Genomic DNA, 144,179 nt, shown 5'->3' with positions numbered 1-144,179 from the left:
GCTGACCGGGGGTTCAAGAGCACAAGTGTGAGGTACAAGAGAGGGAAGACAGAAATGAGGTCAGATGATCTGAGTTTAGGACAGGCAGCAGTAAACATAGCTGAGGACTGGAGCGGAGACACCAGACAGGACGAGTATACAAGTTGGGTCTACAACAAGAGAAACAAACACATGAGCACAAACTTGGTACTAGCTGAACAAACAGGCTAGGAAACAACGTTAGGGCAGAGAGGGGTGGATAGAGCTGCATAATATAGGACCTGATGGCAAGTGATATACCAGGGAACCTAATCTCTGCAGAACACAGCAGTTTTAAATTCCTACAAAGACTGGCCCCACCTCCAAAGGCCAAATGGAAGCAACATGCTGAGAATCTTCATGTTTCCTTAGTTCTTAGGTCTTCCTGATGTCCTGTGGTCTTACTCTTGACACACAACACACTAACAGGAAGCCCTCTTCTGTCTTTCCACATAGCACCTCTTATTCTGGGATAGTCCCAACTATTAACGCTATCTATTCTCCAGCTAACTGCATGCAAATTACATTATATCACAAGACATATCCTCAAGGTGGGGTGTGGGCAGAAACCCCCACTTCCTTACATCGGAGAATTTGAATTTTCACATTTAGACGTTTAATGAGTAATAATGTCTATGGAAGTAATCCACATCAATTCTGAGAACTAGGGTGGTCGATTCCCATTTCCAGTACAGAAGTCGTCACACGTGATGATGACTACACAAGTATCCTCTTCACCAGAAACAGGGTCAAGACTCCAATGTTCAGATTAGTTGGGGTTCAAATGGTTGAATCATCAGAGCTTAAACACATACAGAATATTCAATCCTATACATTCATAATATAGACTCAATTTAGGGTCCTAAACATAAATGTAATTTTGACTCTGGTATTGTTAAGTGGAGTATTAGTAAAAGACTTCGGATCCTTATCCTTACGATAGGTAATCAATGTCTGATCGTGAAGGTGTAACACCGGGCAACCCCGCCGATCAGCTGTTTCTGGTGTTGGCAGTGGCCGAAACTGCTCAGCTGTGGAGCTGCACAGCACTGGTCCTACCCATTCAAATCAATAGAGGATGGGTGTACAGTACTTGGCCGCGGCCACTATTTTGTTGACAGAGCTGTGCAACTCCGTAACTGAGCAGTTCTGGCCGCCATCGACACCGGGAACAGCTGATCGATGGCACTTCACTAATCAGAGTCATGACCAATCCTAAGTCCTGGAAACAATCCCTTTAAATGAGTTGAAAATCCATCCTGCTTGTTCACCTTCTGCCATCAGGCTGGCTCAGTGATTGTCAGATGGTCATGCTGAAATGAACAGAGTTCAACAATTAAATCTAATATCTACAGTCAAATTTGCAACACTATTTTCAGCTCAGAAACATCTTAAATCTGCTGAAAATCATAGTGCATAAGGCCATCTTTACAGTTTTTTGAATAGTGCAAGAGACAGAGAGGCTCATAAACTCTAGCTTCTTCTCTAGTGCCCTCCAGGTACAGACAGGTGGTAGATAATGCAGATAGCGGAAATGTCATGTGTAACTGGCAATCTTTAGGGAGGTCTGAAGGGTTGCTGGTCAGGTTTCTTGTGTATGTAAAACAGAATTTTCCATGTAAAAATAGCAATAATTACATGTTATAGTAACTTTAAAAACTACACAGTATTTTCCATAATATAATATGTGCAAAGGAACAGAAAAGTGACAGGTTCTCTTTAAGAAATTCTTTAAAATGAGCTGAAATGTTGTCAGGCATGAGAGTCTGTGTGATAAACTGATTAGTACTGTGTGCTAACTGGATTGCCTTATATTTGTTTTATAAAATCCCAGACAGGTCAGGACTCTTTCTCTTTATGTTTTTGTTTCTTTTTGGTTTAGTATCTGTAAAAAATCAGTATGAGCGCTACTGTATAGCTTAAATAAACTGAAGATTTGTATGCAGTGAGTGCTTGACGCCTCCTTATTTTGTATCACCACCCATTGCTGCTGCTCACAATAGACATAACAAAACTAGGCTAAAGAAACACATGGACAGATTATGCTACAGAATGTAATCAGATTGTGGGGGGTCTACTGGAGCTATTACCAGCCTCCTCCAGTGCTCCCCTGCTGCTGTGCCATGATGTACACATCTTCTATCATCTTCAAACAAAGAGTTACATTTCAAACACAAATAAAACAAAATCAAATTTCTGTAAAGTGAGACATATATAACTATATATACACAGTATATATTGTGAGGCAGTGACTGGTGTCGCATGTAGGGGTCGCTGTGTGTTCCCCCCAGGATGCGCACGGAGGCGTATTGAGGCCATTAGAGTGCATTGCAATCACAGGTGTAGCTGTGATTGAAATGCAAAATAAGGCTGGGGTCAGACTTGCGAGAAACTCAGACGAGTCTCCATCGACAATACCCGGCACTACCACCGGCACTCGGATCGGAGCGTTCAGCTGCATAGAAATACATGCAGCTGAACGCTCCAATTCGAGTGCCAGCGGCAGTGCCATGTATTGACGTGCAAGACTCATCCGAGTTTGTCGCAAGTCTGACGCCGGCCTAAAAGTAAGTATATAGGTCTTAGACATGCTGGTTATCCAAGGAGGATTTAAGGAAAACCTGCTTTGGGCTTTTGTGTTTTGAAACAGACTGCAGATGGTAGTGCTGCAGTCTGTATCATTCCTGGACAGGGTTTTCCATGTGGCCTAACTAGATTCTAGTTAAAAGCCCTGCAGTAAAAGGTTTGGGAGTGTCCGGGTCAGTGTCAGATTGGTGTTTATAAGTGTGCAGAGCAGAAGGGACTGCAGACCTCCACCAGTGTGAGGCAACACAGGCAAGCGGAGCCAAACAGCCAAGGTAGCTGAAAGGCCAGGCACCCTCAGCGTACACAGCGGTGCAGTCACCCACGGCAAACGGTCTCAGAGGTGGACTGGCATGTTTATTGGCTGCAATCTGACTGACTGTCTTGTTTCCCGGCTGCGATCTGGAGGATATTATGTGCTGTGTTTTGTGAGTATTAAAGAGCCATTTTGTTTTGAACTTTGCTGGGTCCCTGCCTCATCACTGCACAGTGTGCTACCGCTGCACTACATATGGTTGGAGAATACGGACAGTGTGAACTGAGGCCTACCCCAATTGTGCTGCATGTCAGTGATTAAGCCTGCAACGCTACAGCTCAAGCCGGCTGACAAACTGGAGGAGCTTTTGAAGCAGTTGGTCCTCACTCAGCAACAGCAGCAGCGAGAGGCGCTGCTGTTGCAGTGGCAGCAGCAAGAGGCACTGCTGTTGCAGTGGCAGCAGCAAGAGGCGCTACAGTTACAGCGGCAGGAGCAGGAGCATCAGCAAGAGGCGCTGCAGTGGCAGTAGCAACTGCAGTTACAGTGGCAGCAGCTGGAGCAGCAGCAATGGCAGCAAGAGCAGTACAATCATCATCAGCAGCTGGTGTATCATCAGCAGCAAAAGACTAATGAGCTGATTCTGCAGCAGGTTGCGACTATGCAAGAGGCACCCTCCACAGTGACCCTGATCCGTTCTGAGGACCAGTACAAAGTCCGGACAGCCCTGTGAAAGATGAGTCCTGAGGACGACATGAAGGCCTTCCTCACCGTCTTTGAATGCACTGCAGAGCAGGAGAGCTTACCGATGTCACAGTGGGCTGAAGTGGTGGCCACCTTCTTGACGGGAGATGCCCTGGACCTCAGTCAAGAGGATGCCCTGGACTATGAGAATCTGAGAGGTGAGATCCTTGCCTGACTGGGGGTTAATACATATGTGTGGGCTTAGCGGGTGTACCAGTGGTCCTTTGTGGAGTCTCATCTCCCCAGGTCTCAGACATATGACTTGTTGCAGCTGGTAAAAAAAATGGCTCCAGCCTGAGCCCTTAACCCTGTTCCAGTTGGTAGATAGGGTGGTGGTGAACCGGCTGGTGAGGGCTCTGCCAGTGGCCATACAGCGTTCGGTGGGACAAGGTGGTTGGACTGGTAGAGCAGTATACAGCCGCTCAGGACATTATACAGGACACTACTCCACTTTGGCTGTCACATAAGGCCCTACCAGCCCATGAGACAGGGAAAAGTTCACAAACCTTTGTTGGGGCTAACCAGGACTGAGCCCGGGATGAGGGGGTAAACCCGAAGTCAAGGTGTCAGGACTCTGAATATTTTTGGTTACCTTTTGGGCATGCCTGCCCTTTTTCAAATTGGCGTCTTTTGTTTCATGTGCCCCTTGTCTTCCTGCCTTATAACTCCACCCCATACTCTAGTCTGTGCTAGAGTATTCTGCCTGTGTCCTGCTCCTGGTGGTTTCCTGGCTTTCTAGCTGCTCCTGCAAAACCTGTGTGAATATCGTGCTCCTCGCTCTCTGAGTTCTGCTCTATTCATCTGTGCCAGTGTTCCTCCTGCTCGTGACTACTCGTGCTGCTTTCTCGGTGCCGCTGACCTTCACCTGCAACACGTAAGCTGGCTGCTGCTCTGGTTCTGCCTTCGTTTAATTAGCTGCAAAGCTCAGGACTGCTCTGCTTAATCTGAGACTTCCTACCCAGGCCTTCCTGGATAATCTAACACCTTGATTGGACTTGCTTATCCGTGCATGGACTAGACACAGACATACTTGTTTCCAGCATTCTCAAGTGCAAACTGCGCTTCACAGACTGTTTTGCTGATTGCATTTCTCTCTGAGGTTTCCCACAGGCTTGTTAAGTTGTTATTCTAAGTGTTATAGACATGAGTTTTCTCTGCACTTGTTTGAAGCACCATGTGTTTATAATAACTTTTTCACCTAGAAACTGGGTTCTGTAGTGTCAAAAAGACTCCCGAGTCCTTCAGTATAATTATTACAGGATACTCTAGCCATAAAAGGAGTCTGCTGGAACAATAACTGCAGAAAACAAACTAGAGCAGGTGTTCCCCGTAATTAGATCTCTGCAGAAATATGTAAAAGGTCTGCAAAAGAAACTGAGAGGCATTGAACGCAATGAACAAGTGTTTGGACAGTCTTTACAGGACTTAAGTACCCGAATTGCGGCCCATGAAAACAAACATGCTGGCATGGAGTCCCAGTGCGCAGAGGCTTTCCAGGACATAAGTACGCAAATAGCGGCACAAGTTACTTTACCCTCTGGGCAACGCCACCAGCTAGCCCACCTAAGTTCCCTCCATTCAGATATAATGGTGATCACAATAAATTCCACGGATTTGTGAATCAGTGTATGCTATATTTTGATGTGCATGCTGACCGCTTCCTTACCGATAGATCTAAAGTATTGTGTGTAATTCTGCTGTTGACCTCACGAGCGCTCGCCTGGCGAATCCAATGATCGAGTCTCGTGACCCACGGTTAAATAATTTGGATGATTTCTTGGCCGCTATGGCAATAATGTTTGATGATCCTAATCGCTGCGCAACCACCAACTCTCCTTTCCTATCTTTACACCAGGGTAAATGTTCTGTTATTGAATATGCCACTGAATTCAGGAGATTAGCGGTAGATACTAACTGGGACAGTTATGCACAATTGCCTATTTTTAAGAGGGGTCTGTTTAGTTTTGTAAAGGATGAATTAGCCCGCTCTGAGTCACCACAAGAGCTAGAAACGTTTATACAGCATTGTGTGCGCATAGATATTTGCCTTACTGAGCGTAGGCAGGAGAAATTGGCTGTATTTAACCGTATGTCTAACTTTTCCCTTCCGCCCAAAGAGCCTGCAGGTAAAACATCTCGGGAGGTAGAGGAGGTGCCCATGCAGATTGATTCTGTGCAGAGGCGTGAGGGTAATGAACGCCGGGTACACCGCATTCGGGAAACTTTATGCTTCTACTGCGGCCAATCTGACCATTTCCTGATCAACTGTCCTCAGTGTCCAAGACGGCCTAACAAGGTGCTAGCAGTAGTAGGGAAGTACGACAACTGTGATGATGCATCTGACATCTCTGAATATAGCCTGCCACTAAATGCTGTATTCCATTCTCTATCTATGACAGCACCTCTTAGGGAGTTGAAGGAGAACTCTCACTGTTCACTTCCTATTAAGATCTTGTGTTCAGGATAGTGGATTACTAGTGCAGCTATGATTGACTCTGTTGCAGGGGGCTATTTTATGGACATTACCTTTGCTAAAGAACATGGTATTGAGATTCAGCGAAGAGCTTCTCCAATTACCATGGAAACAGTGAATGGGTCGCCTTTAGTCTCCTGCCCTGTGGATCAGGAGACTGTACTACCCCTTGAGATTTTGTTAGAGCCTAATCATCAGGAGCAAGTTTCTTTCTTTTTAATTTCTTCTCCTTTTCCTGTGATTCTAGGCATCCCTTGGTTGCGTTCTCAAAACCCGACTATCAACTGGGAGACCAAAGAGATTACCTTTCCAACAAGGAGCAACTCAGTGATACCTGAAGCTGTCCCTGAATCCACGGCTACAGAATCACCTGTACAGGCATTTACTTTACCTTCAGCGTGTAAAGAATTCTCTGATATCTGTGACAAGAAGAATGCAGATCAGCTTCCTCCACATAGGCATTATGACTGTCCCATTGAGCTGCTTCTTGAGGCAGCTATTCCATTCGGTACCGTATAGCCTTTGGCAGCGCCTGAGCTTCAAGCCTTAAAGGAGTACATTGATGAAAATCTGGCCAAAGGCTTCAGACGTCCTTCTTCTTCACCAGCAGGGGCATCTATATTTTTTGTAAAAAAGACGGATGGGACCCTGAGACCCTATGTTGACTATCGGAAACTCAATAAGGTAACCATACGGAATTGTTATCCTTTGCATTTGATTCCCAAATTATTAGAATGAGTCCGCCATGCTAAGGTTTTCTCTAAACTGGATCTTCTTGGGGCTTATAATTTGGTGCGCATTCGTTTTGGTGGTGAGTGGAAGACAGCATTCAGATGCCGGTATGGACACTTTGAATATCTCATGATGCCCTTCGGGCTTTGTAACGCCCCTGCGACTTTTCATCATCTTGTTAATGACATTTTCAGAGATTTGTTGGATCAGTTTTTGGTGATCTATCTGGACGATATTCTAATTTTCTCTGACTCTCTACCAGAACATGAAGAACAAATCTGTTTTAAAACATCTGAAAGAGAACCATCTGTATATCAAACTGGAGAAGTGCGAGGTCCATTGTTCTGAGATACAGTTCTTAGATTATGCCATCTCTCCCCAGGGGTTGAACATGGAATCTGGTAAGATTCAGGCTATCCTTCACTGGCTGGTATCCAAGAACGTTAAGGAGGTCCAGCGTTTTATCGGTTTTGAAAATTTCTACAGATGTTTTCATTAGAAATTTTTCTGATATTGTCTGTCCCATTACTTCTTTGGCAAAGAAGGAAAATCTCTTTAAGTGGTCATCACAGGCCCAGGAAGCTTTTGATCGGCTTAAAGCCCCCGTTACACACTGCGATATCGCTAGCAATATCTCTGTAAAGTCACCGATTTTGTGACGTTGCAGCAATATTGCTAGCGATATCGCTGCATGTGATACTTACCTCCGACCGGCTCCCCCGCTGGTTATCGCTGATCGCGCGAGAAGGTCCTGGATCATTCCTCGTCGGTCACTTCCTGCTGGGCTTCCTGTGGCGCCGACGAGCGAGGCGTGGAGCCGGACGGGAGGACGCAGAATCGCCGCGTCTGACAGGTAAGTAGCGATCCCCGTCCACAGCGATGTCGCTGGTGAGATCTGCCAGTGTGGCAGCTCACTAGCGACCACCTAGCGATGCACCAGCGATCCTGACCGCGTCATATCGCTGGTCGGGATCGCTGGTGCATCGCTAGGTGTAACGGTACCTTAAGACCTGTTTCAACTCAGCACTGCTGTTGATCCACCCAGACTCAGTACAGCCTTTCATTGTAGAGACCAGATAAGATAATCCTTTAATCGTCCCACCATGGAGAAATTCAGAGCATTAAAGGGCATGTCACACTAAGAGATATCGCTAGCAATATCGCTATAACTAGTGACGTTATAGCGATATTGCTAGTGATATCTCTGTGTCTGATACTTACCTACGACCGGCTCCCCCGCTGGTTATCGCTGATCGCGCGAGAACGTTCAGGACTGTTTCTCGTCGTCAGCTTCCTGTGGCGCTTCCTGCTGTGAGGACGAGCGACGCGTGGAGCCGGGCGGGAGGACGCAGGATCGCCTGGTGTGACAGGTAAGTAGCGATCCCCGTCCCCAGCGATGTCGCTAGTGAGATCTGCCTGTGTGGCAGCTCACTAGTGACCACTTAGCGATGTACCAGCGATCCTGACCGCGTCATATCGCTGGTCGGGATCACTGGTACATCGCTAAGTGTGACAGTACCTTAAGCCCCCATTACACACTGCGATATCGCTAACAATATCGCTGTAAAGTCACCGATTTTGTGACGTTGCAGCGATATTGCTAGCGATATCGCTGCATGTGATACTTACCTCCGACCGGCTCCCCCGCTGGTTATCGCTGATCGCGCGAGAATCTCCTGGACCATTCCTCGTCGTCCACTTCCTGCGGCGCTTCCTGCTGTGACGACGAGCGACGCGTGGAGCCGGGCGGGAGGACGCAGGATCGCCGCGTCTGACAGGTAAGTAGCGACCCCCGTCCCCAGCGATGTCGCTGGTGAGATCTGCCTGTGTGGCAGCTCACTAGCGACCACCTAGCGATGCACCAGCGATCCTGACCGCATCATATCGCTGATCGGGATTGCTGGTGAGTCGCTAGGTGTAACGGTACCCTTACAGTAGCAAGGCAGGAACAAGTACAGATACAGATGCATAAAGGCATTACATTGACAGTAGGTAGGTACATATACGAAAAAAAAAAAAAAAAAAAAAAGAGGTGGACACTTCTGATAATGCTTTAGGGGCTATTCTCTCCCAAAGAACTGGAGAGAAGATTCTGCTACATCCTTGTGCTTTCTTTTCCCGTAGACTAACTTCAGCAGAGAAGAACTACAACATGGGAGACAAGGAACTGCTGGCTATTATTGCGGCTTTCAAGGAATCGAGGCATCATCTGCAAGGAGCCGCACAACAGATCGTAGTGCTGACTGACCATCGCAATTTAGAGTTCCTTAGATTCGCTAGATGCCTTTCTCCTCGTCATGGTAGTTGGAATTTATTTTTAAATCAATTTAATTTTGTTATCTCGTACCATCCAGGTTCTCGTAATGGGAAGGCTGATGCTTTATCTCGAATCCATACTGTAGATTCCGTACCTGGAGCCCCATCCAAGACCATTCTATCTGATGCCAACTTCATCGGAGTTATCCACGATCAGGACTTGTGTAAGGAGTGCAGAGAGGCTTATGACGGTGATGTATTTCTGGCCAAATCACCTGTTGATATCAATCTTGTCTTTAAGGGTGTCATGTGGTTCAGAGATTGACGTATCTACGTCCCTTGGGCCGTCTGTCTGCAGATCCTTAAGTTGGTCCATGACTCCAAGTTGGCTAGTCACAGGGGTGTACAGAAGACTCAAGAGTTCCTAAGCCGATTTTTTCTGGTGGCCAACTTGCCTGAAGGATACTAAGGACTATGTTCTCTCTTGCGAGGTATGTGCTCATTACAAGACTCCTTGTGTGGCACCTGCGGGTCTTCTGCAACCATTGCCTGTTCCATCACGCCCATGGGGGTCTATCTCGATTGACTTCATTGTGGATCTGCCTACATCGGGTGGCATGAATACGATCCTGATGGTGGTTGATCGCCTGACTAAAGCCGCTCATTTTGCTCCCTGCATCGGCCTCCCAGCAGCTAAGGATACAGTTGGTTATACAGAATGTTTTTCGGTTGCATGGGGTACTGGATGAGATGATCTCTGACCGTGGGGTGCAGTTCATCTTAAGATTCTGGAAAGGGTTTTGCTCTGCACTCAATATTAATATCTGTCTCTCTTCCGCTTACCAACCCCAGACGAATGGTCAGACCGAGCATACCAACCAGACTTTGGAACAATATCTACGATGCTACGTCAGCCATCTCCAGGATGATTGGTTGGAGTTACTGCCATTAGCCGAATTCTCATATAACAATTCTCAGAGCTCCTCTACTAAGTTCACACCTTTCTTTGCCAATCTGGGTTATCATCCGTGTATCTTACCTAAGTCGCCAATTAATTCTCCGGTTCCAGCAGTTGAGGAAAGGCTGGCTGCGATAAGGCAAAATCTGGAGGTTCTGAAGGAATCTCTGATCACAGCTCAAGAACGTTACAAAAGATCGGCTGTAGTCGGCGCTCAAAGCAAGGGAGGTATTCTGCTACATACAGGTGATCTGATCAATCGCCTGTATATAGCAGAGCTGATCGGGTTATGGCAGCTTCTAGTCTCCCATGGAGACTATTGAAACATGCCAAAAGTTTTTAAAAATATAAAAAAGAATAAAAAAATATAAAAGTTCAATCACCCCCTTTCATCCCATTCCAAATAAAACAATAAAAAAAGTCAAACATGCACTTATTTGGTATCAGAAAATAGAAAATTAGCCAGCTCACCAGTATTAGCCACAGGTGCTCGGAACAGCCGTGTAGACACAACGTGGAAAATCAAATGCCTCAGCAAATGTCCATATGAGAGCATGCCATTTCACATGAATTTTATGAAGTAGGAATAAAGAAATTGTTTTTAAGGAGCTGGAACCATTTCGCTTTCTCCATACTTATTTGGTATCACCGCATTCAGAATCACCCGAACAAAAAAGATTAACCTGACCGCTAAACGGCGTAACGAGAAAAAAAGACAAAATGCCAGAATTACTTTTTTTGATTGCCGCGACATTGCATTAAAATGCAATAACGGTTGATCAAAAGATCGTATCTGCACGAAAATAGTATCATTAAAAATGTCAGCTCAGCACGCAAAAAATAAACCCTCACCCAACCCGAGATCACGAAAAATAGGGTCACTACTGGTATCTGAAAATGGCGCAATTTTTTTAAAAATAAAGTTTGGAATTTTTTTTCACCACTTAGATAAAAAAGGACTTAGACATGTTTGGTGTCTATGAACTCGTAATGACCTGGAGAATCAAAATGACAGGTCAGTTTTAGCATTTAGTGAATGTAGTAAAAAAAGCAAATCAAAAATCAAGTGTGCGATTGCACTTTTTTTTGCAATTTCAACGCACTTGGAAATTTTTTTCCCTTTTTCGAGCACACGACATGGTAAAACCAAAGGTGTAGTTCAAAGGTACAGCTCGTCCCACAAAAAGCAAGTCCTCACATAGCCATTTTGACAAAAAATAAAAAAGATATGGCTCTGGGAAGAAGGGGAGCAAAAAATGAAAATGCAAAACCAAAAATACATATAGTGGTTAAGGTGTTAAATTTCTGGGATCAATTAACTAAAAATTGGCATGTGCATATGTAGTCACCCTTTTTGCTATGAAGCCCCTAAAAATTTAAGGTGCAATCAATTACCTTCACATGCTTAGTGAAAGGAAGTCCACCTATGTGCCATCTAAGTGTCACATGTCTGTCAGTATATACACAGGGCGTGAGAGTGTTAGAGGGGAGGCCACAGAGCAGGAGGTTGCAGTAGTCAAGGCGGGAGATGATGAGGGCATCCACAAGAGTTTTTGCAGATTCTAGGTTGAGGAATGTACGGATCTGGGAAATATTTTTGAGTTGAAGTCTGCAGTTAGTGGAAAGGGCTTGGATATGTGGTTTGAAAGAGAGATCTGTGAAGAGACATATGTTTGAAGGAGACATATGTGATTTACTATATACAGTGGGGAAAAAAACTATTTAGTCAGCCACCAATTGTGCAAGTTCTCCCACTTAAAAAGATGAGAGAGACCTGTAATTGACATCATAGGTAGACCACAACTATGAGAGTCAACATGAGAAAACAAATCCAGAAAATCACCTTGTCTGATTTGGCAACATTTATTTTGCAAATTATGGTTGAAAATAAGTATTTGGTCACCTAAAAACATGCAAGATTTCTGGCTCTCAGAGACCTGTAACTTCTTCTTTAAGAAGCTCCTCTGTCCTCCATTCATTACTTGTAGTAATGGCACCTGTTTGAACTTGTTATCAGTATAAAAGACACCTGTCCACAACTTCAAACAGTAACACTCCAAACTCCACTATGGTGAACACGAAAGAGCTGTCGAAGGATACAGGAAACAAAATTGTAGCCCTGCACCAGGCTGGGAAGACTGAATCTGCAGTAGACAAGCAGCTTGATGTGATGAAATCAACTGTGGGAGCAATAATAAGAAAATGGAAGACATACAAGACTACTGATAATCTATATGTGTGTTTTTAAGAATATTTCCTGTGAAAACGATGTGTAAATGACTTAGAGAATTTCTCTATGCAAAAGCTCATGTTAAAATCACATTGCAATCAGATGTAAATCAGATGCTAGATGTGAAATATCGGATTGTGCTCGCATGAAATTTGCATGACTCGTCCTTTTTTGGTCCTGATATCGGAACGTTTTTGTGACACATACGGGTATGAGCCCTAACAGATACCTCCTATGTTTCTCCATCAATATCTTTTGCAATATCTTTTGTTCCTAATTATTTTCTTATCAGAGAAATGCCTCTCAGTTATTGGAGGAGGGGGCTTCTTTTTCAGAATGTTGAACCTCCAATTAAACAGTGTGTCACGTTCTTGTTACTTATGTGCTAAACAAGCTGTAAAAATCGTGTTTTATGTTGGGGAGGAGGGCTGGGAGAATACGTGACACACATCATTGTGCCTTGCACGTGCACAGCAGTGAGAGCTGTTCATACACATCAATAAGATCCTGACTCAGTGAAATGTCTGGGCAGTAAATAGAACTACTAAATTCCAGCCACCTCCCTTCTACTCTGTATACAAGCATTAATCTATAGCCATAGAAAGTAGGACAACGGTGACTTGTGGAAAGCACTTATCTTACTTAGTGCCTTCTAGTACTCTGTCTGTGGTGACATGCAGACAAAAATTATGTAGGATGACATACATGATTATTGAAGGAGAGCAAGGGTAACAGTCAGTGGAGTAACTTGAAGTTTGTGGTCCCCAATGCAAATTCAACAACAGGGATCCTAAATATCAAGGATCTGTACTAGAATTGGTGTTCTAAGATGGGCCAAAGGAACTGTTTTGACCCCTTAGACTCCAGGTCCCCGATGCAACTGCTACCTTTGCACCTACTGTAGTATCGTTATGCCTCTGATAACAGTACACCAGTATTTTGGACCTACAGAAAGGTCCCTCTAAAATAAAAATTACCAAGAATAATAGGGCCATATTCAAGAAGGTATTTTTGCCTGTTTTCTGATCTAAAATGCCTGTTGAAAAAATGTTGCAACTTTTGGAATTTTTTAAAACCAATCCCAACCAGCTAAAGGACATGGGTCGGGATTGAGTATGGTAAAGCATGCCCCTCTAATTCACCGATATTGACACCACAATTGTAGAAACACTATAGATTGAGGGGGCACAACAGAGCAATCTAAAGGGGATCCTGCCACAGCCTATAGTAACAATAGTATACAAACAACCAAAAGAGAACTATAGGCTATTGAAGGGGTCACCACAAGGCATGAAAGTCACATATAAATTTTATTAAACATATATGAACACACAAAAAACATTAAAAACATTAAAACGGTCACATATGTGACTCATCTAGACAATACATAGGCCCATAATAAAGCCTTTACCCATGAGACTCAAATGTGTATAATCTGTGTAGTACCCATATAAACAGCATACCATCAAAGAAATTTTGATTAAACCACTGCTATAAATCTGTCTGAGCAAACGCCACAAACCTATCCTTGCTGAATAAAGAAAAAATGCCTTATTGAAACTGAAAGCATACAGGTAACTTGCACACAGATCCAATTCATCTCAGTGTGAATGATGAAAACCTGTATAGGAGCTCAGCTTCCCCAAGTTGTGGATCACATGCTCAGTGTGAATGAACACTAATTACACAAAGAACAGAGAAGGTGCCATGCCCCCAGATTTACCCATTGCAATAAACAAAGGGTTAAGATGAAAAGTCAAGTATGAACGCAGCAGGTGTCACAGCAAATGCTGTGTAAATTACCCAAAAATGGAATCAAGGTGCCTCTATGATGGTAGCGGATAAAGCCCACATGGAGTCTGGTAGGGTAAAAAAAGAGAAGACCCGACGCGTGTCGCCACTCTAGGTGGCTTCGTCAGCTCCTATACAGGTTTTCATCATTCACACTGAGATGAATTGGATCTGTGTGCAAGTTACCTGAATGCTTTCAGTTTCAATACGGCATTTTTTCTTTATTCAGCAAGGATAGGTTTGTGGCGTTTGCTCAGACAGATTTATAACAGTGTTTTAATCAAAATTTCTTTGATGGTATGCTGTTTATATGGGTACTACACAGATTATACATATTTGAGTCTCATGGGTAAAGGCTTTATTATGGGCCTATGCATTGTCAAGATGAGTCACATGTGTGACCGTTTTAATGTTTTTAATGTTTTTGTGTGCTCATATATGTTTAATAAAATTTATATGTGACTTTCATGCCTTGTGGTTGGGTCGCCCTCCCAGGGCTGCGGGGTTACTCGGTACCGGGCCAGTGTCAGCGGGTGGTGTGTCACAGCAGCGGTGACCGGGTCCGTGGCCCTGGGCACCCAAGTAATAGCGGGCAATGCTTATTGTGGAATGTAGTTAATGGAATAGTTCGTGACGCCACCTGTGGTGTTCGGGAAGTGAGATGTTAGGCCGACGCTGCAGAGAGATTCTCTGGGACAGATGGTGTGGTGCAGCAGTGATGTTATAGCCCTCCACAGGCAGGGCTGTCGTTCCAGGGCAGAATAGGTGAAGTGACACTTAGATGGTGTAGTGTCCGGCGCAGGGGATGCAGCAGTGCCAAGCAGACGGACGCAGGAAGGAATGGAAGACACCAGGACATGTAGTTCCAAAGCTTTACTCACAGTCTGTAGTGCCCGCTTCCGTGCCATGTCCTCCGGGTCAGGGACTCAGTCAAACTCCAGGCAAGATGGAATGCTCCATTCCAACACTCCGCCAACTTATGTACCTTTTCTGAACGTCTCCTCTATAGCGCCTTTAAGTGTGAAGATCTCCTAGTAATGAGTTACACTAGAGTTACTCCTATTAGATGTTCCCAAGAACGCTACTTGTACGGCAGACAGCTGTAGCCTGCTTCGGGGACTCCTTACTCCTGAGTCCCGGCTCTCTATCCGTGTCGCTGTTGTGCCCCCAAGTCTTAGATGGGAGTAGTGCATTTACAGCCCACTACTCCACCAGTGTCTGCTGCAGAACCATTAGTGTCCATACAACCTCAGGGACCGGGCCCCGGCCTTGCGCTTAGAACTTCTAGGCAGGGTTCTTTCCTAACCCACGTCCTCTGTGTTCCCTTTACTCCTACGTTCCGTACTTGTCTTTCTTTCCTATGGAAGCTCAGGCTTCAGTTCAATGTCTTTCTCCTTCTTACCTTTCCCGTGCCAGCAGACCCGGGTCACTCAGGCCTGCTGCAGCACTCCTTCCTCCATCCCTCTTCCAGGGATCTCCTTCCCTCACTCCTCTCCGAGTGACTTCCTCTCACTGACTCTTCTTCAGACTGACCTCTAATCCTAAACCTTCCCACTCTTTTATGTATTCTTAACTCCACCCACCTCCCAGCACGTTTAGTGTTCCGAGCAGGGAACCACCAAAAGTGCTCTGCTTCTCTCTAAGCAAGGAGCTGCAATGTGGTTTTGCTGAACTACTCTATTGTGTGGGGTGCGAGTGTTGGAGTGTGGTTAGGAGTTCCCACCTTACCTGTATGGTGGGGCACCACACCTTAGGAGAAGGTGCAGTACCTCTGAGGCGACTGAGCCCCAGGGGCGCCATATACCGCCCCATTAAACACAGCACGTCCGCAGGCTGCAAGGCAAACAAAGTTGACAATACAGGAACATACAAAATTTTTGCAAAGCTGAATAAACATTTCTTATACTAAACTTCCCAATGTGAGAGGCACTCATTCTTGAACGTTGCAAACAATTCTTAATTAACTATCTAAAATTCTAAGTCAAAAGTGCAATTTTCCATACAATACTCAATTCAAAGTGCTATTGTCTGTTACTCACTATCACTTCAGTATTCTTCATCAACACATTTCTTTTCATCTTTAGTGCACATTTTCTACTCTCACTTAACTCTGAGTGACAACCGTAGTGCCATTTTCAATTCTTTATTAGTCTCTATCCAAATCTCTCATCTCTTTATTAAAACATTCTATATAAAAGCCATTTACTCTCATAAGACACATCATTGTCAAATACTTCACATTAAAATGTTCAATAATTCTTGTAAGTGTTGGACACTGCTCCCAGCCGGGATCTCTTGCAGTGTCCTTTGATGAGGTAGACCTTATCTTCGCAAAGTGTCCTTTGTAAAACCAAGAGAGGGCACCTAAAGAGGTGTAATGATTTACAATTACAGTTCTGGACCATTCAGCGTTCATGATCTCTGCAGTTCAATGGAAAGGCTGCCAACAAAACAGGGCAACACTGGAAAAACATGATGCATAAACAAAAATAACTTTAAAGCACAACTGTGCAAATACCCTCCTGGGTAACGAGATTAATGGTTGTTGTTCCCTCCTGGGGTTCTGGAAGCTGCTGATTGGGAACTGCTACCAGAAGAAATACTTTGGGTGTCTTCATCCTGTTGCTGGTTGCTTGACAGTTCTGGTGCTCTGGTGCGTGGCCTAGCACCGAGGGATGCCTCAGCTTGTTGGCGCTGATAGGCGACTACACGGGGACTCGGCAGCCAAGGGATCCCGAGGTCACTATCCCAAAGCGAACAGGATCCCTCCAATCCCCGAAGATGCCAAATCGTGCACGCCTGTTCCAGTCGTACCCTCCTCAGCAGGGACCTCCTCCACCTCCCCATCTCCGACAGGCCAGTGCCCCCAGCTGACTCTTCCAACTGCCCCATTTCGAGTTCCCGCAAGCCAGCCTCTGACAACGTGAATTTGGGGGGTAACCCAGTAGGATGTCCGGGGTATATACCTGGTGCCTCCTGGCGACATGGGTTCTGCTCCGGTGCAGGCATGGTGGCAGAGGGCGCCGCTCGGTGCATCACCGGGGACGGCGGTGGAGCTAATGGCGGTTCCGGATCTGCGGGGGTCTCTGTGGGGACCTGCGCAGCCGCGTCAGGTCCGGACGGGGGCTTCTCCTCCTCCGCTTCAGCTCCCTGTGCTGTGTATAACTCCTCCGGCGATAGCGGCAGCGAGGGAACAAGGTATGCTGCCGGTGGCATGGCAGCAGTTGCAGGATCCACAGGGTCCGCCTGGAAGAGGTTTGGTGCAGCAGCGGCGGTTACCGGTGTTGCGGGTACCGCAGGTGTAGGCCCCTCCTGGGCGCGCTGCCAGTTCAGCCTCCACAAGGCCTCCTGAATCAGTTGCAAACATTGGGTCAGCCGGGCAATTTCGTCCTCCAGCTGCTGACGGTTCATCTCTGATACGGGGTTGGAGCCTTCAGACATGGCGCCGGGGAGATCCGCTTTCCCCACGCTCCGCAGGCCTCCTCCCGTCTGTCTCCAAAATGGCGTTCTGGCGTTCTTCTTCCTGCCTCGGCCCCTTTCCCGCCACTGGCTTCTGCCCCTCCTTCTTGGGGTGGCGTCTTCTTCCAGCGCCTCCATACCAAGCCAGTATACGAACCCCTCGGGGGGTGGGCCATGTCGCTGTCACATAATAATTCAAGCAGGGGAGGCCCAAGACTGTTCGCGGTCTTTTCCTAGGACCTCCCATCTCGTCACGCCCTTCTTCTCCATTTTTAATGTTCATTTTACAGTCTATTAAATTGGGTCTTCTGCACATTCTCAAAAGTTTTAAGTCCAAGGCACACAGAACCCAATGGCATCGGGTCTCGTCATCCTGTTCGTGATGCCAAGTTTGGGTTGCCCTCCCAGGGCTGTGGGGTTACTCGGTACCGGGCCGGTATCAGCGGGTGGTGTGTCACAGCAGCGGTGACCGGGTCCGTGGCCCTGGGCGCCCAAGTAATGGCGGGCAATGCTTATGGTGGAATGTAGTTAATGGAATAGTTCGTGACGCCACCTGTGGTTGTTCGGCGAGATGTTAGGCCAACGCTGCAGACAGATTCTCTGGGACAGATGGTGTGGTGCAGCAGTGATGTTATAGCCCTCCACAGGCAGGGCTGTCGTCCCAGGGCACAATAGGTGAAGTGACACTTAGATGGTGTAGTGTCCGGCGCAGGGGATGCAGCAGTGCCAAGCAGACGGACGCAGGAAGGAATGGAGGACACCAGGACATATAGTTTCAAAGCTTTACTCACAGTCTGTAGTGCCCGCTTCCGTGCCGTGTCCTCCGGGTCAGGGACTCAGTCAACCTCCAGGCAAGATGGAATGCTCCCTTCCAACACTCCACCAACTTATGTACCTTTTCTGAACGTCTCCTCTATAGCGCCTTTAAGTGTGAAGATCTCCTAGTACTGAGTTACACTGGAGTTCCTCCTATCAGATGTTCCCAAGAACTCTACTTGTACGGCAGACAGCTGTAGCTGTTATGAGCTCATTTTCTGCTCCACCAGTTGAGAGTTCTTCTTCCGTTCTCCCTCTGGTGGTGACAGGAGGTAGTGAGGTTGGTTTAATTGGTAGTGATCTGCCACCTGGTGAGGAGGATAACGATTGGATCTCTGGAGTATCAGACTGGATATAAGACAGCCGACGCCCTATCCTGGTGCTGGTGATTCAGTCTCCTCAGGTCTTGGACTCAGCTCTGTTCCAGTCTTCTCAAGTTAAGTTTGTTTTTGCTAATGTTCACACTTGCTCTTGTTGGTCAATTCAGTTTTTTGTGTGGTCAGCCAGCCCGGCTGGGCTGTGCTGAATTTCCACTCTTATTTATCTGTATTTGCCAATTTGCTTTTTTTTGTCCCTTATTAGATTGGCCTCTTTTTGCTCTGTCTCAGAATATTTCAGAGTGCTGATATAGTGGGAGAAGTCTAGTGACTTCAGGGTTAATTTTGCTATCAGATGTGTTGGACATTATTTTTGGAAGGGTTTTTGGCAGATTGCAGACAGTGTCTTTCCTTTCCTGTCCTTTCTAGTTAGTTTGGCCCCATCGTTTGCTCAGCCTATTTTCCTGCCTTTGTATGTGTTTTCATCTTGTTACACCGTCAAAACATGTGGGGTGCTGTCTTTCCTTTGAGGTCTGATCTGGGGCAGTTAGTTTTCCTCTTTTCCTGCTTTAGGCTTATTTAGCTCTCCTGTTGTGATGAGTCGTCTAGGACCAACGTAGGAACGCTCCACGACTGCTGCTAGTTGCGTGGTTAGAATCAGGGATCTGCAGTCTGCATAGTCTCCAACCTCTCAGTTTTTCTGAGACTTAACTTGTGTTGTTTTTTTTTTCCTCGGCGACCCATTCGTAACATGTAGCCTGCTTCGGGGACTCCTTACTCCTGAGTCCCGGCTATCTATCCGTGTCGCTGTTGTGCCCCCAAGTCTTAGATGGGAGTAGTGCATTTACAGCCCAATACTCCACCGGTGTCTGCTGCAGAACCATTAGTGTCCATACAACCTCAGGGACCGGTGTTATGATTGAGTCACCGTAGGAGGCAAAAACAGAAATGCCAGCTAAGTCCAGAAAACCAGAGAAGTTGGCAGCTATCGGATTGCAGACCCCTGAACCTATCAACACAACTAGCAGTAGCCGTGGGGGGTTCCTACGATGCCCTAGACCCCTCGATCACAGCCGGAGAAATAGCTAGGCCTAAAGAAAGAAAGGGGAAAACTAAACTGCCCCAGAGCAGACCCCAAAGCAATAGGCAGCCCCCAACATATAATGACGGTGAAGCAAGATGAAAACACTAACACAGGCAGAAAGATAGACTGAGCAAAGACGGGGCCCAATCTAGCTAGATAGGAAAGGACAGGAAGGCTGCTGTCTGCAATCTGTGAAAAACCCTATGAAAATAAGAGCCAACAGACTGACAGTGAAAAAGGCCCTGAAGACGCTAGGCTTCAAAAAGCTATGTCAGTACTCAGGAATATTCTGAAGACAGAGCTACATGCAAAAGGAGATTCAGCTCACCCCAGCCGGAATGGCAGAATCCAGAAAAGCAGGGAAAACAAAAATAAAACACTAATGCAAACAGGCAAAGCAGAAAAACTTAGCTTAGAGGAGCAGGAATCAGACTGGTGTCCTAGAAGTCCACAGAGAAATCACCCGCAGGGCAGAAGGGCGTCGGCAGCCTTATATCCAGTCCGTGACTCCACTCAGCCAGTCATCCTCATCAGGTTCAGGTTCCTGATAATCAGGCTCATTACCTTCCTTCACCAGAATAGGGAGTTCACCAGACCTCAGTGACGAAGGGGAAAATGAACTCACAACAGTACCTCCCCCTTGAGGAGGGGTCACCGAACCCTCAACCACGCCACCAGGGCGATCAGGGTGAGCCCGATGAAAGGCACGCACCAATCTTTTGGCATGAATATCAGAGGCAGAGACCCAGGAATTATCCTCCTGACCATAACCCTTCCACTTAACCAAATACTGGAGTCTCCGTCTAGCCAGACAGGAATCCAGTATTTTCTCTACCTCATATTCCATGTTACCTTCAACCAATACAGGGTCCGGAGGTGCCACCCCAGGAACAACTGGTTCAACAAACCTCTTCAACAAGGACTTATGGAACACATTATGGATTTTAAATGTGACAGGAAGAGCCAAACGGAAAGAGACCGGATTAATAATCTCCAAAATCTTGTAAGGTCCAATAAATTAGGCTTAAACTTAGGAGAAGCCACCTTCATAGCAATATTTTTTGATGATAACCACACCATATCACCAATCTTAAACTGGAGACCAATGGTCCTATGTCGATTGGAAAACAGCTGGGCCTTTTCCTGGGAGAGAGATAACTTATCCACTACTTGGTCCCAGATCTGGTGCATTCTCTCCACCACAGTGTCAACACCTGGGCAGGCAGAAGGCTCCACCTGCCCTGAAGAAAATCGAGGATGAAACCCAAAGTTACAAAAAAATGGTGACATCAAAGTGGCAGAACTAGCTCTATTATTTAAAGCAAATTCGGCCAAGGGCAAAAATGAAACCCAATCATCCTGATCAGCGGAAATAAAACATATCAAATACGACTCCAAGGTCTGGTTTGTTCTCTCTGTCTGCCCATTGGTCTGAGGGTGAAAAACAGAAGAGAAGGACAACTGAATTCCCAGCTTGGAACAGAAAGTCCTCCAAAATCTAGACACAAACTGAACTCCTCTGTCAGATACAATGTTCTCGGGAATCCCGTGTAAGCGAACCACCTGTTGCAAAAACAGGGGCACCAACTCAGAGGAAGATGGCAACTTAGGGAGTGGTACAAGATGAACCATCTTAGAGAACCTATCACAAATCACCCAAATAAGGCCGGAGTCACACTGGCGAGGAATACGGGTGCGTGAGAGGCGCAAAAAGCACGCATTAGACACGGACCAATGATTCTCTATGGGGGCCCTCGCACCAGCCGTATATTTCTCATCCGTATTCTACGATCCGTGCCACTCGCAGCATGCTGCGATTGTCAGCGTACTACGGCCGTAATACGCCAATGCAAGTCTATGGGTGCGCAAAAAATACGGATTACACACGGACCACACGTGTGACCTGCGAGAAATACGCACCAGGTGTCTTTTAGCAAAGCCGGCAATTCAGTGCACGATACAGTAAACTCACACTGACAGGTTTAATAAAGAAATGAAAGAATAGATATAGACACATAGAATACATATATATATATATATATGCATTCTATGTGTCTATATCTATTCTTTCATTTCTTTATTAAAACTGTCATAGGGCTCCATTATATGTCCATTTTGCAAGCCTGCGAGAAAATCTCACCATAAGGATGCCATACGGATTACATACGGATGCTGACATGCGCAAAATACGCGACCACACCTTGATTACGGATGACATACGGAGCACTGTTTAGGGGTCTGTCATCCGTATTACGCATGTAAAATACTGACCGTATTTTACGCAGGTTAGTGTGACTCCAGCCTGACAGTCATTCTTTGAGAGACCGGCATATCAGAGATGAAATCCATTGAAATATGGGTCCATGGCCTCCTGGGGACAGGCAAAGGCATCAACAACCCACTAGAACGAGAACAAGATTTAGACCGGGAGCAAGTCCCACAGAACTGCACAAAATTCCTGACATCATGAGACAAGGTGGGCCACCAAAAAGAGCGACTCACCAGATCTCTAGTACCAAAAATACCTGGATGACCCGCCAATGCAGAGCAATGAACTTCAGACATCACTCTCTTCTTCCACTGGTCAGGAACATACAACTTTCCACTGGGACAACGCTCAGGTTTATCCTCCTGAAACTCTTGCAGAGCAAGTCTCAAATCGGGCGAGATGGCAGAAAGAACTACCCCTTCGCCTAAGATGGTAGTAGGCTTGGTCACTACAGGAGAATCAGCAAAGAAACTCCTAGAGAGGGCGTCTGCCTTGACATTCTTAGTTCCAGGAAGAAAAGAGACCACAAAATCAAAACGTGTAAAAAACAAGGCCCACCTAGCTTGTCTAGGGTTCAAGCGTTTAGCCGACTCTAGATAAATCAAATTCTTGTGGTCAGTGAGGACCACAACTTGATGTTTAGCTCCCTCCAACCAATGTCTCCACTCCTCAAATGCCCATTTCATGGCCAACAGTTCCCGATTCCCCACATCATAGTTACGTTCAGATGGAGAGAACTTTCGGGAAAAGAAAGCACAGGGATTCATTTTAGCTGTTACAGGATCCTTTTGGGACAAAACAGCTCCTGCACCAATCTCAGAAGCATCCACCTCTACCTGGAACGGAAGTGAGACATCAGGTTGCCGCAAAACCGGGGCGGAGGTAAATCTTCGCTTCAGCTCCTGAAAGGAAGCAACAGCCTCCGGAGACCAATTCAACACATCAGCACCCTTCTTAGTCAGATCAGTCAATGGCTTGGCAATACTAGAAAATTTTGCTATAAATTTCCGATAAAAATTAGCAAAACCCAAAAACTTCTGGAGGGCCTTCAAAGAAGTGGGCTGAACCCAATCATAAATGGCCTGTACCTTGGCCGGGTCCATTTCAATAGTTGACGGAGACAAAATAAATCCCAAAAATGAAATCCTCTGTACTCCAAAAAGGCATTTCGATCCTTTGACATACAGGGAATTCTCCCTCAAGATCCGGAACACAGTCCGAATATGTCCCACATGAGAATCCCAATCCTTGGAGAAGATCAAAATATCATCCAGATAGATAATCAAAAATTTATCGACAAAGTCTCGGAAAATATGGTTCATAAAGCACTTGAAGACATAAGGGGCATTAGTGAGCCCAAAAGGCATCACCAGGTACTCAAAATGTCCCTCCGGAGTATTAAACGCCGTCTTCCATTCATCCCCCTGCTTAATGCGGATAAGATTATACGCCCCCCTGAGGTCAAGCTTGGTAAACCAGCAAGCACCTCTCACTCTAGAGAATACATCCGAAATCAGGGGTAACGGATACTGATATTTAATAGTAATTTTATTGAGGGCACGATAATCAATACAAGGCCTTAAAGAACCATCCTTTTTGGCCACAAAAAAAAACCGGCACCTAAGGGTGAAGAGGATGGTCTAATATGACCTTTCTCCAACGCCTCCTTAATATAGGACCGCATAGCCTCGTGCTCGGGTACAGATAAATTGAAGAGCCGACCCTTGGGAAATTTACACCCCGGGCTTAGTTCAATTGCACAGTCATAACTCCTATGAGGAGGCAAGGACGCAGACTCATTCTCACTAAATACATCATAAAAGTCCGCCAAATAGTCAGGATAGTGTTGAGCTTTCCGATACCGCAAGTATCGGGTATCGGCCGATATTTGCCGTATTGGAATTCCGATACCGAGTACCGATACTTTTTTCGTATCGGATACCGGAATCGGAAGTCCAAAATGCAATGAGCCACTTTTGTGGCTCTGATTGGCTGCCGAAATGACGTCATCATGATGCGCTGTCTGTGCGCATCATGATGCGCCGTCAGTTCGGGCCTTCGGGGGGGCTGTGCCGACTGTCCGGGGGTCTGTGCCGGCCTGCCGGTGGTCTGTGCAGGCTCCGGGGGTCTGTGCCGGAATGCCGGGGGGGCTGTGCCGGCCTGCTGGTGGTCTGTGCAGGCTCCGGGGGGCTGTGCCGGCCTGCCGGTGGTCTGCGCCGGCCTGCCGGGGGGCTGTGCCGGCCTGCCGGAGGTCTGTGCAGGCTCTGGGGGGCTGTGCAGGCATCGTCCGATGGGACTACAAGTCCCATCGGGGGATGCCTGCTACCATGACAGTGATTGACACATTAGCCAATGATGGGACAGTATTATAACAGCAATGATACAGAGCTGCATCCTGAATGTATTATATATCTCTCCATATAGGTGTCGCTCTGAGTGGACAAACTAGGATCAATCGCTGGTATATACAACGAGGATGTGGAAACCACAAAGATGCGACCATAGATCCATATTGATAAGATTGCAAATTCTCTTTATTAAATCATGGACAAGATAAGACAAAAATGGGGAACATATGCGAAGAACAATCACAAAGTGCAATAGTGTAAATGCTGACACAGCAAGAACCTGCCCCAGTCAACCTGAGCTAACAAAAAAACGGGTTAATGTATATATTTGACTACTCCATACAAAGAGCAACATGTATTGGATCTAATTAGATCAAACACCAAATATGTCATATATAAAAAGGGGAAACAATGCCCATTATCTGTCGTAAATAATATATACATATATTGTCCCAAGGAGGTAGAAAAGAGGGTTAACAAAAAATTAATGCTGCTGCCCTCAGGCCATGTAAAACACAGCTTACATGTGTGAAAAAGAAAAGAGGGGGAAGATGGTACAGCAGATAATGTCTATACTGCACCAACGGGCAAGTAACCCGCCCTCAAGAGGTTAAAGAACCCCAGACACATTACCTCAAAGAAGCCTCAGGATGACCAGGCGGTACGCTCGTCTCCCCGACGCGCGTTTCGGAGCGATAAGCTCCTTCCTCAGGGGGCATGTAGTATATATAGTATATATGTAGTATGCATGTAGTATATATGTTGTATGTATGTTGCATGCATGTAGTATATATGTATTATGTATGTAGTATGTAGCATGTATGTAGTATGTAGCATGTATGTAGCATGTAGTATATATGTAGTATGTATGTTACATGTAGTATATATAGTATATATGTAGTATGCATGTTGCATGCATGTAGTATATATGTTGTATGTATGTTGCATGCATGTAGTATATATGTATTATGTATGTAGTATGTATGTAGCATGTATGTAGTATGTAGCATGTATGTAGTATGTAGCATGTATGTAGTATATATGTAGTATGCATGTTGTATGTATGTATGTAGCATGTATGTAGCATGTAAATTTTTTTTTTTTTTTTTTACATTCAACACATTAGTCGGATGATGGGACTACTACTGTCCCATCATTGGTTAATGTGTCAATCACTGTCATGGTAGCACAGACCACCGGCAGGCCGGCACAGCCCCCCCGGCAGGCCGGCACAGCCCCCCGGAGCCTGCACAGACCACCGGCAGGCCGGCACAGCCCCCCGGCAGGCCTGCACAGACCACCAGAGCCTGCACAGACCACCGGCAGGCCTGCACAGACCACCGGAGCCTGCACAGACCCCCCGGCAGGCCGGCACAGCCCCCCGAAAGGCCCGTACAGACCCCAGAGAGGCTGTACAAGGCAAAAGTAGGGTTTTTCTTATTCCGATACCGGAAGTCCCATTGACTTGAATGGGACTTCCGGTATCGGAATCGGCGATACCCGATATTTTTTTTAGATCGGCCGATACCATCCGATACGATACTTTTAAGTATCGGACGGTATCGCTCAACACTAAGTCAGGAACATCATGCGAATGAGGAGAGGTGGAAAAAACCGGAGCCTCACTAAAAGTACACCGACAACCCCAACTCACCACAGACACAGATTTCCAATCCAAAACTGGATTATGAATTTGCAACCAGGGAAACCCCAGAACAACGGCATCATGCAGACCATGCAACACCAAAAATCTGCAATTTTCTTGATGGTCTGGGGCGACCCGCATGACCACCTGGGTCCAAAACTGAGGTTTATTTTTAGCCAAAGGAGTAGCATCAATCCCCCTCAAAGGGATAGGCGTCTGCAGAGGTGTCATCGGAAATCCACAACGTTTAGCAAAATCCAAGTCCATTAAGTTTAGCGCTGCTCCCGAATCCACAAAAGCCTTGGCGGAAAATGTGGACAGGGAGCAGATCAGAGTAATTGCCAGAAGAAACTTAGGTTGAACACCACCAACAGAAAACGTGTGTGCAAAGCGTTTCTCTCGTTTAGGACAAACAGAAATAATATGCGAGGCATCTCCACAGAAAAAACACAGCTTATTACGCCTTCTGAACTCCTGACGTTGCGCCTTAGGCAAAACTCTATCACATTGCATAGGTTCAGACGTCTGTTCAACCGGTGGCAACACCTCTCGTGCAATCCTGCGTTCACATAAACGCCGATCAACCTGAATGGCTAATGACATAGAATCGTCCAGACCAGAGGGAACAGGAAATCCCACCATAGTATCTTTTACGGCTTCTGACAAACCCTTCCGAAAGAGAGCAGCCAAGGCATTATCATTCCAGGTAGTAAGGACCGCCCACTTTCGGAACTTTTGACAGCACAACTCTGCAGAATCTCGACCCTGGTTCAATGCCAACAGGGTCTTTTCAGCCTGATCAATAGCATTAGGTTCGTCATACAACAACCCCAAAGCTTGAAAGAATGCGTTCACATTAGTCAGAATAGGATCATCTGGTTTCAAAGAAAACGCCCAATCCTGGGGATCGCCACGCAGCAAAGAGATGACAATTTTAACCTGCTGCGCGGAGCTCCCTGATGAGTTAGGCTTCAAGGCAAAAAATAATTTACAATTATTTTTGAAACTCAAAAATTTAGATCGATCCCAAAAAATACATCAGGTGTAGGGATCTTTGGTTCAACAGCATGCGAACGAGCAAGGTAGGCGGAAATTCCCCGCACTTCCGCAGCGAGCTGCTCCACACGATCAGACAATTGCTTTATCTCCATTGAGAGAAAAAAAAAATTCCCCCTACGGCCTCAGAGATATAGAGGAAAGAATATACACACACTTTTTTTTTTTTTCAATGTGGTTTTGCTGAACTACTCTATTGTGTGGGGTGCGAGTGTTGAAGTGTGGTTAGGAGTTCCCACCTTACCTGTATGGTGGGGCACCACACCTTAGGAGAAGGTGCAGTACCTCTGTGGCGACTGAGCCTCAGGGGAGCCACATACCCCCCCATTAAACACAGCACATCTGCGGGCTGCAAGGCAAACAAAGTTGACAATACAGGAACATACAAAATTTTTGTAATGCTGAATAAACATTTCTTATACTAAACTTCCCAATGTGAGAGGCACTCATTCTTGAACGTTGCAAACAATTCTTAATTAACTATCTTAAATTATAAGTCAAAAGTGCAATTTTCCATAGAATACTCAATTCAAAGTGCTATTGTCTGTTACTCACTATCACTTCAGTATTTTTCATCAACACATTTCTTTTCATCTTTAGAGCACATTTTCTCCTCTCACTTAACTCTGAGTGACAACCGTAGTGCCATTTTCAATTCTTTATTAGTCTCTATCCAAATCTCTCATCTCTTTATTAAAACATTCTATATAAAAGCCATTTACTCTCATAAGACACATCATTATCAAATACTTCACATTAAAACGTTCAATAATTCTTGTAAGTGTTGGACACCGCTCCCAGCCGGGATCTCTTGCAGTGTCCTTTGATGAGGTAGACCTTATCTTCGCAAAGTGTCCTATGTAAAACCAAGAGAGGGCACCTAAAGAGGTGTGGGTCGCCCCCTCGCTGGCTTCACCCAGGGCTGTGGGATACTCAGCACCGGGCCAGTGTCAGGGGGATGATGTGTGTCACAGCAGCGGTGACCCAGTCCGTGGCCCTGGGCGCCCAATATCAATGGCGGTGATGTTTGTAGTGTAATTCATATGGAAAGTTCGTGACGCCACCCGTGGTGTTTGGCAAGTAAGATGGTAAGCCAATGCTGCTTGCAGATCCACTGGGACTGATGATGTGATGCAGCAAAGGTGGTATAGCTCCCCGTAGGTAGAGCTGTAGTCCCAGGGCAGTGTATAGGTGTGATGGATGAGCAGAGGCACCGAAGGGTGTAGATGTTAATACCCCAATGTGGCGGTGCTGATGCGGGAAGGAATGGAGGACACCAGAGCTTGCAGTTTCAAAGCTTTACTCACAGTTTGTAGTGCACACAGGTGCCTGCTTCGGTATCGTGTCCTCCGGGGCAGAGGCCCAGCCAACCTCCAGGCAAGATAGGACTCTCCCCACCAGCACCCTGCCAACATGTGCCTTCCTGAATGACTCCTCTATTGCGCCTTTTAGTATGAAGAGCTCCAGTACCATGGTTCTCTGAAGTTCCTCCCATCAGATGTTCCTAACAACTCTCACTTGTATGACAGACAGCTGTAGCCTGCTTCGGGGACTCCCTTCTCCTGAATCCCGGCTCTCTATCAGTTTGGTGTTGTGTCCCAAGTCTTTGATGGGAGTAGTGCATTTACAGCCAACTACTCCACCGGTGTTTGCTGCAGAACCATAAGTGTCCGTACAACCTCGGGGACCGGGCCCCGGCCTTGCACTGAGAACCTATAGGCAGGGTTCCTATCCAACCCACACCTCCTCTCTGTTCTCTCTCTCCTTCGTTCCGTACTTGTCTTTCTCTCTCTTATGGAAATGCAGGTTACAGTTCAACGTCTCTCCTTCTCTTTCCTTTCCCGTGCCAGCTCGCTCAGGTCACTGAGGCAGCTGCAGCACTCCTTCCTCCATCCCTTCTTCCAGGGATCCTCACTCAGTGGCTTCCTTCCCGACTGACCTTCTGTCAGACTGTCCCCCTAAAGGACTGACCTGTAATTCTATCATTCCCCTTCTTTTTATACTAACTCCACCCACCTCCTAGCACATCTCGTGTTACGAAGCAGGATCCCACGAAAGGTGCTCTGCTACACCCTGAGCCTAAAGCTACAATGTGGTCCTGCTGATCTATCCTGTGTGTGGGATGCAGGTGTTGGAGTGTGGCAAGGAGTTCCCACCTTACCTGGAAGGTGGGGCACTACACCTTAGGAGAAGGTGCAGTACCTCTGTGGCGACTGAGCCTCAGGGGCACCACATACCCCCCCGTTAAACACAGCACGTCCGCGGGCTGCAAGGAAACAAAGCATACAGCAAAGAAACATACAAAATTTTTATAATGAATAATAAACTTTTCTTATTCTAAACTTCCTAATATAGGAGGTACTCTTCTTGAACGTTACCAACAATCCTATCTAAAATTCTATGTTAAACAGTGCAATTATTTCTCAATTCCAAGTGCAATTCTTACTTTCAAAGTGCAATTCTCTGTAACACATTTCTTTATTACTTTTCTCTTATTCTGTCAGTTTACTCTCATTTTTCTCTCATTCTACTAGACGCAAGACACTGACCTCAAATACCTGGTCTGTCACCTGTCTCTATCAATTCTTTATTCACATTGCTCACTTCTATATCAGACATTCCTAATTCTCACTATATAAAAGCCATTTCTTAATTATCAACATTCTCATAAAACACATTATCAAATACTTTTTTTTTTTCGATAAAACATTGCAAAGATTCTTGTAAGTGCTGGACACTGCTCCCAGCCGGGATCTCTTGCAGTGTCCTTTGAGGTAGACATCATTCTTCGAAAAGTGTCCATGCAAAAAGCATCATCTTCGCAAAGTGTCTCTGTATGTAAAACCAAGAAAGTGCACCTAAAGAGGTGCAAACTATTTACAATAAAGTTTTGGATCAATCAGCGTCTATGATCTCCTCAGTTCCATTTCAAAAATAACGCTGCCAATCAAAACTAGGCAACATAATGAACAAAAAGGCACAACTAGTGCAACAAACCCTCCTGGGTAACGAGCTTGAAAAGGAAAAATCTTTTAATGGTGGTCCCCTCTTGGGGTTCTGGAACTATCTTCTGACGTGGTACTGGAAATGTCCTCATCCTGTTGCTGGCTGGCCAACCGCATGTACTCTGTTTCCCACAGGGAGACATAGGGACTAATTGGGGTAATCGAAAGGGCCATAGAAACATCCACCGCCGGTGGGGATGGCACATCCACTGTGGGCACCACCGCCAGTCCCTCGTCTGATTCCTCAGTGTCCATTGGGGTTTCCATCAGCGGTACCGCAGTCGGGGGTCGTCGTCGGAGGTCAACTGGGCCATTCCTATCCACAGGTGCCACTCCCAAAGCTAAGGTCATCCCCGGGGCAGTAATCATACCTGGCGGTTCCAACCGCGGGTCTAGCTCTGGTTGCGGGTAGTAAATGGCAGCTGCCGCAACCCCCGGAGTGACGGACGGGATGGACCGCAGTTGTACCCGAACCGGGGCCAGACCAGTCTCGGCAGGGATTGTTGGTGGAGTACGGCACAACCACGCCCGGTCCAGGCGGGGACGCGGTCCTGGGCCACCATTCTGCTCCAGCGCCCTCATGTATCTCCTCCGAACGGGACTCACCCAATGGCAGTATCGGGGGTGAGGTGGTAGCGGCCGCCGCTGGGGATGTATCAGCGGTCGCAGCCTCCGTGTGGGTGGCCTAGGGGCGAGTAATTCCTCCTCCCCCTGTTCTTCTGACTTCTCATCTCCTTTCATCATGGCGTTCTGGCGATCTTATTCCTGCCTCGGCCCCTTTCCCGCCACTGGCTTCTTCTGCCCCTCCTTCCGGGGGCGGCATCTTCTTCCAGCGCCTCCATACCAAGCCAGTATACAAACCCCTCGGGGGGTGGGCCATGTATCTGTCACATAGTAATTCAGGCAGGGCAGGCCCAATACTCTTCGCGGTCTTTTCTTAGGACCTCCTATCTCTTCACGCCCTTCTTCTCCACGCCAGCGGCCATTTCTAATGTCCATTTTACAGTCTATCAAATCAGGTCTTCTGCACATCTTCAAAAAGTCAGAGTCCAACAAATTTCAGGCACACAGAACCCGATGGTGTCGGGTCTCGTCATCCTGTTCGTGACGCCAAAATTGGGTTGTCCCCTCGCTGGCTTCACCCAGGGCTGTAGGGTACTCGGCACCGGGCCGGTGTCAGTGGGATGATGTGTGTCACAGCAGCGGTGACCCGGTCCGTGGCCCTGGGCGCCCAATATCAATGGCGGTGATGTTTGTAGTGTAATTTATATGGAAAGTTCGTGACGCCACCCGTGGTGTTTGGCAAGTAAGATGGTAAGCCAACGCTGCTTGCAGATCCACTGGGACTGACGATGTGATGCAGCAAAGGTGGTATAGCTCCCCACAGGTAGAGCTGTAGTCCCAGGGCAGTGTATAGGTGCGATGGATGAGTAGAGGCACCGAAGGGTGTAGATGTTAATACCCCAATGTGGCGGTGCTGATGCGGAAAGGAATGGAGGACACCAGAGCTTGCAGTTTCAAAGCTTTACTCACAGTTCATAGTTTACACAGGTGCCTGCTTCGGTACCGTGTCCTCCGGGGCAGAGGCCCAGCCAACCTCCAGGCAAGATAGGACTCTCCCCGCCAGCACCCCGCCAACATGTGCCTTCCTGAATGACTCCTCTATTGCGCCTTTTAGTATGAAGAGCTCCAGTACCGTGGTTCTCTGAAGTTCCTCCCGTCAGATGTTCCTAACAACTCTCACTTGTATGACAGACAGCTGTAGCCTGCTTCAGGGACTCCCTTCTCCTGAATCCCGGCTCTCTATCAGTTTGCTGTTGTGTCCCAAGTCTTTGATGGGAGTAGTGCATTTACAGCCAACTACTCCACCGGTGTCTGCTGCAGAACCATGTGTCCGTACAACCTCGGGGACCGGGCCCGGCCTTGCGCTGAGAACCTATAGGCAGGGTTCCCATCCAACCCACTCCTCATCTCTGTTCTCTCTCTCCTTCGTTCCGTACTTGTCTTTCTCTCTATTATGGAAATGCAGGTTACAGTTCTATGTCTCTCCTTCTCTTTCCTTTCCCGTGCCAGCTGGCTCAGGTCACTGAGGCAACTGCAGCACTCCTTCCTCCATCCCTTCTTCCAGGGATCCTCACTCAGTGGCTTCCTTCCCGACTGACCTTCTGTCAGACTGTCCCCCTAAGGGACTGACCTCCAGTCAGACTGTCCCCCTAAGGGACTGACCTGTAATTCTATCTTTCCCCTTCTTTTTATACTAACTCCATCCACATCCCAACACATCTCGTGTTACGAAGCAGGATCCCACGAAAGGTGCTCTGCTACACCCTGAGCCTAAAGCTACAATGTGGTCCTGCTGAACTATCCTGTGTGTGGGATGCAGGTGTTGGAGTGTGGCAAGGAGTTCCCACCTTACCTGGATGGTGGGGCACTACACCTTAGGAGAAGGTGCAGTACCTCTGTGGTGACTGAGCCTCAGGGGCACCACAGGTGCAACTATTTACAATTACAGTTCTGGACCAATCAGCGTTCATGATCTCTGCAGTTCAATGGAAAGGCTGCCAACAAAACAGGGCAACACTGGAAAAACATGATGCATAAGCAAAAATAACTTTAAAGCACAACTGTGCAAATACCCTCCTGGGTAACGAGATTAATGGTTGTTGTTCCCTCCTGGTGTTCTGGAAGCTGCTGATTGGGAACTGCTACCAGAAGAAATACTTTGGGTGTCTTCATCCTGTTGCTGGTTGCTTGACAGTTCTGGTGCTCTGGTGCGTGGCCTAGCACCGAGGGATGCCTCAGCTTGTTGGCGCTGATAGGCGACTACACGGGGACTCGGCAGCCAAGGGATCCTGAGGTCACTATCTCAAAGCGACCTGGATCCCTCCAATCCCCGAAGATGCCGAATCGTGCGCGCCTGTTCCAGTCATACCCTCCTCAGCAGGGACCTCCTCCACCTCCGCATCTCCGACAGGCCAGTGCCCCCAGCTGACTCTTGCAACTGCCCCATTTCGAGTTCCCACAAGCCAGCCTCTGACAACGTGAATTCGGGGGGTAACCTGTTATGAATGGGTCGCCGAGGAAAAAAAAACAACACAAGCTAAGTCCCAGAAAACCAGAGAGGTTGGTAACTATGCAAACTGCAAATCCCTGATTCTAACCACGCAATTAGCAGCAGTCGTGGAGCGTTCCTACGTTGGTCCTAGACGCCTCGTCACAACCGGAGAGCTACATAAGCCTAAAGCAGGAAAAAAGGAAAACTAACTGCCCCAGAGCAGACCCCAAAGGAAAGACAGCCCCCCACATGTATTGACGGTGAAACAAGATGAAAACACGCACAAAGGCAGGAAAATAGGCTGAGCAAACGATGGGGCCCGACTAACTAGAAAGGACAGGAAAGGAAAGACACTGTCTGCAATCTGCCAAAAGCCCTACCAAAAATAATGTCCAACACAACTGATAGCAAAATTAACCCTGAAGTCACTAGACTTCTCCCACTATATCAGCACTCTGACATATTTTGAGACAGAGCAAAAAGAGGCCAATCTAATAAGGGACAAAAAAAGGCAAATTGGCAAATACAGATGAATAAGAGTGGAAATTCAGCACAGCCCAGCCGGGCTGGCTGACCATACAAAAATCTGAATTGACCAACAAGAGCAAGTGTGAACATTAGCAAAAACAGACTTAACTTGAGAAGACTGGAACAGAGCTGAGTCCAAGACCTGAGAAGCAGACTAAATCACCAGTATCAGGATAGGGCGTCGGCTGTCTTATATCCAGTCTGACACTCCAGAGATCCAATCGTTATCTTCCTCATCAGGTGGCAGATCACTACCAATTAAACCAACCTCACTACCTCCTGTCACAACCAGAGGGAGAACGGAAGGAGAACTCTCAACTGGTGGAGCAGAAAATGAGCTGATAACAGTAACCCATTAGGAGGGCTGGGGTATATACCTGGTGCCTCCTGGCGACGTGGGTTCTGCTCCGGTGCATGCATGGTGGCAGTGGGCGCCGCTCGGTGCGTCACCGGGGACGGGGGTGGAGCTAATGGCGGTTCCGGATCTGCGGAGGTCTCTGTGGGGACCTGCGCAGCCGTGTTAGGTCCGGACGGGGACTTCTCCTCCTCCGCTTCAGCTCCCTGTGCTGTGTATAACTCCTCCAGCGGTAGCGGCAGTGAGGGAACAAGGTATGCTGCCGGTGGCATGGCAGCAGTTGCAGGCTCCACAGGGTCCACCTGGAAGAGGTCTGGTGCAGCAGCGGCGGATACTGGTGTCGCGGGTACCGCAGGTGTAGGCCCCTCCTGGGCGCGCTGCCAGTTCAGCCTCCACAAGGCCTCCTGCCTCAGTTGCAAACATTGGGTCAGTCGGGCAATTTCGTCCTCCAGCTGCTGACGGTTCATCTCCGATATGGGGTTGGAGCCTTCAGCCATGGCGCCGGGGAGATCCGCTTCCCCATACTCCGCAGGCCTCCTCCCGTTTCTCTCCAAAATGGCGTTCTGGCGTTTTTCTTCCTGCCTCAACCCCTTTCCAACCACTGGCTTCTGCCCCTCCTTCTTGGGGCGGCATCTTCTTCCAGCGCCTCCATACCAAGCCAGTATAAGAACCCCTCTGGGGGTGGGCCATGTCGCTGTCACATAGTAATTCAAGCAGGGGAGGCCCAAGACTTTTCGCGGTCTTTTCCTAGGACCTCCCATCTCGTCAAGCCCTTCTTCTCCACGCCAACGGCCATTTTTAATGTTCATTTTACAGTCTATTAAATTGGGTCGTCTGCACATTTTCAAAAGTTTTAAGTCCAAGGCACACAGAACCCGATGGTATCGGGTCTCGTCATCCTGTTTGTGATGCCAAGTTTGGGTCGCCCTCCCAGGGCTGCGGGGTTACTCGGTACCGGGCCGGTATCAGCGGGTGGTGTGTCACAACACCGGTCACCCGGTCCATGGCCCTGGGGCGCCCAAGTAATGGCGGGCAATGCTTATGGTGGAATGTAGTTAATGGAATAGTTCGTGATGCCACCTGTGGTGTTCGGCAAGTGAGATGTTAGGCCGACGCTGCAGACAGATCCTCTGGGACAGATGGTGTGGTGCAGCAGTGATGTTATAGCCCTCCACAGGCAGGGCTGTTGTCCCAGGGCAGAATAGGTGAAGTGACACTTAGATGGTGTAGTGTCCGGCGCAGGGGATGCAGCAGTGCCAAGCAGACGGACGCAAGAAGGAATGGAGGACACCAGGGCATGTAGTTCCAAAGCTTTACTCACAGTCTTTAGTGCCCACTTCCGTGCCGTGTCCTCCGGGTCTGGGACTCAGTCAACCTCCAGGCAAGATGGAATGCTCCCTTCCAACACTCCGCCAACTTATGTACCTTTTCTGAACATCTCCTCTATAGCGCCTTTAAGTGTGAAGATCTCCTAGTACTGAGTTACACTGGAGTTCCTCCTATCAGATGTTCCCAAGAACTCTACTTGTACGGCAGACAGCTGTAGCCAGCTTCGGGGACTCCTTACTCCTGAGTCCCGGCTCTCTATCCGTGTCGCTGTTGTGCCCCCAAGTCTTAGATGGGAGTAGTGCATTTACAGCCCACTACTCCACCGGTGTCTGCTGCAGAACCATTAATGTCCATACAACCTCCGGGACCGGGCCCCGGCCTTGTGCTTAGAACTACTAGGCAGGGTTCTCTACTAACCCACGTCCTCTGTGTTCCCTTTTCTCCTACGTTCCGTACTTGTCTTTCTTTCCTATGGAAGCTCAGGCTTCAGTTCAAAGTCTTTCTCCTTCTTTCCTTTCCCGTGCCAGCAGACCCGGGTCACTCAGGCCTGCTGCAGCACTCCTTCCTCCATCCTTCTTCCAGGGATCTCCTTCCCTCACTCCTCTCTGAGTGACTTCCTCTCACTGACTCTCCTTCAGACTGACCTCTAATCCTAAACCTTCCCACTCTTTTATGTATTCTCAACTGCACCCACCTCCCAGCACGTTTAGTGTTCCGAGCAGGGAACCACCAAAGGTGCTCTGCTTCTCTCTAAGCAAGGAGCCGCAATGTGGTTTTGCTGAACTACTCTATTGTGTGGGGTGCGAGTGTTGGAGTGTGGTTAGGAGTTCCCACCTTACCTGGATGGTGGGGCACCACACCTTAGAAGAAGGTGCAGTACCTCTGTGGCGACTGAGCCTCAGGGGCGCCACATGGTGATCCCCTTCAATAGCCTATACTTCTCTTTTGATTGTTTGGACACCACAATTGTGTAACATTTCTGGTGCAAGCACATAACGCATGTCTCATTGGTGCATCTTGTGCAGCCGCACAGGGGCCCAAGAGGTAATGGGGGTCATTTCTACCTCTAACATTGGTGCAATTGTGCATTATGATGAGCTATTGGACTGCAAAGGGCCAATAGACTGTTTTTGCACAGCGACCTTTTTCTGTCTCTCTCCATCTGTGGCATGACAGTTATCAGATCTGCCTAATTCATGGTATGTGGCATAGGCTTTTTTACGAATTTTTATGAATTAGGTGCAACCAACTCCAGTGCTCCCTTTTATTAAGATTGGTGTAAAAATTTCTGTTTTAATGAATTGATAAATTGGGTTCATGGTGTCCAAGATGTCCTCTTGTGGCCATTTGTAAGTTGCCTTGTTCTTGTAACTGGCATTTAGTGAAGCACAAGCATAAGTGCTCTTTGAGGTTGCCATTATGCTTTCTACACATTCTTTATTTTTTATTTTATTAAGAAAATCCTTTTTTACCCTTTTCCATAATATATTGGAGTGATATGTGAAGAGAAGACCTTTGTGACTGATACACTATTGCTGCAACAGCCAGGAATGGAGTATCCCATGATCAACTTAATGCAAAAATCAGCTAAGAAAATGAACTTGGCCTTGTGTTTTGGATTATTGTCATGTTGGAATGTCCAGGTATGTCCCATGCGCAGCAGTGCATGCTGATAACGTGCTGCATTCATCTTTCTTTCAACTTTGACCGTTACCTGTGCCTTTGTAGCTCACACATCCCTAAAACATCAGCTATCCACCTCCGTGTTTTACAGTAGGAATGGTGTTCCTTTCATCATAGGCCTTGTTGACCTCTCTGTAAATGTAACGTTCATGGTTGTGGCGAAAAAGTTCAATTTTGGTGTTATCACTCCAAATTACCTTGTTTGAGAAGATTTGAGGCTTGTCAGTGTGCTGGTTTGCGTACTGTAGGTGAGATACTTTGTGGCATTTGCGCAGTAATGGCTTTCTTCTGGTGACTCGACCATGGAGCCCATTTTTCTTCAAGTGCCTCCTTATTGTGCATCTTGAAACAGCCACACCACTAGTTTTCTGTTAATCACAGTTTGAACGCTGCTGACTGGCATTATCAATTCCTTGGATATCTTTTTGTATCGCTTTCCTGTTTTATACAGTTCACCTACCTTTTCCCGTAGATCCATTGACAATTCTTTTGCTTTTCCCATGACTCACAATCCAGAAATATCAGTGGCTGGATGAAAAATGCAAGAGTCTGTCTGGATCCCAGAAACTCACTCAGCTTTTATGCACACACACTGAGTACAAACAGTTATGAGGATGTTATCTTTAGAAGCCAGTCAAACCCATTTGTGTCAACTTCTGTGCATGTTATCAGGCCAAAATCACCAGGGTATGTAAACTTTTGATCAGGGTCATTTGGATGTTTTGGGTTGTCATTATGATTTAAAAAGAGAAAACACAGTAGTTTGACAATAAATGGTTTCACCCAACCACTAACCATGAGTGGAGAAAAAGTTTTGGTGTTATCATTCATATTCTCTGAAAAAAGGCCAAGAAAGCAAAAATTCTGCCGGCGCATGAAAACTTTTGACCACAACTGTAGAAATAACAGGGGCAGACATAGGCCTGAACCATGAGGAACCGTGGTAATAAGAGGATGTGTAACTGGGCCCAAGGCGGTTGTCGTGTGAGTGGGCCGCCTTTTCCACGCTGGGGCCAGTTACTGAAAATTGAGTAGTTTGGGTGTGCATGTGTAACAAGGGCGACGGGGGTGGTAGTCCTGATCAACTTCACCCACAAAACACAGTCCATGAACACCCCGGCCCCTTTTACATGAAACATAGGAAGGACACAGCTTTCCCCATGGGTTACCTTTTCTTCTCAGCCACCGTAGTCCAGGCAAACAAAATTCAGGGCCACAGCTGCGATCCAACAGGGATAACTTTTATTTTAGGTTTTTTATAACATAAACGAAGTAGAAAAGGTAGTAGAAAAGAATATTGTAGAAACTTCCTTCTCTTTCCCTATTCTCATTTTTGGCCGTCTCAGTTTCAGCCACAGCAGCAGCCACAATAGCAGCCACAGTTTACAAGCAGAGGTAATGATGACTCTCTCACTGGAATCTGGATGCTTGTAATCCCTTCGGCGGGGTAAACCTGCACAGTCCTGTGCCCACCTCACTGTCACTGGTTCCCGAAACAGCAGAATTTGTCCCCATCTGGGGTCTGGCAATGTCCCGGTCGTGGTTGCGTGTCTCCCCTGGGCAGACGTGCCAGGGTTCTGCTCTCGCAGCAGCTTCCTGCCGCCCTTTTTCTGTCTGTTAGCTCAGTCCGCAAAATTAACCCTTCACTATCCCTAAGCTAATATACTACACATATAAAAGGCATTACAAACACAGCATATTAATACATATAAGTGGTACACAACATTAACACAGACATTATTAAATGAGTACACCATCTGGGTACCGCAGTAAAGGCACAGGGGAGAGAAGGAGCACAATGGGGTTCTCCGCCACCCCCTTATACATGTACAACATTACTATAGATTATGATACTTCCACCTTCTATTCTGATACACTTAGCGCAGTACCATTCCATTTAATCCTTTCAATCAGGAAGCCAAACCAGCTTTTACAAATAATGTAATTTTTATGCATGGCCAAACTGGTTAATAGGGAGTAACAGGTTATACATCCTCCTTCGCAATGCATACAATACAACGGTTCCTTTTTGCCCCCAGCAACAGGTACAGCAAAGGTATGAAGAGACATTTAGAGTGCCTGCATTTTCATAGTTATAGGCTTATACAAGTCCAGGTGTGAGTGTCGCTATGACCCTTTTCCCTGTTTCTTTGCTTAATCTAGTCCCAGGCGCTGCTTGTAGAGTCGTTGCTCCCCGTATCAGGACCCACAGCAGGGTGCTACGTTTTTCCTTTAAAGGTCCCCTTTTCTGCTATACAGTACAATTCCCGGACTTCTAAGCCTTTCTCTTGCCTGTATGTCCTGCCGCCTCAGTAACTGGTCCCTTTTCATGCTGTGCCTTGTATATTCCACCACTGATCCACCTATGCTCTCCCTTTCACTTCCTCTCCAACACACTAAACACTAACTTACTGTATCCCTAAAAACTCCCCCGTAGGATTCTGCCTTTCTCCAGGGACTGGCCTTACAGTTAACCCTGCGGGATGCTGACACAGACCACAGCCATGGGGATACTTTTTGTAATAATTATCAATATAACACAGCATATTTTCAAAATTAACTTCAATCATGTCTTAAGGACCTAATGGCTAGTCCATCCCCTTACATCTCCCCCTACTTTAAATATCGTTGTCCCTGACCGCACCGGTATCTGAAACACAAAAATCTTTAAAGAACACCAAGCAACATTAAAATTATTTGCTTCTCCAGCAGATTGACATCTTTTTGTCTTTGAATCGTCAATATCCTGGTCCCACTGGGTTGGAACACTGGAACAGAATATTCTAGTCCTTTCAACAGGGGGAACTGGGTCCAACAACAGCAACAGGCTGATTTAACCTTGAAAGAACCATCTCACCGCGAACTCTACTGACACCTAAATTCCTTTGGGTCTGGCATAACAGCTTGTTCACCTCTTTACTAATGATTAGCGGAATAAGAGCCATCAAAAGATACAGTGTAGGAGTTGTCAGTGAAGTAGGAGGAGAATCAAGAGAGAGCAGTTTCTTTGTGGCCTATAGAGTGGAGCATAGTGAAGAGGAGCTGGTGATCCACAGTGTCGAGTGCAGCAGAAAGATCCAGAAAAATCATCAGGAAGTGTTGACCATTAGATTTTGCAGTTAGTAAATTGCTAGACTCTAGTAGGTGTAAAGCGGTGTTAAGCGGTGTCATAATAAGCTTAACCTTGCTTGAGATGTGCAGTGAACGATCAGATTAGTGCACTGGTTGTGGCCAAGAATCACGACCCCACGAGTCTTTTGTACCATTTTGTGCATTGATTTTGGGTTCTTCAGAACATCTTGTAATAAACCTAAAACCAAAAGACGGATTAAGACCAGCAAAAAATAATTATTAAATAGCAAATAAAAATGTAAAAAGGTATATAAAAATTCACCAGACAGGGATTTACGTTTGCTATAAATAATGCCTTTATTGAAAATTTTTGGCAACAAAATGTGCTAAAAAAGGTGCAGCACACAGTAAAATACAAGAAGTAATATATTAAATAATAAAATAAAACATTAAATGCAGGACAATATTAATATTTCATACGGATTACAAATATATATATCCAAAATATCCACATACATATATTATTATTTAACCCTACAATATACAGTCATATGTAAAAGTTTGGGCACCCCTATTAATATTAACCTTTTTTCTTTATAACAATTTTGGTTTTTGCAACAGGTATTTCAGTTTCATATATCTAATAACTGATGGACTCAGTTATATTTCTGGATTCAAATGAGGTTTATTGTACTAACAGAAAATGTGCAATCTGCATTTAAACAAAATTTGACCGGTGCAAAAGTATGGGCACCCTTATCATTTTCTTGATTTGAACACTCCTAACTACTTTTTACTGACTTCCTGAAGCACTAAATTGGTTTTGTAACCTCATTGAGCTTTGAACTTCATAGCCAGGTGTATCAAATCATGAGAAAAGGTATTTAAAGTGGCCACTTGCAAGTAGTTCTCCTATTTGATTCTCCTATGAAGAGTGGCATCATGGGCTCCTCAAAACAACTCTCAAATGATCTGAAAACAAAGATTATTCAACATAGCTTTTCAGGGGAAGGATACAAAAAGTTGTCTCTGAGATTTAACCTGTCAGTTTCCACTGTGAGAAACATAGTAAGGAAATGGAAGAACACAGGTACAGTTCTTGTTAAGCCCAGAAGTGGCAGGCCAAGAAAAATATCAGAAAGGCAGAGAAGAAGAATGGTGAGAACAGTCAAGGACAATCCACAGACCACCTCCAAAGACCTGCAGCATCATCTTGCTGCAGATGGTGTCACTGTGCATCGGTCAACAATACAGCGCACTTTGCACAAGGAGAAGCTGTATGGGAGAGTGATGCGAAAGAAGCCGTTTCTGCAAGCACGCCACAAACAGAGTCGTCTGAGGTATGCAAAAGCACATTTGGACAAGCCAGTTACATTTTGGAAGAAGGTCCTGTGAACTGATGAAACAAAGATTGAGTTGTTTGGTCATACAAAAAGGCGTTATGCATGCACTGTATTGTTGACCGATGCACAGTGACACCATCTGCAGCAAGATGATGCTGCAGGTCTTTGGAGGTGGTCTGTGGATTGTCCTTGACTGTTCTCACCATTCTTCTTCTCTGCCTTTCTGATATTTTTCTTGGCCTGCCACTTCTGGGCTTAACAAGAACTGTACCTGTGTTCTTCCATTTCCTTACTATGTTCCTCACAGTGGAAACTGACTGGTTAAATCTCTGAGACAACTTTTTGTATCCTTCCCCTGAAAAGCTATGTTGAATAATCTTTGTTTTCAGATCATTTGAGAGTTGTTTTGAGGAGCCAATGATGCCACTCTTCATAGGAGAATCAAATAGGAGAACTACTTGCAAGTGGCCACCTTAAATACCTTTTCTCATGATTTGATACACCTGGCTATGAAGTTCAAAGCTCAATGATGTTACAAAACCAATTTAGTGCTTCAGGAAGTCAGTAAAAAGTAGTTAGGAGTGTTCAAATCAAGAAAATGATAAGAGTGCCCATACTTTTGCACCGGTCAAATTTTGTTTAAATGCAGATTGCACATTTTCTGTTAGTACAATAAACCTCATTTGAATCCAGAAATATAACTGAGTCCATCAGTTATTAGATATATGAAACTGAAATACCTGTTGCAAAAACCAAAATTGTTATAAAGAAAAAAGGTTAATATTAATAGGGGTGCCCAAACTTTTACATATGACTGTATAATTGAAAATGCTGATTAAGCTAAAAAATTATTATATAAAAATATCAATAAATATAAGCCATACTATAGCTCCTAGTAGCTAAATCAAATATTATACCTATAAAGTATAAAAATATGGCTAAAATATTAGTGAGTCAAACAATTAATAGCAGCTGTTTAAAATAAGAGCATATGTATCTTAATAATAAATACACCACAATAGATATAAATAAACAGTATTGATCTGTCCCAGCAGCTGAATCTGATCAAAATGCCTACAAGGCATAAGGGTAAGGCTCCAATAACATGGGTATAAACAGCATGTAAAATTACCTAAAGCAGGGTGACGGTCCTGTAAGAGTGTGGCTACACGCCCCGACGCGCGTTTCGGAAGACTCCTTCGTCAGGGGGTGACTTATCTCTAAACCGGAAGGTTTATATATACCGAATGACCAATGAACTCCAATCACGGCATATCTGTGGCGCATGCGCGGTCAAAGGAAACCCGAAGGACCTGTGGTGCATGGCATCATGTGACTGATTACGTCAGGATCAGGTGACCCGACGCTCAGACACATAGAGACTTCAACGGCGAAGGAGCTCAGGCCCTCAGACAATGCATGCGCTCATCCTGAATGGGTACATGAGATACAGGGACACCCCAATAAAAAATGTGAAACAAATATCTCCCACGAACAAGGAATATGTGTATAATTTTGAGAGATGATATACACTTATATAGAAAACCTCCAATAATCGATGCATGTTAAACAAATATATCAAAAATATAACAATATATATATATAAGAGACCCATTCAGCAATATATAATAATATATGGATATATACACACATGCAACATAAAATATTAACACATCGAAATAAACATACAATAAATAAATAATATATACTTATAAGCTATTCTTATAAGCCAAATACATTAATTATATGCCATAATTCTATGGACAAATAAACTGTCAATCTAGCGTAAACACAAAAAATAATAATAATAACATGCATTGCTGCACAATAAACTGTCCATCCAATGTAAGCATAATATACAATATCATGCATTACTGCGCAATACATATTAATAATAATAATAAATGTTACACTAGATTGACAGTTTATTTGATATCAGCCTGATGAAGGGACATAAGCAGTCCTGAAAGCTTGCTTTGTAACAACATTCACTATTATTTGTTAGCCATTAAAAGGTATCATACCCACAAGATTCCTATTTTGTTTCTCTCACTGAGAGCACTTTATATATTTTTTTCTACTGGCTAACACGGTACCAAACCACTTTTTTCGTTTTGACCATAGAATAATACATTTTTACATTTTTATTTGCTATTTAATAATTATTTTTTGCTGCTCTTAATCAGTCTTCTGGTTTTAGGTTTATTAATCAGAGTGGTCTCCATTCTTTCTCTTTTAGGGTGGGCGTATAGAATTAATTTTATATATTTAACCCTATTTGTGTAAATATGTATTTTGTATTGCATTGAATTTTGGGGTAATTTATTATAATGTTTTTAGTACGTTTTTCCTAATATTTGGGTTTCTAGAAGATCTTGTAATGTAGCAGCAGACTCTGAACATCTAGTGGTCATTCGGTGCCGAAGAGAACACTCAAAGCAGGGGTGGACATATAGCCGATGCAGTTGCAGAGGTGGAGGGGAGACCTTGCAGGGCGGTAATACTGAGGGCAATCTGGTCTGTTGATCGGAGCCCCAGGCTCTTCAGGAGCCCATGGCCAGATTGCCCTCATAGTATTTGGCAGGCAGGGAGCGATTCCTTCAGCTCCGCTACATCCTCAGCTTCCTGCTCTGCGCTTTCTCTCTGACACAGGCGCACTCAGCTTGATGATGTCAGCATGCAGCGCATGACTGTGTTAGAGAGAAAATTGCTGGAGCAAAAAAAGAAGCAGCAGTGCCTCAGGGGAATGGACGTAGAGGTGAGTGTGCTTTTGTTTTGTTCAATGCACTGGCGAGAGGACAATGAGGGTGATGGGGTGTGTGGGAGAGGACAATGATAGGATGTGTGGGAGATGGCAATAATGGGATGTGTGGGAGATATCAATGATGGAGTATGAGGGAGAGGGCAATGATGGGATATGAGGGAGAGAACAATGATGTCATGTGGAGGAGAGGACAGTGATGGATGTGAAGGCGAGAACAGTGATACAATGTGTGGGGGAGGACAATGATGGAATGTGTGGGAGGGGACAATGGGATGTGTGGGATAGGGCATTGACAGGATTTGTGGGAGAGGGCAATGATGGGATGTGTGGGAGAGGGCAATGATGGGATGTGAGGGAGAAAACAATGATGGGATGTGAAGAGGACAATTATGGGATGTGTGGGAGAGGACAATGATAGGATTTGTGGGAGAGGGCAATGATGGGATTTGTTGGAGAGGGCAATGATGGGATGTGAGGGAGAAAATGATGGGATGTGGAGGAGAGGACAGTTATGGGATGTGTGGGAGAGGACAATGATGGGATTTGTGGGTGAAGGCAATGGTGGGATGTGTGGGAGATGGCAATGATGGGATGTGTGGGAGAGTGCAATGATGGGATGTGAGGGAGAAGACAATGATGGGATGGGGAGGGGAGGACAATGATGGGATGTGTGGGAGAGGACAATAATGGAATGGGTGGGAGAGGGCAATCATGGGATGTGTGAGAGAGGGCAATCATGGGATGTGAGAGAGAGAATAAAAATGGGATGTGGAGTAGAAGACAATGATAGATGTGGAGGAGAGAACAGTGATATGATGTGTGGGGGAGGACGATGATGGGATGTGTAGGAGAGGACAATGATGTGATGTGTTGGATAGGGCAATGATGGGATGTGTGGGAGAGGACAATGATGGGCTGTGTTTGGGAAGGGCAATAATGGGATGTGTGGTAAAGGGCAATATTAGGATGTGTGGGAGAGGGCAATGATGGGATGTAAGGAAGAGTACAATGATAGGATGTGGAGAAGAGGGATGATGGGATGTGAGAGGTCCCCTGCTCAAGAACGCTCATGTGCAGGTCCGTCTGAAGTTTGCCAATGAACACCTGGATGATTCTGTGAGTGATTGGGAGAAGGTACTGTGGTCAGATGAGTCAAAAATTGAGCTTTTTGGCATTAATTCAACTCGCCGTGTTTGGACGAAGAGAAATGCTGCCTATGACCCAAAGAACACCGTCCCCACTGTCAAGCATGGAGGTGGAAACATTATGTTTTGGGGGTGTTTCCCTGCTAAGGGCACAGCACTACTTGACCGCATCAATGGAAGAATTGATGGAGCCATGTACCATAAAATCCTGAGTGACAACTGTCACGCCGCTGCTGCCGCGGTCCCCGCCAGCTCCCACACCGCTGCTCCAGCCGTCCCGGTCACTCCCGGCTCCCACACCGCTGCCGCGCCCGCCTCGGTCCTCATCACGGTTCTCCGCCCCCCGGCAAACTTACCCAGCACACACTTCCGTTCTGTCTCCTGCGCTCCGACGGGCGCGCGCTCCTGCCTGGCTTCCTGCTCCTCGGGTGAGCGCTCCCACTGTGCTCAGGAGCGCATGCGCTCTCCATTCCCCCTGAAGGCACGCGTTCTCCTCTCTCTGCTCTGGGAGGTGGTCATGACCCGGAAGTTCCAGGCACATTCCCTATATCAGGCCGCCTCTTCCTCCTGGCAGTGCCTGATGATCACTTGTGCCCAGCTAGTGATTCTGGCCTCTCGTCCCACTGTGCGTTCCTCTGCCTGCGACCCCTGCTCTCCTGCCTATACCTTACCCGTGCTCTCCGTTGTTCTCTCTTCTAGGTCCTGATAGCCCGGGGCTCCACTCCATCCTGTTCTGTCTCCCAGCTGTGTCCTCCAGTCAGTGTCCGGTCACTGCCGTTTTGCCGTGACTCGAGTCCTGTCCGCCATCCGTGTTCCTGTCCTGGGGAGATCCCCCGCCAGTCTCTTCGGCCTCCTGTCGTGATTCCTGTGTCCTTCCCTGGGTACCAGCTGTCGTGGTGATAGTTACCCGCGGGTCTGCCCCTAACACTCCCTGTATAGGGGGTGGTCCACCTGGTCAGCTCGCCCGTGGGAGGTTCATTGCCACGGTCCAGCGGGTCCACTCCGGGAGTACCTCCTAAAGTCTCACAACAACCTCCTTTCCTTCGCGAAGACATTAAAAATGGTCCGTGGCTGGGTCTTCCAGCAAGACAATGACCCAAAATTATTTCTTTCACTATATATAAGTAAGTGCCTTACGAAAGTATTTGGCCCCCTGGAACTTTTCAACCTTTTCCCACATCATGCTTCAAGCATAAAGATGCCAAATGTAAATTTTTGGTGAAGAATCAACAACAAGTGGGACACAATTGTGAAGTTGAATGAAATTTATTGGTTATTTTAAATTTTTGTGGAAATTCAAAAACTGAAAAGTGGGGCGTGCAATATTATTCGACCCCTTTACTTTCAGTGCAGAAAACTCACTCCAGAAGTTCATTGTGGATCTCTGAATTCTCCCCAATAAAGAATATTCAATCATCCTATCACAGGAAGTGACACACAGGGAAGTGTTGGCAGGCTTCCATTAAGCTACTGAGAGCCTCCATTAACACATACACGCCTCCACTGAGTTTCATATATTGTTTGAAATATCATGGGCAATTAACATGGAAATGCAGCTGGTGTTGGACCAGGACCGGCCTGAGCTTTGTGACCCCAGGAACACAAGATATCAAAACAAAAATAAGAAGAATGCGGCCTGAACATATACTGTATTTGACACTAATTATATCCCCAATATGAGGATAGTTCAACTGATGTTCCAATGAGGCCCCTTGAAGAAGGAAAACCACACCGAAACGTGCGTTGGGGATCGGGCCTCCTGCTTCCACCTCTTAATCATGACGGGTAACGATTTATTTAGTCATCTTATTCATTTGAAACGTCACTGTATGACTATGTAGCCTCAGTTTTAACTAACTTCCTAGGATAAGGGCTTTTTTTCACGGCTGCTTATGCTCTCTATGGGTCTGACCAACCACTGGTACTGTTTAGGACCAATACAACTTTGTGCACAGGTCTGGGGCATTTTTCAATTCTGGTGGTCAGTACACTGGAGGAGCCTAGGCATCTTACTTTATTTACCCTATCCTTAGGATATATCGGCACTTTTGAATTCTCTTTTTTGCCCTAAAAAAAGACTAACCTAAATCTGTGACTCTTCACTATATGCCCAACATGTCTTAATGTGGAAACAGGGCGCCCATGTTACGATCTAGGGTATTTAGGTCACCTTATGATGCTCATCTACTTCTGATAATTGTTTCTGCTCACACCTACTCTATATATATGTTTTCTTGCATATTTATGAAATTTTTATGTCATTTTTGTAATAAATAAACGTTACTATTTTTCTATACTAGCATAGACTCTGTTCCTCTCCTTTTTTCATTACAATTTGAGTCGCTGCTATAATGCATCTTTTGTTTAAAAAGGGTGATATTTGCACCACTATTGGATAGCCAATTATGATTTGGAGACTTGTATTTATGTTCAAATGAGGTTTAGTAAGTATATTTTTGATTGTTGATTGTACTATTTTAATTTTTGTGTGACATCAAAATGCCACATGCAAAAGCATGTTTCATGTGTGTCTTTAAACTTTTTCCCTTTTTGTGCCCTTCATGAACTTTTCGATTTTAAAACTAGCTGTTAATTCCATTGCAGTGAATGATGTCACAAGAAAATGGAGAAGCTGCCATAACCAGTAGAGGGAAACTGCAGCATCGAAGGAAAAGTGTACTCTATCTGTACATGGATCGGTTAGGGTGTGTGCCCATGCTGCGGATCCGCAGCGGTTTTGGTCCTGCGGATCCGCAGCAGTTTCTGCTGCGTTGTACAGTACCATAATATCCTATGGGAAATGGAAACCGCAGTGCAGACAGTGCGGATTTTTCCGCGCGGATTTGCTGCGGTTTCTAATCCGCAAAAAGAATTGACATGTCAATTGTTTCTGCGGATTCCGCAGCGGTTTACCATCTCCTCCATTGTAGAGGTGATAAACCGCAGGCTAATCCGCAGATAAACCGCAGGTCTTTTGACCTGCGTATTTACCTGCGGATTTTGCTAAATCCGCGCGGATCAATCCGCAGCAGAATCCGCAGCATGTGCACGTACCCTTAAACTTCCTAGCACCAATTATGGATTTAAGACCGTAAGTTCCAAGCTGTGTTTTTTCGGGGGGTTACTTTATAGTTTTCATTTTTTGTATATTAAAGGACTGAAAGCAACTTACGTGATCGTGATTCAGTATCTGAGTCTGAGGTTGTGGCACCACAAAAGGAGACACCTTGACCATCAGGCGAACCGTAGGTAGCCACTGAGCAAGAGGAGCATGGCCGAAGAAGTAGCCCCTCTTTGCCCCTTGATACATCCCCACAAAGAGCACCCATACCCTCACAACTCAGGGAAAGGATGGAGGCCCTTACCAATCCACCGCGGCGCAAGATAAATAGTAGAGTGATCAACTATCTTGCATCGTGAATGATGATGGTGAGGAGATGTTTTGTCAGAGTCTGGCACAACATTTGAGCCAAATTCCTACAGAAATCCATATACAAACCAAAGCAGCAATTCTGCACCTCATTGATGCTGCTTTACCATTCAGTGACCCCTAAGATTTATTTGACTATATCGAAACCAGGCACTAGAGACATGGCCACACAGGAACTGGCCAGGCAGCAACATGTCTGCACACGCCCTACCACCTCCAGCATCAGGACCACCACCAAAATCTTGTGGCCTACATGCTTACCATGCTGCACAATCAGAGCAGCAACCTTTTTCAGGGCCAGGAGAAAGATAATATCATGGTTCCTCCAGACATATTGTCAATCGAAGGCAAAGATGCTCCTTGGTACCACACCAGGATCCTGACTTTGGACCTACTGGTCATTAAACCTATGGCCACCCCCCAAAACACCCATACCACCCTCCTGACAACTCACCGCCAGCCATGTTGCCAAATGTAGTCACCCCTCATCGATTTACCCAACCTAATCCATCTGCCAGTCCTCCCTCCACCTCCCAATTACCTCCATAATTTTATAATTGGTAAACGTATTGTATATATCATTGTTACCTTTTTTTGGTATTTTATTTGATGTGTAAGCAAACATTTTGCCTGAGTTAAGGCTTTAAGTTAATATCTTGTAAATACACTCAGTATACAGGGCAGGAGAAGTGGTACTGTGCAGTATTTATGTACAGGACAGAAGTGATAGTTTTTATACTGTCATGTAAACCAGTGATACTGAATTACACCCAGTTTATAGGACAGAAGTGGTACTGTGCAGTGTGTGTGTATATATATATATATATGCTGAAGAGCCCGGCGTTGCCTGGGCCTAGTAACCAACTGTGGTTAGTTATAACAAATTATAATTATTATATTGCACATACAAACATTTCACATCATATATTCAACACTACAGATTTGCAACACATTAACTAACGATTACCCAAGTATTGATAGTATTTTATTTTCAATTCATTCAAGAGGCTTTTGATAAACAACATGTGTATCTGTGTATCTAACCCTATCCTGTGTGATAATGTCTGCTGAGCTGTGTATCTATTCCTCTCCTGGGTGATACTTTCTGCTGAGCTGTGTATTTAATCCTATCGTGTGTTACTGACTGCTCAGCCGTGTATCTAATCCTATCCTGTGTGATACTGCTGAGCAGTGTATCTAATCCTATCCTGTGTGATACTGACTGCTGAGCAGCGTATCTAATCCTATCCTGTGTGATACCGTCTGCTGAGCCATGTATCTAATCCTATCCTGTGTGATACTGACTGCTGAGCCGTGTACCTAATCCTATTGTGGCGCCCCTGAGGGTACAGTCGCCACAGAGGTACTGCACCTCCTCCTGATGTGTGGTACCTCACCAGGTAAGGTGGAGACTCCTGACCACGCTCCAACACCTGCATCCCACACAACACAGTAGTGTAGCAAAGCACCCTTTGGTCGCTCCCTGCTTGGAACACAAAGCGTGCTGGGAGGCGGGTGGAGTTTAGTTAGCATCAAAAGAGCGGGAAGAGTTTAGGATTTAGTCAGTTAGTGGTCAGTCTGTGAGAGAAGCTCCCCTGAGAGGGATGGATTGAAGGAAGTGCTGCAGCCGATCTGAGTGACCTGGGTCCGCTGGCACAGGAAAGGAACATTGATAGAAAGCCTGACTCTCTCCATAAGAAAGAAGGATTTGTACGGAACGTGAGGAGAGGAGGACTAAGGATTAGGGTTAGAGGAGAACCCTTCCCAAGTTCACAGCGCAAGGCCGGGGTCCGGTCCCCGAGGTTGTATGGATACTAATGGTCCTGCAGCAGACACCGGAGGAATAGAAGTTGTCACCACTTTATTCCCACACAAGACTTGGGGGCACAACAGCAACATGAGTGACCTGGGACTTAGTAGCAAGGAGTCGCCGAAGCAGGCTTCAGCTGTCTGCCGTACAAGTAGAGTTCATAGAAACATCTGACAGGAGGAACTCCAGTGTAACTCAGTACTGTGAGTTCTTCACTATAGGTGCAAAAGGGAGACGTTCAGAAAAGGCACATATGTTGGCAGAGTGTTGGAGGGGAGTACTTCACCTAGCCTGGAAGTTGGCTGAGCCCCTGACCCGGAGGACACGGCACCGAGGCGGGCACCTGTACCTGCAACAGACTGTGAATAAAGCTTTGGAACTACATGCCCTGGTGTCCTCCACTTATTCCTGCGTCAACACACCCAGCACTGCTACATTCTTGTGCCTAGCCCTGCACCATTCACGTCTCTCCCCTATCTCCTCATCTACACTGCCCTGGGACTACAGCCCTGCCTGTGGAGGGCTACACCATCATTGCTGCACCACACCATCTGTCCCAGAGGATCTGTCTGCAGCATCGGCTTAACATCTTCATTGCTGAATACCACAGGTGGCGTCACGAAACATTCATTAATAAACTTTATTCCATCACTCAACATTCCCCCCTTTTACAATGGACGCCCAGGGCCACGGACCGGGTCACTGCCACTGTGACAACCCCCATTGAAATCCACCGGGGCCGGCTCCGAGTACTCCGCTGCCCTGGGTGTGAGGGCGATCCACTATCATGTGTGTTACTGACTGCTCAGCCGTGTATCTAATCCTATCTTGTGTGATACTGCCTGCTGAGCCGTATTTCTAATCCTATCCTGTGTGATACTGACTGCAGAGCCGTGTATCTAATCCTATTCTGTGTAATACTGTCTGCTGAGCCATGTATCTAATACTATTCTGTGTGATACTGTGTGCTGAGCTGTGTATCTAATCCTATCCCATGTGATACTGTCTGCTGAGCTGTGTATCTATTCCTATCCTGTGTGATACTGACTGCTGAGCTGTGTATCTAATCCTATCCTGTGTGATACTGACTGCTGAGCCATGTGTCTAATCCTCTCCTGTGTGATACTGACTGCTGAGCCGTGTATCTAATCCTCTCCTGTGTGATACTGACTGCTGAGCCGTGTATCTAATCCTATCCTGTGTGATACTGGGCTCTCCCTGCAGTCTGTGTCAGAGGGTGGTCTGTGCTGGCATGGTAATAAATTGTGTTATTTCCAGCTTTACAGAAGGACGATAACACCATAGAAATGATAAGAATAATAGGCACAATTGTATGGTGAATTGGAACTCGCGGGGTTAAAATTTCACCTCACAAGATAGCAAAATTTTGTGGCTGTAGCTGCGACAGTGCAGATGCCAATCCCGGACATACACACATACACACATACAGTACATACACTTTTTCCCCATTATGTACATAGGGGCAAAATTGTTTGCTGTAGCTGCGACGGTGCGGATGCCAATCCTGGACATACACACATACATACACACACATTGAGCTTTATATATTAGATATATATACATGACAGAGTTAGTGCTGTGCAGTGTATATATATAGGAGAGAAGAAGTGGTACTGTGCAGCGTATATGTACAGGACAGGAGGAGTGGTGCTGTGCAGTGTATGTGTACAGGACAGGAGAAATGATACTTTTTATATTATATATATATACAGTATATATATATATATACTGTATATATATATATATATATATATATATATATATATAAAACAGAAGATGTGGTGCTGTGCAGTGCAGTGTATATGTACAGGACAAGAGAGGTGATACTTTTTATACTGTCATGTGAACCTACCCTAACAGTGATGCAGAATTATATCCAGTATACAGGGCAAGAGTAATACTGTGCAGTGTATATATATATATATATAGGACAGAAGAAGTTGTACTTTGCAGTGTATATGTATAGGACAGGAGAGGTGATGTGAACTTACCGTAGCAGTGATACTGAATTACACGAAGTATACAGGGCAGAAGTGGTACTTTGCAGTTCATATATACAGATACTTAGATTTACACCCCAAAGGCAATATATAAACAGTCATGGCTGAAATTGGCATGGCACCTTTCACAGGCTTACCATGAGAGAGGAGCCAGAAGACCTTAGAGTCTGATTTCTCCTATTCCTGCACTGATTAGAAGCACTTCACCTTCTTGTGTAAATTTCTTTTAGCAGTGCAGAAGTTGTTCTTTTCAGTTGAGAGCTCCTGGAAGATTTCCTGTGTTAAGACTCAGCTGTTCACTGTTATCAATTCCCATCTCCTATATAATCTGAGCCCTGGCTAGCATTCATTGTCAGAGTAGCATATGCTGCATGGCTAGAGGTTGTTGGTGAATGTTGATGGAGAAGGCATTTTGGTGGATCTATCTGAGACTGTTGCTAGGTTTTGAGTGTGTGATAATTCCCTTTCTTCTCCTACGTTGGTTTAACCCAATCCTCCACTCCCCATTTTCCTCTATCCCTGTTTGTATTACCTTGTTAGTCAGGTTGGTGTATTATGGTAAACTACTGCTCACCTCTTCCCTGGGTGGGGGAAGGATACATACTGAAAGCGGATTCAGGAGGTAAGGCAAGGTGCATGGCCCCAACATCTTCACCATCAGAAGTAATCCATTGAACAGGGTGAGCTAGGGTGCCCCTAGCATTAGGGACAGGGAAGGAGTCCCTGGTCCTGGGACACCCGACAACAGAGACATGACAGCCCCATAAAATTGTTCCAGAAAATGAAGTGGATGTATTTTAATGCACACCTGAAACACACTGTTAGTTTGTGTAGCATCATGGGAAAGTCTAAGGAAATCAGCCTTGATATCAGGAAGAGAATTGTGGACTTGCACAAGTCTGGCTTATCCTTGGGTACAATTTCAAGATACCTGAAGGTGCCTTGTTCATTTGTACAAACAATTGTACGCAAGTGCAAACAAAATGGGAATGTCCAGCCATCATACAGCTCAGGAAGGAGATGGGTTCTGTGTGCTAGAGATGAATGTGCTTTAGTCCAACATGTGCATATCAACCCAAGGACAAAAGCAAAACACCTTGTGAAGATGATGGCGGAAGAAGGTAAGATTGTGTCCATATCCACAGTGAAATAAGTACTGTATCAACATGAGTTGAAAGGCCACTCTGCCAGGAAGAAGCCATTACTCCAAAACAAACATAAAAAGCCATATTAATGTTTACAAATGCACACAGGGACAAAGACCTTAATTTTTGGAGACAAGTTCTGTGGGCTGATGAAACTAATATGGAACTTTTTGGGCATAATGACTATTGCTACGTTTGGAAGAAAAAAGGAGAAGCTTGAAAGCCTAAGGACACCATCCAAACTGTGAAACACGGGGGTGGCAGCATCATGTTGTGGGGTTGTTTAGCTGCAGGAGGGACTGGTGCACTTCATAAAATAGATGGCATCATGAGAAAAGAAGTTTATGTGGCAATACTGAAATAACATCTAAAGACATCAGCCAGGAAGATAAAGCTAGGACGGAATTGGGTCTTCCAAATGGACAATGACCCAAAGCATACTGCCAAAATGGTAACAAAGTGGCTTAAGGATAACAAAGTCAATGTCAACCCTATTGAAAATTTATGGGCAAAGCTGAAAAGGCATGTGCGAGCAAGGCAACCTACAAACCTGGATCAGTTACACCAGTTTTGTCAGGAGGAATGGGTCCAAATTCCAGCCATCTATTGTGAGAAGCTTGAGGAAGGATATCTCAAACGTTTTACCCAAGTCATTCAGTTCAAGGGCAATGGCAGGAAATACTAATGAAATGTATGTAAAAATGACTTAAAACATTCTCTCTCTCTCATTATTCTGGCATTTGGCAAATATTAATAATAATGGTAATTGTAATTGACCTAAAACGGGAAAGGTTTATTCTGATTTCATGTCAGATATTGAGAAAAACATGCATATGTGTTTTTTATATAGTGTATGTAAACTTCTTGTTTCAACTGTACATTATACAGGTGAAACGTCAACCGCTATCTAGACATAAAAAACTTCCAACTTGGGACTCACCCAGATTATAGATGCCTCTTCATTACTAAGCTGTGGGGTTGATGTCATCAGACAATACAAAGGTCTCATCAACCCCACAAATATGAACCCCTCTTGCCACTGCCACAGAGCAAGTGGAAAGAGCCGGGCAAAGCACCAGAATTGGTGCATCTTATTTGGGAAGGCTGCGGGCTGCTATTTTTAGGCTGAGGGAGCCAATATTCATGGCCTCTTATTAGCATGAGAATACCAGTCTCCAGATGTCTGCTTTACATTGGCTGGTTGTAAAAAATGTGTGGGACCCCACAACATTTTGTTTGTTATTTATTTAAATAATTAAAAAATACGGCTTGGGGACCCCTCTATTCTTGATAATCAGCCTTGCTTATGCTGAAAGCTGAGGGTTGTAGCCCACAGATGTCAGTTTTGCCTGGCTGGTTATCAAAAATACAGGTGAACCACATGTCATTTTGTAAAAAATGTATGTATTTATAGCGCAGGCATCAGCTCATGAATACTCCCAACAGCTACTGATATCGCTATTAACAGTTGCATACAACTCTCAACATTGTCATCTGCTAGTGCTGATCATAGCGCGAGCAGGGGAGAGTGATGTGAGCTGTCTTCTTCAGCAAAAGGCACTGGGGAACAGCACGAACAGTACAGCTGATTTACGGTACGTTTGTAAGGAGATAGACCGGGCTGAGCGCACCTGTGTGGAGCCAGGTCCGGAACTGTTGAGGCTGCATCCCTTGTTTCCTTGGGGAAGGCAAAAAGGACCGGATGGGTGCTCTGACCCGGAAGCTGGGGGCGTGTTTACTGAGAGAACCTGGCAGGAAGCTGATGTAGAAAGCGCGCCAGAGACGCCCCTGCCGTCAGCGTGCAAGCAGCAGGGCAGGCAACGCGCTCTGCACCCAACCCGCCGGCGCTATGATGTACTGCAGCAGGCAGACCTGGTGGCCTAGAGAGAGACTTGGTGGGAGCAGACAGCACGCAGCAGGGACCAGTGAGTGCTCCGGCCTCAGGGCATCCGTACAGCGCAGGCCCGCGCCCAAGCATGGTCACTGCCACCGCTGACAGAGACTGTGAGGAGAGATGAGCAGTGTGACAGTTGGTCACCAGGAAGCGAGGTGTTGAACGTTCCTGGCTAGTGAGTACTGCGCGCGTGCTGCCAGAGAGCGATCGGGTGCACAACTGTCATCTACGCCCCGATTCACCAGGGTATATCGGCCGGGCCACATCGGGCTCAGACAGTGCCGTGGCCCCGCTCCTCCGGCCACATCAGTATATGGACTAGGGGCCCAGTGGAAGGTACCGGACAGCAACCACTTCCGCCAGAAGACAGACCACCATTACTAGCAGGACCTTCTTGGACAAGCACCGCGCCAGCTGTTGTCAGCACTACTGACTTTCAAGGCGCATCTACAGTGAGAGAAACTTCTGACACATAAGTGTACAACAGAACTGCTCTGCATATTATTTACACTTGAACTGTTTATTCCCGCGTTTAACCATTTATCTCCCTGCGAGGAGTAAATCCCCTGTTTAATTAAAACTGTTAAAATTGTTATCCCTTGCTCTGCCTCCTGTCTATCACTGCATCCCGCAACCTGCTTACACGTTGCCCACTGATGACGCACTGACATCTGAAAGAGCTCTTAGTGAACTTGGTCATTTAGCAAACTTTGGCCAACTTTTGCCGATTTTTAGGAAAAAAGCTTGGGAATACGAACACGAATCTGAATGTGCAACATTCAAGCCAAATTTGAGATTGGCGAATACTTTCCGAAAAAGTTCACTCAACTCTAGTCACAACAATCTGTGTAAGTTTCTTCAGCTTCTGTGGACAGGGGACAAAAATGTCCTATTTTTATGGACTACCCTGGAATTTCTGGACTGATGGCCTCAGTGGCAGGGATGCCAGTGATTGGTTGCACATCACATGAATGTATGGCAGATCGTCACTGCAGGACAAGCCATCAAGACTGATGAGGATTTAGGATTTACCAGAAGAGTAATGATGTTTTTAATTTAATATAATTTCCTACTATCAGCTAAGATTTTCTAACATATAATAATAATACATGATTAGCACGTTTGGCTGGGGTGAGGGAAAATGTAAGAATCAAGAGAAAACCACAAGAGGTTTTCTCTAAAAGGTTAGGGTATGTGCAGAAGTTCAGTATTAGCAAGCGCTTTAGACGCAGCACATGTCCGCTGCGTCCAAAGCGCTGATGGCTATTGTATGCAGGTGATTCCGCATGTGTTCGTTGAATGGTGCAGAATCACCACGTCCAATACATTGAGCAGGTTGAAATCTATCTTGCAGAGACTCGCATCTCCGCAAGATGAATAGACATGCTGTAGTCTGGAAAGACGCGCCTCATTTTCATCTCCGCAGGTAAGCCGCGAGCGTCGGTGCACGCATATTTCTTGAAATCCCACCCACTATGCTGTAACAACTAGATACTGCGGGTCGAACGTTGTACACAACATCCAACCCACAGCGTTTACTGACCATGGGAACATATCCTTATAGTTTTCACAATCATTGCATAGATCATAGAATTTAATAAAGTAAATTCTGTTAACCCCTTAACGACCAGGGATATTTTTGGTTTTGCATTTTCATTTTTTGCTCCCCTTCTTCCCAGAGCCATAACTTTTTTATTTTTTGGTCAAAATGTCCATGGGAGGGCTTGTTTTTTGTGGAAAGAGTTGTACTTTTGAACAACTCCATTGGTTTTACCATGTTGTGTAACAGAAAATGGGAAAAAAATTCCAAGTGTGGTGAAATTGCAAAAAAAGTGCAATCCCACACATGTTTTTTGTTTGGCTTTTTGCTAGGTTCACTGAATGATAAAACTGACCTGCCATTATGATTCTCCAGGTCATTACGAGTTCATAGACACCAAACATTTCTAGGTTCTTTTTAATCTAAGTGGTGAAAAAAAATTCCAAAGTTTCTAAAAAAAAAGTTGCCATTTTCCAAGAACCATAGCGTCTCCATTTTTCGGGATCTGGGGCCAAATGAGGGCTTAGAGGAGGTAATGGCGCGCCTCCTGTGCGTGCATGTTAAATTTCGCTGTCAAAGTTGGACAGCGGCATTTAAAGGGAATCTGTCACCCTTTTTTTTTCACTATGAGCTGCCGCCACTGACATCAGGGGCTTATCTACAGCATTCTGTAGTGCTGTAGATAAGCCCCCGATGTAACCTGAAAGATAAGAAAAAAGAGTTAGATTGTACTCACTCTGGCATTCGGTCCTGTCCGATGGGTGTCGTCGTCTGGTCCGATGGGTGTCGCTGTCTGGTCCGGCGCCTCCCATCTTCATACGATGCCGTCCTCTTCTTTCCTTCCCATCACGGCTCCTGCGCTGCGTTGAGGGCAGAGCAGAGTCCTGCAGTGCGCAGGCGCCGGGAGACCTAACTGCCTAGTGTGAACACTTACCTCTGGCTAATAACTTGGTAAAGCCTGAATTTAGAGGAAGGTCGGAACCAAATGTGATTGGATGTAATTAACCCCTTTCTGCCATGATGTACTATCCTGTCCATGTGCCCTGGGACTTAATTCCCAGCGACGGGATAGTACGTCATAGCGATCAGCGGCGCCCACGTGGTGAGCGCCGCTGATCGCGGCCTGGTGTCAGCTGATTATCTCTGCTGACACCCGGCACTATGTGTCAGGGGTGGTCACATGACAGTTATGTCCCCCCAGGGACATTGTAATAAAGTTAAAAAAAAAAAAAGTGTAAAAATAATTTATAAAAAAAATCGCTAAATAAATAAAAAAAAAAAATATTCCCTAATAAATTCATTTTTTGGAAATAAAAAAATAAAACAATAAAAGTACACATATTTCGTATCGCCCGTAATGACCCACCCTATTAGTTAACCCCCTTGGCAAACCCCTTAAAAAATAAAAATAAAAAACAAACAAAAAATAAAGCTTTATCATCATCCCGCCGAACAAAAAGTGCAATAACGCGCGATCAAAAAGATGCATATAAATAACCATGGTACCGCTGAAAACGTCATCTTGTCCTGCAAAAAACAAGCCACCATACAGAATCATCAGCGAAAAAAGAAAAAAGTTATAGCTCGCAAAATAAAGCGATGCAAAAAAAATTATTTTTATATAAAATTGTTTTCATTGCATAAAAGTGCCAAAACATAAAAAACGACATAAATGAGGTATCGCTGTAATCATACTGACCTGAAGAATAAAACTGCCTTATCAATTTTACCGCACGCGGAACGGTGTAAACGCACCCCCAAAAGAAATTCTTGAAATTATGGTTTTTGTTCATTCTGCGTCCCAAAAATCGGAATACTAAGCGATCAAAAGATGTCACGTGCCCGAAAATGGTACCAATAAAAACATCAACTCGTCCCGCAAAAAATAAGACCTCACATGACTCGGTGGGTCAAAATATGGAAAAATTATAGCTCTCAAAATGTGGTGATGGCAAAAACTATTTTTACAATAAAAAGCATCTTTTAGCATGCGACAGCTGCCAAACATAAAAACTTGCTATAAATAGTAAATCAAACCCCCCCTTTATCACCCACTTAGTTATGGAAAAATAATAAAATTAAAAATATGTATTTACTTCTATTTTCCCATTAGGGCTAGGGTTAGGGCTAGGGTTAGGGCTGAGATTAGGGTTAGGGGTGTGTTGGGGTTAGGGTTGGAGTTAGAATTGGGGGTTTCCACTGTTTGGGCACATCAGGTGCTCTCCAAATGCAACATGGCGCCTGATCTCAATTCCAGCCAATTCTGCGTTGAAAAAGTCAAATGGTTCTCCTTCCCTTCCAAGCGCTGCCATGTGCCCAAACAGTGTTTTACCCCCACTTATGGGGTATCAGCCTACTCAGGACAAATTGCAAAACAGCTTTTGGGGTCCAATTTCTCCTGTTACCCTTGGGAAAATAAAAAAATTGGGGACTAAAAGATCATGTTTGTGGAAAAAATATGATTTTTTTATTTTCACGCCCGGGCGTTATAAACTTCTGTGAAGCACTGGGGGGTTCAAAGTGCTCACCACACATCTAGATAAGTTCCTTAGGGGGTCTAGTTTCCAAAATAGTGTCATTTGTGGGGGGTTTCCACTGTTTAGGCACATCAGGGGCTCTTCAAACGCGACATAGCGTCTGATCTCAATTCCAGCCAAAAAAGTCAAATGGCGCTGATTCCCTTCCGAGCTCTGCCATGCGCCCAAATAGTGGTTTACCCCCACATATGGGGTATCAGCGTACTCAGGACAAATTGCACAATAACTTTTGGGGTCCTGTTACCCTTGGGAAAATTAAAACGGGGGGTGAAAAGATCATTTTTGTGGACAAAATATGATTTTTTAATTGTACGGCTGTACTGTTATGAGCTCATTTTCTGCTCCACCAGCTGGGAGTTCTCCTTCCGTTCTCCCTCTGGTGGTGACAGGAGGTAGTGAGGTTGGTTTAATTGGTAATGGTCTGCCACCTGACGAGGAGGATAATGATTGGATCTCTGGAGTATCAGACTGGATATAAGACAGCCGACGCCCTATCCTGGTGCTGGTGATTCAGTCTGCTTCTCAGGTCTTGGACTTCAGCTCTGCTCCAGTCTTCTCAAGTTAAGTTTGTTTTTGCTAATGTTCACACTTGCTCTTGTTGGTCAACTCAGTTTTTGTGTGGTCAGCCAGCCCGGCTGTGCTGTGCTGGATTTCCACTCTTATTTATCTGTATTTGCCAATTTGCCTTTTTGTCCTTTATTAGATTGGCCTCTTTTTTGCTCTGTCTCAGAATATTTCAGAGTGCTGATATAGTGGGAGAAGTCTAGTGACTTCAGGGTTAATTTTGTTATCAGAAGTGTTGGACATTATTTTGGGTAGGGTTTTTTGCAGATTGCAGACAGTTTCTTTCCTTTCCTGTCCTTTCAAGTTAGTTTGGCCCCATCGTTTGCTCAGCCTATTTTTCTGCCTTTGTTTGTGTTTTCATCTTGCTTCACCGTCAATACATGTGGGGGGCTGTCTTTTTTTTGGGGTTTGCTCTGGGGGAGTTAGTTTTCCTCTTTTCTTACTTTAGGCTTATTTAGCTCTCCGGTTGTGACGAGGCGTCCAGGATAGGGATGGGCGAATCCTGAAATATTCGGAATCGCTAGGCTGTAACGAGTCCGACTTGGAAACTCGCTATTCGTTGCAAGTCTAGCGAGTCCAATGTTAATGAATGGGGATGCGAGTTTTGCAGCGATTCCTGTGCTTGGGAGGAGGAGAATGGGGATGCAGATTTTTTTTTTTTGCAGAGTTTCTTAGCAATTTTGTGTCAGCAGCTGGACACAAAATCGCTAAGAAACTAGGATTGCTTGTATTAAACTGTTAAAAAACTAGCTAGGCGTTCTCTCTCTCTGTTTTGCAGCGATTCCTGTGCTGGGGAGGAGGAGAAAGGGGATGCGAGGAGAGCGAGAGAGAGAGAGAGAACTCCTAGCTAGTTTTTTCACAGTTTAATACAAGCAATCCTAGTTTCTTAGCGATTTTGTGTCCAGCTAGGACACACAAAACTAGCTAGGAGTTCTCTCTCTCTCTCCCCTCCAGCACAGGAATCGCTGCAAAACTCGCATCCCCATTCTCCTCCTCCCCAGCACAGGAATCACTGCAAAACAGAGAGAGAGAACTCCTAGCTAGTTTTTTCACAGTTTAATACAAGCAATCCTAGTTTCTTAGCGATTTTGTGTCCAGCTGCTGACACAAAATCGCTAAGAAACTCTGCAAAAACTAGGATTGCCATTCATTTGCATTGGACTCGTTACTGTGCGAGTAATCGCTTGGAAACTCGCAGAGTACCGACTCCTGCGAGTCCCCTACTACTCGCAGAGTAACGAGTCCTAACGAGTAGATTCGCCCATCCCTAGTCCAGGACCATCGTAGGCACGCTCCACGACTGCTGCTAGTTGTGTGTTAAGATCAGGGATATGCAATCTGCATAGTTACCAACCTCTCTGGTTTTTCTGAGACTTAGCGTGTGTTGCTTTTTTTCTCCTCGGTGACCCATTCATAACAGAATCACCAGCCATACCGCAGATTCTAGGGTACTCAAAAGCAGGAAAAAATTGCTTAAAGAAAAAAAAAAAAGGAGAAAAAAAAAAAGTGTCAGAATATTTTTATATTTTTTCCTCTTTTTCTCTGGGGCCGTAGGAGGATTTTTTTTTCTTCTCCTAATGGAGATTAAGCAACTGTCTGATCGTGTGGAGCAACTTGCTGCTGAAGTGCAGGGAATTTCTACCTACCTCATTCAGTCACATGTGGCTGAACCCAAGATCCCTACGCCTGATGTGTTTTCTAGGGATCGGTCTAAATTTCTGAATTTTAAGAATAATTGTAAATTATTTCTTGCCTTGAAGCCTAACTCATCGGGGAGCTCTGTGCTGCAGATTAAAATTGTCATCTCCTTGCTTCGCGGCGATCCCCAGCATTGGGCTTTTTCTCTGACACCTGAAAATCCTATTCTGACTAATGTGGATGCATTTTTTCAAGCCTTGGGGTTGTTTTATGATGAACCTAATGCCGTTGATCAAGCTGAGAGAACCCTGTTGGCATTAAACCAGGGTCAGGATCCTGCAGAGTTATACTGTCAAAAATTCCGAAAGTGGGCGGTCCTTACTACATGGAATGATAGTGCACTGGCAGCTCTCTTTCGGAAAGGTTTATCAGAGACCGTAAAAGATGTTATGGTGGGATTTCCTGTTCCCTCTGGTCTGGATAATTCTATGTCATTAGCCATTCAAGTTGATCGGCATTTACATGAATGTAAAACTACACGGGAGGCACTGCCACCTTCTGAACAAATGTCTGAACCTATGCAATGTGATGGGGTGTTGTCTAGGGCGCAACGTCAGGAGTTTAGAAGGCGTAATAAGCTGTGTTTTTTCTGTGGAGACGCCTCTCATATTATTTCTGTCTGCCCTAAACGAGAGAAACGTTTTGCACACACATTTGCTGTGGGCAGTGTACAACCTAAGTTCCTTTTGGCAATTAATTTGATCTGCTCCTTGTCCACGTTTTCCACTAAGGCTTTTGTGGATTCAGGAGCAGCTCTGAATCTGATGGATTTGGACTTTGCTAAATGTTGTGGTTTGTCCATGACACCTCTGCAGACGCCTATTCCTTTGAGGGGTATTGATGCTACTCCTTTGGCAGAGAATAAACCTCAGTTTTGGACCCAGGTGATAATGCGAGTTGCTCCAGACCACCAAGAAAATTGTAAATTTTTGGTGCTGCATAATTTGCATGATACTATTGTTCTGGGTTTCCCCTGGTTGCAAACTCATAACCCAGTTTTGGATTGGAAATCTGTGTCTGTGGCGAGTTGGGGTTGTCAGTGTGTTTTTTAGGGACACTCCTGTTTTCTCCACCTCTCCTCAGTCTCATGATATTCCTGATTATCTGGCTGATTTCTCTGATGTATTTAGTGAGAGTAAGTCTGCATCTTTGCCTCCTCATGGGAGTTATGACTGTGCAATTGAGTTGATGCCTGGGTGTAAATTTCCCAAGGGTCGGCTTTTCAACTTATCTGTACCCGAACATGATGCTATGCGATCCTATATTAAGGAGTCGCTGGAGAAGGGTCATATTAGACCATCCTCGTCACCTTTAGGCGCTGTTTTTTTTGTGGCCAAGAAACATGGTTCATTAAGACCGTGTATTGATTATCGTTCCCTTAACAAGATGACAAAGCTAGGAGGGATAGCTAATACTAGAGAAGAGAGAGAGTGGATTCAAAAAGTTATAAATAAACTGGAGAAGTGGGCAGCAACTAACAATGGTTTTTAACAGGGAAAAATGCAAAGTACTACATCTGGGCAATAAAAATGAAAAAAGCATATACAGAATGGGAGGAATAGGGCTAAGCAACAGCACATGTGAAAAAGACTTGGGTACACTAATAGATCACAGACTGAATATGAGTCAACAGTGTGATGCAGCAGCAAAAAAGGCAAATGCAATTCTAGGATGTATTAACAGAAGCATACAGTCTAAATCAAGTGAAGTCATTATTTCCCTCTACTCCTCTTTGGTCAGACCTCATCTGGAATATTGTGTCCAGTTTTGGGCACCACATTTTAAAAAATACATCAACAAACTGGAGCAAGTTCAGAAAAGAGCGAACAGAATAGTGACCGGTCTGCAAACCCTGTCTTATGAGGAAAGGTTGCAGGATTTGGGAATGTTTAGTTTGCAAAAGAGAAGACTGAGAGGAGACTTAATAGCTGTCTACAAATATCTAAAGGACTGTCACATTGCAGAAGGATCAACTTTATTCTCATTTGCACAAGGAAAGACTAGAAGCAATGGGATGAAACTGAATGGGAGGAGACACAGATTAGATATTAGAAAAAAATTTTGACAGTTAAGGTACTGTCACACTTAGCGATGTACCAGCGATCCCGACCAGCGATATGACGCGGTCAGGATCGCTGGTACATCGCTAAGTGGTCTCGCTAGTGAGCTGCCACACATGCGATCCTGCGTCCGCCCGCCCGGCTCCACGCGTCACTCGTCGTCACAGCAGGAAGCGCCACAGGAAGCTGACGACGAGAAACGGTCCAGGACGTTCTCGCGCGATCAGCGATAACCAGCGGGGGAGCCGGTCGTAGGTAAGTATCAGACACAGCGATATCGCTAGTGATATCGCTATAACGTCACTAGTTATAGCGATATTGCTAGCGATATCTCTTAGTGTGACATGCCCTTTAGAGTGATCAATGAGTGGAACAGGCTGCCACGAGAAGTGGTGAGTTCTCCTTCAATGGAAGTCTTCAAACAGAGGCTGGACAGACATCTGACTGGGATGATTTAGCGAATCCTGCTTTGAGCAGGGGGTTGGACCAGATGGCCCAGGAGGTCCCTTCCAACTCTGCGATTCTATGATTCTATGATTCTACGGTTAAATATCAGTACCCGTTACCTCTGATGTCTGATTTATTCTCCAGAGTTAAGAGTGCCTGCTGATTTACTAAGCTTGACCTCAGGGGGGCGTATAATCTTATTTGCATCAAGCACGGGGATGAATGGAAGACGGTGTTTAATACTCCGGAGGGACATTTTGAGTACCTGGTGATGCCTTTTGGGATCTCTAATGCCCCTTCTGTCTTCCAGTCCTTTATGAATGATATTTTTCGAGACTTTGTAGATAAGATTTTGATCATCTATCTAGATGATATTTTGATCTTTTCTAGTGATTGGGATTCCCATTTAGAACATGTCCGGACTGTGTTCCGGATTTTGAGGGAGAATTCCCTGTTTGTTAAGGGATCGAAATGCCTCTTTGGTGTACAGAGGATTTAATTTTTGGTATTTATCTTGTCTGCATCAACTATTGAAATGGACCTGGCCAAGGTACAGGCCATTTATGATTGGGTTCAGCCTACTTCTTTGAAGGCTCTCCAGAAGTTTTTGGGTTTTGCTAATTTCTATCGTAAATTTATAGGTAATTTTTCTAGTATTGTCAAACCACTGACTGATCTGACCAAGAAGGGAGCTGATGTGCTGAATTGGTCTCCTGAGGCTGTCTCAGCATTTCAGGAGCTTAAGCGGAGATTTACTTCAGCTCCAGTTCTACGGCAACCTGATGTCTCACTTCCATTTCAAGTGGAGGTAGACGCTTCTGAGATAGGTGCAGGAGCTGTTTTGTCCCAAAAAGACCCTGTGACTTCTAAGATGAATCCCTGTGCTTTCTTTTCTCGAAAGTTCTCCCCATCTGAATGCAACTATGACGTGGGGAATCGGGAATTGTTGGCCATGAAATGGGCATTTGAGGAGTGGAGACATTGGTTGGAGGGAGCTAGACATCAATTTGTGGTCCTCACAAGAATTTGATTTATCTAGAGTCGGCTAAACGCTTGAACCCTAGACAAGCTAGGTGGGCCTTGTTTTTCACGCGTTTTAATTTTGTGGTCTCTTTTCTTCCGGGCACTAAGAATGTTAAGGCAGACGCCCTTTCTAGGAGTTTCTTTACTGATTCTCCTGTGGTGACCAAGCCTACTACCATCTTAGGTGAAGGGGTAGTTCTTTCTGCCATTTCGCCCGATTTGAGACGCGCCCTGGAGGAATTTCAGGAGGATAAACCTGAGCGTTGCCCTATGGGAAGATTGTATGTTCCTGACCAGTGGAGAAAGAGAGTGATGTCTGAAGTCCATTGCTCCGCATTGGCTGGTCATCTAGGTATTTTTGGAACCAGAGATTTGGTGAGTTGATTGTTTTGGTGGCCTGCCTTATCTCGTGATGTCAGGAATTTTGTACAGTCCTGCGGGACTTGTTCTCGGTCTAAACCCTGTTCTTGTTCTAGTGTGTTGCTGATGCCCCTCCCGGTGCCCAAGAGGCCATGGACCCATATCTCAATGGATTTTATTTCTGATCTTCCTGTCTCTCAGAGAATGACTGTTATCTGGGTGATTTGTGATAGATTTTCGAAGATGGTCCATCTTCTGCCACTCCCAAAGTTGCCATCTTCCGCTGAGTTGGTACCCTTGTTTTTACAACAGGTGGTTCGGTTACACGGGATTCCTGAGAACATTGTGTCCGATAGAGGGGTCCAGTTTGTTTCCAGATTTTGGAAAGCCTTTTGTTCCAATCTGGGAATTCAGTTATCCTTCTCCTCCGCGTTTCATCCCCAGACCAATGGGCAGACTGAGAGAACAAACCAGACCCTGGAGTCTTATTTAAGATGTTTTATATCTGCTGATCAAGATGATTGGGTCTCATTTTTGCTCTTGGCCGAATTTGCGCTGAACAATAGAGCTAGTTCTGCCACTTTGATGTCATCCTTTTTCTGTAATTTTGGGTTTCATCCTCGATTCTCTTCAGGACAAGTGGAATCTTCGTCCTGTCCAGGTGTGGACATTGTGGTTGTGAGAATGCAGCAGATATGGGACCAAGTGGTGGATAAGTTGTCACTCTCTCAGGAAAAGGCCCAGTGTTTTTCCAACCGACATAGGACCATTGGTCCCCGGTTTAAAGTGGGTGATATGGTTTGGTTGTCGTCTAAGAATATTCCTAGGAAGGTTGCATCTCCAAAATTTAAGCCAAGATTTATTGGACCTTAAAAGATTTTGGAGATTCTTAATCCTGTTTCTTTTCGATTGGCTCTTCCAGTTACGTTCAAAATCCATAACGTATTTCACAAATCACTGTAGAAGAGGTTTGTTGAGCCAGTAGTTCCTGTGGCGGGACCTCCTGACCCTGTTTTGGTTAAAGGCAATGTGGAATATGAGGTAGAGAAAATATTGGATTCTCGTTTGGTCAGACAGAGACTCCAGTATTTGGTCAAATGGAAGGGTTATGGCCAGGAGGATAATTCTTGGGTCTCTGCCTCTGATATTCATGCCAATAAATGGGTTTGTGCTTTTCACCGGGCCCATCCTGATCAGCCTGGTGGCATGGATGAGGGTTCGGTGACCCCTCCTCAAGGAGGGGCACTGTTATGAGATCATTTTCTGCTCCACCAGCTGGGAGTTCTCCTTCCGTTCTCCCTCTAGTGGTGACAGGAGGTAGTGAGGTTGGTTTAATTGGTAATGGTCTGCCACCTGACGAGGAGGATAATGATTGGATCTCTGGAGTATCAGACTGGATATAAGACAGCCGACGCCCCATCCTGGTGCTGGTGATTCAGTCTGCTTCTCAGGTCTTGGACTTCAGCTCTGCTCCAGTCTTCTCAAGTTAAGTTTGTTTTTGCTAATGTTCACACTTGCTCTTGTTGGTCAACTCAGTTTTTGTGTGGTCAGCCAGCCCGGCTTATTTATCTGTATTTGCCAATTTGCCTTTTTGTCCTTTATTAGATTGGCCTCTTTTTTGCTCTGTCTCAGAATATTTCAGAGTGCTGATTGTTATGAATGCACCGTAGGAGGCAAAAACAGAAATGCTAGCTAAGTCCAGAAAATCAGAGAAGTTGGCAGCTATCGGATTGCAGACCCCTGAACCTATCAACACAACTAGCAGTAGCCGTGGGGGGTTCCTACAATGCCCTAGACCCCTCGATCACAGCCGGAGGACTATATAGACTAAAGACAGAAAGGGAAATCTAAACTGCCCCAGAGCAGACCCCAAAGCGAAAGGCAGCCCACAACATATAATGACGGTGAAGCAAGAAGAAAGAACACTAACACAGACAGAAAGATAGACTGAGCAAAGACAGGGCCCAAGCTAACTAGATAGGAAAGGACAGGAAGGCTGCTGTCTGCAATCCGTGAAAAACCCTATGAAAATAAGAGCCAACAGACTGACAGTGAAAAAGGCCCTGAAGATGCTAGGCTTCAAAAAGACTATGTCAGTACTCAGGAATATTCTGAAGACAGAGCAACCGGCAAAAGGAGATTCAGCTCACCCAGCAGGGAATGGCAGAAGCCAGAAAAGCAAGGCAAACAAAAACAAAACACAAATGCAAAAAGGCAAAGCAGAAAACTTAGCTTTAGAGGAGCAGGAATCAGACTGGTGTCCTAGAAGTCCACAGAGAAATCACCCGCAGGGAAGAAGGGCGTCCGCTGCCTTATATCCAGTCCGTGACTCCACTCAGCCAGTCATCATCATTAGGCTCAGGTGCCTGATAATCAGGCTCACTACCTTCCCTCACCAGAATAGGGAGTTCACCAGACCTCAGTGACGAAGGGGAAAATGAACTCACAACAGTACCTCCCCCTTGAGGAGGGGTCACCGAACCCTCAACCACGCCACCAGGGCGATCAGGGTGAGCCCGATGAAAGGCACGCACCAATCTTTTGGCATGAATATCAGAGGCAGAGACCCAGGAATTATCCTCCTGACCATAACCCTTCCACTTAACCAAATACTGGAGTCTCTGTCTAGCCAGACAGGAATCCAGTATTTTCTCTACCTCATATTCCATGTTACCTTCAACCAATACAGGGTCCGGAGGTGCCACCCCAGGAACAACTGGTTCAACAAACCTCTTCAACAAGGACTTATGGAACACATTATGGATTTTAAATGTGACAGGAAGAGCCAAACGAAAAGAGACCGGATTAATAATCTCCAAAATCTTGTAAGGTCCAATAAATCTAGGCTTAAACTTAGGAGAAGCCACCTTCATAGCAATATTTTTTGATGATAATCACACCATATCACCAATCTTAAACTGGGGACCAATGGTCCTATGTCGATTGGAAAACCGCTGGGCCTTTTCCTGGGAGAGAGATAACTTATCCACCACTTGGTCCCAGATCTGGTGCATTCTCTCCACCACAGTGTCAACACCTGGGCAGGCAGAAGGCTCCACCTGCCCTGAAGAAAATCGAGGATGAAACCCAAAGTTACAAAAAAAAGGTGACTTCAAAGTGGCAGAACTAGCTCTATTATTTAAAGCAAATTCGGCCAAGGGCAAAAATGAAACCCAATCATCCTGATCAGCGGAAATAAAACATCTCAAATACGACTCCAAGGTCTGGTTTGTTCTCTCTGTCTGCCCATTGGTCTGAGGGTGAAAAGCAGAGGAGAAGGACAACTGAATTCCCAGCTTGAAACAGAAAGTCCTCCAAAACCTAGACACAAACTGAACTCCTCTGTCAGATACAATGTTCTCAGGAATCCAATGCAAGCGAACCACCTGTTGCAAAAACAGGGGCACCAACTCAGAGGAAGATGGCAACTTAGGGAGTGGTACAAGATGAACCATCTTAGAGAACCTATCACAAATCACCCAAATAACAGTAATTCTTTGAGAGACCGGCATATCAGAGATGAAATCCATTGAAATATGGGTCCATGGCCTCCTGGGGACCGGCAAAGGCATCAACAACCCACTAGAGCGAGAACAAGATTTAGACCGGGAGCAAGTCCCACAGGACTGCACAAAATTCCTGACATCATGAGACAAGGTGGGCCACCAAAAAGAGCGACTCACCAGATCTCTAGTACCAAAAATACCTGGATGACCCGCCAATGCAGAGCAATGAACTTCAGACATCATTCTCTTCTTCCACTGGTCAGGAACATACAACTTTCCACTGGGACAACGCTCAGGTTTGTCCTCCTGGAACTCTTGCAGAGCAAGTCTCAAATCGGGGGAGATGGCAGAAAGAACTACCCCTTCGCCTAAGATGGTAGCAGGCTTGGTCACCACAGGAGAATCAGCAAAGAAGCTCCTAGAGAGGGCGTCTGCCTTGACATTCTTAGTTCCAGGAAGAAAAGAGACCACAAAATCAAAACGTGTAAAAAAACAAGGCCCACCTAGCTTGTCTAGGGTTCAAGCGTTTAGCCGACTCTAGGTAAATCAAATTCTTGTGGTCAGTGAGGACCACAACTTGATGTTTAGCTCCCTCCAACCAATGTCTCCACTCCTCAAATGCCCATTTCATGGCCAACAGTTCCCGATTCCCCACATCATAGTTACGTTCAGATGGAGAGAACTTTCGGGAAAAGAAAGCACAGGGATTCATTTTAGATGTTACAGGATCCTTTTCGGACAAAACAGCTCCTGCACCAATCTCAGAAGCATCCACCTCTACCTGGAACGGGAGTGAGACATCAGGTTGCCGCAAAACCGGGGCGGAGGTAAATCTTCGCTTCAGCTCCTGAAAGGAAGCAACAGCCTCAGGAGACCAATTCAACACATCAGCACCCTTCTTAGTCAGATCAGTGAATGGCTTGGCAACACTAGAAAATTTTGCTATAAATTTCCGATAAAAATTAGCAAAACCCAAAAACTTCTGGAGGGCCTTCAAAGAAGTGGGCTGAACCCAATCATAAATGGCCTGTACCTTGGCCGGGTCCATTTCAATAGTTGACGGAGACAAAATAAATCCCAAAAATGAAATCCTCTGTACTCCAAAAAGGCATTTCGATCCTTTGACATACAGGGAATTCTCCCTCAAGATCCGGAACACAGTCCGAATATGTTCCACATGAGAATCCCAATCCTTGGAGAAGATCAAAATATCATCCAGATAAATAATCAAAAATTTATCGACAAAGTCTCGGAAAATATCGTTCATGAAGCACTGGAAGACAGAAGGGGCATTAGTGAGCCCAAAAGGCATCACCAGGTACTCAAAATGTCCCTCCGGAGTATTAAACGCCGTCTTCCATTCATCCCCCTGCTTAATGCGGATAAGATTATACGCCACCCTGAGGTCAAGCTTGGTAAACCAGCAAGCACCTCTAACTCTAGAGAATAGATCCGAAATCAGGGGTAACGGATACTGATAGTTAATAGTAATTTTGTTGAGGGCACGATAATCAATACAAGGCCTTAAAGAACCATCCTTTTTGGCCACAAAAAAAACCCCGGCACCTAAGGGTGAAGAGGATGGTCTAATATGACCCTTCTCCAACGCCTCCTTAATATAGGATCGCATAGCCTCGTGCTTGGGTACAGATAAATTGAAGAGCCGACCCTTGGGAAATTTACACCCCGGGCTCAGTTCAATTGCACAGTCATAACTCCTATGAGGAGGCAAAGATGCAGACTCATTCTCACTAAATACATCATAAAAGTCCGCCAAATAGTCAGGAACATCATGCGGCTGAGGAGAGGTGGAAAAAACCGGAGCCTCACTAAAGGTACACCGACAACCCCAACTCACCACAGACACAGATTTCCAATCCAAAGCTGGATTATGAATTTGCAACAAGGGAAACCCCAGAACAACGGCATCATGCAGACCATGCAACACCAAAAATCTGCAATTTTCTTGATGGTCTGGGGCGACCCGCATGACCACCTGGGTCCAAAACTGAGGTTTATTTTTCACCAAAGGAGTAGCATCAATCCCCCTCAAAGGGATAGGCGTCTGCAGAGGTGTCATCGGAAATCCACAACGTTTAGCAAAATCGAAGTCCATTAGGTTTAGCGCTGCTCCCGAATCCACAAAAGCCTTGGCGGAAAATGTGGACAGGGAGCAGATCAGAGTAATTGCCAGAAGAAACTTAGGTTGAACACCACCAACAGAAAACGTGTGTGCAAAGCGTTTCTCTCGTTTAGGACAAACAGAAATAATATGCGAGGTATCTCCACAGAAAAAACACAGCTTATTACCTTCTGAACTCCTGACGTTGCGCCCTAGTCAAAACTCTATCACATTGCATAGGTTCAGACGTCTGTTCAAACGGTGGCAACACCTCTCGTGCAATCCTGCGTTCACGTAAACGCCGATCAACCAGAATGGCTAATGACATAGAATCGTCCAGACCAGAGGGAACAGGAAATCCCACCATAGTATCTTTTACAGCTTCTGACAAACCCTTCCGAAAGAGAGCTGCCAAGGCATTATCATTCCAGGTAGTAAGGACCGCCCACTTTCGGAACTTTTGACAGTACAACTCTGCAGAATCTCGACCCTGGTTCAATGCCAACAGGGTCTTTTCAGCCTGATCAATAGCATTAGGTTCGGCATACAACAACCCCAAGGCTTGAAAGAATGCTTTCACATTAGCCAGAATAGGATCATCTGGTTTCAAAGAAAACGCCCAATCCTGGGGATCGCCACGCAGCAAAGAGATGACAATTTTAACCTGCTGCGCGGAGCTCCCTGACGAGTTAGGCTTCAAGGCAAAAAATAATTTACAATTATTTTTGAAACTCAAAAATTTAGATCGATCCCCAAAAAATACATCAGGTGTAGGGATCTTTGGTTCAACAGCATGCGAACGAGCAAGGTAGGCGGAAATTCCCCGCACTTCCGCAGCGAGCTGCTCCACACGATCAGACAATTGCTTTATCTCCATTGAGAGAAAAAAAAATTCCCCCTACGACCTCAGAGATATAGAGGAAAGAATATACACACTCTTTTTTTTTTTTTTAAACACAATTCTTTCCTGCTATTGAGTACCCTAGGATCTGCGGTATGGCGGGTGATTCTTTTATGAATGAGTCACCGTAGGAGGCAAAAACAGAAATGCTAGCTAAGTCCATAAAACCAGAGACGTTGGCAGCTATCGGATTGCAGACCCCTGAACCTATCAACACAACTAGCAGTAGCCGTGGCGGGTTCCTACGATGCCCTAGACCCCTCGATCACAGCCGGAGGACTATATAGACTAAAGACAGAAAGGGAAATCTAAACTGCCCCAGAGCAGACCCCAAAGCAAAAGGCAGCCCCCAACATATAATGACGGTGAAGCAAGAAGAAAGAACACTAACACAGACAGAAAGATAGACTGAGCAAAGATGGGGCCCAAGCTAACTAGATAGGAAAGGACAGGAAGGCTGCTGTCTGCAATCCGTGAAAAACTATGAAAATAAGAGCCAACAGACTGACAGTGAAAAAGGCCCTGAAGATGCTAGGCTTCAAAAAGACTATGTCAATACTCAGGAATATTCTGAAGACAGAGCAACCGGCAAAAGGAGATTCAGCTCACCCAGCAGGGAATGGCAGAAACCAGAAAAGCAAGGCAAACAAAAACAAAACACAAATGCAAAAAGGCAAAGCAGAAAACTTAGCTTTAGAGGAGCAGGAATCAGACTGGTGTCCTAGAAGTCCACAGAGAAATCACCCACAGGGCAGAAGGGCGTCGGCAGCCTTATATCCAGTCTGTGACTCCACTCAGCCAGTCATCATCATTAGGCTCAAGTGCCTGATAATCAGGCTCACTACCTTCCCTCACCAGAATAGGGAGTTCACCAGACCTCAGTGACGAAGGGGAAAATGATCTCACAACAGCTGATATAGTGGGAGAAGTCTAGTGACTTCAGGGTTAATTTTGTGTTGGACATTATTTTGGGTAGGGTTTTTTGGCAGATTGCAGATTCTTTCCTTTCCTGTCCTTTCAAGTTAGTTTGGCCCCATCGTTTGCTCAGCCTATTTTTCTGCCTTTGTTTGTGTTTTCATCTTGCTTCACCGTCAATACATGTGGGGGGCTGTCTTTCCTTTGGGGTCTGCTCTGGGGGAGTTAGTTTTCCTCTTTTCTTACTTAAGGGTTTTTTTAGCTCTCCGGTTGTGACGAGGCATCCAGGACCATCGTAGGCACGCTCCACGACTGCTGCTAGTTGTGTGTTAAGATCAGGGATCTGCAATCTGCATAGTTACCAACCTCTCTGGTTTTTCTGAGACTTAGCGTGTGTTGCTTTTTTTCTCCTCGGTGACCCATTCATAACACTGTATGTTATAAACTTCTGTGAAGCCCTTGTGGGTTCAAAGTTCTCACCACATATCTAGATAAGTTCCTTGGGGGGTCTAGTTTCCAAAATGGGGTTACTTGTAGGGGTTTCCACTGTTTAGGTACATCAGGGGCTCGCCAAACGTGACATGGCGTCCAATCTGAATTCCAGCTAATTTTGCACTGAAAAAGTCAAACGGCGCTCCTTCCATTCTGAGCTCTGCCATGCGCCGAAACAGTGGTCCCCCCATATATCAGGTATCAGCGTACTCAGGACAAATTGCACAATAACTTTTGCAGTCCAATTTCTCCTGTTACCCTTGGCAAAATAAAAAAAATTGGACCTGAAGTAATTTTTTTGTGAAAAAAAGTTAAATGTTCATTTTTTTTAAACATTCAAAAAATTCCTGTGAAGCACCTGAAGGGTTAATAAACTTCTTAAATATGGTTTTGAGCACCTTGAGGGGTGCAGTTTTTATAATGGTGTGACTTTTGGGTATTTTCTATAGACCCCTCAAAGTGACTTCAAATGTGATCCGTAAAAATAAAATGGTGTTGCAAAAATGAGAAATCGCTGGTCAACTTTTAACTCATAACTTCCTAACAAAAAAAATTTTGTTTCCAAAATTGTGCTGATGTAAAGTAAACATAAGGGAAATGTTACTTGTTAAGTTTTTTTTTGTGCCATATCTCTGTGATTTAAGGGCATAAAAATTCAAAGTTGGAAAATTGCGAAATTTTCAAAATTTTTGCCAAATTTCCGTTTTTTTCACAAATAAACGCAAGTTATTTGAATGAAATTTTACCACTAACATGAAGTACAATATGTCTCGAGAAAACATTGTCAGAATCAGTGGGATCCATGGAAGCGTTCCAGAGTTATTACCTCATAAAGGGACAGTGGTCAGAATTGTAAAAATTGGCCCGGTCATGAACGTGCAAACCACCCTTGGGGGTTAAGGGGTTAAAAGACCAAACAGCGAAGACAGCAGCCAAGGCATTTCAACAACACTTTTGTCAACCTTTCAACAACACTTTTGTCAACCGCACGGTTACCCTGAACAAGTGCTCACCAACCAAGGTCCAGCCTTTGAGGCAAAAGTGTTTCAGGAGTTCTGTAACATACACGGTTGTAAGAAAATCAGGACGACGCCGTACCATCCACAGACAAATGGTATGTGTGAGAAGGTGAACCTGTTCCCCACCCAAGATGGTTGCCCCTCCACAGAACAACATTAAACAACATTAACTTGACTCTGAAAAAGGAGGAGGAGAATTGATGGTTCAACCATTTTGAAACTGCAACAAACAGCTCCACCACGCCACCCCCAACACCACTGCAACTGGCCCAGGGGGACCCAACAGACTGTTGCCCATACCAAAAATTTTCAATTTTAAGAACAAACAGCTCCACCATGCCACCTCCAATTGCCAAAAACAAATAATTGCTTTAATTCAGTTCCTGAAATGTATATACAGTAAGTGAGGATGAAACACCATGTATGCACATATAAGTTATAGTTTACAACAAAGGTATACATCAGCTTCATACTGGAAAATCTCCCATCATAAGGTCAGATATAGTCAGTGATGGGCAATGTTATGATATATGCTGCAACAATAAATGAGAAGCCGCCTGCTGCTCTACAATAGTTACTGACAGACATGGCTCTCAAATCACCAGCTGCACATAAATAGCAAGAAATATAATATGTAGGTCTAATATAAGCTGCCTGAAGCCATAGGTGTGTGTGTAGCAGACTGCAAGTTCTGCATCCCAATCAGTCACGCAACATAAAATAGATGAGAGACAGGGCTGAATACTGGGCCCATGATATGTCCTCCAGAGCAAGGTGCAGCATCACACTAGGAGTGCCCACTCAATGCCTCACCATGTGCTGAGTTGTTAGTGCCCACTCACCGCCCCGCCATGTGCTGAGTTTTTAGTGCCCACGCACCACTCCGCCATGTGCTGCGTTATTAGTGCCCCACTCACCATCCTGTCCTGTGCTGAGTTACTCCCCAAATTTTTATTTTATAAATGATGAAACATATATATTAAACTCCAGGTAATCCACTCAGGCATGTGCTATCCACCATCTTAGGTAATATAAAATAAAAACTTGGTGGGTATACATCGATCCTGTAAAATATGAGGGGGACAATATACAGAAACAGGATGGATTGCCATGAAGTGCAGCCACTCCTCGTCAAACACAAACCATCCCCCAACTCTTCTCCTCTCATCCTTATCTCCAGCACGTGTGCCCACAGAACTAATGGCAGACAATGTATGTGTCCATGCTCTGGACTCTCATACATATACCATCCCCCAACTACTCTCCTCTCACCAGTGTCCAGTAAACCCAGCTCCACCATGTTAATGGCATACCCTGTAAACCTGTAGCAGCAACCCGAGTGAACATGGTGGCCACATGAATCTCTGAGGTAATATTAATCCTATATATGATGTAGGAGCTGATACTACACTAATACATTATGCATACCTCCCAACTTTTGAAGAAAGGAAAGAGGGAGAAATGTTGCTTCGCGCGCAGGGTGCCACAACAAATTTTAGGCCATGCCCGGACCACACCCATTTTACAACTAGTCACACCCATGTCCATTCCCCAACCACACCCAGAGAAAGAAAGAGGGGAAAGAAAGAAAGAACAGATAAAAAGAGAGAAAGAAAGAAACAGAGAGAGAAAAAAATGAGGGGAAAGAAAGAACAGAGAGGTAGAGAGAAAGAAAGAGTGGAAAGAAAGAACAGAGAGAGAGAAAGAGAAAGAAAGAGTGGAAAGAAAGAACAGAGAGAGAAAGCAAGAAAGAAAGAGAGAAAGAAAGAGCAGAGTGAGAAAGAAAGAACAGAGAGATAGAGAGAAAGAAAGATCAGAGAGAGAGAAAGAAAGAAATGAAGAACAGAGATAAAGAAAGAAAGAGGGGAAAGAAATAAAGAACAGCGAGAAAGAGAGAAAGAAAGATGGGAAAGAAAGAACAGAGAGTGAGAGAACGAACAGAGAGGGAGAAAGAAAGAGGGGAAAGAAAGAGAACAGAGAGAAAGAAAGAAAGAAAGAAAGAAGGGAAAGAAAGAACAGAGAGAGAAAGAAAGAGAAATAAAGAACAGAGCGAAAGAAAGAACAGAGAGAGAAAGAAAGAGGGGAAAGAAAGATCAGAGAGAAAGAAAGAAGAAAAAAAGAAAGAGGGGAAAGAAAGAACAGAGAAAGAAAGAGTGGGCAGAAAAAAAGAACAGAGAGAGAGAGAAAAAACAAAGGGGAAAGAAAGAACAGAGAGGGAGAGAGAAAGAAAGAGGGGAAAGAAATAAAGAACAGAGCGAGAAAGAAAGAAAGAAAGAAAGAAAGAGAGGAAAGAAAGAACAGACGGAGAAATAAAGATGGGAAAGAAAGAAAGATGGGAAAGAAAGAAGAGAGAGAGAAAGAAAGAACAGAGAGAGAAAGAAAGATTAGAGAGAGAAAGAAAGAGGGGAAGAAAGAAAGAAAGAAGAGAGTGAAAGAAAGAACAGAGAGAGAAAGGAAGAGGGGAAAGAAAGAAAGAAGAGAGAGAGAGAAAGAAAGAGGAAAGAAAGAACAGAGAGAGAGAAAAAAACAAAGATTAGAGAGCGTGAGAAAGAAACAAAGAACAGAGAGAGAGAAAGAAACAAAGCGAGAAAGAAAGAAAGATTCTATAAAGATTGCCCACCTGAGCATCCCGGTGCAGGACATATCATGATCCGCTCACATGGCCGGCATCCCCGATTCCAAGGCAATCCTGCTGTCAGCGCTGTCGGAGGAGGACACGGTGATGGATCTGAAGCATTCCCTGAAGTGCCTCCATGGTTCTGTCACAATCTCCTATCGAAATTACCTCATTCAGGTCAGCTTCTAGCACGTTACTTCCAGTGCAACGTCACGTGTGAATTTTAAAGTGTTTCTCGGGGCTCCGCCGTGTACTCCTGTGTCTGCAGGAAAAGTAAGCTCCTGGCCGGGAAAGACTCTCTCGCAAAATCGGGACTGTCCCGCTGGATCCGGGACGGTTGGGAGGTATGAATGCTCCCCACCATACACTTTGTACACGCATGGCTCCGCACACCTCATACACACGATTCCTCTTTGTACACCTCGCACACACACGGCTCCAATCAGTACACACATGGCTCCACTCTGTAAACCTTGTACACATGCGGCCACGCTCTGTACACCTTATATACACATGGCTCCACTCCGTAAACCTTGTACACATGCGGCTTTGCTCCATACATCACGTACACATGTGGCTCCACTCCGTACACCCAGTACACACATGGCTCTGCTCCATACACTTTGTACACACAGGGCTCCGTTCCATACACCTTGTAGACACACGGCTCCGCTCTGTACACCTCATATACACACATGGCTCCACTCCGTAACCTCGTACACACATGGCTCCACTCCGTACACCTTGTACACACGCGACTCCGCTTCGTACATCTCATACACGTGCAGCTCCGCTCCGTACACCTCGTACACGCACGGCTCCGCTCCGTACACCTCGTACACGTACGGCTCCGCTCCGTACACCTCGTACACGCATGGCTCAGCTCTGTACACCTCGTACACGCACGGCTTAGCTCCATACATCTCGTACATGCACTGCCCAGCTCTGTACACCTCATACACGCACAGGGCTCCGCTCCATACACCTCATACACACGTGGCTCTGCTCCATATACCTCATACACACACATGGCTCCGCTCCATATACCTCGTACACACACATAGCTCCGCTCCATACACACATGGCTCCGCTCCACACACCTCGTACACACACGGCTCCGCTCTATACACCTCGTACACATGCGGCTCCGCTCCATGCACCTCATACACACACACATGGCTCCGCTCCGTACACCTCATACACACGTGGCTCTGCTCCGTATACCTCGTACACACACATGGTTCCACACCGTATACCTCATACACACACATAGCTCCACTCCATACACACATGGCTGCGCTCCGTACACCTCGTACACACACGACTCCGCTCTATACACCTCGTACATACGCGGCTCCACTCCATACACCTCATACACACACATGGCTCCAATCCGTACACCTCATACACACGTGGCTCTGTTCCGTATACCTTGTACACACACATGGTTCCACTCCATACACACGTGGCTCCGCTCTGTATACCTCGTACACACACATGGCTGCGCTCCATACACACGTGGCTCCGCTCTGTACACCACGTACACACGGCTCCACTCTGCATACCCCATACACACACGGCTCCGCTCCATATACCCCATACACACACGGGTCTGCTACATCCACCCTGTAAACTCCTCCTGACCCCACACATAAGCTTCCCCTCATCCAGCATCATGTCAACCAGCACAGCAGAGTCCTGCACACACCGAGCCCCTGGTCATGTGACTCCTGACTCCTCCCCTCCTGTGACATCATCACAGGTCTTGTACACACAGAAGCAACAGCCTAGCAAGTCATCGCAGGCTGTGGGGGGTGCTGCGGGAGGTCTCTGGGAGAGTGAGGATGGGGTCGGTGCATGGTGAGGCATGGCGGCTCTGCGCAGTTCGGGAAAAAAAGGGACTGTCCTGCCTTATCTGGGACGCTTGGGAGCTATGCATGATGTCTGAGATAAAAGTGCTCCTAAAATCATCTGTAATGTGAAGTGATGACCCCAGTATTACTCTCCCAAACACTGCAGACATGAGGAAACATGGCAGATACATGAATTCTGAGGAAATATTGATCCCATACATGATGTAGGAGCTGAAACTACACAATGTCTGAGGTGAATGTGCTCCTATCATCTGTAATATGAAGTGATGACCCCAGTATTACTCTCCCTGACAACTGCAGCCATGAGGGAACATGGTGACTACATGAATTTCTGAGATAATATTAATCCCATGCATGATGTAGGAGCCAGCTATAATGTGAAGTGATAAACCCCCAGTATTATAGTTCCTTGAAACTGCAGTGATGTCTGATATCCTCTCCATTTCATCTGGTGAAAGAAAGAGGTAGAAAGACAAATTTACCTCCTCTATATTAAGCCCACCCTCCTCACAGTGGCACACCAGGCACAAACATTTCCTTCAAATCTTAAAGCAACATCACTCTTGCTTAAAATCTACACCGCTATACACACAAATCTGCAGGAGGTAAAAGATCCACCCATCCCAAAGTCATGCCCTCCTCCACCTACTGCTCCGGTGGTTTCTTTATCTCAGTATATTACAATATTTAAAAAACACCTTCAAAGGCTTTCTAAGCATTTAAAAAGGTTCCTTAGTCTGTTTCAGTCGGCTCCACAATCATGGGGAAGACTGCTAACTTGACAGATGTCCACAAGGCAGTCACTGACACACTCCTCAAGGAGGGTAATGTTATGGGTCACCGAGGAGGAAAATAAGATCAAGCTAAGTTACAGAAAACCAGAGAGGTTGGTAACTACGCGGATTGCAGACCCCTGATCCTAACCATACAACTAACAGCAGCCGTAGAGCGTACCTACGATGATTCTAGATACCTCGTCACAGCCGGAGGACTAAATAAGCCTAAAGCAAGAAAAGGGGAAATCTAAACTGCCCCAGAGCAGACCCCAAAGGAATAGACAGCCCCCACACATGTACTGACGGTGAGACAAGATGAAAGCACAAGCACAGGTAGGAAAATAGGCTGAGCAAACGATGGGGCCCACACTAACTAGAAAGGACAGGAAAGGAAAGATACTGTCTGCAATCATGCCAAAAACCCTGCAAAAAATGTCCAGCACTTCTGATAGCAAAAAATACCCTGAAGTCACTAGACTTCTCCCACTATATCAGCACTCTGGCATATTCTGAGAACAGAGCAAAAAGAGGTCAATCTAATAAGGGACAAAAAGCAAACTAGCACATACAATGACATAGGAGGCCGGAAAGAGAACTCACAACTCCTCTGTCAGCACAACCAGCTCCCTCCCCAGAAACCAGAGGCAGACCAGAAAATGAGTTCACAACAGGGTAAACTAGAAAAGGTCATTGCTAAAGAAGCTGGCTGTTCACAGAGTACTGTATCCAAGCATATTAATGGAAACTTGAGTGGAAGGAAAAAGTGTGGTAGAAAAAGGTACAAAGCAACCGGGGTAACTGCAGCCTTGAAAGCATTGTTAAGAAAAGGCCATTCAAAAATTTTGGGGAGATTCACAATGAGTGGACTGCTGCTGGGGTCATTCTTCAAGAGCCACCACACACAGACTTATACAGAACATGGGACACAAGTGTCACATTTCTTGTGTCAAGCCACTCATGACAAATAGACAATGCTAGAAGCATCTTACCTGGGCCAAGGAGAATGTAACTATTATGTGGGTACTATGGAAACTGATTGCGTGGGATAAAACAAATCTGAGACCAAAGCTGAGGCAAACAAGTGTATTTAACAAAGTACAAAGTGGAAACAAAACTATCAGAGATCTTCCTGCAATTGTAACGAAGTGCACAGCACAATATAGAAATGTTCAACAAACTGAATAGCGGGGTGTGACCGCTAATAAGAACCAGTCCAGCAGTAATATGACGCAGGAGTGCACAAAGCACTTAAACATGGAAGTTCAGCAATAATGAGTGAGAATGTACACTGCGCTTAAACGTGGAAGTCCAGCAATAATGTGAGTGACAATGCACACAGCACTTAAAAGTGGAATTCCAGCAATGCACAGGTGGAGCATTAGCAGGAGAAGGTGTCTAAATGTACCTTTTGGGCTAAAAATTCCCACTCAAGTCCAGCACCGCAGACGAACAGACACAGTCCAGGAAGAAATAACGGTGTCAGGATTTCTTACTGACCACAGCAGTTCCAGAGGTGAGTAGCTACACACCAAAAGATTAGACAATAGGTAATTCCGATCAGGATCAAGGAGCAGCACAGATGACTGAAGGCAGCAGAACGTGGCGAAGTAGAGCACCGAGTAACAAGCAGCAGCAGGAAGGAATCCAGAAGAAACAGGCAGAAGCTCAGGAGCCAACAGCAACAAAATACTCAGGCAAGGAGGATCTCATGACCTGGACTAAAATCTCTGGACAGACAGGAAGTTCAAGGGCAGGATGAAGTACCAGACTCCATCTTGGATAAGGATAAAACAGGCGCCAAGGAACATCCGGAACCCTTACAGAGAAAAAGAACTGGACTGTTGCTTAGTGGTCGAAGGTGTTTTCAGATGAAAGTAAATTTTGCATTTCATTTAGAAATCAAGGTCCCAGATTCTGGAGGAAGAGTGAAGAGGCACACCATCCAAGCTGCTTGAGGTCTAGTGTGAAGTTTCCAAAATCAGTGATGGTTTGGGGAGCCATGGCAGCTGCTGGTGTAGGTCCACTGTGTTTTATCAAGACCATTTCATTCTCCAGCAGGACTTGACACCTGTCCAAACTGCCAAAAGTACCAATAGCTCTTTTAAAAACAACAGTATCACTGTGCTTGATTGGCCAGCAAACTTGCCTGACCTTAACCCCATAGAGAATCTATGGGATACTGTCAAGAGGAAGATAAGAGGCACCAGACCCACAATGCAGACAAGCTGAAGGCTGCTATCAAAGCAACCTGTGCTTCCATAACACCTCAGCAGTGCCACAGGTTAATCGACTCCATGCCATGCCGCATTGATGCCAGTAATTGATGCAAAAGTTGCCCCGACCAAGTATTGAGTGCATTTACTGAACATACATTTCAGTAGGCCAACATTTTGGATTTTAAAATTATTTTTCAAGCTGGTGTTATAAAGTATTATGATTTACTGAGATACTGACTTTTGGGTTTTCATCGACTGTAACCCATAATCATCAACATTAACTGAAATAAACACTTGAAATAGATCACTCTGTTTATAATGACTCTATATATGAGTTTCACTATTTGCATTGAAGTACTGAAATAAATTAAGTTTTCGATGATATTCTAATTTTGTGAGAAGCACCTGTACCTGTGTGACTGGAGTCCTACACAAGCCTCATTTGTGTGCATTTTTTACTAGGCAGCCAACCCCTCCATGAATTGATGGGTTTCTGAGTGGCTGTTTTCATCAGAATTTTGCACCTGTGCTGCTAGCGCCTTCATCATGGGGGTCTGCTGCCAGAGGCATATCTAGGGGGGACAGACGGGGCATGTGCCCTGTGCACAGTTGGCAGGGGGGCGCAGTCGGGCTGCCTAATGCGGCAGTCCACAGTGTCTCCCCTGAGGGTTGCATTCTGCCACCCCCCGGACTGGGAGTCAGCCATTTTCTGTGCCAGCTGTCAAGCTGACAGCCAGCGCAGAGAGACTGCAGCACGCCGGCTCCCAGGGATCTTAAAGATGCGAGTACAATTGAAGCTCTGACCGCTGGGTCAGAGCGACGCCAGCAGCGTGATCAGATCATGTGATCATGCTGCTGATATCGCTCGCCGGCAGAGACGCATGATGGGTGGTAAGTGCTCCAGTGGAGCTGAAGACACCAAAGATTAAGTGCATGGGGTAGGGGGAGATTTAATGTGTGGGGGGAGAATTTGGAGTGAAGATGGGGGGAGATTTAATGTGTGGGGAGAGAATTTGGAGTGAAGATGGGGGAGATTTAATGTGTTGGGGAGAATTTGAGTTGGAATGGGGGGATTTATTATGTGGGGAGATTTGGAGTGGGGATGGGGGATTTTATGTATGGGGGGATTTGAGGACACAAAATGAGGAGCAAAGGTGGAGATAGGGACATGTATAAGGAAATAGTACGGGGAAATGGGGGAATGTACGAGGAAACAATATGGAGGAATGGGGGCATGTATGAGGAAACAGTAAGGGGGAATGGAGGAAATGTACAGGGAAACAGTACGGGGAATGGGGGCATGTATGAGGAAACAGTATGGGGGAATGGGGGGGCATGTACGAAGAAACAGTACGGGGGAATGGGGGGCATGTATGAGGAAACAGTACGGGGGAATGGGGGGCATGTATGAGGAAACAGTATGTGGGAATGGGGGACATGTACAAGGAAACAGTAAGAGGAAATTGGGAGCATGTACGAGGAAACAGTAGTGGGGAATGGGGACATGTACAAGGAAACGGTATAGGGGAATGGGGGGCATGTAGGAGGAAACACTATGGGGGAATGGGGGCATGTACGAGGAAACAGTACAGGGAATGGTGGCATGTACAAGGAAACAGTACGGGGGAATGGGGGCATGTACGAGGAAACAGTACAGGGAATGGGGGCATGTACAAGGAAACAGTACGGGGGAATGGGGGAATGTACAAGGAAACAGTAAGGGGGAATGGGGGCATGTACAAGGAAACAGTATGGGAAAATGTGGGGCATGTATGAGGAAACAGTACGAGGGGATGTGGAGCATGTACAAGGAAACAGTATGGGGGAATGGGGGGCATGTATGAGGAAACAGTACATGGGAATGGGGGTCATGTACGAGGAAACAGTACAGGGAAATGGGGGCATGTTCAAGGAAACAGTACAGAGGAATGGGGGGCATGTATGAGGAAACAGTACTGGGGAATGGGGGGCATGTATGAGGAAACAGTATAGGGGAATGGGGGGCATGTATGAGGAAACAATATTGGGGCATGGGTGCAGAAACAGTATGCTGATTGGGGATGGATGCAGACAATATGGGGAACGAACGGGGAATGTATGCTGACACAGTATGAGTAGCGATGTGAAAAATTTATGTGTACATAGTATGGAGAGTGAGGGTGATGGGATGTGTGCAGATACAGTATGAGGAGTCAATGGTATGTGTGAGCAGGCAGTATAGAAAGTGAGGGGTAAATATATGAGGAGACAGTATGGTGAACAAAGGGATGTGAAAGAAGACAGTATGAGGAGGAAGGGGAATAGTGTGAGGTGATAGTATGGGGGGAGAAAAGTGAGTGGGCACAGAATAGAGACTGAGTAGTGGAGGTGTAGCATGGGGGGTGTAGTAGGGGCCGGGATTGGGGGGTGGACCCCTGCTTACCAGACGAGACAAAGACGAGACGGAGACAGATTCCACTTGCAACAGTTCCGGATCTTTATTCGTCCTCCTCCTGACGACCACAACCACGCACCGCAGCTTCTTTACAGCACTCTATCTCCAGGCCCAGGTACCTGCACCTTTGCTCCAGTCAAAGTAACATCCCTCGCGGATCTTTCGCTGGGGCTGTCCTAGACCAGTCTACCGCCAGCGCTTCACCTGCCCGAGGTCGTCGTCCAATCGGTAACCCTGGGGCCTCACTTGTCCTGTGGTACGTCGTGTCAGAGTCACCACCTCGTCTGTCCTGCGGTACGCCGTGTCAGGGCCACCCCCCTGACTGTCTTCTCCTGTCAGTCCCCCAGTCAAGCTCTTCACCATTCTGTCTTCCGTTCTGAGTCTTCTTCTGTCGAGCTCCTCCCAGGACTGATTCCCTGGAACCCCAGCCACTCCTACTTATCCCCTCTCTCACCGGGAATTCCCCTCCTGGGTTCCTATCTCCCCGCCCCCCATGACTATGCGTTTCTCGAGCCATCAGCCGCTGTTAAGTCCAAAACTACTCTCCCCTGCCATCTTGTGGTCATTTCTCGGTACTGCACTCTCCTATCCCCCTTTCCTAGCTGTCACCCTTCTAGCCTGTCAATCTCCATCTCTAGTGCACAAACCATCCCCGCCTACTACCAGTCAAGTCTGTCCGTCAAGTCACCTTCCCCACAGGGGGGACAGTGTAAGGGCATAGCCAGGAGGGGAGAGTATACTAAGGAGGGGGAGTGTGATGAGAGAGTACAGTATAAATACTGGGCCCTATAGGGGGGATGAGAGGACTGTGTGAAGAGGGGACCATTATGGAAAGGAGAGGTCAGTGTAAAGAGCATGTACCATAAGAGGGATAGTGTGTGGGTCATATTTTGTGCAGACAATATAGTGAGGGGCAATTATTTATTCAGAGGCTCAGCGTACTGCAGATAATTTTATTCAGGAGTATTATAATGACACTGCTATCTTTAAAGGCATCGTGTGGGGATGTGCTGCAGAAGACTGGAGAAGATGGAAGTCTGCAGAGACGAGCTGTGGATCAGAAAACTCATCATGGAGTCTGGACAAGATGAAGAAAAGAAGGAGAATGACTCCAAAGACGATGTCATCTATAAGGTACCTGGATGTAAATGCTATTTGTGATACTGACTAATTCTTATATTTTTATTTATGTTAGGAGCATTTAAGGGGTCCTCCGGGTCAGTGATGAGTCTGCAGTCATTCTTTGTGACTGCAGACTTCTGAATTCTCACAGTGCGCACTGCACACTGTCAGGATTCTGTCATGCTGGCGGTTTACATACATGCGGTCATATGCTGACTAGACGTGTGGCCTCACTCAATGACAATGAACTGAGCGAGGCCAGGCATGTCTAGTCGGAATGTGGCCAGAAGTATACAAATCACATACTTGTGCTGACATGACCGTCCACCAGCAAGGGAGAATCCTAAAAGTGTGCAGTGCATTCGTTGGGAGAATTCAGAAGCCTGCAATGTCAGGATTCAGCTCTGCAGGTTCCAGTAGTCATGACATGGACATTTCACTCATATGCGATTTTCATACCTATGGTCCCGTGACAATGAGCAGCTCTTCCTTCTTCTCTCAGTTTTTCACTGAACATTGAGAGCATTAGGGAGAGCAACTCGTCAGTACATGACTATCTGTTCAAATCGCATATGTCCTTGGAGGGGGGGGGGTGGCACCAAACTGAATTCTTGCCCCGGATGCCAGAAAACCTAGATACAGTTGTGGCCAAAAGTACTGACACCCCTGCAATTTTGTCAGATAATACTCAGTTTCTTCCTGAAAATGTTTGCAAACACAAATTCTTTGGTTCTTTGGTATTATTATCTTCATTTAATTTGTCTTAAATGAAAAAAAAACAAAAGAGAATGAAGCAAAAAGCAAAACATTGATCATTTCACACAAAACTCCAAAAATGGGCCAGACAAAAGTATTGGCACTCTCAGCCTAATACTTGGTTGCACAACCTTTAGTCAAAATAACTGCGACCAATCGCTTCCGGTAACCATCAATGAGTTTCTTACAATGCTCTGCTGGAATTTCAGACCATTCTTCTTTGGCAAACTGCTCCAGGTCATTTATATTAGAAGGCTGCCTTCTCCAAACTGCCATTTTTAGATCTCTCCACAGGTGTTCTATGGGATTCAGGTCTGGACTCATTGCTGGCCACCTTAGAAGTCTCCAGTGCTTTCTCTCAAACCATTTTCTAGTGCTTTTTGAAGTGTGTTTTGGGTCATTGTCCTGCTGGAAGACCCATGACCTCTGAGGGAGACCCAGCTTTCTCACACTGGGCCCTACATTATGCTGCAAAATTTGTTGGTAGTCTTCAGACTTCATAATGCCATGCACACGGTCAAGCAGTCCAGTGTCAGAGGCAGCAAAGCAACCCCAAAACATCAGGGACCTCCACCATGTTTGACTGTAGGGACCGTGTTTTTTTCTTTGAATGCCTCTTTTTTCTCCTGTAAACTCTATGTTGATGCCTTTGCCCAAAAAGCTCTACTTTTGTCTCATCTGACCAGAGAACATTCTTCCAAAATGTTTTAGTCTTTTTTAGGTAAGTTTTGGCAAACTCCAGCCTGGCTTTTTTATGTCTCGGGGTAAGAAGTGGGGTCTTCCTGGGTCTCCTACCATACAGTCCCTTTTCATTCAGACGCCGACGGATAGTACAGGTTGACACTGTTGTACCCTCGGACTGCAGGGCAGCTTGAACTTGTTTGGATCTTAGTCGAGGTTCTTTATCCAACATCCGCACAATCTTGCGTTGAAATCTCTTGTCAATTTTTCTTTTCCGTCCACATCTAGGGAGGTTATCCACAGTGCCATGGGCTTTAAACTTCTTGATGACACTGCGCACGGTAGACACAGGAACATTCAGGTCTTTGGAGATGGACTTGTAGCCTTGAGATTGCTCATGCTTCCTCACAATTTGGTTTCTCAAGTCCTCAGACTGTTCTTTGGTCTTCTTTCTTTTCTCCATGCTCAATGTGGTACACACAAGGACACAGGACAGAGGTTGAGTCAACTTTAATCCATGTCAACTGGCTGCAAGTGTGATTTAGTTATTGCCAACACCTGTTAGGTGCCACAGGTAAGTTACAGGTGCTGTTAATTACACAAATTAGAGAAGCATCACATGATTTTTCGAACAGTGGCAATACTTTTGTCCACCCTCTTTTTTAAGTTTGGTGTGGAATTATATCCAATTTGGCTTTAGGACAATTTTTTTGTGTTTTTTCATTTAAGACAAATTAAATGAAGTTAATAATAAGGTATATACTCGAGTATAAGTCGACCCCCCTAAATTTGCCTCAAAAACCTGGGAAAACTTATTGACTCAAGTATAAGTCTAGGGTGGGAATTGCCGAAGATACTGGTAAATTTAATGCTGCACAACATACAGTATGCCCCCAAAATGCTGCACAGTGAATGCTGGCCCAAATAATGCTGCACAACATACAGTATGCCCCCAAAATGCTGCACAGTGAATGGTGGCCCAAATAACGCTGCACAACATATGCCCCCATAAATGCTGCACAGTGAATGGTGGCCCAAATACCGTAATGCTGCCCCCAAAGTGATAGGATTACTGGTAATCCTATCATGTTGCTGCCGCTGCCCCTGCTGGAATTTAAAAAAAAAAAAACAACACTATATACTCACCTACGTTGATGACAGCTGCTCCTGAGCGTCGCCGGCTCTTCAGTGACTCAGGCAGAGGGCGTGTGCTTTCCATGTCATCGCGCCCCCTGCACGTCACTGCCAGAGGACAGGAGAGAGCGGCGCGCAGAGATTTTGAACGCCGCCGCGGCCCTATCATCACCCGCTGCCGCCGCCAGGACGCTGCAGGGGAACGCAGACGAACACCAGGGACCGCAGAGACGACTGGGACCGCGGAGATGACGGGGACCAGGTAAGTTGGCACCGTGACCCGAATATAAGTCGAGGGGGGTCTTTTTCAGCCTCAAATGGGGGCTGCCAAATTCGACTTATACTCGAGTATATACGGTACCAAAGAATTTGTGTTTGCAATCATTTTCAGGAAGAAACTGAGTATTATCTGACAAAATTGCAGGGGTGTCAATACTTTTGGCCACAACTGTACACCTCTGTCTGCTGCATCTTGCTAGTGCACTTGTAATCTGACTTGGTGTTAGTAAAGCTGTTTCTTTTTTCTGGTACGTCCATGTCCTTTGGTGATCCGTTTTTAAGATTTAAAACTAACAGTCTTCTTTCTCTGAGAAAAAAAGCATCTAACTGGAAAGAAAGCTATCTATAATGCCAGGTTGAATCCTTCTGTTGAGACCAGATTGAAGACCCTTTATTTGCTGGGCAGAGACATCCTCAGATGAATGGATCTATTCTAGAAATCAAAGAGAGTACACTTTATGTAACAGAAGTGGTGGAGCCACTGTGCCGATGTCAAAGGAGAGCCTGGAGGGACGTGACAACGTGAGCATCTGACTTTTCACTAGAGCCTCTAATGGTGGGGTTAGGCTTGAATCTATGGACACCAGGTGCTACTCCAGGACAGACCACGAACGCATGCCACCTCACCCCAAGGGACAGGTAGTTGAAACGACCCCGTAGGTGGATACAGCTGATGCAGGCAGGCACTGGCAGGAAGACAGGACCCACAGATGTGGAAGGGCCCGGCAGTTATACTGATTGGCATGGCGGGCGCAGACAGGACCAGTTGATGCACAGTCTGGCAAAGCAGGTGCAGGCGGGTCCAGCTGATATACATACTGCCACGGCAGTTGCAGACGGCATTGTCCACGGATTGTCCAGGAGTGGGACAGAGATTGTCCCAAAACAAGGCAGGGATTGCCGGAAGGAGAAAGAGACTGCAAGAGAAACAGGAAAAGCTGAGGAACTGCCACTCTGTGTAGATTGTGCTGCATGTGTGATGGATACCCTACTGCTCAGTAAAGTTAAACCGTTGCAAAAAGACATTGATTCTGAAGTGGTTTGTGAAGTTAATGGATGCAGAACCGAAGTGATCGCAGCCGAGAGGACTCTGGCAGTGAATGTGAGTGTTCTGCTATGCAGCGTGAAATACATTATATCTCATCTGTGGGGCGTCAGGGTGTGGGAACAGTACAGCCGCCTGGCCGCCTTACATATAGACTGGCATGGCAAGTGCAGATGGGACCGGCTGATATACTGATTGGCACAACAAGAGTGGATGGGACCCACTGATGTACAGACTGGCACAGCAGGTGCAGATGGGTCAAGCTAAGATACAGACTGACACAGCAGGTACCGCCATGGAAGCTAAGAACGGACAGATACTAGCAGTACTAGCAGGAACAAATGGATGTGAACCTGAGAACTAACAAGCATGTAGGAATTAACAATGCTGCACAGGCACCTCCATGCAGGTGGAGGTGCCTCAAATAATAAGTGTCTCCCAGCCACTGTCCAGGGACACTTTAGGATGGCGAGTGGCCCCTTTAAGATGAAAGGTCCATGCACCCTAAGCACCATGCCTGGGGGTCTGTGCAGCTGCAGGAGAGGAAGAAGGAAGTGTGGTTGGAGGCCACGGCACTGAGGGAGTCATCATCCATGCCGGAGAGGAGAGCAGCATTCAGGGATGCACTTTAAAATTCATAGAGACTTCAAGAAAGGATTTTGAGTTGAAAAAAAAATCTTCAATGACAGAATAACATCTATCAAGGTTTGAGGAGTCTGATGAAACATCAAGTGCATTCAATTCTCACATCTTCCATAAACGAAGTACCATGATGGAAAGCTCACATTGGGACATTACAGACTTGTATTCTATGTCATTGGTACAAAAATCCCAAGTCCCCAAATGGTTCTAATATTCAAATTGGATTTCAAGAGGTGTCTAATATATCACTTTATGCAGGGTCAATAGAATTATTAGTTGGTTTCCTTCATTAGAGCATTGAGAAGTGGAAGTCTAGTTGGCATGTATTGGTAAGTACAGTATACAAATCACACATTGTCACAAGTTGGCAGTATACACTCACATAGTGACTTCTTAAGGCCCCGTTACACGCAACGATATTGTGAACGATATCGTTGCAACGTCACCAGTTTGGTGACGTTGCAGCGATGTCAAAACAACATCGTTGCGTGTGACATGTAGCAACGATCAACGACCATAAAGGGCCATAAATCTATCATTGGTCTCCCACTGGGCAGCACACATGTGTGCGTGTGACAGCGAGAGACCAACGATCAGCGAGCTCCCAGCACCATACAGCAGACTCTGGGAGCTGGTATCCAGGGTAAACAGCGGGTAACTAAGCGCCGCTCGGCGCTTAGTTACCCGCTGTTTACCCTGGATACCAGCGTGCTCGCTGGTCCTGATTGCTGGTGAGTCTGCCTATGTGACAGCACACCAGCGATCAGCTATGTCCCAGCGATCCCATCCACGTCGGATCGTTGGTGGGATCGCTGGGACATTGAAGCGTGTAACAGGGCTTTTAGACTGGACAACCCCTTTAGTCTGAGCATTGCTAATTTTTGTGTCTCTTCTATTTGGCAGTTAATGGACATTAACCCCTTGTGAATGTGGTACCTATGGACTTCAAGATGTGAGTATTCCAAGTAATTCATTTTACATATAATGTAAGAGCAGCTTGCCATGCAGGCCATGGGACTAAAATCTATTTCAATAAAACACATACTTGCTTTATAAATATTGTCGGTGATAAACTCTTCATAAGCAAGCAATTTTGATAGTAGTGAATTTAGTTTGATTTTCGTCAAATAATTCTAGCAATCTCTTTGGCCGGTCACTTCTTTGAGCACAGAGCCAAGATTCACTTGGAAAACAAGACAAAGATAGTAAAAAGAAGAAATCTAGGAACCTGCAAAGGGAATTCAAGAAGTCTAATACAAAACTGCGCCTTTACCAGGTTTCATAGTGAAAGGTCACCTGAAATGATAGCAGTTCAGGATAGAGCCTTCTTTATAAACAAGATTGAACAAAGGTCAAATGCTATTAACTTATTGTAATACAAGTATTCCCAAAAGCTAGAAAAAAAACTTTCAAAATATCTTATCAGACACTGAAACTAGATAACACTGAAATGATCCACCTACTGATAGCATTTCTGACTCTTAAGATCATGGGTGAATTCTTTTGAAATTACCTGCACATAAAGAGAATGTATCATCAGAAAATTACCTAATGATTAAATCAAATTTTTGCATAAAATGTATTTAACATAATTTGGGTAAGTTTTTATTTTATTTTATAATTTGTATTAAAATTAAGGATTAATACTGGCCAATAGGACAAGTTTAGGCTCATTCTTCTGTCCTTTACAGAAGACTTTTCAGAAGTCTTATTTTTATCACAGGAAAAATCCTCTCTGTGAGCAATTCAGAATTTCTCATATTTCTGTACAAATTTGACCTAAAACAATAACAGATTTTCCCACAAGTCAAAAGCATATACCATATTTTCCGGCTTATAAGACGACTTTTTAACCCCTGAAAATCTGCTTAAAAGTCGGAGGTTGTCTTATACTCCGAGTGCATATGGGGGGAGTGGTCCCGATGAACAAGGGAGTGTGTAAGTGGTGTTATCATCCCCCTTTTACCTCATTGGTGGCAGCGGTGCGGCGACTCCTCCTTCAGCAGTGTGGCGGCTCCTCCTTCAGCAGTGTGGTGGCGGCTCCTCTTTGTCCAGCGTGGGGACAAAGCGTCACCGATTTTGTGACGGAGCAGCGACATTGCTGGCGATATCGCTATGTGTGATACTTACCTCCGACCGGCTCCCCCGCTGGTTATTGCTGATCGCGCGAGAACATCCTGGACCATTTCTCGTCAGCCACTTCCTGCTGGGCTTCCTGCTGGCACCGACGAGCGACGCATGGACGCGGGCGGGAGGACGTCTTCATTGCAGCGTCTGACAGGTAAGTAACGACCGCCGACCGCTGCTATATCGCTGGCGAGATCTGCCTGTTTGGCAGCTCACTAGCGACCATTTAGCGATGCACCAGCGATCCTGACCGGGTCGTATCGTGGTCGGAATCGCTGGTGCATCACTAAATGTAACGGTACCCTAATAGTTTTTGCATAGTCGAAAGTAAGAAAGGGTCGAATTCTAGAAATGTTTTTGAAGTGCGGATAACAAGAGCGAGCCAGTGATCGGATGTGGGGGGTAAATTAAAGCTCGGAATCAAGTATGACTCCAAGACAGCGGGCATGTTGCTGGGGAGTAATGGTGGAACCACACACGGAAATGGCAATGTCGGGCATAGGTAGGTTAGTAGAGGGAGGAAACACGAGGAGTTCAGTTTTTGACAGGTTCAGTCTCAGATAGAGGCAGGACATGATGTTAGAGACAGCGGTAAGACAATCACTGGTGTTTTCCAAAAAGGCAGGCGTGATATCAGGAGAAGTGTATAATTGGGTGTCGTCAGCATAGAGATGATACTGGAACCCAAATCTACTGATTGCTTTGACTCGGCCTTTCCAAAATTCTTCATCTATTGTTTTATAGAATGACTTATGTGCTTTGGGTTGTTGACTTGCTGCATAATCCATATTCTGTTGAGATTCATTTCATAGCCAGATGTCCCAACATTTTCTTTTAGAATTTACAGGTATAATTCAGAATTCATTGTTCCATCATTAATGGCAAGTTGTCCTGGCCCAGGTGAAGCAAAATAAACTCAAACTATGATATTACCTACTATAACTGCGTTTCACATATGGTATATCTTTCTCCAACTATAACTCATCATTTAAAACAAAAAGCTCTATTTTGGTCTTATCCGTCCACAAAACATTGTTCCAATAGCCTTATGGCTTATCCAGCAACAGGCAGGATTTCAAGGAAAAATACACTGGCTCTCCAAAAGCTTCAACAAACTCGAGATAGACAGTAAGGTTTGTTTTGGAATGCAGTGGCTTTTTCCTTGAAATCCTGCCATGCAACTATTGTTCTACAGTGTCCTACTGATGGTGGACTCATGAATATTAACATTAGTTAATGTGCAAGGTCTTTAGTTACTTAGAAGCTACCTTCAGTTCCTTTTGTGACCTTGCAGACTATCATACGCCTTGCTTTTGGAGTAATCTTTGTTTTTCCCCCGACTCTTGAGGAGCATAATAATTGTCTAGAACTTTCTCCATTTGTATGCAATCTGCTGATTGTTGAAGTCCAAACTATTTTGAGATGCTTTTGTAGCGTTTAGTGCCTGATGAGCATCAATAATTCTTCTGAAGTCCTTCAAAATCTTCTTTGTTCATGCCATGATACACTTCCACAAACAATGTTGAAAAGATCAGACTTTGATAGATCCCTGATCTTTAAATAAAACAGATTGCCCATTCACACCTGATTGTCATACCATTGTTTGAAAATGCGAAACTCTAATTTCACCTTCAAATTATCTGCTAATCCTAAAGGATCACATACTTTTGACATGTGATATTGGTTCATTTTTCTTTTAAACTCATTGACTCTTTTTTTTTGGATTTGGCACTCTTTATTTGTCGTTATGACTTATAGGCCAGATTTATGCAGAGATATTAAAAATTCTGAAATTCACAATCTTCAAAGCACGACTGTGCACAGCTGATAACACAGGTTCCATCATTTGCAATAGGTGATGGTCACAGTATCTCCTGTCCCCATTTTTCACAATGACCTTTGCACACACTCATTACATGCTTTGATACAAAACATAAAGTCTGGTCTGAGTCAGTCTGGTGCTGCTATTGGTCATGTGGATTTCCTGAAGGAACTGGATATTGGAGTCTAAATTTGTCCCAGTGGCCAGTGTGAAAACTGAAAGATTTCAAATGTTTTACATACTGTATACTGTATATACTTATACAAAAATCAGCTACATTTAAATACTGCTGTGTTGGGAGGAAAAACGCTGCATAAGTATATTAATACCCTCTCACTACACCACACGTACATATTCCCATATTAAGTTAAATAAAACTTTATGGGAGGTCTTCTTTAAAATGGCATTGAAATGTGAATGCAACAGGAACATATTCTAGATTTTCCATAGATGAAAACATTCCTTATCTTGTTATCAATCCCTCATTCTGAGAAGTGGCCAGTTATCACTACTCAAACACATCCCCAAAGAAAATGTGAAAGGCGCGATTTACCTTAATGTCCACAAACCATAAACCTTGCAGCAGTTATTGGTGATGGATTAGTTCTGTCTGAGATCAGAGCAATCACTGGGTGCTGCATTCCAGAGTGACTACTAGGGAAGCAAACAATCTAATTGAAGTAAGCGCCTAAGCCAGTGCTAACATTTTTTTGATCTCTCTCTTTTTTTTCTGTCATATTAAGTAATCTGAGCTATCATGTATAGCGACTTGTGATTGTAAGTACAGATAGAGCCTAAACTCGTCTGAGCTCCCCTATTTATTCCATGTCATACGTTTTCTAAAAAGGGTCTTCTCCATGTTGTGTAGTAAGTGTACATGTCTGACATCCTCATTCTTCAGCTGATGGAAGAATAATTTAGTGATTAAATCTTTTTTTCAACAATTAATTTTTTCCGATTTTTAGTTATTTTAAAAATTGCTTAATCCTAAAGGGGTTGACTGGAAAGTAGACAATTTTGCTAAATGATTAGATTGCTTTAAAAAATATAAAACCATGCACACCCCAACAATCCCCTTCTTGTTCTGACCCTGCACGGTCCTCCGTCGTTCTCTTCATGCTGCTGCAGGGACAAAAAACTATTACAGCCAGTGACTCACTTAAACTGTCATGTCTGATGTCATTGCTAGACATGTACGAACCTGACAAAATTCTAATTCACACTATTAGTTCCTGTAACCAGGCAACACTGAGGGATGCTGATAAAAAGGTTTTTTATTCAAATATTTAAAACAATAATAAAAAGAAAAGATACTGATTTTACAAAAAATCAGGGACATCATGCCATAGAGTACCAGCAGTGCATAAAGGGAGCTGTAAAAAACAGTAATATCACAAGATAATAAAATGGTTGAACCCGCTGTGGAAAAAAGCACAATTCGTATAATATACATTATATATATGGGGTTGTGTAAACATGTACCCCATCCTGACTAAAGTGCAAAGGTGCTCACCTAACAAGTGCATATAGCTATAGCACTTAACATGACAAAAATGTGCCTATGAAAGGGCTAAATAAGCCACTATATAAGGTGCATAGCACCTAACAAGTGCATATAGCTATAGCGCTTATCATGACAAGATATGCCTATGAGGGGGCTACATATAATGCCCGAAGAAGGATATCGAAACGTGCGTCGGGGCAGCAGGGATGCCAGGATTTCCACGTGCATTATACTGGTAATGGCTTTTAGCCTTTTACACATATTATGATTGATTATACCACTATGCACCTTATGTAGTGGCTTATGTAGCCCCCTCATAGGCATATCTTGTCATGTTAAGCGCTATAGCCATATGCACTTGTTAGGTGCTATGCACCTTATATAGTGGCTTATTTAGCCCTTTCATAGGCACATTTTTGCCATGGTAAGTGCTATAGCTACAGTTGTGGCCAAAAGTATTGACACCCCTGCAATTTTGTCAGATAATACTCAGTTTCTTCCTGAAAATGATTGCAATCACAAATTCTTTGGTATTATTATCTTCATTTAATTTGTCTTAAATCAAAAAACACAAAAGAGAATGAAGCAAAAAGCAAAACATTGATCATTTCACACAAAACTCCAAAAATGGGCCAGACAAAAGTATTGGCACCCTCAGCCTAACACTTGGTTGCACAACCTTTAGCCAAAATAACTGCGACCAACTGCTTCCGGTAACCATCAATGAGTTTCTTACAATGCTCTGCTGGAATTTTAGACCATTCTTCTTTGTCAAACTGCTCCAGGTCCCTGATATTTGAAGGGTGCCTTCTCCAAACTGCCATTTTTAGATCTTTCCACAGGTGTTCTATGGGATTCAGGTCTGGACTCATTGCTGGCCACCTTAGAAGTCTCCAGTGCTTTCTCTCAAACCATTTTCTAGTGCTTTTTGAAGTGTGTTTTGGGTCATTGTCCTGCTGGAAGACCCATGACCTCTGAGGGAGACCCAGCTTTCTCACACTGGGCTCTACATTATGCTGCAAAATTTGTTGGTAGTCTTCAGACTTCATAATGCCATGCACACGGTCAAGCAGTCCAGTACCAGAGGCAGCAAAGCAACCCCAAAACATCAGGGACCTCCACCATGTTTGACTGTAGGGACCGTGTTTTTTTCTTTGAATGCCTCTTTTTTTCTCCTGTAAACTCTATGTTGATGCCTTTGCCCAAATAGCTCTACTTTTGTCTCATCTGACCAGAGAACATTCTTCCAAAACATTTTAGGCTTTTTCAGGTAAGTTTTGGCAAACTCCAGCCTGGCTTTTTTATGTCTCGGGGTAAGAAGTGGGGTCTTCCTGAGTCTCCTACTATACAGTTCCTTTTCATTCAGACACCGACGGATAGTACGGGTTGACACTGTTGTACCCTCGGACTGCAGGGCAGCTTGAACTTGTTTGGATGTTAGTCGAGGTTCTTTATCCAACATCCGCACAATCTTGCGTTGAAATCTCTTGTCAATTTTTCTTTTGCGTCCACATCTAGGGAGGTTAGCCACAGTGCCATGGGCTTTAAACTTCTTGATGACACTGCGCATGGTAGACACAGGAACATTCAGGTCTTTGGAGATGGACTTGTAGCCTTGAGATTGCTCATGCTTCCTCACAATTTGGTTTCTCAAGTCCTCAGACAGTTCTTTGGTCTTCTTTCTTTTCTCCATGCTCAATGTGGTACACACAAGGACACAGGACAGAGGTTGAGTCAACTTTAATCCATGTCAACTGGCTGCAATTGTGATTAAGTTATTGCCAACACCTGTTAGGTGCCACAGGTAATTTACAGGTGCTGTTAATTACACAATTTAGAGAAGCATCCCACGATTTTTCGAACAGTGCCAATACTTTTGTCTGCCCTCTTTTTTATGTTTGGTGTGGAATTATATCCAATTTGGCTTTAGGACAATTCTTTTTGTGTTTTTTCATTTAAGACAAATTAAATGAAGATAATAATACCAAAGAATTTGTGTTTGCAAGCATTTTCAGGAAGAAACTGAGTATTATCTGACAGAATTGCAGGGGTGTCAATACTTTTGGCCACAACTGTATATGCACTTGTTAGGTTAGCACCTTTGCACTTTAGTCAGGATGGGGGTACATGTTTACACAACCCCATATATGTAATGTTTGTATATTATATATGAATTGTGCTTTTTTCACAGCGGGTTCAACCATTTTATTATCTTGTGATATTGCTGTTTTTTACAGCTCCCTTTTTGCACTGCTGGTACTCTATGGCATGATGTCCCTGATTTTTTGTAAAATCAGTATCTTTTCTTTTTATTATTGTTTTAAATATTTGAATAAAAAACCTTTTTATCAGCATCCCTCAGTGTTGCCTGGTTACAGGAACTAATTAGTGGAAATTATTGTATTTTGTAGGGGATGTGTCCCATTTAATTAGGGGTTGTAAAATACTCAGGACTTTTTTGTGATAAAATTCTAATTCAGCAGATTCACTTGATTCAGCCATAGATTCACAATGAATTTATTTGATGTGAATCAAACCTGCCTTGTTATGCTCTGAGGTCTTCCGGACCCCAGAACATAATGAACATAGATTAAAAAAATTATATTTGCCTCTCCCAGGACACTCCCCTGTCCCTCAGTGCAGTTGCCTGCCTGTAAGTTGTGTACCGGGGTGTGTCTTTCAGGATAAAGCAAAGTCACCGGCAAGAAAGCCAACTTCTACACAGTTCACTCACCGAAAATATTTTACTTATGTGGGTGACTCAACCAGAAAATAGAAAACATTCAAACCATCATATAGACATTTAACTGGGAAGCTGAGACCCTTGTGCTGTACAGCGTGGCGTCCAAACTATCTGTACCTACTATACTTTCTACAAAGCTATCTACTGGCTAGCCTGTTTAAATTGACCCCCTGTTACCTGTTAACACCCAGAAAACTGATACAATTAAGGTATATGAGTGCAACTTATTGGCTCGCCTGCAGTACAGCACAACAGTTTACAATCTTACAATTACCTCTATCCCCAAACCAAATATCCTCCTTCCTTCCCGATGTGACTTCAGTGAACTCAGAGGAATAGTCCGTCCTCAACTACACCAGGAATACCCTAACAGTTAACCAACTGCAATGGCTATTTAGCCGTAAGCAAAATCTATTGAAGTTGAACAATTATCCCGAACTGCAAAAACCCAAACCTCTCCAAATTATGGACAAGCAAGGAATGTATAGTTCAAAAATCAATAAATTTTATTTATGAAATATAGACAATCTTAAAACACAAATGATGATGCCTCCTCATGTAAGGGGGTGGCATTGCTATGAGCAGAAGAGACAAGCTGCCCCTTTAAGAGACAGCACCCCCTTGGTTATATCAGTGGGACATTCTGCGCTTCCCTGCTGTAAAGGCTGTTTTGGTTTCATCTGCCTGACTACAGAGGGGAGGGGCTGCTTTTCTGTGTGGAGAAGAGGAGATTTCTGCAGGAAGCAGACAGGCCTGCCTGAGCTGTGAGGAAAAAGAAAGTTTAGCCTGAGACTGTGACTTTTATAAACTATTCTGGGGATTAAAAGGTGGCTTTCCTGCCTTGCTTCTAGAAGCCACGAAGAAAAGACAAGAGAGGAACAGGCTTGGAATCTTCACGCAAGGACAAGATCACACTGCACATAGCTTCCAGGGAGGACATCCATCATCTTGCAGAGAACTGCAGGGGGCCCCCAGGAAGGACCTTAGGTACCAACTTTACCATGAGTGTTAACCCCGTGTGCGCACATGTTTAGGGCTTAGTCTAGGCTGCAATAGACAGAGCACGGTAGCCGTGCGGCTGGAGTAGCCAGTCAGGCTAGAGTTAGAGTAGCTGCATACTGTGCTTTATTGTATTGTTTTGCCTTTTGAAAGAATACACTGATCTGTAATAGTTGGTGCTCCGTGCCATTTGTACGGCCCAGCTAGAGAATATCACTTTTGTAAATTGTTTTATGTCATTGCATACCCCGGTTTACACTTTCCTAACACTGCATTCCTTGCCTATAAATAAATTAACCCTTTGTTGCTTGCACCTCATCTTGTGTACTGTAGTCTCCCTGCATTGTGGTGGTCCCCCGGCCATTGCTTCAAGTGGCGCTGTGAGCAGGGTGACTATCACCAAGATGCAGGCAGAAGGCAGCAAAAATGCTAGTGTTAGTGGGGATGCTGTGGACATTGGTGGAACCCCTGCAAGGACACTCCCTATGGGCACCATATTTAGTGTGCTTCCGAAATTTGATGGCAATAATATGACCCTGTCTGATTGGGTGTCCTGGCTGCAAAGCACCTTGAAAATTTATAACATCAGCACAGACCTTGAAGTGGACATTGCGTTGACTACCTTGGAGGGAGAGGCCTGTAAAAGCGTCTGTCTACAGCCAGAACTCACTCGTAGTACCCTGAAGGAGCTAGTGAAATTCCTGGAAGAGATCTACGGCAAGACTGCTAGCACGGGACACCTCCGCGCCAAATTTTTCTCTAGACTGCAGCAGGAAGAAGAAGGGATCTCTCAGTATGCGACAGCACTGCAAGAAGTGTTGGCAGAAGTGCAAAGGAAAGAGACAGATGGGCTTGGTGGCATGGGCTCCACAGACCGGATACTCCAGGAACAATTCATTCTGGGACTGCATAGCACATCCTTGAGGAGAGCACTGTCAGAACGGGTCCGTGTAGATCCGACTCTTTCATTCCGTCAAATCCTGGCAGAAGCAGTGGCCCGAAGCAAGGAAGACAGTTACCTGACTGGTGTGATGCGTGTCCAGGGTGCAAATATCAGAGGAGACCCAAATCATCAGCAGGCGCTGGTCCAGGTAGTGCATGACTTGCAGCGGTCTCTTGTCAGTATGCAAGACAAATTAACCCGGATGGAGCAAAGAATGGGAGAACAACAGTCTGTCTCAACGCACTCATATAACCATCCTTCGGCCCAACCTTTAAGGGGGCAGTGGGTGCAAGCTCCCCCCCGCCAGGCATCAGAGGCATGAAGACAGGCTCGGGGTGCCCCTCGGCAAAGAGGAGGTATCCAATGCTGGGAATGTGGAGGACAAGGGAACCTTGCCAGGGACTGCCGGAATTATGCTCAAAGCCAGGAACAGCCGCCGTTAAACTACCTACCCCCGCAGTAACGCGGCACTCTGTGGGGGAAGCAAGAAGAGAGGCCTCCTCCTTATCGTAATGAACACTTGATAGCTGGGAGTCCCATCCTGTGTGCTGAACTTGAGGGCATTCCAGTGGATTGCTTGATAGATACCGGTTCACAAGTAACAACAATGCCAGAATCATATTTCAAACAGCATTTTCAGGCCCTGGCTAAGCCAGAGAAGGAGACATTGATCCGGTTGTTTGCTGCCAATCAACAGCCGATCCCGGTCACAGGGGTTGTGTGGATGTATAATCGAATCTGTGGGCAAGAAGTAGGAAAGAAAGGGATCCTGCTAGTCCCTGAGCCCATCAAAGAAGATGTGCCTGTAGTACTGGGAATGAATATCCTATGAGAACTCGATCAGATAATGTTCACCAAACAGGGACCCAGTTACTGGAAGAAGGCTGCCACACACAAGCCTACTCAAGAAGCCCTTCAGCAATTGATCTGTGTCTGTGGGTCGCAGAAGAGTGTGCTGTCTTATCAGGCGGTAGGGGTCATCAGGGCCCCTGGGAAGAAGTCTGTAATCCTGCCTCCCGAGCGAGAAAGTGTATTACATCTTCCAGTGGGGACTCATTGCAACCTTGACGGGCTGGAGGTGATAGTTCAGCCTGTGGTAGGTGGAGGAGCGGACCAAGAAGTCATGATAGCTCGTACGATAGCTGTGGTCCAGCGAGGACACGTCCCCATAAGAGCTTTGAATGTGGGCCCCGGGGAAGTCACCTTGCAACGGGGACAGATCTGGCATGGGTGTACCTACACAAGGGCGAAGTGGTGAGTCAGAAAGAGATGTCTTTATTGCCGATCAAAGGTGCGGGGTGGACCCTGGCAGTCGCTGCGGGGCCCGAAGAGAAGCCATCCCCAGAGTGGAATTCGCGAAGGCAAATCATCCTAGACCAAATGGAAGTGAATGTGAAAGCTTTTGGCCCTGAGCGTGTGCAGGCGAAAGAAACTATGCTGTGGGAAAATCAGGCCGCATTCGCCCGTCACGCCGAAGATTTTGGCTGTACCGAAGAGATCACACACGAGATACCGACCGGGGACGCTCATCCAATTCGAGAACGATACCGGCAAAACCCACCCAAGATGTACCAAGAGGTGAAGACATTACTGAGGCAGATGCTCAATTTAGGAGTAGTGCAGAGTAGTCAGAGCCCTTGGGTGGCACCGGTGGTGCTCGTCAAGAAGAAGGATGGGACCATTCGGTTCTGTGTAGATTACAGGAAACTCAATGCCTGCATTGTGCGAGACTCATATCCATTTCCCCACATTGAGGAATCCTTGACAGCGTTAGGGAAAGCCAAGTACTTCTCCACCTTGGACCTAGTGAGCGGATACTGGCAAGTGGCCGAGGCCGAGAAAGACAAGGAAAAACTACCTTCATCCTCCCTATGGGATTGTTTGAGTTTAACCGGATGCCCTTCGGCCTCTCCAATGCTCTAGGCACGTTTCAACAGCTGATGGAAAAGTGTTTGGGAGACTTAAACTTTGAGGCTACCCTGATCTACCAAGAGAGAGATCGAGTACCTGGGCCACATAGTGTCACAAGACAGAGTTCTGCCTTCACCAGAAAAAGTGGCTTCTATCCAGAAGTGGCCAGTCCCTCACACCATGCGGAACTCCAGGCCTTCCTTGGACTCGCCGGTTACTACCGACGGTTTGTCAAAGATTTCGCAAAGGTGGTGGGTCCTCTGAATGAGCTGCTGAGGGGGACCGCCAGAGTGCTGAAGACCCAGTGCATCCCCTGGGACCAGAGGTGAGATGAGGCCTTCCAGGCTATAAAGAATGCTCTTACTTCAGCCCCGATTGTGGCCTACGCAGATTTTGATCAACCGTTCCTGTTGTACACAGACAGTAGCCTTCATGGACTCAGTGCAGTACTTTCCCAAATACAGGATGGACATGAGAGAGTCATCGGGTATGCCAGTAGGTCCCTGCGAGACAGTGAAAGAAACCCCCATAATTACAGCTCTTTCCGGTCAGAGCTCCTGGCCCTCGTGTGGGCCATGACAGAATTTTGCGGGCTTCCTGGCATTGACAAAGATTCAAGTTTGAATGGACAATAATCCCCTGGCCCACCTTGAGAATGCTAACTTGGGGGACCTTAGAACAATGGTGGGTGGCTCGCCTGGCCAAGTTTGACTTTACCATCCATTATCGCTCTGCTACTGAAAATGCAAATGCCGATGGCCTGTCACAAGTGACGGTGGAAACTCCAGTGGGGGATCTCGATAAACAACTTGAAGAGGAAGAAACCCCAGACTTCCGTAAGTTCAAGACCCCAGTGGTTGCAGTCCAGACGAGTAGGGGGGCCTACGCACTACCCCGATCTCTGGGGAGAACCAATGAAGAGTGGGGAAATGTTCAAGATAAAGACGGAGGGCTGAGACAGATGAAATGCTGGGTAGCGCAGAAGCCAGGTAAACAAGAGAGTGATAGTCTGGACGCTGAGATGAAGAGTGTCTTACATCAGCGGGATAGGCTGGAGGTGCGAGAATCGGTGCTATATCGCAAGAGGCAACAGCCGAAAGATACTGAAGTAAGGTGGCAGGTGGTCATCCCAGGAGGAATGGCCCAAGAAGTAGCTAAAGATACCCACGAATTCGGAGCCCACTTCGGGTCCACAAAGTCCTACCAGTGGTTACAGTGGAGTCCGTGGTAGAAGAGGTTTGCCGGCAATGTCGAGTATGCGACCTCATTAAGAGTACTGAACAAAGGGCACCCATCCAGACCATACATACTAAGGAACCGCTAGAAGTCTTGATCATCGACTGTCTCCTCGTGGGACACTCAGCCCGGGGGCCACAGTACTCTTTGTTGATGACCGACCATTTCTCCAAGTTCGCGGTAGTCACCCCGACTAGGGATCAGACTGCCGAGTCAGTGGCATGGGCCATCTGTCAAGGCTTCATCCGAGTGTATGGGTGCCCAAAGTGCATCCACTCTGACCAAGGTGAATGTTTCCAAGGCAAGGTGATGGAAGAACTGTACCATTTGTATAGGGTCCCGGACCACCCCTTACCATCTTCAAGGCAATGGAGCATGTGAACTCTTCAATTGGACCTTACTTCAAATGCTGAGGACGTTGGAAGAGGACACGAAAGCACGCTGGCCAGATTTCCTGACAGAGTTGGTCAGGACCTACAACAATCGGGTCCATTCCACCACTGGTTACACCCCCTATCTGCTGCTGTTTGGAAGAGCTGGACGAGAGATCATTGAATTGAAGTTGGAACATCCAGAGGAGCTGATGGAGCGAAACATCACTTCATGGGTGAAAGAGCATCAGAAACGACTGCAAACAATACGGCGGTTGGTGGGTCAGCAGCTACAGGAGAAAGAACATACGGGCCGTAAACCGATTCAAGAGATACCGCTACGGCCCAGAGACCGAGTATTAGTCAGAGAGAAATGCCCCAAGGGTAAACTAAGTGAGAGATGGGAAGTACAGCCTTACAAAGTCATCGAGCGAATGTATTCTGACGGTCCCATCTACAAGGTGCAGGTTGAGAATGGGGTCTCCGCCCCTAGAGTGTTCCACAGGAATATTCTACGGCCATGCCGGTCCAAGGCCTGTCCTGTACCAGTGCCGCTTGAGGGTGATGCTCCACCTCCTGAATCTGTCTTGCCTGCTGGTGAAATCAATGATGAATGGTGGATCGGCCCTGACACCATGGGGGCCCTCAGCCAGACAGAGATGGTAATCTTCTGGAGGTACCACTGCCGCAACGTGACAATGAGTCCAGACAAGAGCCTACTACAACTCCTGCAGCAAGTATTCCTCTGGAGGATAGTCAAGACATCTGGAGATTCCAGAAGTCTACTGCAGGGGTTCCACCAGCCCGATACATAGAACAGTGTTCTCTGTCTGTTTCTCCACTTGTGTTTTCTCCCCTATAGGTGCTGTTCCACATTGCAAGTGTCTCTACTCTACTGCAACCTTGATGCTGTGATGGTCGAGGATGACCATCTTTAAGTAGGGAGGCATGTAAGGGGGTGGCATTGCTATGGACAGTAGAGACAAGCTGCCCCTTTAAGAGACAGCACCCCCTTGGTTAGATCAGTGGGACGTTCTGCATTTCCCTGCTGTAAAGACTGTTTTGGTTTCATCTGCCTGACTACAGAGGGGAGGGGCTGCTTTTCTGTGTGGAGAAGAGGAGATTTCTGCAGGAAGCAGACAGGCCTGCCTGAGCTGTGAGGAAAAAGAAAGTTTAGCCTGAGACTGTGACTTTTGTAAACTATTCTGGGGATTAAAAGGTGGCTTTCCTGCCTTGCTGCCAGAAGCTACGAAGAAAAGACAAGAGAGGAACAGGCTTGGAATCTTCACGCAAGGACAAGACCACATTGCACAGAGCTTCCAGGGAGGACATCCATCATCTTGCAGAGAACTGCAGGGGGCCCCCAGGAAGGAACTTAGATACCAACTTTACCATGAGTGTTCACCCCGTGTGCGCACATGTTTAGGGCTTAGGATAAGCTGCAATAGCCAGAGCATGGTAACCGTGCGGCTTGAGTAGCCAGTCAGGCTAAAGTTAGAGTAGCTGCATACTGTGCTTTATTGTATTGTTTTGCCTTTTGCAAAATACACTGATCTGTAATAGTTGGTGCTCCGTGCCATTTGTACGGCCCAGCTAGAGAATATCACTTTTGTAAATTGTTTTATGTCATTGCATACCCCTGTTTACACTTTCCTAACACTGCATTCCTTGCCTGTAAATAAATTAACCCTTTGTTGCTTGCACCTCATCTTGTGTACCATAGTCTCCCTGCATTGTGGTGGTCCCCCGGCCATCGCTTCACTGTCAAAAAAACAAATCATCCACTGGTTTACAATATAATACTATAGGTTATAAACATAAATGGCTTGGCCTATGTAATGTCAGTAGAGGTTTATTGAAACTCAAAAGCAGGCTATATTAAAAGTGCCTATCTTATACCCACAGTAAACAAAATGTTACTATGTCATTAGAGTAATGATACCACTAAATTCTACCTATAATCCCCCCAAAAATTTTTTGGATCAATAAAGTGCTTAAGTGCATGTAAACATTACTGAGTTTAAGTGTACCTACTGTATAGAATGATATTCATGATTAATTACCTTAGCTGGATAACCAGGAGAGACTTGCATCCTATCCTAACGCGTGTTTCGATATACTCTTCCAGATGAAGAATATATCGAAACACGCGTTTGGGTAGGAAGCAAGTCTCTCCAGGTTCTCCTACTAAGGTAATTAATCATGAATATCATTCTATAGGTACACTAAGGCTCAGTAATGTTTACATGCACTTAAGCACTTTATTGAAAAAAAAAAAAATTGGGTTATAGATAGAATTTAGTGATATCATTACCTAATGACATAGTAACATTTTGTTTACTGTGGGTGTATAAGATAGGCACTTTTATTATAGCCTGCTTTTGACTTTGAATAAACCACTACTGACATTACTTAGGCCAAGCCATTTATGTTTGTTACCTATAGTATTATATTGTAAACCAGTGGATGATTTGTTTTTAGTCAGGAGGCATCATCATTTGTGTTTTAAGATTGTCTATATTTCATAAATAAAATTTATTGATTTTTGAACTATACATTCCTTGCTTGTCCATAATTTGGAGAGGTTTGGGTTTTTGCATTTTGGTATGGAATGTGTTATTATTATTTAGAAGGACTATAATGTATTATTATTATTTATTATTATAGCGCCATTTATTCCATGGCGCTTTACATGTGAGGAGGGGTATACATAATACATACAAGTACAGTAATCTTAAACAATACAAGTCACGACTGGTACAGGAGGAGAGAGGACCCTGCCCGCGAGGGCTCACAATCTAATGTATTTAAATTATCCCAAACTGTAATGTTCCTCAAACTCTCTCCTGAAACAAAAATAAGTTCAAGTTTATTTTGAAGTCTGTTGATTGCCATGTCGGCACCTAGGCATGGATTAGGATTCTCAATTCGGAACAAACAGGAAACGTAGCAGTAAATCAAACAGGTTTTTTTTTTTTTTTATATTAAACTTAATACAATACAAATTAGGAAAACTAATATCCTTGACATTAAAGATGAGTAAAATACAGATCCAGGAAAGGGCAAGAAAAATATGACCATACTGTAGGCTTTTTAGACTCATATCTTAGGCTGGTTTCACATTAGCGCTTTTTAAGCGCACGGCCGGGGGTAGCTCCGCCCCCGAGCCGACTCTCTGCCTGGCGTGCCCGCCCCTTGCTTGTAGCGCCGCCTCCTAGCGCACAGCGGCGCCTGCGATCGGCGCACCCTATCTTTAGCATAGGGTGCGCAGATCGTGCGCAGGCCGTGCGCTAGTTGCGCTTTGACCTGCGCTGCGCACTTTTGATGGTGCGCTGTGCACGCCAAAATCAAACTTTTCGGATTTTGGCGCGCACGGCGCACCGTCAAAAGTGCGCAGCGCAGGTCAAAGCGCAACTAGCGCACGGCCTGCGCACGATCTGCGCACCCTATGCTAAAGATAGGGTGCGCCGATCGCAGGCGCCGCTGTGCGCTAGGAGGCGGCGCTATAAGCAAGGGGCGGGCACGCCGGGCAGAGAGCCGGCTCGGGGGCGGAGCTACCCCCGGCCGTGCGTGCGCTTAAAAAGCGCTAATGTGAAACCAGCCTTACAAGTTCCTGACGGATTTGCGAGGATAGTAAAGGTATGTGCACGGAGACCACAGCAATAAATGTTTCTCAGTATGCAAGATCTGTGTGTCATGCCAACAAGCGGCAAGCATAAATGATCGTTGGTATGCACTCTGCCAATCTGCAACCCATAACACAGTCCAGGGGTCGATCAGTCCTCCTTTTACTCTTTGTAAACGGCCTATATTTGCGTTTCGAGATACATATAAGGCATATGCATTAACATAACATAACATCAACCTTTTTCCCCTTAGTGGTATAGAATGTGCTAGATCTCAACAACTTCAAAACGAAAGAAAATAACATTTAGTTTTACCCAAATATCCCTACCCCACCCACTTCCTCCCCACCCTTCTCTGCGTGTACCTGTTATATAAATTAAATTATGGAATTGGTGTATGTCCACTAATTCGCTGTAGTAAATACCACTGAGTATTCTCAAATTGAGCACGTAACTTATTTTTGATCCCCAAAGGGAGAGATGGAATGAATAGGGACCAGGTTTTCAAAAATTTCCCCAACATTCTTTCTTTACTGATCAGTGCATCCAGCCAGTCCATTTTGAAAAGGAACATAACCTTAGTGTAAATAAGAGATTGTGGTGGCACAGCTGGACTCAACCAATGGTGCTTTATGCTTTTCCTGGTGGCTGAAGCTCAAATCGTTAGAGTAGCTTTAATATATTTGGGTAATTTACCCTGAGTTTCCTCCAGTATATTAAAGACACCCCTTTGTGGTGGGAGCGGGAATGTGACCCGCACATCTGCAGTTTGTCATGTATTGTACTCCACAGCCCCTGTATTCTTGGACAACTCCACAGATGGTGGTAGATGTCTGTGTTTCGGGCTTTGCATTTAGAGCATTGAGTATAAAATAGAATAGAATAGTATAGAGCATAGTTGAGTAGAGTAGTGAGGGAGACATCTTAGATTGGATATATGGGGTAATGTATGCCCTATGTAGTATCCATAGAGCCATATAAGTATAACTACTGTACGCTAAGATTTTCCTTTGTGCTCTCATGTCCTCCAGGAAGTCACCAGCCTCTAAGCCCGGTATATCTTTTGACCATCTCGTTGGTCCTGCATTTCTCCCCTCCCATGACCGATTTTTGCGCAATAGTGAGTAGATGCTACTCGAGGATGCCCCTTATAATCTCACATTCCTAAGAAACCCGTCCATACTGTTCCCCCATACCCCACCAGAGACACATTTTTGGACCAGACTTCGCGCCAGAAGAAATAGAAAAGGGTTGTTATTAAACAGCGGAAAATGTTGTGATGCTGAATCAAAAGAGAGCGTGGAGAATCTAAGGTCCATTATGTCTATTGCCAGAATGCATCCCTGATTTTTGTTTTGCCCATTCTGCGAATGCAGCGATATGGGTCATCCTCGTTGAGATGCTGCAGCAGATGGATTTTGTAAGGGTGCCATTTGGGAGTAGCTAATATCCGCCAAAGGAATGATCAGCTGCTGCCAGATCGGCGCGCTGAATTTGCAGAATGGGCAAAACAAAAATTGGAACAGGACCCTCAGTTTACACAGAACATTATGTTCAGTGATGAGGCAAACTTTTTTGGGTGGGCCATTTATATGGATACACTTAAATAAAATGGGAATGGTGGCAGTTTTCTTGCGTAGGGTGTCTTGTATTGAAATTTGCTGCAATGACCCGGGTACTGCGTTCACCAGACACCAACACAACTTCTATTCGCTCCTCACGTGTTAATCTCTGCGACATGTCAATGGCTGTAAACAAAGAGAAACTTGTAAATAACTCATGAAAGAATAAAGTTACATTAAAACCAAGCACCCCATTGTTGTTCTTGTGAAATTCTCAATATGTTTGATGTGTCACATGACCCTCTTCCCATTGGAAAAAATAAAGTTGAATCCAAAATAGCCGGCTTCAAAATGGCCGCTATGGTCACCACCCATCTTGAAAAGTTCCCCACTCCCATATACTAATGTGCCACAAATAGGAAGCTGATATCACCAACCATTCCCATTTTATTTAGGTGTATCCATATACATGGCCACCCTGTATTTTTCTAGCAAGGAAATACTTCAGCATCGTTAAAGACTGTTGGAATACAGAGTCGTGCTCTATGTCAAAGGTAGTAAGTAACAGCTCTGCATTCCTAGGTTAACCTATGCAAATAAAGATATGAAGCGAGCAGATCTACTATGTTTTTTACTGTCAAGTGTTGCATTCTCGAGGATCAGAGGAGCCATGAAGAGCGATGTGAAAAGAAAACTAGAACATGTACAGTGCATGCAGCAGTACATCAATCATGGCTGGCACTGCATGGTGGGTCTTCATTTTGTGACCTCTCATCATCTGACACCTCATGTTTCACCACTCAGAGAACACTTGGTGGAATTTGTAAATCTGTAGTTATTACCTGACATGAAACATTTTATCTTTTGAAATAATGGCCCTGATTCATCATTTGCATTTTTTTTTTATTTCTTTTCGTTTTTGGTGCGAAATGAAAATGATCTTTTTTTTCTGGCTTTTGAAATGTTTTGCGACTTTTCTCAAAATTGCACTAATCACTTGTATGATTCTCTTATATTCTCACATATATAAATCCAAGAGAGGAATTGGAGTAGTTTTGTACTAAATTTTGTGGATTGTTTATCATCTGGAAAAGTCCCAACTTGTTTGTTGATTTTGTCACACATCAAAGTCCCTAATTGAGTGTTGTTATTAAAGTCACAAAAATAGTAAAAATATGATGAATCAATGTTTTCCATTTTCTCAGTTTCTGAACCCCCCCATCCTATGAAATGCATGTGAGTATAAGACAGGGGGCAGGGGACTTAGATTTAGGCTATGTATTTGTTCAGTATTTCACATCAGTATCTGTAAGCCAAAACCAGGAGTGGGTGATAAATACAGAAGTGGTGACGTAATACTGATGTAAAATACTGACTGAATACTGAACGTGTGAACGTGGCCTTAACTCCAGTGCTGAAAAACAAACACTGGAGTGATTTTTTAAGCTCATTGAGATTTCTGCACAGCTCTCTGAAGATCACAGCATTTCTGTTGGGTAAGATTTGGACTGTGAAATGGTCTATTGTAACACCTTGTTTCTTTTCTGTTTTAACCATTCTGATATACTGTACATTTACCTATAAATAGCTGTTCCATCAAGACATGTCTTCAGAAATATAACCATTCTGTAAATCTGATCATTATGTCCTTGGGTCTAAGTGTACAGTATATCACAAAACTGAGTACACCCCTCACATTTTTGGAAATATTTTATTTTATCTTTTCATGGGACAACACTGAAGATCTGACACTTTGACACAATGTAAAGTAGTCAATATACAGCTTGTATAACACTGTAAATTGGGTGTGCCCTCTAAATAACTCAACACACAGCCATTAATGCCTAAAGGCCCCGTCACAGATCGCAGATTTCGTGACGCCACAGCGATCTCGCCAGCGAGATCGCTGTGTGTGACGGGGATCAGCGACCGGTCCCCCTGCCGGGTATCGCTGATCGTTCTCGATCGGCCTGGGCAAGTTTTTGATCACTGGTCTCCCGCTGGCCAGCACGCATCGCTGCATGTGGCAGCGAGAGACCAGCGACACTGGACACTGGTTTCCAAGGTAAACATCAGGTATCCAGGAGCCGCGGCTCCTGGATACCCGATGTATACATTAGAAACCAGCTTGCTCGCTGGTCCTGATCGCTGGAGGGGCTGTCTATGTGACAGCTCACCAGCGATCAGCCTAACGATGTCCCAGCGATCCCATCCATGTTGGATCGTTTGTGGGATCACTGGGACATCGTTATGTGTAACGGGGCCTTACATGTGTGGCCACCATTATTTTCAAGCACTTTTTTGCTTTTTGTTCAGCAAGGGAGTCTTGAGTGGTGAGCGTGCATAAAGGACATGGAGGCTGCAATGAATTACTTGTTGTTTTCTTTGAAACAATTGTACCTGCTAATTCCAGGTCTTTGGGCCCCGTCACACATAGCGACTCACCAGCGATCCCGACAACGATATGAACTTGTCAGGATCGCTGGTGTGTCGCTACATGATCGCTGGTGAGCTGCCAAACAGGCAGCTTCACCAGCGATCAGGACAGCGACACACGGGTAACAAATGACGCACGTCACTTAGTTACCCGCAGTGTACGTTAGAGACCAGCGCACTGGTGCAGGGTGCTGGTAACCAAGGTACACATCAGGTTTCTAAGCACTGCGTGGCACTTAGAAACCCGATGTGTACCTTGGTTACCAGCTCCCTGCACCAGCGCGCTGGTAACCAAGCTACACACCGGGTTTCTAAGCGCCGTGCGGCGCTTAGAAACCCGACTTTCCATGGCTTTTTGCACCTCTCTTTCTTCATGTGTCTTTTTTCATTATTATACATAACTTTATTTATGGACATATATGGTTTGATTTCCTTGCCTGTGTGGATTGGATGGGTTGCTATCAACATCTGGTGAGAATTTCATGTCAATTGCACCTATAGAAATATATTTATTTAGAAAAACGATAACGTGTTCAATACTTACTTCACCCGCTGTATATACCTGGAAGGGGCCCATCATGGGGTACATTACTACGCAATGAAGGGGGCGGGGTGAACAGATATGTCTTTATAGGATTTGGAATGCCATAAGGGCCCATACATCCCATACATACATCCCTACTATCATCATGGGCGACTTCAACATCCCCATTGACACTTCCCTCTCAGCTGCCACTAAACTTCTATCTCTCACTTCCTCCTTCGGCCTCACTCAATGGTCTTCTACAGCCACCCACAAAGATGGCCACACACTGGACCTCATCTTCACCCGCCTCTGCTCCCTATCTAACCTCTCTAACTCACCTCTTCCTCTCTCTGACCACAACCTGCTCACATTCTCTTCCCTCTTCACTCCATGTCTACAATCCCCACCCCACAAACTTTCACACCCTCGCAGGAATCTTAAACACCTTGACCTACACTCATTCTCCGAATCCCTCCTCCCTCTTACAGATATAAGTTCCTTACACAATGCGGATGACGCTGCCGCTCTATATAACACCACAATAGCTGTAGCTTTGGAATCCGCTGCCCCACTTACACATACCAAAACCCGCAAAATCAACAGACAGCCCTGGCACACCAGCCTGACCAAAGAGCTGAGGCGAGCTTCCAGGGCTGCTGAGCGCAGATGGAAAAGATCCCACTCCAACGAGCATTTCATCGCATTCAAACAGTCCCTCACTACTTTCAAGACCACACTCGCCACAGCTAAACAAACCTACTTCTCATCTCTCATATCCTCCCTGTCTCACAACCCTAAACAGTTATTCAACACCTTCAATTCTCTCCTCCGCCCCCCGGCACCTCCTCCCTCCCCACTCATCTCAGCTGAAGACTTTGCCTCATTTTTCAAGCAGAAAATTGATAACATCAGGGACAGTTTTGGTCAACAACCCCCAGAGTCCTTCCTCCCGACTTCCCAGCCCTCCACCTTCAAAACCAACTTCTCCACCATTACAGAAGATCGACTCTCCACTCTACTCTCAAGATCACATCTCACCACCTGTGCACTCGACCCGATCCCATCCCACTTCATCCCAAACCTCACCACAGTCTTCATCCCAACCCTAACCCATCTCTTCAACCTATCACTAACAACTGGTGTTTTCCCCTCAAGCTTTAAACATGCCTCCATCACACCTATCCTCAAAAAGCCCTCTCTTGACCCATCCTCTGTATCTAGCTATCGCCCTATATCACTTCTCCCATACGCCTCCAAGCTACTGGAACAACACGTCTACCTTGAACTGTCCTCCCATCTCTCTTCTTGCTCCCTCTTCGACCGCTTACAATCTGGCTTCCGGTCACACCACTCCACTGAAACTGCCCTTACTAAGGTCACCAATGACCTCTTAACTGCCAAGAGCAAGCGACACTACTCTGTCCTCCTCCTCCTGGACCTGTCGGCTGCCTTTGACACAGTGGACCATTCCCTATTATTACAGACCCTCTCATCCCTCGGCATCACAGACTTGGCCCTCTCCTGGATCTCATCATACCTAACAGACCGGACATTCAGCGTCTCCCACTCACACACCACCTCCTCACCTCGCCCCCTATCTGTCGGAGTCCCACAAGGTTCAGTCCTAGGGCCCCTGCTGTTCTCTATTTACACCTTTGGCCTGGGACAGCTCATAGAATCTCATGGCTTTCAGTATCATCTTTATGCTGATGACACACAGATCTACATCTCTGGACCAGATATCACCTCCCTACTAACCAGAATCCCTCAATGTCTGTCCACTATTTCATCCTTCTTCTCCACTAGATATCTGAAACTCAACATGGACAAAACAGAATTCATCATCTTTCCCCCATCTCACGTGACCCCCCCTACGAACCTATCAATTACAGTAAATGACTGCCCACTCTCCCCAGTCCCACAAGCTCGCTGCCTCGGAGTAATCCTTGATGCTGATCTCTCCTTCAAACCACATATCCAAACCCTTTCCACTTCCTGCCGACTTCAACTCAAAAATATTTCACGCATCCGTTCATTCCTCACCCAAGAATCTGCAAAAACCCTAGTCCATGCCCTCATCATCTCTCGCCTTGACTACTGCAACCTCATGCTCTGCGGCCTCCCCTCAAACACTCTCGCACCCCTCCAATCTATTCTAAACTCTGCTGCCCGACTAATCCACCTGTCCCCCCGCTATTCCCCAGCTTCTCCCCTCTGTCAATCCCTTCACTGGCTCCCAATTGCCCAGAGACTCCATTACAAAACCCTAACCATGACATACAAAGCCATCCACAACTTGTCTCCTCCATACATCTGTGACCTCGTCTCCCGGTACTTTCCTGCACGCAACCTCCGATCCTCACAAGATCTCCTTCTCTACTCCCCTCTTATCTCCTCTTCCCACAATCGCATACAAGATTTCTCTCGCGCATCACCCCTACTCTGGAACTCTCTACCACAACATATCAGACTCTCACCTACCATCGAAACCTTCAAAAAGAGCCTGAAGACCCACCTCTTCCGACAAGCCTATAACCTGCAGTAACCACCGATCGACCAAACCGCTGCACGACCAGCTCTACCCTCGCCTACTGTATTATCACCCATCCCTTGAAGATTGTGAGCCCTCGCGGGCAGGGTCCTCTCTCCTCCTGTACCAGTTATGACTTGTATTGTTTAAGATTATTGTACTTGTTTTTATGTATACCCCCCTCACATGTAAAGCGCCATGGAATAAATGGCGCTATAACAATAAATAATAATAATAATACATCTGACCAACATGGGGGGGAAGGGTTCAGGTCTAGTTATGCCACTGCTCAGACCCCAATGGTGTAGTGAAGATGATGGCTGTCGGCAGCAGAATTCTAAATTCAGCTAGCTAACCAAGAAGAAAGAATAATGAAACCTTGAAACAAAACTTGTGAGGGAACCCACTCTGCCATAAAACCCCATACACAGCAAGTAAAAAAAGGGTTTTGATTTTAAAGTGCTTTTCCAGGCATGTGTTAGTGATGAGTCTGATGACCTGTGATTGGGGTAGATCCCTAATATCAGATTGGCAGGAGTCCATTGCCCAGCACACCCATTGATCAGTGGCTGCTACACATTGAAAAGAGGTGTAAAGTGCAGCTTCATTCCATGTTTACATCTGGCCAACAACAGATCTAATATCTGCTGATCGTTGGGTGTGCTAGCGTGCTAAGGGGTGGACTCCCACTAGTCTGATATTAAGGACCTATCATAAAGATACATCACAAGTATTATATACCTGGAGAACCCCTTTAACAAATAATGCGCCTGTTCTGAGTGACACTGTGAAAGTAACCCCCTAACCATACCTCACTTCTGAGTTCACTATAGACATGGTAAAAAAAGTGTCTATGAGCACTGGCAGAAGTAATCAAATCAGGCCTTTCTCCAGGTATCTCTGTGTAGGTCTCCTTCCTACACAGATACACCTTGAGAAAGGCCTGATTTGGCGAAACGTTGGCTTACTCTGCTTGCACATGCGTCGGTTCAGTTGACGAAAACTACTTTCTTCACTAGCAACTATTTGAGTGCCAAAGTTTATTCTACTGTACTCTACTTACTTGAAGACTACATCTTACTTCTGAGCACCTACTTGCCATTGCATAGTAGAGCTGTCAGGATCCTGTCAGCGCCGGCATGCAGCCTCCGCTGAGCAGGGACTCACCCGCACTGTAGGGGGGCCCGGGGTCAGGTTCAGCCGGAAAGTACAGATACACAGGACCTGTGGACGCTGAAGTTTAGCAAGCAGTCACAGGACCTACGGTCATGTGACTGCAAGGGGGCGGGGCTTAGCGTCCTGCTTTCAGAGATGGCAGGACACTATACAGAAATACTCAGAGTCAGGCAAAATGGAGGTCATACACAGAGATATCAGTAAAGTACCAGGGATGAGACAGGACGGATAGTCAGGGCCAAGCAGAAGTCAAAACCAAACAGACATAGAAGGTACCAAGCAGAATCCAAAGCAATATCCAGAGAACAGACCGAGTCATACACAGAGAATCAAGCAACCAGAACACAGCACAAACACACTCAGGGGTCACCACACAATACCAAGGGCGAAAGTATAACTGACGGGGATGGGAGCGTCCTGAGGCTATAAGAAGCCTCTCCCATAACCAGGGAGAGGCCACAATCATAGCCCCAGGTGTGCAGGTAAGCCTGCACTGGGATCACAACCTTTAACCCCAGAAATGCCAGTCATCAGCACTGGTTCCATACATTAACCCCACGTGTGCGAGTCAAACCCGCACTGAGATCATGACAAGAGCGAACCTATTTATCACATATAGAGGTAATCAAAGACATATCCTGTGAAGCAAATAATAATGCTTACTCATCCACCATTATCCCTGTTAGTAAATGTCTGTGCAGAATAAGAGGGCTGCTCACGTGAGGTTTTTGGTCAGTACAGGATACAGTGCAGAATTGTACAGGAGATAAGAATATTGTATCAATGTTTGGTAGTCCCGCAATACATGTCCCTCTCCCTGTCTTTAAAAGTTGGGAGGTATGACCTTCTGTGACTGCACTTACTGTAACCTAATTTATTACACAAAATATTTTTGGGGGGAGGATGAGAAGGGGAACCCAAAGAAGTCTTTTGCTATAAGGCCCTGTGATTTCTTTGATCGCCCCTGGATGGTGGTTCCTAATGGGAGGAGGACTTTCTGTAAAGAAGGAAGAAAGGAGGCCCTGCTACAGACGGCCTACAAGGGACCTATTGTGACCATTGAGGGAAAGAGATGGAGTCTCTGCTCTAATTACTGTGAAGGGGAGATAGAACCTTACTATTGTAGTCATAGCAGGTACACAGGATGCAGTGACGAGACAGGAGACGGGATTTACTTTAAGATGTAACTTTTATATATATATGCCTTAGGCTAGTTTGAGCAACCGACAAACTAACAATGGTTATCCACGCAGGGATCAAACACAGAATACAATGGCAACACAAACACGACTAATCCGGCGATGACCGGTCACTATAGGGCTGCGGAATGGCCGACTACGGGTCCTAAGTATTAACTACAACATGTCACTTATCCTCTCTGATGTTCAGAGGAGCGATGGTCGGTGCTGCTTCGGTGTTTCAGCTGTTGGGCCCAGCTGACGAGGATCTGGCGCAGACTTCGGGCATTCCTACGCCCTGGCGAAATGGGGGCACAGCAGGCCCCTGAAGACTCCCTCTGCATTGCACCTCCGTATGGAGGAGGGTCGGCATAGCCTGGGGACTGGGACGTGCCAGCCGCGGCCATCAGCTGCGGGCGGGCAGCAAAGGCCGCAGGAGGCAGTGTACTGTCCGCAGCCATGGGTCGGAGCCGAGCTGCGGTGGCCGGGGGCGGCAGCGGACAGGCCGCAACTGCAGGCTGGAGAGGAGAGGAGGTGGCCGTGGGCGGTAATGAACAGGCCACAACCACGGGCTGAAGACAGGCGGTAGCGCCCGCGGATGCTGGGAGTGTGGCAGGGCGGTCAGTGTCCTTCTGCTGGGCAGCTCGGTGTCGTCCCTCTCCGGGGGGTGGTGAGCTTCCCTTCAGTCTCTCTCGTCGCTGTGCTCTCCTTCTTGCTCTGGCTCTCTGGCGCCCTCTAGCTTCCTGACTCCTTTCCTGCTTTGGCGTTTGACGTCTCTGGGCTCCCTCCCCCCTTTTAATAGTTGCTCTGCCTCCCAACTGTTCAGGAACTCTCTGTGGTCCGTCCTCTAATTCTGTCCCCCGAAAACAGTCCCCCTATGAAACTTGGTGACAGTCCCCTTGGTTCCGGCCCGGACACATAGAGGAGACCCCTCCTCCTACACTATGACAACTGTTCAAAGGATAAAACTGCTTTTGTGCCTGGTGAAAATGGGAGAGGAAATGTTGTGACCAGAGGGAAAAACTGCTGTCACTGTTCTGAAAATGAGGCTTTTGCTGTGACTACAAAGGGGCACAGTTGTATCTAACAGGGGAAGGGTGGACTCTAATGTACAAAATACAGCAAAAGAGAGGTCCTAACAGTTTGAGGATAGTACACTGGACTGTAGTCATGCATATACAGTGCCTTGCGAAAGTATTCGGCTCTCTGGAACTTTTCAACCTTTTTCCACATATCATGCTTCAAACATAAAGATACCAAATGTAAATTTTTGGTGAAGAATCAAAAAAAGTGGAACACAGTTGTGAAGTTGAACGAAATGTATTGTTTATTTAAAATTTTTGTGGAAATTCAAAAACTGAAAAGTGGGGCGTGCAATATTATTCGGCCCCTTTAACTTAATACTTTGTTGCGCCACCTTTTGCTGTGATTACAGCTGCAAGTCGCTTGGGATATGTCTCTATCAGTTTTGTACATCGAGAGACTGAAATTCTTGCCCATTCTTCCTTGGCAAACAGCTCGAGCTCAGTGAGGTTTGATGGAGATCGTTTGTGAACAACAGTTTTCAGCTCTTTCCGCAGCTTCTCGATTGGATTCAGGTCTGGACTTTGACTTGGCCATTCTAACACCTGGATATATTTATTTGTGAACCATTCCATTGTAGATTTTGCTTTATGTTTGGGATCATTGTCTTGTTGGAAGACAAATCTGTGTCCCAGTCTCAGGTCTTTTGCAGACTCCATCAGGTTTTCTTCAAGAATGGTCCTGTATTTGGCTCCATCCATCTTCCCATCAATTTTAACCATCTTCACTGTCCCTGCTGAAGAAAAGCAGACCCAAACCATGATGCTGCCACCACCATGTTTGATAGTGGGGGTGGTGTGTTCAGGGTGATGAGTTGTGTGGCCTTTACGTCAAACATATCGTTTGGCATTGTTGCCAAAAAGTTCGATTTTGGTTTCATCTGACCAGAGCACCTTCTTCCACGTTTGGTGTGTCTCCCAGGTGGCTTGTGTCTCCCAGGTGGCTTGTTCCCAACTTTAAATGACACTTTTTATGGATATCTTTGAGAAATGACTTTCTTCTTGCCACTCTTCTATAAAGGCCAGATTTGTGCAGTGTACGACTGATTGTTGTCCTATGGACAGACTGTCCCACCTCAGCTGTAGATCTCTGCAGTTCACCCAGAGTGATCATGGGCCTCTTGGCTGCATCTCTGATAAGTCTTCTCCTTGCTTGAGATGAAATTTTAGAGGGACGACCGGGTCTTGGTAGATTTGCAGTGATATGATACTCCTTCCATTTCAATATGATCGTTTGCACAGTGCTCCTTGGGATGTTTAAAGTTTTGGAAATCATTTTATATCCAAATCCGTCTTTAAACTTCTCCACAACAGTATCACGGATCTGCCTGTTGTGTTTCTTGGTCTTCATGATGCTCTCTGTGCTTCAAACAGAACCCTGAGACTATCACAGAGCAGGTGCATTTATACAGAGACTTTATTACACACAGGTGGATTATATTTATCATTATTAGTCATTTAGGACAACATTGGATCATTCAGAGATCCACAATGAATTTCTGGAGTGAGTTTGCTGCACTGAAAGCAAAGATGCCGAAAAATATTGTGCGCCCCACTTTTCAGTTTTTGAACTTCCACAAAAATTTAAAATAACCAATAAATTTCGTTCAACTTCTCAATTGTGTTCCACTTGTTGATTCTTCACCAAAAATTTACATTTGGTATCTTTATGTTTGAAGCATGATATGTGGGAAAAGGTTGAAAAGTTTCGCAAGGCACTGTATTAGCCGACAATTTTACATGAGAAGCAATCACAATGTGGAACCATTACGATATGCAGATAGAGCTTTATCATGACTGATTGTTTAATGCCACCAAGTAGAATTCACTAATCAGTCAATGTTTGGCCTAGATTTTATCAATGTTTAAATCCGAAACTCCTCAGTATAGGATGTACCTTCCGTGGAGCCAGAAATTCTACACACACATTAGGTGGCTATTGGCCAAACCATGGTTCAGCTGATCATTTAGCCATCATCTATCTTAGCTGGCTCTCCCATACACAGGAGTAGCACCTGCTCAGTTTAAAGGGAATCTGTCACCTCTAGAGTTGAGCGACTTTTGGTTTTTTAGGGTCGAGTTTCGTTTCGCGAAACCCGACTTTTCCAAAAGTCGGGTCGAGCAAGATCGTACGATTATAGGTAAAAGTCGGGGTCGTCCCGAAACACGAAACCCAATGTAAGTCAATGGGGAATAAAAGTCGGCAGTGAGAGGAGGACAGGAAACACACCTACAGTGCCCATTTGAATGCCAAAAGCATCAATTCTTCTTACTTAAGCTTGTCAACCTTAATTAACTTCATAATACAAGTTACGCACTGAAAAATGGGGGTTATTTGGCTAAAGTTGTGGGGGGGTAGGGCTGGCTCCAGGTTTTCATGTGCCCTGGGGCGAAAGAGCGCCCCTTTAACACATACCACAACTCATCATGCTCCGATACGGCAGAGAAATAGCGGTATAGTACAATGAAAAATACTTCACTTTTTACATCTCATGACGAGGCCCATCTATTTCTCCATACAGAATCATTGGTCCCATATAATGTGTGAAACAGTATATGATGAGCTCCACATAATGGTACAGTATATGTTGGTCCCCATGGATGAAGCTCCACTGTCTTATGGGCCCAAATAATGCTCCAAACATAATGGGCCCCATTTCCAATGCTCTAGTGTATAATGGGCCCTGTAAATGCTGCTCCAGTGTCTGATGTCCACCTTTGGAATGTTCCAGTGTATGGTGGGCCCCATCTATCATTCTCCAGACTATACTGCTCCCAAAAATTGCTGTCCCAGCATTGAATACAATCAAATAAGTCTCCTCGCTAGGGAATCCCTGTACTAGTCTGGACTCCTCGTCGTCCCCATCTTCCATCTCACTGCACAGTATTTCAACCTTGCAAATGCTGTGATCCTGAGCAAGCAGGGGGGGCCCACTCGCTGGCGACGGCACTGGCACAGGGCCCCTGATAGTACGGTGGTGTGTCTGATGGCGGGTGGGCCGAACCTGCACTTTCATCTGCAGCTTCCTCTTTGTCACCGTGTAAGATGGAACTGTATATGGGAAGGGTAACCTGAGTTTCATCAGGGTCAGATTCAGGCCGTGTAGCGTGCGAGGGGAATGTAGTGGTCTGGGTCAATGTACCAGCAGATTCATCGAGCAGTGGCTGGGCATCAGTGCACTTGTGTCGCCCCCAGGAGTACGGTCGCCACAGTGGCATTACCTTCCTCCTAGGGAGTGTGATGTCATGCTTGGGAGCAACGAAGGATCTCTCTAGCAGGTTAACTGATTGGGCGGCGTTATTCCCACGAGTCATGACCCTCCAAACAGCGTTCATGAAGGCAAAGTGTTTGTTTTACGTGGGCAGTATGGTTGCAAAGCTGAACCTTAAAGGAATGTCCAGAAGGGCACCACCAGGAGTGGAGCCTACTGCGTAATTTGACTCAACACGGGCAACCTCAACCATGCCAGCTACAGAACAGATGCACACATTGCAAGCTTAATTCCGTTAACAAACGAGACTCCGTCATGCCCCGCGGTCCGAGTCCGGCTTACTAGAGGGACACGTGAGGCTCTGGCACATGAGATTGGCCAATAACTGGTGTGTCATGCCCTTACATGTCCGTGGCTGCATGTGCGCTACACTGAAAAGGCCAGCGTTTGTCGCTTACAGGTGCAGATAACCCGCTGAACAACGTTAGTGATGGGGATCTGTGATTACAATTATTACCCGCGAACGATGATTTCCCAGTAAGTGCAGGTCAACCGCAGTTCCGGAATTAGGCCTAACCGTCATTCCTGAAAAAATTAAAAACTTACGTGTGCAAACCACAGGTGCTGTAGCTTGCTTAACAGCTCGCCAGCCGTTCTCACGCCCAGTATGGATTACACGTGATTGCACAAAGGTGAGAAAGGGTACCGTATCCCCAGATAACATGTATAGATAGCGTACACATTCAAAATACATGTCTATACATCAGGAGGCAGGCTCAGACGGTGTTAGGCCCAGTATGGATTGCACGTGATTGCACGAAGGTTAGAAAGGGTACCGTATCCCCAGATAACATGTATGGATAGCGTACACATTCAAAATATATGTCTATACATCAGGAGGCAGGCTCAGAGGGTGTTAGGCCCAGTATGGATTGCACAAAGGTTAGAAAGGGTACCGTATCCCCGGATAACATGTATGGATAGCGTACACATTCAAAATATATGTCTATACATCAGGAGGCAGGCTCAGACGGTGTTAGGCCCAGTATGGATTGCACGTGATTGCACAAAGGTTAGAAAGGGTACCGTATCCCCAGATAACATGTATGGATAGCGTACACATTCAAAATATATGTCTATACATCAGGAGGCAGGCTCAGACGGTGTTAGGCCCAGTATGGATTGCACGTGATTGCACAAAGGTTAGAAAGGGTACCGTATCCCCAGATAACATGTATGGATAGCATAGTGTACACATTCAAAATATATGTCTATACATCAGGAGGCAGGCTCAGACGGTGTTAGGCCCAGTATGGATTGCACGTGATTGCACAAAGGTTAGAAAGGGTACCGTATCCCCGGATAACATGTATGGATAGCGTACACATTCAAAATATATGTCTATACATCAGGAGGCAGGCTCAGACGGTGTCAGGCACAGTATGGATTTGATGGCCCAGATTACACAGCGGAGGAGCAGGGAGAGGTAAAGATTGCAAATGCTGGGGCCCTGCCCAAGCAAGGGGGGCCCACTCGTGGGCGTCGGTACTGGCACTGGGCCCCTCATAGTACAGCGGTGTGTCTGACGGCGGGTGTGCACCACCACCGTCAGAGACACTTGATTGCACTATGAGGGACCCTGTGCCAGTGCCCGCGCCCAAGAGTCGGCCTACCCACCTGTCCAGGGCAACGGCACTCGCACGGTGTCGTGCGCTAGGTGGTGACCCTGGCCATGGGGGGGGAGGCAGCACAGTTAGGGAGTTTTAGAAAGTGGCATATGTTGATGTTGGACATTCAGCTGATGCAAAAGGCGAAATAGGTGAAGTCCCAGGAAGAGGTGGACCAAAGCAAGCCATTTTTCTGTCACCCTATGTGTCATCAGGGGAAGGTGGGACAAAATCCTTGGAAACCCATGCATGGTTCATTTTAATGAAGGTTAGATCATCCACATTTTGGGTTGACAGACGGGTCCTTTTTTCTGTCAGGATTGATCCAGCTGCACTGAAGACTCTTTCCGATAGCACACTTGCAGCTGGGCAAGCGAGCTCCTGTAAGGCATATTGGGCCAATTCAGGCCAGGTGTCCAGTTTAGCGGCCCAATAGTCAAAGGGGAATGACCTGTGTGGGAGAACATCGATATGGGAGGAAAAGTAGTTTGTAACCATAGTTGACAACTGCTGTCTCCTGTCACTTTCCATCGATGCAGTATTACCAGTTGTGTGAGCGGTATTTGAAAAATCAGTCCACAACATTGTCATGAAACCCCTGTCTCCAACGCCACTTCTGCTGTGTGCACCACGAACACCTCTGCCAAGCTGCCCCCGGCCCGTACAGCTCGTGTGAGAACCATCACCGCTGCTGTGTGCTGGGAATGCCTCAAGCAACCGATTTACCAGAGTTGCTTGTTTATTAGCCAATATTAGGTCAAGGTTCTCCTGTGGCATGATGTTTTGTAATTTGCCTTTATAGCGTGGATCCAGGATGCTGGCCAACCAGTAGTCGTCATCGTTCATCATTTTGGCAATGCGGGGGTCCCTTTTTAGGATCTGCAAGGCATAATCTGACATGTGGGCCAATGTTCCCGGTGTCAATGATGCACTGCGAGTGCTGGTTGGAGGAGCACTTTCTGGCAAATCCACATCCCTCCAGTCACGCACAAACCCTGTACCAGACCTTGCCACGCCAACATTTTCACTTGCCCCACGAGATGCATCCTCCTCCCCTAAGTAATCATCCCCATCATCATCCTCCTCCTCCTCTTCTTCCTCCACCTCGTCCAGGAGATGTCCCTGAGCAGACAATGGCTGAATGTCATCAAGGATTCCCTCCTCCTCTTCCTCCTCATCAACATTGGCTGCAGACGCCTGCTCCTTAAGGTGCGTCAAAGTTTGCATGAGCAGACGCATAAGTGGGATGCTCATGCTTAGGATGGCGTCGTCTGCGCTTACCAGCCGTGTGCATTCCTCAAAACACTGAAGGACTTTACAGAGGTCTTTCAGCTTCGACCACTGCACACCTGTCAACTCCATGTCTGCTCTCAAAGTGCCTGGCCGTGTATCCTCCCACAAATGCATTATGGCCTGCCTCTGCTCGCACAGCCGCTCCACCATGTGCAGGGTGGAGTTCCACCTTGTTGCAATGTCGATAATGAGGCGGTGGTTGGGAAGGTGGAGCAATCGCTGCAGCTTCTGCATATGAACGGAGTGTACAGGCGACCGGCGGATGTGCGCGCACAGTCTTCGCACCTTCTGGAGCAGGGCTGTTAACTCCGGATAATTTTTGAGGAAGCACTGCACCACCAGGTTCAAGGTGTGAGCCAAGCAAGGTATGTGGCTGAGTTTTGAAAGGGCTATGGCTGCCACAAAATTACGGCCGTTATCACTAACTACCTTGCCTGCCTCAAGATGTACACTGCCCAGCCATGACTCAGTTTGTCGCTTCAAGTACTCGGCCAGCACCTCGGCGGTGTGTCTGTTGCCCAAACACATCATCTGCAACACAGCCTGCTGACGCTTTCCACTAGCTGCTCGATAGGGGGACACATCGTATGCAACAGTGGCAGCTGCAGATGGAGTGCTCGTACGACTGCGCTCTGTGGACGAGCTTTCGCTTCTGGAGGAGGAGGAGGAGGGTCGAACGCCTACAGCCAACTGTTTCCTATACCGTGGGCTAGGCAGCACTGTCCCACCACCGCTGTCCCCTGTGGACCCTGCATCCACCACATTAACCCAGTGCGCAGTGATGGACACGTAACGGCCCTGGCCATGCCGACTGGACCATGCATCAGTTGTGAGGTGCACCTTTCCGCTCACTGACTGCTTGAGTGCATGGACAATGCGGTCTTTCACATGATGGTGGAGGGCTGGGATGGCTTTGCGAGAGAAGAAGTGGCGACTGGGTAGGTCATAGCGTGGTACTGCATAGGCCATGAGTTCGCGGAAAGCTGTGCTTTCCACCAACCGAAAGGGCATCATCTCAAACGAGATTAGTTTGGCAATGTGGGCGTTCAAACCCAGTGTACGCGGATGAGAGACTGAGTACTTTCTTGACCTACTCATAGTGTCTGGGAGGGTGAGCTGGACTTGAGAGCTGCATATGGTGGAAGTAGCGTTGGACAGGGCGGACTGAGAGAGGGTTGATGATGGTGATGGACTTGTTGTTCTTTCTGATGGCCTTGAATCAGTCTTTCGTTGATATAACAGTGGGATTCCCTGACTGCTGTGGCCTTGCAACGACACCTCAACATTTGCTGCTGTGCTAACCGGTGGGCTTACAGTGGGGGAAACAATGTAGCGTTGCTGACTACTTTCGTTGTGATCAGTTGCACATGTGGCACTTGAGGTTTGGTGTTGTGTCCATGCTTGCAAGTGCATGCTGGTTAAATGTCTAAGCATGCAACTGGTATTCAAATTTTTCAGATTTTTCCCTCGGCTAAAGGTCTTTGCGCACTTCTTACAGATAACCTTGGCCTGATCATGAGGATTTTGTTCAAAAAAGTGCCACACTGCACTTTTCCTACTTTGGCAGACATTTTGCGGCCTAGCACGCTGTGATCTTTTGACCCTCTGGACAAGCTGTCTAGCAACTATTTTGATGTTTGGAACCTGTCTTTGGAGTGCTCCGGGCCTGCCAGATAACAGCTGTTGCGATGTCGATGTCTGCTGTGGATGCTCCTCATCTGAGCTATTGGAAGCAGCACCCTCTTCCCCCAATGGATGCCAATCTGGGTCAACAACTGGGTCATCCATCACCTCCTCTTCTATGTCATGTGCACCTTCCTCTGTGTCACCGTGTATGGTGGTATAGTGTGCGGGAAGGGGCACCTGAGTCTCATCAGGGTCAGAATCTGGCTCTGTACACTGCGAGGACAATGTAGTGCTCTGAGTGAATGTACCAGCAGAATCATCCATCAGCGGCTGTGCATCAGTGAACTCCATGTCAGATTCATCTTGGCCTGGGTAATTCACCATTTCACTTGATAATCCAGGCATGGTATGTGAAAACAGCTCCATGGAGTAATCAGTACTATGGCCTGCGTCATCCTTCAATCTTGGTTGGGGTGAAGGACACAAGGAAAGGTGTGGTTCATGAACATGAGCCTCCAATGACGACTCAGTGCTTTTACTTTTTACAACTGAAGAAGAGGAGGCGATAGAGCTGGAGGCTGAGTCAGCAATGTAAGACAAAACTTTTTCCTGATGCTCTGGCTTTAAAAGCGGTTTGCCAACTCCTAGAAAACTAAGCGTTCGAGGCCTTATGTAGCCAGACGATGACGCAGGCTCAACACCTCCTGCATTTGGTCCTATTTTGCTCTTGCCACTACCATCAGATCCACCACCAACACCATCATTACCAGCTGCCAATCCCCGCCCAATTCCACGGCCTCTTCCACCAGCCTTCCTCATTTTTGGTAGAAATGTAGACAAAATCCAACAAACTATATAGTAATGTAAAACAAGGTACAAGGTGTCAATAGGACAGGGGAGATTTTTAATTTCTGCACACACTTGTGGACATTGGACACTTTTGGATTGTGTGAGGCCCACTGAGTATCTGAGCGCTCTGTCACAGGCTCGATGGCAGAGCTGTGACCAAAGTGACTAGAGGATAAGGGAGATTTTTAATTTCTGCACACACTTGTGGACACTGGACACTTATGGATTGTGTGAGGCCCACTGAGTATCTGAGCGCTATGTCACAGGCAGAAATTGGCTAGTGTATCACAAACTACAAGGTGTATGTAGAATTGGGCAGAATTGGAATCTCCCTAGAGTGCAGGTCTGTAAGAACGGAACATGTCCTCGACTTATTCTCACAGAGTGACTCACTGATAGCTTCACTGTGGCTGTGATAACAGCCGTTACATGGTAGGTACTGTGTGAGGAGCGTACACCGCTGTATGGTGTGAAAAAATGCACGCTCAGTACCTCAGCAGGACAAAAAAAAAAATTGTGATTGCTTTTAAAAAAGCAGTTTGCGGAGCAGTGGGTAAACAGCAATGCAGGAATGTCAGGAAGCCTTAGAAGGCAGCCCAACAACCAACACCACTGATACACCACTATATAGCCTCCCCTTGCACTGCACAGTGACTGGTGTGTTGTACAGGCAAAATCGCTAGCAGCAGAAGCAGTTTTTTTCTCCCTACAAAATCATCAGCAGCAGCAGCTCTCCCTATTCTGAGATCAGCATGAGTAACATGGCGGTCGGCGTGCACGCCCTTTTATACCCCCTGTGACGCCCCCCAAAGCAAGCCAATCACTTGCATGCCCTTCTGAAAGATGGTGGTGACCCGTGCCAATGTCATCACGTTGCCCACAGTGTCCGTGGATCCTGATTGGCTGAAAAAGAGCGCAAAACAAAGTTTTGAAACGCGACTTTGGCACGTAAGTCGCCGACCTCGTGGCCGACCTCATCCTAGGGTCGGGTTTCGTTTCATGAAACCCGACTTTGCCAAAAGTCGGCGACTTTTGAATTTTTTCGACCCGTTTCGCTCAACTCTAGTCACCTCATTTTTGGCCTATAAGATGCGGTCACCGCATTCTGGAATGCTGTAGATAAGCCCCCGATGTAACCTGAAAGATAAGAAAAACGAGTTAAATTATACTCACCCGGGGGTCCAGTCCAGTCCGATGGGTGTCGCAGTCCGGTCCGGTTCTTACTTCTGCCGCGGCTCCTGCGCAGGCGTACTATATCTGTCCTATTGAGTGCAGAGCAGAGTACTGCAGTGCGCAGGCACCGGGAAAGGTCAGAGAGGTCCGGTGCCTGCGCACTGCAGTACTTTACTCTGCCCTCAACAGGGCAGATAAAGTACGCCTGCGCAGTAGCCGCGGCAGAAGTAAGAAGGAGGACATCATCGCTAGAAGATGAGAGGCGCGGGACCAGACCACAACATCCACCGCACCGGAACACACCCCCTGGTGAGTATAATATAACTCATTTTTCTTATCTTTCAGGTTACATCGAGGACTTATCTACAGCATTGCAGAATGCTGTAGACAAGCCCCTGATGGCGGTGGTCACATCTCATAGGCCAAAAATGAGGTGACAGATTCCCTTTAATGCTCCTGTGTTCACTGTGAGATAACTCCGGAAGATATCTCTGGCAGTGGCTTTATCTTAGAAAGTGTAAGGTTTTGTTTGGCCACGTGTGATGTGGAGACCGTAAACACCAGTGACACATGTGATGTTGTGACAATGCATTACCTCATCCTATAGGTACTGCTCCTTTGGCGGCCGGTGGCAGTGGCCTGTCATGTTGTGTAGTGACGGGGATGAGCAAGGAAGTAGGAGAGGCCATTATAGTTAACAACAGAAAGTCTTTTACTGAGGTATTTGAAGTTTGAGAAACATTAAAAATATCCGGCATCAGACTGGATGGTATTCACAGATAACATTGACAGAGTTTTCATGTAGATTGCTATATATGACAGCAGCTTTCTTGTTAATTACGATCTCATAATAATACGAATCCATTTTAGCAAAATGCATCTTACTGTCTACACTTTGACTGTAGCAGCTATCTTACCAGATGCTCCCCTGAGGAAAGACATAGAATTCCTTCTCTAAACTATTCTACACTAGTTTGGTACCTCACAATCCATCACTGTATCAGGGCAACCTTGCCTAACCCACATACAGCTCTGGCAAAAATTACGAGACCACTTTCAAATGTTCAGTTTGTCTGATTTTTCTCTTTATACGTATATTTTTGAGTAAAATGTAAATTGTTCTTTAAGTATACAAATTTCTGACATCATGTCTCTGAATTTCCAAGCAATAAATTTAGGGTTTTTTTTTCTGAAAAGGAGAAATGGTAAAAATAAAAAAAAAACAGTGCTTTCAAATAATGCAAAGAAAACAAGTTAATAATCATTTAGAAACAACAATACTAATGTTTCAACTCAGTAAGATTTCTGAAATCAATATTTTGTGGAATAACCATGATTTTTAAAAACAGATTTTATGCGTCTTGGCATGCTTGCCACCAGTCTTTCACACTGCTTCTGGCGCAAAAATTTAAGCAGTTCTTCTTTATTTGATGGCTTGTGACTATCCATCATCCTCTTGATTACATTCCAGAGGTTTTCAATGGGGTTCAGGTCTGGAGAATGGGCTGCCCATGACAGGGATTTGATGTGGTGGTCTCTTAATTTTTGCCAGAACTGTATGTCTCAGGACTACAAGTAACTCTCCTCAGTCTTTTGATCTCAACTATGCTCCCGTTTGAACCTCTCTCAGCGTCCCACTAAGCTATACTGACTTCCAGGACAATGATTCTGCCACTCTAATCCTTTGGAGATTGACAATGAAACTGGATTACTTTTCTGGTAGAATTTGCTTTCTGTCTGATGATGTTCGCTTTGCTGTAACTACAGGCACTCTGGTGTACTAGGCCTCTACAGCCCCTTGTATAACTGAAGGAGAGAGGACCTTGCCTGCGAGGGCTCACAATGTACAAGGGATGCATGAGGATACAGTAGGCGAGATAACACATTATATTTATTATAACGTCTTCAGGGGGTGCTGATCTTTCTTCTACTCTCTTAGAAGAGAACAAAAGGATTGGTCACCTAAAATCGGACATGCCGGATTCTTAACTCCCCGCACAATTATCTGTCCAAGGCCTCTGTACACATTTGAATGTCGGCTGTACCTGTTCATAGTTGAATGTGTATGGGGGCTTGATCTAAGTCATCTATCAAAAGATCAGAGACATTGTAAGAAGATGAGCCGAAGCAGAGTTAGCAGTTTCCGGTGCCCTTTAAGGCCGGAACTATTGGGACTGTCACCCCTGTTGCCGGGGGAGTTTCTTCTGGGAGGGAAGGACCTGGACAGCAGGGTGCGTGGGGAATATAAGAGGGACTGAGCGCAGGAACGGGTCAGACTTGGCGGGAAAGCGACAGGAGAAAGTTGACTCCCTCTCCGCTGCTCTGAGAGACAACTCCACACCACTCATCTCTCAGCGTGGTGACTATAAGATTGACTTTGACACTATTAAGTTATTGTCTGACCCTGTTCTTTTGGACAGCTCTGTCCTGTCTGTGGTAACAGATAAGTTGCCTAGAGACTACTCCAAAGAACCACTCACTGCCGTGGTCTGTGAGCATTCCCACGGCTCGTGTTTGGCGCCATTTCTGAGGAATCCTCATAGCGGACTGTTTCCACGTTCCAGCGCACTCAAGCCAAGCAAGACCATCAGCACTGTAGGGAGACAGTGCTTCTCGTTCCTCCGTCGCACAGCCAGAGACTTTGTCCATGATTTGCGACAAGAGATTTTCCAGCCTATCCCCTGCAAGAACTGCAAGCGATAAGTTACCTTGCTTTTTTGTATAAATTATTCTCGAGCATTGTGTCTGTGTGCTATTCCCAATGCTGCCATACTAATCTTGTCTCCATGCGTGGAGTATTACTTGTTAATTGCCTCTTCAGAAAATCCTGTTAACCCCTTCTCTGTCTCTGACTCTTCACTGCATCCAACGAACCTTTCTTCCTTACAACGCGTCAGGCGAAGGCTCCTTCTGTACATCTTTTAATTGCCACTTTTCTGATTAGTGATTCCAAAACAGAAATGGCTTGGTTGCAGTTGTATCTTCTTTATACATGACCACAGCCCTTCTCTACTAGACTACAGTCTGTCTGTATTGTGTCAGTGAGTGTGTGACATCCAAACCAACTGATCCTCTAATTACAAAGTGCTGGTAAAATGCAAACTGAAGAATTAACCCATGAAGAGCAAACTTCCCGGAGGACTAACATCAAGATCTACTGGTCCTTGCTTTGAGATCTAACACTAGATCACCGTCTACTTGTTGACCCCCCACTGGTTGACATCATGAATCTGTTGATATACACTTAGACACAACTTTGTGTCACCTAGATGTGATTTTTAAACCTGTAAAAAATGTACTTTTCTGTCTGGTACATGAATGGGGCCTGTAGGAGACTTTAGTAACAATAGCGATTTTAATATTGGCGTGTTCCACCCTTATATTATCTTAGTACAGATCGGGAGAGTCTTTTCTTATACCTCTGCGTAAGACAATCCATTATATACAAAATCTCCATTTCTGTACAATAACAGGGCTGATACATGCTTACACATGACTTGCAAGGCAATAAATGTTTTCTACAGACATTTACACCATTAAGGGATCATACAATTATTATACACTTGCCAACGCTGTATGTCATAGATGGAGATAAACAGGATTTGCAGGATAAGGTGATGTATTATTTCAGTATTAGTAATGGAATCACAAGGTGAAGTAACAAATGGGATGATTTGAAGAGCCCTGAGCAAGAAATCATGGGTGGGAAGCAAAAAATGAGATTCTGGAAATACAGTATAAGCTAATAATGGACCTATTAATTCAGAAACACAATTGTACAGGCTATATTAGGGTACCCTATGGCTGACTGCTCTAATAAACAAATTGCTGCTGCTTGTAAAAAGAATAATTCTTTTAACATACTTATATTAGGTAGTTACGGACAATGTAAGATTTGAAGTACCTATAAGGTGGATTTTTAATCACAAAGGAAATTAAATAATAGAATTCAGTTTATTAATACAGAACTAAAGCCCCTGTGTCCTTTCCAGATATTCCTTTTTCCCATTTTTGAGAAAAAAATATATTTTATATGTAGTATTCTCAGTTGGATCTTACAGATTCCGCCCAAAAAGCAATGTACTCCACCATGCACCAGCCTTTATGTGCATTGTAGTGGAAATGTATTTTGTATGTCAGAGCAACTTTGGCCAACGATCAATGATGATTTAGGATATGCTATAGAAAAGGAACTATCTGCGATCAATGCATTAAAATAAATATGAGTTCCAGTACTTTTCCTGTACTTAATTTTGCCTGACCCTCTCATAATGCTAAAATTCAGTACAATGCATTAAAAAATAAAGAAGGACTGTAATCCAGACAACTTCTTTAAAGGGTTATTCTCAAAATCTCAATGTGGTCTTATAAAAATGTACATATATAATTATTCTTTTGTGCCAATATAACTAATTTTTAAGTCTTTCCCAATTCACACACATAATTCCCCAAAGAAAGCCCCCTATTTACCTTCAAGTTGCCATTGGATCCATCTCTTATGGTTCCAGTGCTCCTGGCCAAGCATGTGCTGAGCAGTCTCTCTGAGCAGACTTCCTTCTAGCAAAGCTCTGTATAACAACCCTGCCGGCATCACTGCATGGCCTCCCATCCCTCACATACCAACTTACTCACTGCTCCAGGCCTTGCAGTGTTTTGTGTGCTGCCTGCTCCATGCTGTGTGCCTCTTGCTTCCTGCCTGCTCTCTGCATGCTTCATGGCTGTGTGCATAGGGGGGCGGCGTCTGAACTCTCTGGTTCTTTTGTGTTATGTGTCCCTGACCAATTACCAAGAGGCCTCTAGTATTTAGGGCAGCTCCACCCAGTGGAACCTGCCTGTGCAATGTCTTAACTCAATTAGTGCTGTGTCTATCCTTGTGTCCTCGCTGTCTGCTTATGCTCCACACTCTTACAGCTCTGCCTGCTCTGTACTCTTGCGACTCTGCCTGTGCTCCGCACTCTTGCGGCTCTGCCTGCTCCGTACTCTTGCGGCTCTGCCTGCTCCGTACTCTTGTGACTCTGCCTGTGCTCCACACACTTGCAGCTCTGCCTGCTCCGTACTCTTGCGGCTCTACTTATGCTCTGCACTCTTGCGGCTCTGCTTGCTCCGTACTCTTGCGGCTCTGCTTATGCGCCGCACTCCTGCGGTTCTGCCTGTGCCCCGCTTCCGCTGCTGCAGAACCTCTTGCTGCAAACTGCAGCACCTCTCCGCAGTCTTGCGGTACACATTCTGTGTGAACAGGTCTCTGCCTGTTCCTTCATACACCATCCCTTTCTGCCAGTACCAGTACCTGCACCTGTTGTGTGAACAGGACCCTACCTATTCCATACACCACTCCTTCCTGCCTGTGTCCCTGTGCCTTTCAAGTTGGTCCCTGCCCCTGTGTCTCAGCCTTGTCCTCCTTCCAGTGTCTCAGCTGTGCCCGCCTGCCCGTGTCTCAGCCATGCCCACCTGCCTGTGTCTCAGCCGGCACCACCTGCCAGTGTCAGTGTCTTTGTATATATATATATATATATATATATATATATATATATATATACATATATATACATATATATACACACACATATACACTGTGTGCAGAATTATTAGGCAAATGAGTATTTTGATCACATCATCCTTTTTATACATGTTGTCCTACTACAAGCTGTATAGGCTTGAAAGCCAACTGCCAATTATGTAAATCAGGTAATTTGCATCTCTGTAATGAGGAGGGGTGTGGTCTAATGACATCAACACTCTATATAAGGTGTGCTTAATTATTGGGCAACTTCCTTTCCTTTGGCAAAATGGGTCAGAAGAAACATTTGACAGACTCTGAAAAGTCAAAAATTGTGAGATGTCTTACAGAGGGATGCAGCAGTGTTGAAATTGCCAAACTTTTGAAGCGTGATCGCTGAACAATCAAGCGTTTCATGGCAAATAGCCAACAGGGTTGCAAGAAGCGTGTTGATAAAAAAAGGCGCAAAATAACTGCCCATGAATTGAGGAAAATCAAGTGTGAAGCTGCCAAGATGCCATTTGCCACCAGTTTTGCCATATTTCAGAGCTAGTAAATATAGATGACAGCACAAAAAGCTGGAAAGCCATAACACCATATTTGAAAAGGTTCAAAGGGTGAACACATCAGCTCATAACAAGGACAGTGCAGGACACACTGCAAATAAGGTACAAACCAAAGAGGACAAGCAATGCAAAAAAGTCCAAATAGTCATATGGTAAAATTACCAAAACTTTATTAATGAACCAAGTAGAAAAAACAATGTGGCTAAAAAGTGACATGTAAACAAACAAACAGCAATGTGATAGTGCTCAATGCCCAAAAATATATTCAAGTGGGTATAATCCAATACCAAAGTATACAAATGGTTAACACTACATGCATAGGGTCATAGTATGGTTAAATGACCAGCATTTATGCAAAGTATGGGTAAAAGTCCTAGGTTGGTCAGTAAAAGATAGAAGTATATATCATATCACAACCTAGTGAACATAGTGAATAAGGTAGAACACATACCAGGTTAGGGGGGCACTGTACACCCACGCCGCTGACCCCGACACGCGTTTCGGATAAAAGTTCCTTCCTCAGGGGGTGTGTCAATGTACTAAAGGGGATTCTATTTATAGCTGCCATAAATGTGTATGGGAAAATGTCATAGGACGGATCAGCCCAGCCCCCCCACCGCCGCCGCGCCGCCACAGTTGCCAGCAGGTCCAGCCCAACCCCCCCGGACCACAACCGCCAGCATGGCAGACGCCGACGAATGCACGGGGCCCTGTGACGTCAGGCGCCAAACCGTGGGCGGAAGCGGCGAGGACGGAGGGTGGGCCACCCAGCGCATGCGCGGTAAAAAACAAACACGCGGCCGCCATCTTTGAAAAGGGCAAGATTGTGGGCACGTTGCTGCAGGCTGTATAAGATGCACTAAGATGTCGTGGTATCTACATTCCAGTAACCTTGAAAAACCTCTGGTTGAGACCATAATTCTTCTTTTGGAGTTCATATTGAAGCACAACTGTTTCACTTTTAATAACCAGGTTTTTCTTCAGCTCCAAGGAACAGCCATGGGGGCATGTTGTGCCCCCTCTTATGCCAACTTGTTCCTTGGGGCTTGGGAACGTGACATATTTCAGAGCAACCCGGTGAGCCAGATGGACAAAATCCATAAATGGATTCGTTATATTGACGACATCTGGTTCATCTGGGAAGGCTCGGTGGAACAGTTGGATGCTTTGATGGTCGAGCTCAATAATAACTGTTTGAATATCAGGTTGACTTATTCTTATGGTCGCAATTTTCTGGATGTGGATATTCAATGTATGGAGGATGGCCATTTGTCCACAGATGGGTACCGTAAACCCACATCCACTAATGCTCTTTTACATGTGGACTCTTCTCATCCGCGTTCAACCATCAGCAGTATCCCAATTGGTCAGCATCTTAGAATTAAAAGAATTTGTTCGATTAAAGAGACATTTGATCATCAGGCAAAAGATTTATATTCCAGGTTCCGCGAACGTGGATATAGCCATAGAGCCATTCGGCAGGGATATCAGAGAGCTTGTGGGGTTACTAGGAATGAATTATTATATAAATCTTCTACTAAGGATAAAAGCATTAATCCACCGGTCAGATTGATTACCCCATTTAATAATCAATGGGAGGCTCTGAAAGGGATCTTTCAGAAGCATTGGGATGTTCTTAAAATGGACCCCATTATTAAAAATATAATTCCATCATCCCCTTTAGTCACTGCTAAAAGATCAAAAAACCTGCGAGATTTATTAGTGAGAAGTCACTATGAGAGCTTTAAAAACAATTCGGCTAGTCAGCCTATTAAGGGCTTCTTTCCTTTTGGGCTCTGTAAAGCCTGCAGAAATTTAGTAAAATGTAAAGAATTTTCTAATTTTGATGGGTCCCGTACTTTTAAAATTTTGCATCGCCTTACCTGTTCATCCACAGGGGTCATTTATCACGCTCAATGTCCTTGTGGATTGATTTATGTAGGAATGACTACTCGAGAATTAAAAATTTGTGTACGAGAACACATACGTGATATTGAAAAGGCAAAGAACTCGGACCCTATGGATACGTTGAAGACTCTTGCGAAGCATTTTAAGGATCATCATAAGTCGGATTCAAGTAAGCTGGTTGTCAGAGCTATTGATCAGGTATCCCTTGACCCTAGGGGGGGTGATTTGTTTAAACGCTTATCCCAGGTAGAAAGTAGGTGGATATACACACTTCATTCTATCACCCCTTTTGGGCTGAATGAGAGTTTCGGGTTTAGTTCATTCTTATAATTATAATCTTTACTGGTTTTTTGAGGGCTGGTTATTTTATTTTACTGTTTTTATAGATTTTAACGTTGATTTTTTTGATTTTTGTTTAGGTTTTAAATTTGATGGACGGATATTGACTGTTTTCTTCACTGGTCATCCTCTGTAGGAACGCGATATATATAGCATGGATCTAATCACAAGGGACTTCATGGAATACACAAGAATCTTGTATATTTATTTGTATGGTTTTTTGTGTAATAATGTATCTCTTTATTATGTATTGAGCTGGATGTTCGTTTTGATATTTTTTCTTGCTCTGGGTGTATATTCTCTTTGGAGCTACATGGTAGGTATTCCTATTTTAGGATATTTTTAGTGTGTCTATTTCTCTAATTTTATATTTAATTTGAATAACACAATTAATGAATATTATTTTCACTAATTTTGTATGTGTACTATGATAATATATCACTTAGCAATTTTTTGCAATTTTCACAAGTAATTGGTCATGTATGTAATATTTTCCGTTACACTGCCTTAAGTGCTGTCTATAACTTTACTATGTATTATGATAACATATCACGTAGCAATTTTTTCACAAGTAATTGGTCATGTATGTAATTTTATTACTCCGTACTAAGTGCTATTTATAATTTTATTTTTATTTTTAGATGCGCATGTAGTCACATTAGTATTATGTAGCTCTACATATAGTTCATTGAGACATGGTCCTTTGGGATATATATTAGAATTAAATGATCCTTCATATGGTTCCTTATATAATATAGTATAATTTGATTTAACCGCTGCTCCTAGTGCGCATATCTAGCTTTGTCAGCTCCGACTTTCTGGCGAGTAGACAGCAGGAGAGGAGTGCGCTTGCGCGGTCGCTATGGCGACGCGTCGCCGCTTCTACTCCAGGTCTGCGAGCCCGTAGTCATTTACTTTGGAGTGTGACGTTAGCGGTACATGCACCATAAAAGCAGGAAACGGCGGCACGTATTTAGGATGCGCCACATGGCAATATAGTGACGTGTGCGGTTTTCTCATTTATGATTGGCCGTCCACTGTATATAATGCTTACGTACCAAGCCCTTAGACACGCCTCCTGATGAAGACGCGAAACGCGCGTTGGGGCGACGGGGGAGCCAGCGCCATATACTTTAATCTTGTAAGTGCCCTCTTGGGGAATGTCTTTTTATTTACACGCCACTTTTTGGGATTATGAGGTATTTACTAATAGTGTAGCAATACAATTTGGGCACTTAGGCTCTATATGGAATAGTAGATAGGCTATGCTTGTTTCCATTATGGAAAGCTCCTATTAGTCCAACATACCAACAACAGTGTGTGGCAACCTTGTGAAGACTTACAGAAAACGTTTGACCTCTGTCATTGCCAACAAAGGATATATCACAAAGTATTGAGATGAAATTTTGTTTCTGACCAAATACTTATTTTCCACCATAATATGCAAATAAATTGAAAAAAAAACAGACAATGTGATTTTCTGGATTTTTTTTTCTCAGTTTGTCTCCCATAGTTGAGGTCTACCTATGATGTAAATTACAGACGCCTCTCATCTTTTTAAGTGGTGGAACTTGCACTATTGCTGACTGACTAAATACTTTTTTGCCCCACTGTATGCGGGGAGCAGCACAAGGGGCCAGTAAAGAGTCCAGGCTCCAGCCATAACCCCGAGTTCTGGGATCCCCAAGTTACCCCCTTTTTGTTTTGGCGGTGAACGTGAAAAATTCAGGGGATTTATTAACCAATGCAATCTGTTTTTCTCTGCACATGCTTCACAATTTCCCACTGAAAGATCAAAAGTGCTTACTATAATCATGCTACTCTCCAACAGGGCTCTGATGTGGGCAAACCCTCTGATTGAGACTGAGGATGAATGTTTAAATCATCTTGATGCTTTCATTTCAGCCATGGGGCAGGTGTTTGATGACCCTAACCGAGGTGCAACAGCTGAAGCAGCCATGTTAACTTTGCGCCAAGGTAAGCGCTCAGTAGCCGAATATGCCTTGGATTTCAGGAGAAGGGCTCTCGATACCACTTGGGACATTTCCGTCAAAAAATCTATTTTTCGGAAAGGGTTGTCTCCTATGATTAAGGATGAACTTGCTCGTGCCGACCCTCCCACGGCATTAGGTGACTTTATTAACTACTGCATCCGTATTGATACTCGTCTTACTGAACGCAGAGAGGAGAGATGGTTTGAAAATAATCGCACTAACCTTTTCCCACCTTCCTTCCCAGCTACAGAACCTTTGAGTAGGATCACACGGGAACCAGAACCTGAACCCATGCAGGTGGACTCTGATGCACGCAAAGAACATCGCCTAAAAGAGAACCTATGTTTCTACTGTGGTAAGTCAGGGCACTTCATTATAAACTGCCCCAGCCGTTCCCGTAAGACTACTGCAGCAGTCATTCACTGTGAGTGTTGAGAGAGGCGATCTGTCATGTCTGAGCCTCAGGCTCCAGAAAGATCTGCAGCCATAGATATTGATTTCTCGGACTTAAATTCCGTTATTTCTGAGGCCGATGACTGTGTAAATGCTGCAATTTTTCAAGTTTCCTCAGCGGTGTCTCAGCTGAGCTGTAAGAAGAACAATTCTCATTGCTTTCTTTCCATTAAGCTCCGGGTTGACTCGGTCTGGGTGTCTAGCTCTGCTATGATCGACTCAGGGGCAAGTGGCAATCTTACAGATATCTCCTTTGCTCAGAAACATGGGATATGTTCAGTGAAGAAGGCTATTCCAGTACAGATGGAGAACGTGGATGGCTCCCTGCTGACCACTGGATCAGGAAACGGAGCCTTTGAAGGTCCTTATGGGTAAAGATCATCAGGAAAAACTATCCTTTATGCTTATCTCTTCTCCCCACTTTCCTATTATTCTAAGGCTACCATGGCTGCAGGCTCAGAACCCTACAATTAACTGGGAGACCAAGGAGCTACACTTTCCGGAGAAACAGATGAGTCCAGAAGTTTCAGCTTGCTCTGTTCCTGAAAGGACCATGTCAGTCCCTGAACTACCAGCTGTATACCAGGAGTATGCGGACGTGTGGGACAAGAAGAACGCTGACCTGCTTCCCCCTCACCATCCATACGATTGTCCAATTGAATTATTTTCTAGAGCAGAGGTACCTTTTGGTAAGATCTACCCCCTGGCAGGGCCCAAGCTAAAAGCTTTGAAGGACTATATAGACGAAAATCTAGCCAAGGGCTTCATACGCCATTCTTCATCTCCAGCAGGTGCACCCATCTTTTTTGTGAAGAAGAAAGATGGATCTCTTAGACCCTGCATAGACTATCGGGAACTCAATACGGTGACAATTAGAAACCGTTATGCGTTGCCATTGATCCCTGAGTTATTGGAGAGAGTGCGGCATGCCAAAATATTCTCTAAGCTGGATCTCCGTGGGGCCTATAACTTAGTTCGTATTAGACCTGGGGATGAATGGAAGACTGCATTCAGGTCACGCTACGGACATTTTGAATATCTAGTCATGCCATTTGGTCTGTGTAACGCCCCAGCCACTTTCCAATACTTAGTGAATGACATTTTCAGGGATCTCTTAGATACTTTCATGGTGATTTATCTGGATGATATTTTAATTTTTTCTAATTCCACAGAGGAACATCATGGACATGTGAGAATGGTCTTAGAACGCCTAAGACAGAACCATCTTTACATCAAAGTTGAAAAGTGTGAAATTCTCAGGACCGAGATTCAATTTCTTGGGTATGTAATGTCTACACAAGGAATTATTTTGGATGGAACCAAGACCCAAGCCATCAAGAATTGGCCAGTTCTTAGGAATCTGAAGGAGGTGCAGCGCTTCATCGGGTTTGCCAATTTCTATAGGCGTTTTATTAGGAATTTCTCTGAGGTAGTGTCACCTATCACACAACTTACCCTGAAGGAGTCTAGCGTCACTTGGACCCCTCAAGCCCAAGAAGCATTTTCCCGTCTAAAGGATAAATTTACCACAGCACCTATCCTAGTGCATCCCAACCCCGACCTTGCCTTCATAATAGAGGTGGATGCTTCAGACTGTGCCATTGGAACTATACTCACTCAGAGAACAGGTGAGAAGAATGTCTTGCATCCCTGTGCTTTTTTTTCCCAGCGGTTGTCTGCGGCTGAGAGGAACTACGATGTGGGCAATAGAGAATTGTTGGCCAATATTGCCGCCTTCAAGTAATAGAGACACCTTCATCAGGGAGCTGCACAGTAAATAGTCGTCCTGACAGACCACCGTAACCTTGAATTTATCAGGTCGGCTAAGTGCCTGACTCCTCGCCAGGCTCGTTGGAATCTTTTTCTAAACCAGTTTAATTTTGTAATCTCTTATAGGCCAGGATCACGGAATGGAAAGGCTGATGCACTTTCTAGGATTCATGCCACAGAGACCCGTCCACTTACTCCTCCTAAGACTATTCTTCCTGACTCTAGATTCCTGGGAGTGATTCATAATCAAGACCTACTTAAGGACATCAAGGAAGCATACCCTTCGGATTCTTTGCTGGCACAACCTCCAAGGGACGTAAGTCTTGTATATAAGAATGGAGTGTGGATTCAGGGGCAACGCCTGTATATTAAGAGTATTGCAACTCATCCACTATTCTAAGATAGCTGGGCATAGAGGAGTTCTAAAGACATAAGAATTTCTTTCTCTTTTCTTTTGGTGGCCCACTTACAGAAAGGACGTTCTAAATTACATCACTTCATGCGAAGTCTGTGCAAGATGCAAAACACCATGCTCCTCGCCAACGGGTCTATTGCAACCCCTTCCCACCCCGTCTCGGCCGTGGGGATCCATTTCTATGGACTTCATTGTGGAGTTACCAACCTCTCAAGGGAAGAACACCATTCTAGTGGTGGTGGATCGGTTAACAAAGGCAGATCATTTTATTCCCTGTGTCGGCTTACCCACTGCAAAACAGACATCAGATTTAATGATTCAGAATGTGTTTCGCTTGCATGGAGTACCGGATGAGGTCATTTTAGATCGAGGGGTGCAATTCACTTCAAGGTTTTGGCAGAATTTCTGTGCCGCATTGGACATTAAAGTAAACCTTTCTTCTTCTTTTCATCCCCAGACTAATGGACAGACAGAACGGACCAATCAGACCCTGGAGCAGTATCTCCGCTGCTTTATCTGCCACCCACAGGATGATTGGGTGGATCTACTTCCACTGGCAGAGTTCTCTTATAACAACTCTCAGAGCGCTTCCACTAAGCAGTCTCCTTTTTACGCCAGTCTAGGTTATCATCCTAACATTCTTCCTCCATTTCCCATAGATACGCCCTTGCCAGCTGTGGCTGAAAGAATCACGTCTTTACAAAAGAATATTGATCTTTTAAAGGAAAATCTAGAATTGGCTCAAGAAAGGTATAAGAAAGCAGCAGATAAATTTCGTAAACCTGCACCAGCTTTCAAGGCAGGAGACTTGGTCTGGCTGTCAACCAGAAATCTTAAGTTAAAGATCCCATCATCCAAATTGGGACATAAGTAATTGGACCAGGAAGGATGGGAAATCTTGAAAAATGAAATTCTCAATGCACAGTTGTTAACAATTCCGAAAAGAGGGAAGAATAGGAAGCATTTAAGGAAACCAGGATGGATGAACACAGAACTTAAGCACATGCTAAAAAGGAAGAAAAAAATGTTTATAAAATGGAAAGAGGGAGGCATATCTAAAGAAGAATATAATGCTGTCTGCAGAACCTGCAGGGCACAAATCAGATTATCTAAAGCTGAAAATGAACTGAGGCTTGCAAGAGATGTCAGAAGCAATAATAAAGGATTTTGGGGATATGTCAAAAGTAAAAGAAAAGTCAAAGATGCTATAGTATTTTTACAGGATGAAAATGATGAAATGGTAAGACAGGATGTTGAGAAGGCTGAACTTTTAAATTCCTATTTTGCATCTGTTTTCTCTCAGAAAGGAAATGCAACATCAACTGTTCTTCACTGTCCTATTAAGGGAATAGAAGAATCCAGGATATCTATAAACAGAAAGATAGTGAGGAAACACTTAGCTAACCTAAATGAATTCAAGTCTCCAGGTCCAGATGAATTACACCCCAGAGTACTGAAGGAGATAGCAGAAGAAATTTTTGAACCCCTCTCCATAATCTTTGAAAATTCTTGGAGAACAGGAGAAGTGCCAGAAGACTGGAGAAGAGCAAATGTTGTTCCTATCTTCAAAAAGGGGAAGAAGGTGGACCCAGGCAACTATAGGCCGGTGAGTCTGACTTCTATACCAGGAAAGATCTTTGAACAAATTATTAAACAACATGTATGTCAATACCTGGATAAGAATGAAGTGATTAAACAGAGTCAGCATGGGTTTGTAACTGATAAGTCATGTCAGACTAACTTAATTTCCTTCTATGACGGTATCACTGATTGGGTGGATCAAGGAAATGCTGTAGATATAGTATATCTTGACTTCAGCAAAGCATTTGACAAAGTCTCTCATACAATCCTTATTGAAAAAATGACTAAGTATGGAATGGACAAGGCAACTGTTAGGTGGATTCATAACTGGCTTAGTGATCGGACCCAAAGAGTGGTCGTAAATGGCTGCACATCCAGTTGGAAGAATGTCTCAAGTGGGGTACCACAGGGCTCTGTCCTGAGCCCTGTATTGTTCAACATCTTTATCAACGATTTAGATGAAGGAATTGAGGGTAAACTGATTAAATTTGCTGATGACACAAAGCTAGGAGGGATAGCTAATACTAGAGAGGAGAGAGAGAGGATTCAAAAAGATTTAAATAAACTGGAGAAGTGGGCAGCAACTAACAGAATGGTTTTTAACAGGGAGAAATGCAAAGTACTACATCTGGGCAATAAAAATGAAAAAAGCATATATAGAATGGGAGGAATAGGGCTAAGTGACAGCACATGTGAAAAAGACTTGGGTATTCTAATAGATCACAGACTGAATATGAGTCAACAGTGTGATGCAGCAGCAAAAAAGGCAAATGCAATTCTAGGATGTATTAACAGAAGCATACAGTCTAGATCACGTGAAGTCATTATTTCCCTCTACTCCTCTTTGGTCAGACCTCATCTGGAATATTGTGTCCAGTTTTGGGCACCACATTTTAAAAAAGACATCAACAAACTGGAGCAAGTTCAGAAAAGAGCGACCAGAATGGTGACCGGTCTGCAAACCCTGTCTTATAAGGAAAGGTTGCAAGATTTGGGAATGTTTAGTTTGCAAAAGAGAAGACTGAGAGGAGACTTAATAGCTGTCTACAAACATCTAAAGGGCTGTCACATTGTAGAAGGATCAACTTTATTCTCATTTGCACAAGGAAAGACTAGAAGCAATGGGATGAAACTGAATGGGAAGAGACACAGATTAGATATTAGAAAAAACTTTTTGACAGTTAGAGTGATCAATGAGTGGAACAGGCTGCCACGAGAAGTGGTGAGTTCTCCTTCAATGGAAGTCTTCAAACAGAGGCTGGACAGACATCTGACTGGGATGATTTAGCGAATCCTGCTTTGAGCAGGGGGTTGGACCAGATGGCCCAGGAGGTCCCTTCCAACTCTACGATTCTATGATTCTATGATTCTATGACCCTATAAAATCAGTAAAATTATAAGTGCCGTTGCTTGTCGTCTTCAACTACCCAGAACTATGAGAATCCACCCTGTCTTTCATGTTTCCCTACTAAAGGCAGCAACACCCAACACGTTTCCTGGACGTTCTTCTCCCCGCCCTGACCCAATGCTGGTCGATGGTCAGGGGGAATTTGTGGTGGAAAGGATTCTGGATTCCAGGTTGTACAGAAATCAGTTACAATACCTGATTAAATGGCAGGGCTACCCAGTTGAAGACAACTCATGGGAACCAGCCAATAACAGTAATGCTCCTCGCTTACTCCGCCAGTTTCAT

This window comes from Dendrobates tinctorius, unplaced genomic scaffold (genome assembly GCF_039654945.1).
Source record: "Dendrobates tinctorius isolate UK_male_01 unplaced genomic scaffold, ASM3965494v1 ptg000231l, whole genome shotgun sequence".
NCBI classification, from domain to species: domain Eukaryota; kingdom Metazoa; phylum Chordata; class Amphibia; order Anura; family Dendrobatidae; genus Dendrobates; species Dendrobates tinctorius.
This window is presented reverse-complemented; position numbering follows the sequence as displayed.